The 132,395-nt window shown below is 35.6% G+C and overlaps 2 protein-coding genes across 3 annotated transcripts; both read left to right on the forward strand.

The window, feature by feature from the left end:
• Positions 1 to 3,878: 3,878 nt before the first annotated feature.
• LOC121313933 lies at positions 3,879 to 28,086 on the forward strand. The gene is made up of 5 exons (XM_041246709.1): positions 3,879 to 4,136; positions 4,968 to 5,166; positions 19,652 to 19,740; positions 20,536 to 20,666; positions 27,975 to 28,086. The coding sequence occupies exons 1-5, from the start codon at positions 3,906 to 3,908 to the stop codon at positions 28,084 to 28,086; spliced, it is 762 nt and encodes a 253-aa protein (XP_041102643.1). The 5' UTR covers positions 3,879 to 3,905.
• An 18,167-nt stretch (positions 28,087 to 46,253) lies between these two features.
• ofcc1 (orofacial cleft 1 candidate 1) lies at positions 46,254 to 93,044 on the forward strand. Of its 2 annotated transcripts, XM_041247926.1 has the most exons (8): positions 46,254 to 46,680; positions 54,269 to 54,487; positions 55,107 to 55,359; positions 56,031 to 56,194; positions 64,661 to 64,820; positions 78,959 to 79,162; positions 91,016 to 91,157; positions 91,786 to 93,044. In XM_041247926.1, the coding sequence occupies exons 2-8, from the start codon at positions 54,336 to 54,338 to the stop codon at positions 91,857 to 91,859; spliced, it is 1,149 nt and encodes a 382-aa protein (XP_041103860.1). In that variant the 5' UTR covers positions 46,254 to 46,680; positions 54,269 to 54,335; the 3' UTR covers positions 91,860 to 93,044. The 2 variants fall into 2 exon arrangements, with proteins under 2 accessions (XP_041103860.1, XP_041103861.1); XM_041247927.1 differs by lacking the exon at positions 78,959 to 79,162.
• The last annotated feature ends 39,351 nt before the right edge of the window (positions 93,045 to 132,395 follow it).

Genomic DNA, 132,395 nt, shown 5'->3' on the forward strand with positions numbered 1-132,395 from the left:
GTGAATAAACACCAAATATATGGGTCAAAACTATTATCATTACATTTGTATATGTCTTTTGTTTTGCCCAAAACAAACTTGATCATGTGACAATGTATCTAGGACCATATATTATTCTGTTTATATAATATTTAAGCAGTTATTTAAATGTTTTTTTTTTTCTTTAAGAATTGTGATTAATATTATTATATCATTTAAATTAGCGTGTATCTCTATTTTTTTTAAAGATTTACATTTTTTACCAATAGTTCACACCTTGCCTGTAGACTAATATATAGATTGAAAAGGCTGTGAAAAGGTATTTCAAACATCTACTGTGTATTTATAAGAGGTGGAAAGGCAGTATATTAAAATGTGCTGGGGTACCTCTTTGTTCTACTGCAGGGAAATTCAATCTGAATATAACAGCAACTTTTCAAACATGACATTTAATCCATGCATGTAAATCAAATGGGAGCTCTATTATTCATTATTATAAGGGCATAGTATTTTATTGGATTAAAAATGAAGTACAAATGCTGTGAAAAATTTAGTGTCTTTTCTAAGGGTTTCAGAACACTTATCATGCAGACAGTGAGACTTGGCTATCTCTCATAATAAAAAAAAAAATGTAGTCTAAGTATTTAAAAGTAGCAGTCTTTGATAAACAAAGCCTGTACTTGAAAATACATTTTTAATAAGCTGTCAGATTTCATATTTTATGCACCCTTAAATGCTAATGTGATACATAAGGAATATTGTTAATATTCGTGTCGTATTAGTCATACTCAGAATGTCTTTCTCTAAATTGCCATTATGATGCTGCATTTATCAGAAACTGATTAACATGACCTAAGGTACTCATTCTTAAAATATGATGAGTCCAACAATTTTTCCACATGTCAGCATGTATCTAGCAATATAGAGTTTTCCAGTAAGTAAAAAAAAAGGATATGGATTTGTAATTTAGTAAAAAAACAAACAAACAAAAAATATTTTGGGAAAAGTTCTATTTGGGTAATTCATATATTTAGTCACATAGTTGAAATAGTTTGTCCAGTTTGAACAGTACAATACTAGAAATTGCAAGTTATATAGTAATGAAGAAATAATTAATACAACCTTTGCTCGATCACATCACCTCCAAACTAAATGGGCAAAGGACACAGTGAGAGTCTATAGAAGAGTGACTCCTTTTGCGGAAAGATAAAACAGTGCTCCAGCCCTATTACTGGTACTGCAAACAGGCCTGGCTGTTTTGTATTGTCATTCTAAAGCTGGTTTGGAAACAGCTAGGGAACAAGTTCACCCCCAGTCTCTTGCCCTGTTGATCCCCACTGCTTTGAGTGCTTCAGCGTTATTAATATTAATCAAACATCTTTTATAAAGATGGTTTTAAAATCAAATTTACAAAAATGGAAAAACCCACAGTATGTATTGCTTTAAATTATGATTTTGTAGTTGGTCAAGACTGTGCTAAAATTAAAAGTAAAAATACAATCGTTTATGTCAATTTGATCTTTTCTCGGTTGGATACCTCAAATTATTATTATCCTGTCCAACTAGAAAAAACAGATACCGCACTCATGCATGCTTCCTTTTCTATGATACTCAACAGATTGCTGACCTTAGTGATCAATTCAGTAGCTCAGAGGTGGAATGCTGTCATATCCTACAGCCTATGTACTGAGCCACGAAGCCTTGTAGCTCAAGCATATTCAAATAACTTATTTTTAGAATTGTGTTTGCTGTAAATATGATGATCAGATTTGTATGAGAATATCAGGTTTTATTCTCATGCCTGCATTGCCCACGTTATCTTGTAATTTCTGGAGTGCTAGTTGTGGGTTCTAAGAGGAAATAAGGAATTAGCCATTGTAGGAGGAAGCCAAAAGCTTATTTTTTTCTTTGTGCATTTGTTGTTGGATTTAGTGGAATGCTGCAGTTCAATTTTATCTGTCTTAAAGATTCTCGTGAGGCTTCTCATGAAATTAGTTGGCCCACGGTTTTTATGTGGTGTTTACTTCAAGTGGGAAGCGTAAGATTCAACATCTTAATATTGAAGAAGGAAGCCGGGCATGTGATGATAAACAAAATATCTGGAATTTTTCCCAATCTCATTATTTTTCTAAAGTCCGTCTCCGGTTATGTTTATGCTCCCGATTTCTACTGGGTCTTTTGACAGCATTGCTAAAGGAGAAAAAAGATTTGATTAAGCTGTCTTTTTGCAATCTGGACCTAATGATTTTAACTTTCCAGAAGACTGTTACAAAATATGGTAAATCTGTTTTTAATGAAACTTGACACTCGTAATGGGTTAATAACAGGTGCCATAGGGTAAGGGCATTTCTGTAGCATGTGTTTCTGTTTCATTTCAGCCTGACAAATTCCTTTGTGTATATTACTGTGACCGACTTATCATGTGTTTACATAGCACAGCTTTTGTTTTGCTTTCCAAAACCTTTTTTTGGCATGTTTTATAACTTTAACTTTACTATAGCTGTAAATATACATCATATATGTATATTTACAGCTATAGTACAGCTATACAGAGATTAAAAAAAAAGATCTTAAAAAAAAATCACCAAAATAAATATAATAATTGTGAGGATAAATGTTAGAGAGCCTATTGTTATTCAGGCAACACAACATATTTGGATGAATATAAATAATTTCTGTACCAAAACAAATCACTAACCTTTCCATTAAAAACCTGAGCAAAGTGTAAGGTACTGCATGCAGGCAATAAAAATGTGCATTATAAATACCATATGGGAGATACTGAAATTGAAGAAGGAATCTATGAAAAAGACCTTTATGTTTATGTTGACTCAGAAATGTCTTCATCAAGACAATATGGGGAAGCTATAAAAAAAGGCCAACAATATATAGTGATAAGTGTTATATAGTGAAAAGTGTTGAATTTAAATCAATGGAAGTAATGTTAAAACTTTACAATGCCTTAGTAAGACCTCATCTAGAATACTATGTTCAGTTCTGGTCACCTCGCTACAAAAAGAATATTGCTGCACTAGAAAGAGGGCAAAGAAGATTGAGCAGAATTATTCTGGGTTTATGAGGCATGTCATCTGTAGACAAGCTAAAAGAATTTAATCTATTCAGGCTTGAACAAAGAAGACTACACGGCGATCTGATTCAAGCATTCAAAATGCTAAAAAGGTTTTAACAATGTCGACCCAAGGGCCTTTTTCGATGTGAAAAAGGAAACAAGGACCAGGGGTCACAAATGGAGTTTAGATAAAGGGGCATTCAGAACAAAAAATAGGAGGCACTTTTTTACACAGAGAATCGTGAGAATCTGGAACCAACTCCCCAGTAATGTTGTTGAAACTGACACACTTTTATCCTTCAAGAAGCTGCTTGATGAGATTCTGGGATTAATAGCTGCTCAAAACCAAACGAGCAAGATGGGCCGAATGGTCTGCTCTCGTTTGTAAACTTTCTTATGTTCATATCTTTCAGTAGAAATTCATAAAGTAGTGTATATTTGCTTTTATTTCACTACATATGTTCTACATTTATATGGTAACATCAGGTGTTTACGTTTCTGATATTTTTAGTTATTTAAGGTGAGTCCTGGCTACTTTTATACTTTTTCTGAAATATCTACATTACTAACCCTTAATTTAGCAATTGTAAATCTCTGCCTCCAGTAATCATCAGGAAAATAGCTTACGTCACAAGCCACCACATCGGGGTAATTGACAGTTTTATTGCTAAAGCAAAGCAGTTTGTTTTAAAAATGTTTTCTATTAGTAATAAAATAAAACCCTGTCAAAGTACATTTGATTGAACTGTTAGACACTGTAGATGTATGCTGTTTAGTATTATGAAGAGTGCATAATCTTATCCTGTTTCTATTATACATATAGATATTGCCTGCTAAAAGTGATGTTCAACCAGGCATGGTCTTCATCTTTGAGCTGTTTCTTCTTCCCGGAACAAACATCCACATGAATCAGGTGGTTGGCTGGGGTGCCTTTCCAGTTTGTGACAGCTATTTTGAGACTCTAGAGGGCAAATTTAAATGCCCTTTGCTAAGAGGCCATCAAGATCCCAGGATTGACCAGTTCCGAAAAATTGAAGAGCTTATCTCATCTGATCTGGACAACTGGTTGTGTACTATTTATTTTCAGGTATGCTGTTTGATGCAAAACATCTTATTGTTACAGTTCATTAAACTGATATCCAAATTAACAAATGCAATTACCTAATGTTGAACTAAGTACGAAATTATAGTAAATGAACATGTGTATGCTAAATAGTTTTAGTGTTTTCAAACCTACCGTAAAAAATACTGCCTGTCAGATCTGGCTTAGGAAATTACTGCTTTAGACTGGCAGACATATTTAGGTGATAATACTGTAATTGTAATTGTTTACAGAATTTTTTGTTTCATTAATATAAACTAAAATACATGCTGTTTATTGCCATGATGTTCTCTGATGTGTAGTGTACTGTACAAGTGTGTGGTTTCTATTTACACACTCTTAACTGTTAAATTAAGTAGAAATGAAGGATACTAATGTTTAAAAAAGAAAATTATTGGTCATAATTACTTATATCAGTTCAGCCTGTTTCAGTATTGGTCGAACATTAGTTACAGGAGAAAAGGTTCTAATGACCTTTCAAATCATTTACAATTCTGGGGAATATTATTTACCACTCCTCAACAGATCGGGTTCAAGTGCTCACTACCTAAAGACTGATTGTTGAACATTTAATACAAATCTATATTAATTGCATTTTACTCAAGGGAATAATGTTCAAATGAATAGAGGATGTCAGTACTTCCAGTCACTAGTGTACTGTAAGCCAGTATTCAGTGGAATGTTTAATTCTTGCAATGTTGTATACAGTATATCTGTAACTGGAATTAGATTACTTTTTTTTTTTTTTAATTATAAACAAAAAAAAAAAAAAAAAAAAAAAAAAAACATTCATTGATGGTACTGGCATGTGTCTAGGTAATCAAGCTTCCACAATCCGGGCAGAATGAGGTCACCCTTCAAATCCCTCCACATGTTCATCAAAGTTCAGAATGCTTTTATGCATGTGAAAAAACTGAAGAGGGTCAAAAAGGTTGCAACACCCAGGAGTCTACTCTTAGGAGATCACAGCTCAGCCTGTCCGCTCGCTGTAGATGCTCCTCTTCATCCCTGCAAGGTTAGTTACGTCTATCCTTTTATCACCATTCGTTCTGTGCAATTAAATTGTTTTGCATTATTTTCAAAAGAAACCAAAATAAAGTCAGCGACCTCTGTAGTTGGTAAGGAACATCTGCTTTGGAGTGGAGTGACTAACCAGAGGTTGCCTTGCAAAACTTCTTGTTTATTAGAGAGGTTTAGGAGTGTTTTTTTTTTTGTTGTGTTGTTTTTTTTGTTTTGTTTTTTGGAGTTTTTTTTTTTTATTAATCCACACAGACAAAACATGTACAGTATATTTTAAAATATTTTCTGCTAAACCTGTGTGAAATCTGGCTAACAATTAACATATGAGTAGAACCCGTTCTAGCCCCTCTATGCATTTCATTTATATAAACATATTTATAAAAGGAAGTCCCTCTGTACTGCAGCATCTTGCTTACACAGGGAACCTACTGGGAGTAATCAGCCTCATCAATCATACTACATTCATATCAAAATGATTCAAACTTCAATACAACTCAAGGTACTAGAGAGTTTTAAATAACAGGAACAATATACTGCATTATGCCACCCTAAACCACACAACAGTGAACACATTTAGTTGAACTAAACATGCAGTATTATGATTTGATGATAGTTTTCATATAGTTTTGCCAAGAGAACAGAGATGAATGCATAAAACAGCAAGACGTAAAATGGTTAATAGAAACCACTGGGGGTTTTGCAATTTTTTTGTATTTTAAAAAAATAATAATAATAATAATATACCAGTTGGGTTGAGTTAATTTACTGACTGTAAACACACATCCCCTTACCTACACCCAATGTTTTTTATTTTACTTTTTTTTTGTTTTTTTGTTTTTTTTTGTTTGTTTTTTAGATGTAGTGATGGAATAGTCAAAATCTTGATAATGGCTTCTTCTTAACTCTGTGCTACAATAGGTTTACTTCTTAAATATCTTTGATTATGGTGGTAGTGGGATCTATGAGAAAGAGACTATAAAGATAGGTATTTTTTTTATTTTAGTCTCAAAAGCCTGTAGCACATTTGCTGCTAATAAATACATTGTACCTGCAGTGTATTGCCATTCACTTTGTAGGCTTCCCATTTTCTCTTTTAACACTAGAATGATCAAGGCTGTCATTTTGACTGTTTTTGGAATTTAACTTGTGATGTGTGTGTTTAAGATACGGAGCTGCGCTTTCCTGACTTTTCCTAAATATATGTACTAATTACCCTGACAAAAAAGAATCGCAAAGCTGCAAAAATTAGGGAGATAAAATACTGTCATAACTATTCCAACCAGGAGTGGTCAAATTGATGATACATATTATAACAATTAAATGTTGCAGTATTATTTGTATTTATCAGTTGGAACTTACCACCATGTACTGAAGTTTGATTATATCAGTCTGCATTCCTCAAGTGAGTGGTCTTCTGAGATTTATATTGTTTCAATGAGCCTCCTGATAGTCCATCAATCAGCCTTGACAGGTCACAGTGCCAGGCTGTCTGTATGCTCTCTGGTTACTATGCAGGTCACTTGTTTTTCTGAGAAATTCATTGTTGCCCCAATACACAATGAAAATGGATCGCAGAAGACACAGGCCAGCAAAGCAGAGTTTGGAATTACTACAAAGTTTACTAAACAACAATTCTGATGCAGCAGAGACAGACAGTAATGAATCTGGCTCTGAAGCAGACTGGGTTTGCAAAGATTAATTTTCCAGTAGCAGTGACAGAGAGGAGGGTGCCAGCGAAGCACTCAAGAGGCTAGTAATGGTGGCACTGTTGGAATCACTATAAATCCTGGTGTTGAAGCTGTAGGTGGAAGGGGTGAAGATAATATTTTGAGGGAAGTTCCAGGGCCATAGCATATGCAAAACACAACATTGATGAGAGTGCATTGAGTGCTTTACATACTGACTTGACATGCATACGCTTCACCACATACAACGTTGCACTGAAGCAGAAGCCTGACAACTACAATATGATCCCTGGTCAATGCCCTTAGATGAATTAGAAGCTTTCATTGCCCAAGTATATGCCTGTAGAGCACTTGGTGCAGAAGACTCTTGATAGCTGTGCCAAATGCGCAAAGACAGTCTGACAGTCTGCAATGAATATTTTGAAAAGTGCAAGATCTGTGTGATTTGTGCCAGCACTTAGACTTTGTAAACAATTATAAATTAAGCCCATTCTGTTCAAATGTTTATTTATTCATGTCATTTTAATTATAACATGTCTGTGTATAAACACGTAGCTTCTATTGCGTATATACACTTTGTTATGTGGGCAATATAAACCCATTTATTTAAACATTTTTTGATACTTATTTACATCATTTCAGTTGTACAGTTTTGTTTCTACAGTGCCTATAGAAAGTCTCACCCCCTTGAACTTTTTCACATTTTATTGTGTCTCTACCAACTTTGCACACCTAGATTTGGCAATATTTGGCCATTCTTGTTTACAAAACTGTTCAAGCTCTGTCAAGTTCCTTGGGAGCGTTGATGGACAGCAATCTTCATGCCACAAATTTCCAGTTGGATTTAGGTTGGGGCTCTGACTGGGCCACTCAAGGACATTTACCTTTTTGTTCCTTAGCCACTCCATTGTAGCTTTGGCTGTGTGCTTTGGGTTGTTGTCTTGCTGAAAGGTGAACTTCCGTCCCAGTTTCACCTTTCTTGCAGAGGGCAGCAGGTTTTTCTCAAAGACTTCTCTGTACTTTACTCCCTTCATTTGCCCTTCTATCCTGACAAGTGCCCCAGTCCCTGCTGATGAGAAACATCCCCATAACATGATGTTGCCACCACTATGGTTCATAGTATGGACGGTGTTTGGGTGATGCGCTGTGTTGGGTTTGCGCCAAAAACCATAATGCTTTGCATTTAGGCCAAAAAGTTCAATTTTAGTTTTGTCAGACCACAAAACTTTTTGCCACATGGCTACAAAATCCCCTGAGTGTTTTTCTGCAAACGGGATTCAAGGTGGGCTTTCTTGAGTAATGGCGTCCTTCTTGTCACCCTACCATACAGGCCAGATTTGTGGAGTTCTTGGGATATTGTTGCCACATACACAGTTTGACCAGTCTTGGCCTATAGCTCTTGCAAAGTTACCATTGTCCTCTTGGTAGCCGCTCTGATCAGTCTCCTTCTTGCTCGGTCATCCAGTTTGGAGGGACGGCCTGATCTAGGCAGGGTCTTGGTGGTGCCATACACCTTCCACTTAATAGTCTTAACCATGCTCCAAGGGATATTCAAGGCCTTTTACATTTTTTTATACCCATCCACTGATCTGTGCCTTTCAACAACTTTGTCCCAGAGTTCTTTTGAAAGCGCCTTGGTGCTCATGGTTGAGTCTTTGTTTTGAAATGCACTACCCAGTAAAGGGAACCTACAGGAACTGCTTAATTTATCCTGAAATCACGTGAATCACTACAATTTAACACAGGTGGAGGTCACTTAACTTGGTGTGTGATTTTGAAGGCGATTGGTTACACCTGAGCTAATTTAGGATTGCTATTACAAGGGGGGTGGACACTTATCCAACCAACTATTTCAGTTTTTATTTTTAATTAATTTTCTACAAATTTCTAGAATATTGTTTTTCACTTGGAAATTGTAGGGTAGGATGTGTAGATAAATGAAAAAAAAAAAACAATTTTAATTCCAGGCTATAAGGCAACAAAAGGTGAACATTTTGAAAGGGGGTGTAGAGTTTCTATAGGCAATGTATATGATATACCTGTCTATACACAAATTTATTTTCAAATATTTGTTTATTTAATTTTTTCTCGTTTATTGAGGTTGCACTTTATGTAATATGTCTATATATAAACTCATTTCTGTTTGTCAGTTTATTTACAGTGTTTCGGTTGTGTAGATGTTTTAAATGATGTTCCTGAATAAAACTACGACTTATATTCAATTGCTTGTCCTTTCAATATAATATTTATGTTGTTTTTAGTACACCAGTCAAATTGACGTAGGTATGCATGTAAATGCGGCCGTTCTAGTGTTAAAAGAAGTACATCATGGAAAACATTTGAGTTTTTGAATTTAAGTTGCATAATCAATTTAGTGTATTATCTTTTGTCCGTATGTAACATTTATATTTTGATACTCATCCTAGGACATTCCTTTACAGAACCTAGTATTGAGTTGACTTTATCCTAGTATTAATACCTGATTGGCTGACAAATTAAACTATGCATTTTCTATTAATTACATTGCCTTACAATGATTAAAACTTTTGTTTATGTGGATAGTGGCATTTTTATCCATGTAACATTAAGAATGCACTTTATCATCAGGCTATATTTCTGGTGGCTACATTAGACTCACTGCAAAACTGCCATTATATTGACTCATATTCTTCGCTGGTCTTAACTTTCTAATAAATGCTTCACAATCCAGTGATTCTATATTTGTTATAACGTTACACATTTCTAGTTATTATTGAACCCCTGTCTAACTATATGTAGTATGTAGTGCATTGAGAAGAGTGAGAATGTTTGCTTTTGCTTTTATACTACTGTATAACCGAACACCAAGAACTGTTTTCTAATCAATACTGACGTTTCTAGTCAGATATTTGTTTTCTTTAAAAACTGCATAAGTAAGGGTTTGAAATGTCTTATGCCTGGCTTGGGCCAAGTTTCAAATAGAAGGAAAATCTAAAGTCTGTAATTTCACACTGACACAAACATAAGCCTCTTTCCTTTATCTGTAGGAGACATTAGAAACCTCAATGGGTTTGTACTGTAATGAATCAAGTAGGGTATATTTGATGGTGATAGGTTGCATAGAGATTTAATATTGGGTAAACAAACACAATATGTGGCAATTCATTTCAAATTAAGAGTTTATTAGATGTTCACTTGATGGCTTTTTGGTCATTTAGAAATTGAAGGAAATGACTCCAGGGAAGCCAAAAGGCAAATGAAGCTGTTCACTTCTGTTACATAACGCTATATTCGGAATATAACATGCACAGCATTTATAATGAGCATGACTGAGCTTTTGTAGATTGTGCACCTCTTGTAAACTACCCTATAGAATGATGTATATATTACCCATGTATACTGCAAATATGTTAAAAGCACCATATACATATTGTGGCAAACCAGGGTGAACTTGCCACTTGCAAGATCTTTCAACTCTATCTTCTAGTGTAAAATGGACACTCGCTCAGAACCACAGGTAGCTTTTAAAATAGGGCGGGTCCTTATACTTATTTCTTTACAAACAAACAAAAAGAAAAGCCCAACTCCTTCCAGGAGTGCTAAACTAAACTTTTCACACATACTCTACTATTTGGGTGTCGGTGTCCAGTCCTCGTGTCCAGTCCTCGAGGGCCGCAGGGTCTTTTGGTTTTTATTTCAACTTAAGCTCTTAATTAACATAATGAATCTAATTATTTTTCAATTTGACTGTGATGAGTCAAAGGGATTTTGGTCTGTGATTCAGCCTCTCGACAGTAGATGGCATCAAACCAACTCGGGACTTCCCTTACCAAGATCTCGTGACCATGGAAAAAGTCATCTTTTGAGGGGCGGCACCTTGGTGAGGGGCGGAAGTACGAGTATGTAAATTCCAGCCACTGGAGTCAAGTGAAGGATAAGGACACTTGTCAGTTGGGGATTGGTGTTCCACTGACTACAGAGGCGGGACATTACATGCTAAAGGGAACGTACTACTGTGTTCGGGGTTGGTCCGAAAGTAAAATAGGAGGAGTAACGGGTGGAGGGAGAGACTAGTTTGGTGCAGCGGGATTTTTTAAAAAAAGAACTCTAACATTTCTTTTGTCTTTTTTTGTTTATGTATGGTTTGCCACGAAGACGATTAAAGACAAGTTATCACGGTCTGTTTTGGATTTCATCCCTGCACTCCTTCCCTCACACCATTTTGTTTTCTTTTATTATTTAATTATTTTGTTGTGTATAGATAATAAAAATAAATTATTTTATTTCTGTACACATAAATTACTGTCTGGACATTCCATTTAATACACTCTCGCCTCACATTGACATTTAATATTTTTCAAGGTCGTTTACAGTTGATGGTTTTAAAAATGCACTTGGTTCGAGGTACACTACCTATGAAATATTTTGAGGCCTGAAGAGAAGTGTAAAATGTGTCCTGTTAATCAAATAATTAGACAAATTAAATAATTGAGAGCTCAGCTGGAACGAAAGCCAGAAAACACTGTGGCTCTCCAGGAACTGAGTTTGACACCCCTGCTCTACAAGTAGTAACCCAGTACCTTGTCTTAAGGTTGCCAAACAGGTCTCTCCCCAAGCCTTAGCTTTCACACAAACAACCTACCAATGTTCTGCCCTGCTTAAGCCCAGAACACACTGTCCAATGCGACCACCGCATCTCAATGGAGGAGGTCACGTTGGAAAAAAATGCTAGCGGGCATCACACACTCGCTGATTGAAATCGCAGGAAGGGACGCACAATTTGTGATTTTTTTCTGATGTTTGACCTGCCCTTCCCTGGATGCATAACGTACAGTGGCAATGGGGCAAATCAATGACAGCAGGCACAAACATAAGGCTATGACAGTACTATCTAAAATGTTGGCTAGAGGGTGGCGTGATCGTGATACCCACATGACTCTCTCTCTTAATACACACACACACACACACACACACACAAACACACACAAGGTATTCCATTGGTTTGTATATGATGATCCATGCAGATATCTTTTGAAAACAAGCCCAGACAGCCCCAAAAGCATTGCACTTTTTAACTATTAGACTAAATATTTACAGAATACAGCACTTAAAAACTGGTGCTATAATAGCGTTTTAATTAAATTATACCAAATTTTTATTTACAATGAAAGGAAAACATAATACATGTTTTCATTATAAGCATTTGGGTGACACAGTATGCTCCCTACATTGTAAATAAAAACATAATTAGGTATAATTTTATTGAAACACTATTACTATTAAACTGATCATTGTTGTAGCAGCATTTTTAAAGAATTGTCTAAATATTTTGTATAATTGTTAAAAAGTGCAATGCTTATGGGGCTGTCAGGGTTTGTTTTCAAAAGATATCTGCATGGATCATCATATACAAACCAATGGAATATCTTGTGTGTGTATATATTAATAGAGAGAGAGAATATATGCATATCTGTCTCCAGTCACATGACTGAACACGGTGAAGTCATTGGTTGCTGACTTTGAGACTTGCGAGTCTAACAAACTGCCCATTGCGAGGGAGTAGCATCACAAAATATTAAAATGTTTAAACTTTGCAATCGATCACACATTCCTATAAAATCGCATCGCAAAGCATAACACACTGCCTGATGCAACGCTAAAATCGCATTGCTATTGATCGGATCTGGTGGTACCTCCAGGGCTTATATACACACCTGCCTTAATTACTAGCAGGTGTGCTTAATTAACCCTTTGCGGTCTTATGTCGGGCCAGGTCCGACATTACAATTTTCCCTTTCCAGTCAAACAGACGTAAAGCACAGGTCTCAAGTTTAGCTTAGCACTCCTGGAAGGAGTTTGGCTTTTTGTTTTCCCCGAACTAAAGGGCTGGGACAGCTAAGCTGTTTTCCCAACACAAACATTCTTTTTAATTTGACCAGGCTGGGCAAAGCCTTCACTGGTCAAACACATAGCACTCCTTTCTGTTCCCAGCTCCCTAGCAGTCCACTTCCTACTAGGGGCACAGGTCTGTTTTTATGCCATGTGGCTGAGGCTAAAGTATAAACCACGACAGGCCGTGTGGTTCCCATGATACATACCACGCTTGGGATGGTGATAAGGTCCGAGGCCCAAATTTAATTAAATTAAATTTATTGTTCGCTTATTAAAAATAAATGGCACATGTCTGTTTAGTGTGAATTTCTGCATTGAAAGTGGCATCAGAAACTACAGGACTGAGCACACACTGGGCGGAGTTTCAAATGATAGCGAGGAAGTAAGGGGAGCAGCTGCCATGGATGCTGAAGCTGTATCTTAATGTGAGTTTGTGTCCTCGTTATATGCAAGTCTGTTTTCATCCTTTTGGATCTCAAAAGATGTTTTTGTTAGTTGTTGGACACCCTCGCATTCAAATCATGCCAGATTAAGTCCAAGATCAAATCAGATTTTACGCGACCGCGGTGTCAGGGGACAGTGCCTCAATTTCCCGCAGATGCTTCAGATCCAGGCTGGTAGTTCGAGGGGTGGTGTCTGTCCTTGTCTTTACCTTCTTTTTTCATGACTGACAGGAATACATTCTTGTTGGCTGTCAGCAGAGATGTTACAACTTCTACTGTTAAAATATCTATTTAGTCCATCTGAGGGTTATAAAACTGGAGACTGAATACTGTTTCCCAGTTTTTTACTTGTTTCCTTAAAATTAATGTCTGTATTTTTCTCTTTAAACCAGTCTTTAAGTACTAATAGCCCACACAGTGTTTTCTTTTTAGTGTTTTTCAACCTTTGTTTTCTTCTGTTTCTATTTGCTGTTCTTCATCTACTGTTATGTGTCTACTCTTGACAGTTACTGGTGCTTCTGTCTTCACTCAGAAAATTGGTGGTGTACCAGTTGTCTGGAGTTTCATCCCCTTATATATTAAATAAAATAGGTGGAATGCCACTCATTTTTGGCTGTGGTTTTGTAACTAATAGCAAATAAAATGGCAGTTTGTCATAGAATTTAGAATGCAGTTGTGCGTAGTGATTTATTCAGTATGAAGCGGCTCATTAGTATGCAAGCCATGGTATACACGCTATATATATATATATATACATACATACATACACACACACACACACACGGTCATGTGATGCTGTTTAACCAATCAAAGGTTGTTATTTTTCCAAGCAGTGTTACATATAATGTAAAATGCAGAACTGATCCACACATGTGTTGTATTTTATGTGTTTCTTTGCAAACTACAAAAGCTAGTATCCATTTCTAAAGGGTGTAGCTTATTATCAGTATGTTTAAAAAAAGTGATAACATCTGTTAAAAGTAGTTATTTTATTGTACTGTCAATTGTTAATGTTAGGACACTGCCTTTCATGCTCTGTTAAGTTTGATTTGCACATGATGTCCTACATTTCTTTAGTATGAAACAAAATGCAGTGTGTTGCATAGCTTAAGCGAGTTTGGACTCCTGCTATTTAAAAAAAAGGTTTTTTTTTTTTGTTTTTTTTTCTTTAGCGGTGCTCATCTTTATTTAACAGTTTCAAACAAACTTGTCGGACTACTAAAGCTTTGAGCTTTTATGTAGTGTTTTAATTGCGAATGAGTTCTGACAGGTCTGCAGTGTAGTAACCTGGCCCATCTTAATCTGATGTTGGCTGACAGCTCCATACCATTCTCAGAGAAAAAGAACATGTGGAAGAAATTGTTCTGTTACATTTCACAGCTCGCCACTTCCTCTGCTAGACAACCTTTAACCTCCCATAGAGATCCTAACACCCACAAGGGAAGTATTCCCTCTAGTGCAAAGGAAGTAGGGAATGAGATTTATATTGTTCATCCAGTGCATCCAAAAAATAGGAGGCAAGGACCAAAGGGGAATGAACTTGAAATGCGTTTGGTTTTATTTTACCAGGTTAACTCCCTACCATATATACACTTTTACTCAGGTTGAATTCAGGTTGGAATTCAAGTCACATTTATGTGCATATAATTCTCTGTTTTCCTTAATTGTTTTCAAAAGGAAGAGGTGCAAAATAAATTAATATCCAGATGTTGGTGTTAAACATATAATATTGTCTTTAGTTGAAATACAAGATAAAAAAATATTTAGCAGATAAAATAACGATGCACAAATATGAGTACACTAGAGTAATATGCACATAAAAGAGACATAGGGGGCTATTTTCAAACTGGATCTGCTGGAGGATAGTGTTATACGCCATTATTTCGACCACTTTTTCTGCACCTCTGTTAGTTTTGTTATTTGTTATTCTCATGCTTTCATTTTGATGAAAAATATAATGATCTAAGAATCTGTGCCTGTTTTCTAAATATCAAAGTGGTAGATAATTTAAACTTTCACCAGTTTGCTTTCTGCCTGGTTCAGAATGGTTAGTAGTCTATCTACCAATAAAAAGAGTGACAGCACTTTAGGCAACTATCGTGCCCCCCTTAACCTTAACATTAACCTTTTATATCCCCCTCAAAATTCAGGATGCCACTTTTTCATGGGAAAGCTGCTGACATGAACCTGTATCGATTATTTATTTATTTATTATTTTTTTTATATAAACCGTACACACAAATGCCCAGGCTGTGAAAAAAGACTTAATTCAGATCACATCTTAGTTTTTATCCAACAATATGAAGTGGTTAACCTGTCAGTTTTACAATGCAGCCGATCACTACTTGTGACCTCACTGTTCATAGCATGTACTGTTAACACTGACTTTCACAAACTTAAGTGTACACAAAGCACTTTGATATACATTGGAGGGAAAAAAACCCTGTATGTGTGGTTACACTTCATAAAGGCATTTGTACTTTACACCAGGAAGAAGTTTTTAAAAAGAGGCTACCGTTTTCTTTTAGACACAAGTTGGATTCTGACTTTTTCATTCTTATGAGGAAAAAATTAAGTGCAAAACAACGCTAAATATAGTGTTCTTATAATTCAAGTAACTGATTTAACTGTGCCACCTTAAATAAATATGCTAAGTTTGCTTTCTTTTGCTACGTTTACAACATGCTTACCATAAAATGTTTAAAGCAAACAATTTGTATCCTATTATGATCCATTAAATGCTGCAATTTAAGTTTACTTGTAAAAACAGGATGAACAGTTATTTATTTCATTTTTTGTAGCCCATAAAGTTACTGATGCACATCCTCTTGAGAGCATATAGAGCCCACAGAGTTGGAGCCTGTGTGAAATGTATATATGTGTATACAGCCTTCCTATTTTATATATTTGTATTTAGTGGATAAGTTAAAACATTACTTTTTGGTTCTTGGTGCATCTAAATAAATAATCATTACTTGAACAAGATGTCATTTTGATTGGAGCCGTCACTTTACCATCACACTTTTAATTTAAAATATTGCACAGTTAACAACCTAAATCTTTTATCCATATTGCTTCCTGATGTACTTGTACCCTTAAATTTGATGATCAAAATACTGTAACTTTATTGTAATTGTTAATGTGAATAGCGATATTGCTTCTGGCTACCAGAGTAATGAATGGTAATGATCATTTGTATATGCACACAAACATTTTTATTGGTAAATGGCAATGCCAGTACATTTGCCAGTATATTATATATGTGGCAATTTAAATTTACTAGAAACAATCTGTTAATGTTACATTGCTGCATTGTCCTGCAATTGTACAGACATTCTTAACAGTGTAACCTACCTACAAAAATAATAAGAAAAAGATTAATACAAAAAAAAAAAGTAATACAATATATATTGCATTTGCGTTTTAGGACAGGTTTTATTGTACTTATATAACATTGATAACAATGTTTTTTTTTTCTTTCTTTTTCGGTAGATTACACTGTTTAAATTCTCCTTATTTATTATAATTTAAAGTTCCTAAGAACCACACAAAATGTATGCATGAAATGCGATCTGCCGGCTGGTAAAACGGAGGTTATTTTTTAATGGATTGAAAGGTGGAAAAATTCTGCGGATTTTGCCATTTCCACCAAAAATGAAACCCCTTTCCAAAGAGGGTCCATAATGTACAATGACAACTGTATATATATATGTACACACACACACACACACACACACACACACACACACACACACACACACACACACAATATATATATATAAGAGAAGATATATATATATATATGGTTTGTGTGTGTGTGTGTGTTGTGTAACCATTATTTTGTCATTATTTCTAAACAGTTTTAGATATTTTAATGAGTCTTTTAAGAGAGTGTCACAATTGGACAACAGAATCCCACCTGCAAGGTACCATTACTAGAGGCAAAAGGGTAGAAAATGCAGAGAAAGTGGTACAACAGCATGATTATGTAGGTTATCCTGCCGTTGTTAATTTAGGAACAAAAAGGGATTTTTTTTGTGTGATACCCCTATTTTTTTATGCCTACCCTATATATATATATATATATATATATATATATATATATATATATATATATATATATATAGCTTACAAAGTGAATAACATATTCAAATTCAGTCCCAACATTATAAACCGTCTGAAAATAATAGTGAGTAATTGTGTAAAAAAGGCAGTTTAAGGAATACAGTTCATAACCTCTCAGATTGTCTTCCATTATGCTACTTTGAGAATTACTTTTAAAAACATAATGTAAGTAATGGACATTATGGGTCATTGATTCCCCTGTATAAGTGTTTTGACTCCATTCAGTTTGATGCCATGTTCGTTTACGGCATGATGTTAGCACATTTGGCATTTTGTGAAATGGAAAAATAACAGAATTTCTGATTATGAATACTCCCTATTTCCATCCGTCTACATCAAAGAAAGTGCTGAATATTCATTCTTTCAATGTTGACCTTACATTTGTTAATAAATAATACATTATTCCATACAATACCTATCAACCCAACTCTGAAACTACTAACAACAATAGTTTAGAAAACAAAACTATAAACAGGTCAAATGAGTGCAACAGAGGTAATGGATAATTTTGTAACTGTATACTTTACCTTTACCTTAAACATATTGATATGTAACTGTAGGCATTTAATATATTTACGAGCAAAAATACTAATTCAAAACTACAGCTGTGTTAAAATTAAATATGAAGTCTATTCCAAGTGTGAAAAAAATTGACTGCATTCTCCAAGCTAAACAGCACTGCCATTAAGTAGATTTTAGCCTTCAGACATATTGCTGATTGCAAGCCTCTATTTAAAACTTATTATTACAGATATATTTAATTCCTGAAGCAAAAGAAAAAAATTATATCATCTTGGAAGTTTCCATATTTATTATAGTGATGTGACTGGCTGTAAAAAAAAAAAAAAAAAAAAAAAAAAAAAAGAAAAAAGTTTCTCATACTGAAATTTTTACATGTATCAAGCTAAGGTTTACTTAATTAGAACCTTCAGGCGATGAAGGAACCCTTTTTTAAATTCTGTGAATGTTAATATGCTAAATAATGCAAAGCCTCGGCTCTTCAAGCATGAGACACACATCTGGCGGCTTAACATTTAAATTACAGAAAAAAAGAAAAAACACTTCAGAAGTAATTTTCCAAGGGAAGGAAGAATGGGAAATGTATTACAACTAAATTTAATTTATTTTTAGATTTTTCATCATGTCTAATTGCATGCATTAGACTGGTTTTACTTATAATGTTTATTCAGATTTGGTGTAGGTCTTGTATGGGGGGATTGGACTAGCAGTGTTTCCTCTCAGCATTACCAAGTATCGAGAGATCAGGAGAAGAATAAAACAAATCTGCCAAATGCTGGCAACAGCAATTCCAGTAATAGCTGTAAAGAAAGAAAAAAAAAAAGAAAAATGAGTTGTGTGGCTACAAAGTGCTTACACAGTATGACTAATTTTTTCATTTAGGCATTCTGCATTTTATGGATTTAGGGGTGGATTGTTTTAGAGGCTTGCAATATGTTGCTATGTAAATATCTTGCTAGAGATATTTAAATTTGAAATTACTATTTTTTTAGCAAAAGAAGAAAGCTGACAGATTTTCAGGAAATTGATTAGTCCTCCACTGAAAATAATAACAGTGCCATATGAGGAATTGTGCATTCATATTTGGTTTATCCAGTTACGGTATGTTAGTATTTATCAAAAAAATGCTGCTGTTTGACAACAAAATGGTATATAAAATGTTTTTATTCTAATTGTAATCTAAAAATGTGGATTTCACGAAGAATATTTTTAGAGCTGTTGTATAAAGGGAAATTTGAATTATCAAGTCACGTTTAGAGAATTGAGTTATTGTTTGAGAAAGTTTTACTCTATTTAAAAGAGCCTAAGCTTTTTATTGTGTCTTTTTCAGTGAATGAGACAGTGCACTAAAATATACTATTGTACAAAGTATTATAGTTTTTTTTTTTAGGTTGCAGAATGCAAATATTAGCTAAATGTAGGAGCATTAAGTAAATTTAAGTAAAAGCTTCTTCCCTGGTTTATATTGCGTATTAGAAAAATTTCCAGATAAATATATTATAATCATAGATATACAAAATGGATTTTGGGAGCAAACTTAATTTAACTGGTGAAAACAAGTTGGATTGAAAGATAGTGTGTTTGTAAAGATACATGTAATATTAATAATTTTTTTACATACATGTAGCAAATGAGCCGCCAATATTATTAAAACAATATTAATAAAGAATTTACAGAGAAATTACATTGGCAGTATTGGTTCAAATAAACAAGAAACCAAAGTAGGACTTCTTATACCAACATACATGCAGTGCAACTAGAATTCTGTAGGATTGTATTTGTCTTACAAAGTTACCAGAAACATAATGCAGCTATGACATGCTTAACTATGTTGCAGGAAATGATTGCGATAAATCAAAACCTGAAAATGCAAAGAAGACAAGTGATCCAATCCCTGCAAATGAAGAGAATGGAATGTACTATAAGGTGAGAATGTGTTTTTAAAATGTATCACCCTTGAAAGTACACAAGCCGCTCCATTATTATCTTAGATTTGTCAAAAATACATTTCACACTAGCAGGTATTTTCAATATTCAAAGCCAGTTTTGATGTGCTGAAATTCAGTGAAATCAGCAGTGCCAGCAAACCCTTTTTTTGTTGCATTTCCTGAGCTACTGAAGACTTAAACAAAATTAATCAAAGCCTAGAAGTTACCTGCCAACTTTTGAAGTGTTAATAGCAAAACCTTCTTTGCTGATTTTGCAATGCTGTTTCAGGTTATCGCTGTCACTGCTCCTTCAATGTGGCTTTTTGTTGATTGTTTCAAAAATAAAAGTCTCTGTATAAATAAAAGAAAGAACTCGGTATTTCTTACAAGCACACCAGTCTTCTTATGAACTGATCTCGGCATGTCTTGACAATTGTTGACCTCATCAGAGCTTTTTTGTTCAGGTTCAACATTTTTTTATATACATTCTTTAGCTCCCTTGAGTTGTTCTGTACATGAAAACAGCACATTTTTAAAAAATGTAGTTTTCCTGTCACTTATTTTCAACTGATCATCTAATGATTTAATGCAGTGATCTCAAACCAGGTAACAGTGATCATGAATTGTATCCAAAATGGACTACACTACCAGGCCAAAATAGCAAAGGAATACTACATCTTTCTAGTATTAATATTTAATTTTTTCACTGTTTAATGCTCTATTATGTGTGATTTGTGGTTTTGGCTTAGTGGCTATGTTTATCTTATTTTCATTCAATTTGTATACTAAACAGAAAGAGTTAAATGAAGATTGCAACAAGCATAATCCACACCTGAAAGCAGACTCCTCTTCAAAAGACAGTGTGAAGGATTTCCAGTATTGTTTATATGCAGACAAACTGGAAGAATACCACTTCTCTTTACGGTAACTATTACATACTCCTTTGTGGTGTGATTAAAACAGTGTTGAACACTTTATGGTAGTGCCAGCTGGCAATGAAAATCTGCAAATGTGTATAGAGTAACAAGGGTGCAGTGGTAAATATAACTCATCCTTTCCTAATTGTAAGACTTCCTGTTGGATAATGTAGAGCATATCAGAACCTTTAAACATTATTTTAAGACCTTCTGAAATACTAGACATTAAAGATTATACCCAATAGTCCATGAACCCAACAGCAGGGAGGATGAAAACACTTTCACTTTGACTTATGAGCCAAACTGACACTATTGTGCTTTGACATGTTGATTAGGTGGCTTATACCAACATTCTGACAAAATTGGCCATTTAGTGCAAAAAACTCCACAATACAAAAACAAATACAGTTTGGTGTCTTAATGGTATTGGCCTGGTTTCCATGCAGCTTAGAAAGTCGATACTCTCTCTCCACAGTCATTATTAATGCGACCCAGCACACACATACCACATACATTTCACGCTCTATAGGAAGTGCGCGTCTAAAATACTGTATGACTTTAGAGTGAGAATGGGATTTACCCACCCTTTAAACAGCTGTACAATTTTGTTTGCAGGCAAACATGTTTGTAAGTCATACATTATGATTACGAAGCTTCAGCAGTAAAAATCCTGTTTTGGGACCAAACAATCAATTATTAGCAAGCTTCTTTGACCAAATAGGAAAAAATAAGCATACAGTGAGGGGTTAGAAACCTCTAAATTGTGTATTTTTTTTTTTTTTTTTACGTGTTGCCATTTATTCAATGTTTCAGATTGTTGCCATTTAACTTTATAGTTCAGCTGTTTTATAAGCAAGGTTATAAAAAATACTGAACCTACTACAAATAATAAAAAAAAACAAAAAAAACAAAAAAAAACCCCACATAAATACATAAATAAATAACAAAGCCTTTGCGCTTATTGTTTTAGCCTAGAGTTTTCTGTCCCTTAGTAATACAATGCAGTTCATGTACCATTTTGTACCGAAATATGTATTAAATTAACATAGCTGTATTATTGCTGAAGTCAACACCAGGCTTGAGCAAATTCATTGAGCAAGAATCTGTAGACAACGACAAGAACTAGATGTGTACAATTATTTATTTCAGCTTTTTTTTTTTTTTTGCAACACTCCAAAAATGCTAATTCAAAAGTATTCATACCCTTTGATGCTATAATAGTATTGTCTAGAAGATGGTAAAAATATCAATATGATAATTCAGAATCTAATTCTAGAAAAGTCTAGAAAATGCTGGATTGTAGGTGAACATTCTTACAGAGTATAAAAGCATAGGCATAGGGTGATTGCTGTCATTATGAATAAGTCAATATGGGAAAAAGTAAGAGCTAGCTGAAGACCTTAGGCAGAAAATTATTTATTGTCATAAAGCTGAAGAAGGATGCATGAAGATTTCCAAACATTTGTTTCCCAATTTCAACTACTGTTTCTATTATCAATAAGTACAAGACTCATGGTGCTGTCACAATTCTTCCTCGGTCTAGAAGAAAGAAGGTTCTTTCACCAAGAGCAAGTAGAAGAATTGTGAGGAAGATTAACAACAATCTGAGATTGACTGCCAAAGATATTCAAAGTGAACTGGCTGCAAGTGGGACTGGGGTTTCCATTTCAACCATAGGTCGAGTATTGCATGGTGAAGGTCTCAATGGTTGCAGGCCTAGTCAAAAGCCACTCTTAGGAAAACCTCACAAGGACATTTGCTTAATGTTTGCAAAACAGGATTTGAATGATGGATATGAGTTCTGGTCAATGGTTTTGTGGAGTGATGAAACAAATTGAGCTATTTGTTCATGCTGACAGTCGTTAGGTTTGGAGAAAGTCTGGCATGGAGGTGGTAATATCCTTCTTTGGGGCTGTTTTTCCTGTTCCTGTTTTGCACAGGAAATGTAGTTCCAATACATGGTAAAATGGATTCCATCTCATACCAAAAGATATTGGCCAATCATCTGAAATCCTTTGCTAAAAAACTTGGTTTAAAGTGCAACTGGATGTTCCAACACAACTACAATCCAAAGCACACATCAAAATCTACTTCAGTATGGTTAGAGAAGAATAAAATCAAGGTTCTGGAATGGCCTAGTCAAAGTTCTGAACTAAATCAGATTGAGAATCTTTGGTATTGAGTTGAAGAAGGCTGTGCACAAGAGAAGTCTTCAGAATTTGAATGAACTAGAAAAATTATGCATTGAAGAATGGTCAAAAATCACTAAATAATCATACCAAAACTCATTGACAAATATCCTATTTACTTAAGTATTGAGGTTATTATTGCTAAATGTGCCCCCCACTAACTAATTTCATTTTCTTTGTCAGGGTATGAATACTTTCGAATTAACATTTCTGGAGTTTTGAAAAAAAAAAAAAAAATGAAATAAATAATTGTAGACATCTGTTTCTTGTACCTTTTTTTTCTTCATCCACAAAAGCAAAACATTTGCTACAAAATATTTTTCCTATAATTGTTTGTGTTCAAGAAATTTCTAGAAATTATAAATCTCCATTGGGGTATGTAAACTTATGACTACAATTGTATATACCTCGGATGAGGTGTAAAACCAAGGTCCTATGTTTAAGTGACTCTGCAGAAGTTGTGTTGTTGATATAGAGTTCACCCCCTAGTTTTTGGATAAGGCTCTAAAAGTTGCTAATCAACTCTGGATAAGTTGATAAAACTGTCTGCTAAATGACTAAATAATAATAATAATAATAATAATAATAATAATAATAATAATAATAATATTGTGGATAATAGGTCTATAACAAATATATGCAGTCAAAAATATTTAGCAAATAATACAAGGATAGTACACAGAGCTTTATTAATTTTAATTTTATTATTATTATTATTATTATTATTATTATTATTATTATTATTATTATTATTATTATTATTATGGTCTAACTCTATGTCTGTTTTTTTCCTGTACTTTTTCATTCAATTTTTTTGGTAGCCAAATGAGACAGGCAGCACTTATGGTGCTTCAACACCTATTGTGCATTTTAGAAGTACCTAAAATCTTCATGGAAGCCCAGTTACTATAAAGCTGTTTGATTGAGTCTGTGGTTGTAAATTCATACACAAACATTACATATAATTATAACTAATCCAATATACGTAAACCTCGCTCTTAAAAGGTCCGATTTTTTTCATGTACCTTTGTACATGGTTGGCACACCATGATGGTTTTATTTCACTCTTTTTCCACTCTGAAAAAAAAGAAAAGGGTTTTCTTTTAACGGGGTAACAACGGGTGTTTCTTGGAAAAAAAAAAACAAAAAAAAAAAAAACACCGTGTACCCCATCTAATTAAATTTCAGTAATATTTACATTAATATATTATGAGTTTCCACAAAGAATTACAACCTGAATTGTATCAACAAAATAAATTACTTCAAATCCAGTTCATAGCGCTGTTTACACTATTAGGCTACAAAGTAACATTTTAACAGGAAACATACTTTTGGTTACTTCCTTATTAAACTTCCCATTTGAATTATAGTTATATTTATTTTTTAAATGTCGGTAGTCTATTACAGATCCTTGCCTCAAAAGTAACCTCTCAATAAATAATCTTGAGTAACTGTTTTCAACCAGAAATTTGAAACTATAGTTTCAAAGAAAACAACTCAACAGGGAACCATGGAAATATGTTTTGTGATATAGTAATAGTTTTACATCATTCACATTTACTTACAGTATTAATCTATATTTAGAAACAGGTAAAAGTATTATAGCAATATGGCCTTTACTGAAAGGCTGATGTCTAAATCTGTTGTGTATAATAACATTAGGTATGCTGGGTGTTCCATTACTGGTGATAAAACCTGTGTTCCAGAATATAATAAAGAAATGATTATTATTATTATTTTTTAAATCAGTTAATCAGAGCATGTGAATGATTGATTTATCACATGTCTTATAAGTCCCATATGAAATGACATTCAAGTAATACCCAACGCTATTCTAATACCAGTTCTCTAAGGCAAGACAATTGACCCTGTCAACACACTGTGTAACTTAAGTGAGGATACCTTGTGACACATTATATTATATAATTAGATGTTGTTCTACACAAAAATTGTAACACACCCTGAAATGACAGTAATGTATGCTGTTCTATTGATTGTGTTGAGTATCACCAGAAATACAAATCCATATATCACTAATGAAATGCAATATTAATTTCTTATTATGTAAGGTCCACTATTATGATATTTACAATAAATATATAATATATATATATATATATATATATATATATATATATATATATATATATATATATATATATATATATATATATATATAATTGTGCCATGGTCTTTGTGTAAGTCTTGTTGGCTGAACAATACATGTGTGAAGTGGTTTTCATGTTTCAAGTGCTTGGCACTGGTGCCATTTCTAATGGTAATGGCTTATTTGTAAATAATAATAACTGCTTATTTGTAAACAAACATTTGTACAGGTTACATGAAAACCACCTGAAGGAAAATTCTTTTCAAGTTTTTTTATTTATTTTTTATTTCACCCATTCCCGTACCATTCCAGCATTTCATGTTCATTTCTGCTCGTAAGTTGCTCTTAACTTCAGCATTTTGGGTTACCAGTAATAACAAATTAGGAGCTCCAAAAACAACATGGTCTTTTCTTGGCTGAGTTTTAGTGTAAATGATGTTCATATTTTAACATGATATATGGTTGCAATAAAAACTAATTTGAATTTGAATATTTCAACAAAGAGCCATAGTCCCTAATGTCACATATCAGTAAAAAAAATTAAAATAAAACAAATTTAAAAAATGTTAATATTAAGTAAAAATACATATTTTGCATATTGACTAAATTCACTTTGAATAAGGAATGAAATACAGTTCCCCTGGTTTCTCCCTTGTTGTCAGTAGAGTGCTGTGTATGGTCTGGTTTAGTTTCAGTAACCAAAATACTGTTGCATGTTTTGTGGACAATCTGTTTTAATCAAACTGACTTGCGCTTATCAATTAGGTCTAATTAGCCCAATTAACAAGACTCTAATTACACTGAAATGTACCCCCCAAATCTCATACCAATTAAATGTGTGAATTTTCTTGTTATACAAAAATGAATAAAAAAGACAAAGTGTAAAATAAAATTGTGATCTTAACCCCAGAGAGACTAGAAGCCACAGAACAGCTATTCAAGGTTGAACATGTCCAAGGTTAAAGTTTCTATTGACAGATCACTTCTAAGTGTCTGATTAGCTTGTTACACTATAATAGTGAGAAACCCAACATTACAATCAAAGACTTTGTCATGGTGTTTTATGCTGACACTTAGCTATCATACAGAATGATATTTGTATTATCTTGTCTACACAGGAACAGGATTTTGATCAAAAATTAGTATGACATCTATGAGAATAATGAGAGTTGAGACTAATGTAATAGAGATGTCTGACATAACTTTTGATAAAAAAAAAAAAATAATACGTGGGCGGCAAAAACAAGAACAGGGCCTTGAAAAAAAAAAAAAAATCTGTTTATGGCCTGCTATGAGTTTGAAGCTTCCGTTCCTGTATGCCTTTAGGAAACACTGTTAAAGAACTTTCATGACATAATTCAATTTATAACTGCACAGTATATACCTTCAGCATGCCTGACATGTTTACAATTGTTATCATTATTTCTTTTAATATTTACAGTCCTCCCCAGCTGTACTGCTCCTGTTATAATGACACCCTCTTATTCTGGTATCTATCCTTTCAAAACTGATGTGTACCAATATAAACCAATATTATTTGTACCTAGTTCTGTCACCCTCCCAGTGCACCTAGCAAAGCAAACATTCATAACTGCATTACAGCCTCACTCTACCTCCAGCGAGATACTCATAACCAAATCAAATGCAGAAAATATCTTTTGACACATGTCCTCAATGTTAATGTACATAATACACCAGTGCCATTGTTGTACTCAAAAATAAAATAAAACTGAATTTTAAAATGTCAATTTTTCTCAAGATTACATACTTTAGTGGCCCTTGTTATAATGCTAGCCTTGCTATAGTGCTATGTTGTCACTTAACTGGTAGTTGCAGGTACTTGCTGTAACCATTGTGCTACAATAGACCCAATTTCACTTCCATTTACTGCATAATGAAATAATGAAGAATTGAAATAACTGTATAATAAACAATGACAATTGCTTTTGCTAAACTTGACTGTAATTTAGCTGACCATGTGATTTCACATTGAAACAAATGCAGATGCCTCCTTTCATCATGTATTCCCACTTGTGCTCTTTAAAACACCTTCACATATGTTTCTGTTTCAATCCTGTCATGCCACGCTTGCTGTTTATGCCATATAGATAGAACAGATTGAGTTTACCTTGAGCAGTGATGATAAATGAGACTTTAGAGGACTGAAAGACTCATATCCTTCTTTCATTTGTTTAGAATTGATAACGTTGTCTGAATGTTGTACTTGACTGGGTGTGTGAGGCATCAAATTGGTATTTCATGCAGGAAGAACTGGACAAAATGTTTAGATACATGCAAACAGTATTTTTCAGTCATGTCTCAATTTCATTGAAAACAGAGTGGCCTATTTATCGAGCTTCAAATCTTGCAAATTAATTTCACTCTCTTGTTCTCATGGTTCCTAAAGCAGACTTTGTGATGTTGTTTACATTTCTCTCTTTTTTGTAAATGAGTAATGCTGCAGGCTACAGAATGCCACATGGTCATGCCGGATACTTCTACAAAAACAATTATTTTATTTCCTAGATAAACTATGGCTAATAGCTAATGCAAAAGTGAGTTTTCAAAGCAGCTGCATATAGGATACAGTTTCCTTTCAATTGGAAGACAACCAGCATCCAATACTTTTGGCATATGCCTGCCTTAGGTAGGTATTCGCTGAGCATTTATGTCAGGGCTGCCAATAGGCCCCTCTATGGAGTGACGTCCTCGGTCCTGCATGACCAGGGAATAAGTGGTCGCTCCGTGGACATCACTTCCTCTTTTGCCTCTTACTTTGGTAAGGTAAGCAGTCTAACCTGATTGTGTTTTGAAAGCGCTCCTCCAAGTCGACTGCAAGTCCCTTGCATTCATGCTGAGGGCTGGTTTGCCGCTCTCGTGAAATCAGCGGCTCCATTTTAGTCTTTTTTTCTTTCTTGCGGCCTGCTTTTCTTGTGCCGCAGGCCGTCTTTTCTTGCCTGTCCGTCATATGAGTGGCACTGCGTGTACAGTATAGGTGTGTGGGTGTGTTGTTTTTCAGGCTACACCTTCAGGGAGAACACGGTTCCTCCGCCAAGGCTCAGCTTGCCACCCCTGCGGTTGAGCAACAACAGCCAGTCATCCTTGTATCCTACACCTGGGCTGTGTTCTAACCTGCCCCACTGTGAAGTAGACCTCCTCAACTGCCTGGGCCCACCAACCTTGGTACATCGGGCCTTCAAAAAAAAAAAGTGTATTCTCCCTCCTGCTTTTTTTTCTTACTAACTGAGCTCTCGCCGCTGCACAAGGATCTCCTCAGTCAGGCGCAAGGCACCATTTGGCAACCAGAACCAGGCACACCAGCTGTGGGTCTGGCCCCTGAATGGGACCATCTGTCCGCCTTAGGGCTCTCAGATGTGGTTGTTAATACACTGCCGAATGATGGGGCTTCCTCAACAACAGCACTATATGCTTACAAGTGGAGGTATTTTCAGAGTGTTTTATGGCCAGAGGTCAAGACCCCACCTACTGCCCCATTGCAATTATTTTACAGTTTCTGCAAGATATGCTAGAGGTGGGCAGGTTCCCCTCTACGATGAAAGTGTACCTGGCAGCTATATCTGCATGCCATGTCCCCATAATCTAGGTATCCTCGTGCACTCAAAGATCTAAAAGATGCTCAGCGGCTGCGTCCCCCTAGAAAGGATGTCCTCCGCGAGTGGAGTCTGGACTTGATATTGGAGGCTCTCACTAAGGCCCTATTTGAGCCTATACATTCCATAGAGCTGAAATATCTCTCTATGGATATATTTTTATTGGCCATCACCTCTGCTAATTGGGTTAGTGAGCTACAGGCTCTGTCTGTGCACAGTTCCTGTATGCATGTTAGTGATAATAGAAACAGGCTATCGTTGTGCACGAACCCTGCATTCCTACCTAAGGTGATTACAGCTTTCCACTGGAACCAATCAATGGAACTAGAGGCCTTCCACCCGCCTCCCTTTGATTCGGAGGAGGATAGGAAACTGAATTCCCTCTACCCAGTGAGGGCATTGAGTGGTTATCTGGATAGGACCAAAGTGTTGCGTCATTCTGACCAGCTCTTCATTTTGGTATGGTAAAAGAACCCTGGGTCAAGCCCTCTCGAAGCAGTGACTAGCCCAATTGATTGAGAACACAGTATTGACTGCGTACAATAATGCCAGTCTACCCCTACCTGGGAGGATGTATGGCTGTGTTATGGGCTCTCTTTCAAGGTGCTAGACCGCATACATTCACCAGGTTCTACCGACTTAATGCAGTATATCCCTCTAAGCCTTCATTAGGCACAAAGGTCCTTGAGTTTGGCACTAGTTGGCAGTAGTGAGGTGTTTCTCATATGCTGTCCGCTCACACTCTCTCGCAACGGCTCTGGTATACTTTCCCAAAAGTATTGGTTGGTGGTCATCTTCGAATCGAAAGGGAAAGTTAGGTAACTTACAGTAACCTGGTTCCCTGAAAGAGAAGACGACCACCAAACCTTGTGAGCTCACATCAGTCTCATTCACGGGTTCGATGCAAAGGAGGAAGTGAGCTCTGTGGAGTGACTACTTATTCCCTCGGCAGGCGGACGTCACTCCATAGAGGGGCCTATCGGCAGCTCTGACATATAATGCTCAACGAATACCTACCTAAGGCAGGCATATCCCAAAAGTATTGGTTGGTGGTCATCTTCTCTTTCAGGGAACCAGAGTTTTGGTAAGTAACCTAACGTTTCTATATCAGAAGTAGTAATATTTTAAAGGCTTTGTACATACAATGGTATTGTTATCCCAATATATGGATGTATACAGTATGTAAGAAAACAGTTTGCATTTGTACAGGTAATGTATATATATATATATATATATATATATATATATATATATATATATATATATATATATATATATATATATATATATATATATATATATATGATAACAACTCCCAGGTTTTAGTTCCATAGTTGACAAAAATAAATATTTGAATGGACATGTTAATTCTTATATGCCTACTGTCTCACATTATGAAAATCCACTTATTTTATATTGCAATTCCCCTTTCGAATGTGTCAGCTTGGGTAATCAACTGCAGTTTGCATACATAAAGTGGGGGTTAAAAAATCTGCCAGAAAACATGCAGGTAGGGAGGCAAGGTCAAAAAACCTGACAGCGCAGCTGCCAAGAAAATGAATATAGTGCAAGAAAACATGAAAAATAAACTTGCTGAAACCTGATAGTGGTAAATTAAGTCTGGTGTAATACTTTGTAGTATTTGGGACAAAAGAACCAGTGGTCAACTTCAATCCCCTGTGCACTTTTAAGTAGTTTATATGTAAATGGAAGAGAGGCAGCAAAGGCCAGTGGAAAAAGGGGGAAACAACCCCCCAGCTCAACTCAAACACAGATGTGAGCTTCACCTCATATACTCTAGGTTGATGTACATACAGATTTCAAGGAAAGAAGGGTTGTCAGATTTAGCATTCGTCTGCTTCATTACCATTTGGGGCGAATGGTGAAGGGGCTGGTAATTATATGCTAAACACGATATGACTGCCCAAACAAATTCACATTGTTAGGTGCACAGATTTCCTGTAATCCACTTGACCAAAGGTTGCTGATGAAGCCATGTGCAAAAGGTAAAAAAGGTAAAGATACACAAGGCATATCTGGTTAAAAGTGTAGCGAAGGTAATGTCCAGACTCCAAAAATAATTGGCCTTTTACACTGTTTTATGATATATGACAGATTTAGTTGTAATGAAGGAGGAGTCATTCTTTGCAGTATTAAAACAGTTATAGTGCCTATAGAAAGTCTACACCCCCTTGAACTTTTTTCACATTTTGTTGTCTCAGTGCCTGAGAGTTTCACGCTTTAAATGAGGATTTTTTTCCACTTATATACACACCATACTCCACACTGTTAAAGGGGAAAAGGGTTTTATTCAGAAGAAAATTATATATTAAAAATACAAAACTGAAAGATCATAACTGGATAAGTTTCCACCCCCCCTGAGTTAATACTTGGTGGAAGCACCTTTGGCAGCAATTACAGCTGTGAGTCTGTTGGGATAGTTCTCTAACTTTGCACACCTAGATTTGGCAATATTTGACCATTTCTCTTTACAAAACTGTTCAAGCTCTGTCAAGTTCCTTGGGGAGTGTTGATGGACAGTAATCTTCAAGTCATGAACCAAATGTTCAATTGGATTTAGGACAGGGCTCTGACTGGGCCACAGGGACATTTACCTTGTTGTACCTTAGCCAATCCAATGTAGCTTTGGCTGTGTGCTTTGGGTCGTTGTCATGCTGAAAAGTGAATGTCCGTCCCAGTTTCAGCTTCCTTGCAGAGGGCAGCAAGTTTTCCTCAAGGAATTTTCTGTACTTTGCTTCATTCATTTTCCCTTCTATCCTGACAAGTCCCTGCCGATGACAAACATCCCCATAATATGATGCTGCCACCACCATGATTCACAGTAGGTATGGTGTTCTATGGGTGATGCACTGTGTTGGGTTTGCACCAAACATAAAGCTTTGCATTTTGGCCAAAAAGTTCCATTTTAGTTTCGTCAGACAACAAAACTTTTTGCCACATGGCTACAGAATCTCCTGAGTGGATTTTTGCATACTTCAAACGAGATTCAAGGTGGGCTTTCTTGAGTAATGGCTTCCTTCTTGCCACCCTACCATACAGGCCAGATTTGTGGAGTGCTTGGGATATTGTTGTCACATGCACACTTTGACCAGTCTTAGTCATAAAAGCCTGTAGCTCTGTAGTTGCCATTGGCCTCTTGGTAGCCTCTCTGATCAGTCTCCTTCTTGCTCGGTCATCTAGTTTGGAGGGACGGCCTGATCTAGGCAGTGTCTTGGTGGTGCCTTCCACTTCTTAATAATCATCTTGATCGTGCTCCAAAGGATATTCAAGGCCTTTAATATTTTTTTATACCCATCCCCTGATCTGTGCCTTTCAACAACTTTGTCCCAGAGTTCTTTTGAAAGCGTTTTGGTGCTCATGGTTGAGTCTTTGCTTTGAAATGCACTACCCAGCAGAGGGAACCTACAGGATCTGCTGAATTCATCCTGAAATCATGTAAATCACTACAATTTAACAGAGGTGGAGGTCACTTAACTCTGTGTGTAATTTTGAAGGCGATTAGTTACATATTAATTTTCTACACATTTCTAGAATATTTTTTCACTTGGAAGTTGTGGGCTAGAATGTGTAGACAAAAAAAAAAAAAAAAAAAAAAAAACACTGTTTTAATGCATTTTAATTTCGGGCTATAAGGCAACAAAAGGTAAAAATTTTGAAAGGGGGTGTAGACTTTCTATAGGCACTGTATGTGTGTTGTATATATACCCACCCCCAACCCCCCCCCCCCCCCCCCCCCACCCCAATGACACCATTCTAATATTATTCCCTTAAAAGTATTCATGCACAAGAGTTAATATTTGTAAAAATACATTGTAAAGCTAATACTTTGTTCAACGAATGGCATTTATGAGGTGCAATCAATTGACAAGTTTTAATGTATGATTTATATACAGCAATTACCTGTATCTTAATGTAGGCAATGACTATGTCAGGGCATAATAAAGAATTCACCTGTACATAACTATTACTGCATGGACAAACAGTCTTATCTTGTGACTTGTATTTAGCTTTCACTAATGCAATTATTATAGCAGATAACTACTAAAGTTAATGTGTTAGTAAACCAACATTTCTTAAACTGGTACATTCAGTGTATTGAAAACTTGCTTTGATAATTCAAGTAGGATTAGTGCAACAAAACCTGATTTTGAATACCCCAGCTTTTGGTTCAACCATTGTTACTTGTTGTCTGCTTCAGTTTTACATTTTTCTTAGGCAGTAACAAAAAATGTCCTGTCTGACCTTTAATCATGAGGTCTGGCCAGTAGAGTTAAAAAAATGTATTTTAAAGTAGCCAAACTGGATCAATCCCATTACACAAACATATAGAGTAGGCTTTTTTCCAGAGCATTTAACTAGCTCCTGATACAATTTGTTCTGCATTGTTTGCCTGTTGATGCAAAAAGTACTGATCCCTTTGAAGTCTTCTTGCCATAAAGGAAACAACACTGAGCTTGGTAATCATGCATAACTAATAATTTTGAAAGAAAGGAGATTACCTAATTCTAGATGTGGATTTAATGGTTTGGCATTCTCCTTGTCTCTGACAAGAATGTGGTTCAAAAACTACTAGCTGTGACTTGTTTAATCAATCTTTTGGCTGCTTGGTTAAGAGTTGAAATCCAACTTGAAATAATTTCGTGGAGGTTCACAGCCAGTGCCCTATGGCATATGGATTAGAAGGCTGTCTGCCATATTTTATGATTGAGGGACTCTCCGGGTTTTGTTTCTTGAAAACGTCTTTTACTATTGGAATTATGTTTTAAAAAAATCCCATAATAATGTTTTTTTTTTTTTGACATAAGCAGTTTGAGTTTCTTCTCCACTCTGCAGAGAAAGAAGGTAGTCTGCTGTCTCTTAGTATTCCAGCTTGGCACCACGGAGCCCTGAGGTGGCATTGATCTCATCACAGGTTTGCTCTTCTGACAGATTTTGCTGTCATGTCAGCCACACAAGGCTATATTTTGTGTAATTAGACTGTCTTCAGTTTTAAGAAGCAAGGTTTGAAATATTCAACGCAGTATAACATGTATCTATTTTATTACTCATTTACTATACATCCTTCTACAAGGCAGCTTTGGAGATCACAAATTGTATCTCATCCATTTTATATTATAGTCGCCACCGCTTTGAATGGACGTGTTTGTTTTTACGTGGTTCGCCCACAGTAAGTGCTGGATGGTATAAACTCCCATGCAATAACCTGACATTCAGAATGTCCCCCAATCACCAGTACAGTAATCAAAACAAACAAGCGTGTACATGGTTCAAAATCTTGAAGCCACTCATTACACTAATACAAAAGTTTTATTAAAACCTATGAATGTAATCAAGTGCAAAAAATAATGCAAGTGCAGAAATGTACAGAACAGGTAGGCTACTGCAAATTGTTTCCAGAGAAGAACACTGTGATACGCATCTGGATGGTCTGTTTTTGCAAGTATGGATGGCAAACTGTCATCGTTTTCTAAACAGCTGAGAATTTTTTGTCTGGCATCCCCTCTGGTGTTGTCAGAGTGTCAGTTCCGGTTGTATTTTCGTCAGCACTCTCCTCCTTAACTACAGAAAACCCAGCTCCCTTTTTTTTGGCTCCAGTTAGTATCACTAAGGCATTGAAAGGTTTTATCTGCTTTTTCAGGAGAAAAAACGACTAGAGACCTGTGCTTGATGTCATTTTGATGATGTCGGACAGGGTCCAACATCGAACTGGAAAGGGAAAATTGCAACGTCAGACTAATTAAAATGACTTGCATGTAAAACATTATTTACGTAATTTGTGTGTTGTAGTAAGCAGATTTAAAATGTAATGTTTTATGAAGTCTGGCGATTTAATGGAAATATTGAATTCCATAAGATAGTACGTTCTCATGCTTTCCACAACATGTTTTACTGTATGTCATTACCACTGTAAACTGCATTTTAGAAGGTTGCAATAGATCCCTTTTAGTCCATCTTGCTTATAATGGTATAACCCAGATCTTGGGCCATGCAGTATGTAATTGTTATTACAATACATGTAATTCGTTTTTATGCTTCAGCTGCAAATAATTTCCTGATAAACTTGCACCCCCAGTAACATGATGTAATTTTGCATCATGAAACTGCTGTTTTACAACCTCCAACTACTACTTATTACATACTTTCTCAATGAAACAAAGGGCTCTGTTTATCTCAAACTGCCAAAAAACTAAAAATGGCACTGATTATAAAACTGAAAACATTTCCAGCTTATTACTGAACAAGGTAAAAAAAAAAAAAAAAAAGTACCTCCATACAGTTAACATGATAATTCAGTATAGGAGCGGGGGAGTGGTGTTATTTAATGAAGTTTACAAACTAAAGTTAAGGACGAGTGACGTTTTTGGTGACCTACCAAAAATACATAAATCTCCTCGTAACTCACCCCTCTTGAATTTGATTCATTCGCATCCCTTCACCTCCCTCATATCGACCCCAGTAGCATAATCATCAATAAAACATTTTGTTGAACTCCAATTTCTTTGTAATGGATTTTGTCCTGAACTACTGAACTGCTTCTTGGCTTGGGGGGCACGCATTACTCCTGAAAAGAATTTTATCCAAAGTATGGAAAAAGGTAAATATGAAGGATCCAGAACTTTCTTTTTTTTTTTTTTTTTTTTTTTTTAACATAACACATTAAAATGATGTCTTTGGAAACAATGTGGATTTTCCACAGAAATTAAAACTTGAGTTTTTTAAAATAAATTATAAATGATCATTTTCTGTTTTCATTAAAATTGTAATATAAAAAGGGTCAATATCATTATGCAAAACCCACTTTATATCACTTAAATCATCTGTATTTTTTTAGTACTGATTCTTTAGAAGCTGAGACAAAATTACTTCTTCTCAGCAGCAATACATTTTAATTTCTTTGCTTTAAAGAGATGAGAATTTGGGCAGTGAATTCAGCATGCCGTTATTGTTTCATTACAGAACGGTTTTGGGTGCTATTATGTGATTTAATTGGTCAAAATGCTTGCAGTATGATTCAGTTGTATTATCATTACTTCTGTATTTCAGTGCATAAACTTTAGAGATGTTAAGAAAGCAAAACTTGGTATTAAATGAGAGAACAATTTTGAAGTAAAAAGGTTATTAGCAGAATAATTAACTTTCTTTTAAGCTGTATCTCTGCAAAAACGTATACCAATCCAATGTAAAGGGTGTATTGTATTTTATATTGTGATAGAGTACGGGGAAGATAAAGATAATATAATCCTATAGTCTTGGGGGCTTGAATTAGAGCCAGAATAAAGTATAATATAAAGAGGGACACCTGCCTGTGATTAAGCAGGCAGAAACAGGTCGGAGATAGACCTGTGTATGGGAAAGAAACGCATGGTGAAATGTGTGTAACTGACTTGATGGACAAGTGTTTTTGGTTACCAGTAAACGGCTTTGTTGGTTTATAGTTAAAACTTGACAAAGTTTACTTAGTACTCCTTGGTGGACTTTTTTAAAAATTTGTATTTTATTTTGTGTTGTATAAGTAAATGTCACTGCTATGTTTGAACTATAACTGCTGTGGTCTGGAACACATCTTTTACACTATAAAACAGTGATAAAGGTCTCGAAATATCAAACCATCAGCCAAGGAGAGGTTTGTCACTATGTGTGTATATATATATATATATATATATATATATATATATATATATATATATATATAGTGGTTTGCAGAAGTATTCACCCCCCTGCAGTTTTCACATTTTGTTGGCACCTAAGCGTACTCCACAATGCTTTCAAATTAGAATACAAACAAACTACTCCACAGTGATAAAGTTAAAAAATACATATAGAATATAAATAAGTAAGATTCACAGAGAAAAACAGATTAATCTCATTGCATGTATTCAACCACTTTGCTACTGCAGCCCTAAATCAGCTCAGGTCCAAGTGATTTGTTTGAAAGGTCACAAAATTAGTGAAATGGTTTCAGCCTCTGAGTACTCAAAGTGGTTTAACTTGTAGATAATTTCCCTTAGGTATATAAAGACTTTCAAGTGGCAACTCACATAGTGATCCAACAAAGCAACCATGAAGACCAAGGAAGACTTTCAAGTGGCAACTCACATAGTGATCCAACAAAGCAAACATGAAGACCAAGGAGCTTTCATAACAAGTCAGGGATAAAGTGGTAGAGAGGCACAGAGCAGGAGAAGGGTACAAGAAAATTTCAAAGGTGCTGATTATCCCTCTCAGCAGAAGGAAGTCCATCATTAAGAAGTGGAAGATGCATTATACCAGCGAGACACTACCCAGATCAGGAACTTACCCTCCGAAACTGAGCAGCCAAGCTAGGAAGCAGGAAACTGGTTTGGGATGTCACTCTGAAGTCAACAATGACCTTGTGAGATCTGCAAAGTTCTGTGTCTGAGATGGGAGTCAGTGTTGACACATCAACAATAAGCTGCTCCCTACACAAAGCTGGCCTGTATGGACAGATGTCAAGAAAAAAGCCTCATCTTAAAGCACGTATGAAGTTTGCGAAAAACCATGTAGATGATACTGCAGACGTGGAAAAAAGGTTTTGTAGTCAGGCAAGACAAAAATTCCAAGCGCTACACCTGGCGCAAGCCCAACGCTGCACATCACCCAGTCAACTTCATCCCAACTGTCAAGCACGGTGGTGTCAGCATCATGTTATGGGGATGTTTCTCTTCAGCAGGGACTGGGAAGCTTGTCAGGATAAAGGGGAGAATGGATGGTGCAAAGTACAGACGAATCCTTGTTTGAGTCAGCCACTCTGAAACTGGGGAGGAAATTTACATTTCAGCAGGACAATGACCCGAAGCACAAAGCCAAATCCACACTGGAGTGGTTGATCAAGAAGAGAATTAATGTTCTTGAGTGGCCCACTCAAAGTCCTGACTTGAATCCAATCGAAAATTTATGGCAAGACTTGAAGATTGCAGTCCATCGACAATACCCAACAAACTTATCAGTAAATTTAATTTTGTACATTTTCTTTGCAAAAAAACTCCTCATATAACATTGTTCAATTTAACCACTACAGCTTTGAATAAAAAAAGTTTGTTTGAAAACTGTGCATAAATTATTTGTAATTCAACAAAATGTGACATTATTGGTAGGGGGTGAATACTTCTGCTCACCACTGTTGATGCTCATAATGCATCAGAGTACAAAAATATACAACATGTCCAAGACTTTTGCACAGCAGTGTGTATGTGTGTGTGTGTGTGTGTGTGTGTGTGTGTGTGTGTGTGTGTGTATAAAAAATGTGTGTGTCACATGGGTTCATTTTTTCTAAAGTTCTCATGCTGTATTTTTAACTGTATATTGTATCTACAAAATCCAGAGGTTACTAGCTCCAAAGGCACTGTATTTCCGGTGATCAAAGAACAATACTTTTTATCTCTGGTAGGAAAAACTGTATAGTGAAGTTTAAAAAACAAAAGTGAAGTGTCTGTACACAATGAACAGTACTTTGTGAGTACAAAAACAGTAACTGCCAAAAATACAAAGACACTTGTAACTCAATCTGAATAACTCATTGCTAAAGCCTACAACTGGTACGGTATGTCACAGTGCTCCCATTTTTTATTTTAAAAAATAATAATAATATCAAGTGTAATATATATATATATATATATATATATATATATATATATATATATTATATATTATTTAATTATAATATTTTTAAATTGTTTTCATTAATAATTGTGTTAAGTAATAAAAACCTCATTTAATTAATTTGACTACTTCAGTTATCAATAAAATGATAAACATTAAGAAAAAAAATATAATGATTCATTATATGCTTCAGAATTACATTTCAAAATATTTACATATATAAAGTACAGTAAAAATTGGTACTGCTAAATTTACTGCAGTTATTTTTCAGTGCTTCCTCATATATTAATGTTCTCATAAATGTGACATAAATGTACAATATTAAGCAACTGAGTTCATAATGTGTTGTCTGATGATAATAATGGTGTTATACTCATCAATAATGAAACAATAAATATTAGTTATGGGGTCTCAAAGCCTACATGTCCATTATGACATTAACATCATTCCTCCCTTCCACTACATCGTTTTCTAAATCCAAATTATTTAGCAGTTTCTAGTAGTCTGCTGACAGTATCAGATGTCATACAACGGTGCAATCGACTTCAGATGAGACATGTAACTCTGCAGCTGCAGTTGCACAGTTCACCCCTAGTCTGTCAGTTTGGATAAAAGTGTTTGGATAAAAGCGTCTGATAATATAATAAAAATAATAATAATAATAATAATAATATAATAATTAATAATAATAATAATAATAACGTGTAAAATAGGTGTATAATACATATACAGTAAAAATAATGTTTCGCAAATAAGACAAGGATAGTACGCAGCACTTTCTTATGGAATGTTGTTTTTTTTCTTATTATTTGTAGAGTGCCTATAGTAAGTATTCACCCCCCTTGGACGTTTTCACAGTTTGTTGTGTTACAACCTGAAATCTTGATGCATTTAAATGTGATTTTTTTTTTTTCTTTGATTTACACAACCTACTCAACACTTTGAAGAGGCAAGATATTTTTTATTGTGAAACAACAGTTAATGAAAAAAAAAAAAAAAAAAAACTGAAATGTTTTGTTAAGTATTCACCCTTGGTCAATACTTGGTGGAACCACCTTTGGCAGCAATTACAACTGTGAGTCTGTTGGGGTAAGTCTCTACCAGGTTTTCACATCTGGATCATGCAATATTCGTCCATTCTTTGCAAAATTGTTCAAGCTCTGTCGAGTTGGATGGCGATCGTTGGTGGGCAGCAATCTTCAAGTCTTGCCACAGATTCTCAATCGGATTCAAGTCCGGGCTTTGACTTGGCCACTCCAGGACATTCACTTTCTTGTTTTTAAGCCACTCCAGTGTCACTTTGGCTGTGTGCTTGGGGTCATTGTCCTGCTGAAAGGTGAATCTCTGTCTGAGTCTTTGGTCTTTTGCAGACTGAACCAGGTTTTCCTTAAGGATTTGCCTGTATTTAGCTCCATGCATTTTGTCCTCTACCCTGACAAGCCTCCCAGTCCCTGCCAATGAAAAGCTTCCCATAGCTTGATGATGCTGCCATCACCATGCTTCACAGTAGGTATGGTGTTACCTGGGTGATGTGCTGTGTTGGGTTTGCGCCAGACATAACGCTTGGCATTTAGGTCAAATAGTTACATTTTTGTTTCATTGGACCACAGAATCTTTTGCCACATCTTCTCAGAGTCTCCCACATGCCTTTTTGTAAATTACAAGTGGGATTTTACATGGGCTTTTTTCAGAAATGGCTTCCTTCTTGCCACTCTTCCATATAGGCCAGATTTGTGGAGTACCTGAGCTATTGTTGACACATGGACAGTTTCTCCCATCTCAGCCATGGAACGCTGTAGGCCCTTCTTACCTGGCTGCTCAGTTTGGGAGGACGGCCTACTCAGATGAGCAGATCCTGCTCGGATCAGCAGATCCTGGGTGCTGTATACCTTCCACTTCTTAATGATCAACCTGACTATGCTCCAAGGGATATTCAATGCCTTTAAAATCTTTTTATTCCCCTCCCCTAAACTGTGCCTTTCCACAACTATCCCTGAGTTGTTCTGAAAGCTCCTTGGTCTTCATGGTAGTATCTTTGAACCACTTTGAATGATGGACTACCCAACTTATTGTGTGAATTCTGAAGGCAATTGGGACCTTACAGAGAATGTGAATACTTATTTAATGAAGACTTTTCAGGTTTTTATCAGGTTTTTGATTTTTAATTGATATGCCCCCCCCCCCCCCCCCCCCATTTTCTCACACATTGAAAGTGTGAGTAGGTTGTGTGTGGGGGGGGGGGGGGGGTGTTAATACTTCCTATAGGCACTGCATAACACTATGTCATGGTGGCCAAATGACATAGGCTGCTAGCAGTGCTTTAACAAATCCTAAAAATGTTGTGGGAACCCAGTTCAAGAAAGCTGTATGTATTTGAAGTCAGACAAACATTTCAATATACCCTCTCGTATTGTAATATTAATTAGGTTGTTTGCATTTGGAACGAGAATTTCTCTGGCTAAAAGAAAACTACATGGAAACACTCCAAACCCTAAAGTACTACAAAAAAGATTGAGAAAAATGTGAAACTTATTTTTCTTTTTTCATAGAAATGACCCCAATGTCTTGAGAGAGAGAGATGGCAGGATAAATGTAATAAACAGAATGCATGTACCCCCAAATACTGGACACTGATAATGGCGCTACTTAGACTTGCGTTCTTTTTTTATTGCTTGAGGGATGGCACATTTACCTACTCAGATGACATTTTTCTTTTTTTCTCTGTTAACAGAAACCTTATGACAATGTGTGAATATTATAAATCACACATTAAAAGTCACTCACGTGCAAAAATTCTGTTGTTTGACTTGTATAATGCCTATTACTTCAACAACAATTATGTTACAATCCACTACCAAAATGTTATACGTTTTTGTAGTGAATTTTGGGGGATGGGGACGGGGGACCTATACGATTAGGTATTCAGTAAAATATGTACTGAATACCTAATATACAAGATGTTAGAATTATTATGGTAAAATACTTCTGAAACATAAAATATACTGTAGCACTAGTACTGATGTTAGTTGACTGTGACTGGAGTTATGCGTCCCAAGCCGAAGACATGAGCGATAACAAAGGTCAATGTTAACTAACACATGGTAGAGCCTTCATCAATAGGACACTATCGCTATTAGAAAAATATTTTTCTCATTATTTTCTTTAAAGAAAACACTTTAAAACCTGCATTAAAGGCTATGCACACCGGACATAAACAATTCGAGGCAAATAAAGTATGCACATCAGGAGCGAAGCGAATGACAAAAATACAGCACAAGTACTTAAAAAAAGACATGAAAAGTAAATACTGTCTCCTTTTGCTTCTTTTGTGGAAAATAAAACAAAGAAATAAGAGTATGGGTACACAACACACTAAAAAAGGAAATTTAAAGTGACTGTTTAGATGTGGTCTGGTTTAACATGTAAATTATTCAAAACAAATTCATTTACTTATTTCAGGTGAAACAGAGATCGACATACTGTCAATTTTAAAATGTTCTGCTGTATCTTGCCAAATGGCATCCTTCTTTTTATTGTCTTTATACCCACTGACACTGGCATCATACAGAACAATATGGTTTTGACTTTAATAATTAAATTCTCATTGATGTTTATTTTTTTTTATTTCTGTGGTAATCTCTACATGAGCGAAACAGTGTCAGACTACCTTTGACCTTTATCTGATTGGTCCATTGCGATGCGAATAGCTCAGTGATTTTTCAGTTACCCTTCACTGAGAAAAGGTTTAGGAAAATAGTCTCAAAAATGTTCATAAACGATTACACAGAGAGAGAGAAAAAAAGACTTTTTAAACAAATAACTTTTTCACTTGTTGGGCTACTTTACAGTTTATCTGAACAGGCTGGATATCTGAATGGAGCAATATTACTGAACTGTCGGTGTCTCGGTTTGTTATTGTTGAAAGACGCTGCATCTGCACTCCAGTCAAGCTGACAGGCAGTGATTGGTTGACTCTGTACAGGATTAGTTGCTTTCGTACTGATTGGCTGGTTTAGGTGATTAATAAAATTATTTTTGACTAATTGTGCCTTTGTTTAGTATTTACTGTCCAATAGATGTGAACTATGCTTACAAATGCAGCAAGTCAAAAAGAAAAAGCCAGTTTGATTCACAGGTGATGTGCTGACGTTCCAGCAGGCTTCTACTGTGTATTAATGCCAACTATAGCTCGAAGCTGATTGGCTGATGATGCTGAATCGTTTTCTAATGTTCTACATAACATAATTTTAAACTACGTGTCAATGTTTTATTCCATTTATATGGATTACCTGTAAGATAATATGATTTTCAATCAAATATAAACTAGTAGCTATGGTGACAGACACCACTAAATGATGCAAATTAGTACTTTGTTCAGTAATGTGTTCCATACCTTCGAAAGTCAAAATGTACCAATGTTCTCTGCACCCCTCCCCTAATTACCATAGTAACAGAGGACCCCAAACTTAGTGCATGCTTAAAATGTGATTTTAACCCTTAAATTACCCAATATTTAAACACACATACAAAAATTTATAATATTATTATTTGTTACGAATTTCTCTGGGAAATTATGTGTGATAGAGAGTACGTTTTATTGCTATTCAAATACAGGTATAAATATTTTCAGTCTTGTTCCTTAGGAATAAAGTGTTAGCATTATTTACCACCATGCTTCACAGTAGGGATGGTGTTCTTTGGGTGATGCGCTGTGTTGGGTTTGTGCCAAACATAACGCTTTGCATTTAGGCCAAAAGTTCCATTTTAGTTTCATCAGACCACACAACTTTTTGCCACATGGCTACAGAATCTTCTGAGTGTTTTTTTTGCATACTTCAAATGGAATTCAAGGTGGGCTTTCTTGAATAATGGCTTCCTTCTTGCCAACCTACCATATAGGCCAAATTTGTGGAGTGTTTGGGATATTGTTGTCACATGCACACTTTGACCAGTCTTATCCATAAAAGCCTGTAGCTCTTGTAAAGTTGCCAATGGCCTATTGGTAGCCTCTCTGATCAGTCTTCTTGCTCGGTCATCTAGTTTGGAGGGATGGCCTGATCTAGGCATGGTCTTGGTGGGGCCATACACCTTCCACTTCTAAATAATCGTCTTGACCGTGCTCCAAGGGATATTCAAGGCCTTTGATATTTTTTTATACCCATCCCCTGATCTGTGCCTTTCAAACAACTTTGTCCCAGAGTTCTTTTGAAAGCACTTTGGTGCTCATGGAACCTACAGGAACTGCTGAATTTATCCTGAAATCATGTGAATCACTACAATTTAACACAGGTGGAGGCCACTTAACTTGGTGTGTGATTTTGAAGGCAATTTTCCACCTGAGCTAATTTAGGATTGCTATTACAAGGGTGGTGGACACTTATCCAACTAATCTATTTCAGTTTTTATTTTCAATTAATTTTCTACAAATTTATAGATTTATTTTTTTTTCACTTGGAAGTTGTGGGGTAGGATGTGTAGATAATTGAAAACAAAAACTATTTTAATGCATTTTAATTCCAGGCTATAAGACAACAAAAGGTGAAAATTTTGAAAGGGGGTGTGACAGGGTCTTCCTCGGGTCACGCGTGTGGGTAGCCGCTGTTCAAGCATACAGAGAGACAGAGGTGGCGCAGGTTTCATTCTCACACAAACAGAAAAAGAAAGTAAAATAAAGGCGGTCATGTGACGTTACCAGCGATGGTAACGCACAGAGGACAAATACAGCAAACTGTACAAAAAGTGCAAAATAAAACACAATACCCCAAACTATAACTCAAAAGGTGCCATGAAAACGGCAGGCCTTGCAGCAGCCCCGAGCAATCTCCCGCGGATGTTTTTAAACTGACGGACACTCGGTCGACACCCGCCCACGTGCTGATTGAGGACCAGCACAGCCAATCACTTGCTGACCTTCCCTCAACCAAGCATAGCAGGCAGCAAGTCTCAATCGAGCGCCCGTCTGTAAACAATAATACAATCAAACTAATCAAGTCCCAAAACGACACAAAATAAACCCATTCCCACATATAAACCACGCCAACACTAATTTACCACTGTGCAGGGCAATCGCACTGCCACAGGTGGTGTAGACTTTCTATAGGCACTGTAGAGGCACAATTAGCATAAAAGAGCCAAATGTAGTACCCTAGCAAAATATATTTAAAACTATAGAATTAAGTAGAGATTTCGAAGTGTGTGTTTTTTTTGTTTTTTTTATACAATTACCAGTGACTTGAAATCAACTTCCTTTGATGCTGTCATACAATAGAAAGAAGCATTACTATTAAATTTGCAGTCTCTCTGTTGAAGATTACAGGAAAATAGCAATTTACAACTGTTGCTAAATTATGAATGTTTATTGGGCTTATATGTAAATGCTTTTGCCTGTACTAGTCCTAGACGTTAATCCTGTTAGTGTTTAAGGTATTTGGTTGATGTTTGAAAAAAATAAAAGAAGAATGGGGTATTAGATACAAGATATATAGTTTGGCTGGATATGCCATAACTTGAATAATACCAAGAAAATATCTATGTGGTGAAATTATTTTTATCAAAGAAAAGAACATGTGTTTGGTAACCTGTTTGTTTGTGTTTCAAAAGCAAGAATAAAGTAAACCATGAATCACAAAGAATTGTGATTGGAATCTACACCCAAGAGGCTAACAGAGAAGAAATACAATAAATGAGTAAATTAAACATCTCAAAAACATATAACAGGTCACACCTTATTGATCAGGGCTGTGTCAAAGTTCCATAATTCAGGTTTGGGTGATTTTGTGTTTGTGACATGAAATTCATTCAGTTCAGATTTTGGTTTACAGTACTAGAAGTGTATTAAAATGGTATTTTGTAAGAATTTACACTCTCTGACTGTAATGCTATAATGAAACAAGAAGGAATAAGAATAGAAAGGGAATCACTGAATACATTGAATCTGCTAATGATTCTGAGTCTGAGGTTCTCACTCCAGGCAGACTGTCTGCAACAGGTAACTATTCTAAAAATGCAAAGTGAAATGTATACACTCTGTAATGTTTTCTTTAATGGGATTAAAAGGTATTGTAAACATTTATCAAAACAGTTCTATATTTCCAATTATAATCCATTCTGCTTTAATCTTATCTTATAGTTATTTGAGAACTCCTAGTTTTGGAAAGTTATTGCTTTTTGACACCAAAAATAATGAACTGCAATGTGTTCTATCGAGCAATGTAAAAAAGAAGCCAAGTTGGACGCAACAATTGTGTGAATGTTGGGCCTCAGCACCTTTTCAATTGTGCCTGATTGCTTGCTGCTTGACAAGGTTGCCCCAATTGCTTCTCCTAACTTGGGCTTTTGTGTTTGATATCACCACTTTAAACTGCTGCTGCGTTTTTCAAACTTGTTTTTATACATTGTTTTTGTTATAGATATCACTTCTTTTTTACCTCATCAAATAATGAATAAAGCAAGGGAAAGCTATTTGAGAATGAGTATGTTAAATAGACAGACAGACAAGACAAGTGAGTAATAAGTAGAGTAATATAAGAGAAATGAGAAAAGATTTGAAAGTAAAATAATGGTAGAAGGGACTTTTGGACAGTATTGAAAGTGCAAACATTGTATTCTTTTTGTGGTGAAAACAATATGTCTATTTTGGTAGGTATTAATATATTGATATTTACGTAGGTATAAAACTACAATGTTATGAATGGTTAAAACGATACATATGCATGTCAGTGATAAAGGGTAGTATAGTAACACATTTTAATGCTGAAAAAAAAAAAAACATTATTCTCTGTTATAGAGGTGTTATGAACTTAGGCCAATGTAAGGCATTTGTAAAGCATTCGATATCATCATAAAAGGTCATATCTATGTCCTTTGCCTTTCTTGGCCATGGTTTGACTTCAATGAGTGCATCATTTGCATGCGCCCATTTTCCAGTAGCACCCACAGCAAGAAGACACACACACACACACACATGCATACACAAAGAACACGCTGTCCAGTGGCCACGCCCCCCCGATCGCGCCACAGTTTTGACTGCGGTCTTAGCTCTCAGTCTCATGCACAAGAACACCAAGAGTTCCAGAAGAAGGGCTGACTTGACTAATTGATTTAACTTATAATAATATGCACAGTTAGAAAATATATATAACTTTGAATTAGATTTATATGCTGGAGCGTATTTGTATTGCGAGAGCGGGACTTCCAGTGGCTGGTTTCTGCGTTGCGTTAGAAGGGGAGAGGAAGAGACAATGGAGCTGATAGAGTGGTTTTAAACAAGTTGATTGATATCATTGGTGATTTGGAGACAGAAATAATTAGGAGAGCTGAAGGATCAGGTAAAACAGCAGGCGGGAGATGTGAAGTAAAATCAGCAGGGGAGGAGCGTTCGCTGTCAAACCTGGTTCGCAGAGGAAAGACAGGTTGTGCTGAGATGGACTGGCAGTACACAGTAAATAATGAAATCCAATTGCTTTTTTGAAGGTATGTACAGTATCTATGACTGCATGTATCCATGTCCTAAAACCATGGAAACAGTTTAGCCAAAAGTATTATTTCTGCTCCTTTCCCTACAGCAACTTCACATAAATCTACTCTATACTCTATGCACGCAGTTTACTTTCAGTTCTTCTGTAAGAATACCAGCTTAACCCTTTGATGCCCAAGCAGAATGACCATATATGGGCATGAATATGACCACTTTGTGTTTTAGCGCTTGTAGTTTTGCAAACTTAAATCAGAAATTAAAACCCAATATAACCCAATATATCAACAGAAAGGCATTATATATATATATATATATATATATATATATATATATATATATATATATATATATATATATATATTATATATATATATATATATATATTTTTTTTTTTTTTATAAGCTGCAATCCCCCCCCCCCCCCCCCCCAAAAAAAAAAGTATAATAAATAATATTTTTTTAAAAAATCACCAATTTTGACCCCTTTCTAAGTTAGAGATATAAAAAAATATATTTGGATGTTACAGCTGTATAATTTTATGAGGATACCATTGACGAGCTACAAGATTTTTTCCAAGCCAATGGTCTGTATGCCAAAATGCCTTTAAACTGACTTATTTTCAATGCTGTCAGCTATTGAAGTAGTCCAGACTAAGCAAAATATCGCCATATCTTATGTAAAACCTTTTAACCCTGAGCGGTCCATTTATTCAGTGCCTGTCAGGCACATCAGGTCCAATTTATTTTCACAGGTGTTAAATGTTTTTTTTTTTTTGGTTTGTTTTTTTTTTTTTTTTTTTTTTACAGTAAAACAGCATATCAACAGAACACTCAGAATACTGCATCTCCAGCCAAGCCCCTCCCCTTGTTCGCTGTATTTATCACATACCTCTTCATAGTCGTGCATTCTGATAAATCCTCTCCTGATCACTTGTTTTATCACCAAACTCCTCAATAATACAATCCAAGTCATTATTGTATTACTATAACATCTCAAAAAGCTTCTTTTGGCTGCATTTGACTGTCATGATAAAAATTCATTGAAAATCTATATTTTACAGTAGCAGCTTGGAAACTGTGTCTTTTTTTCAGAACATTCTGGTAAACACTAAAAAATACTTCAGAAACCATACAAACCTTTTTAAAGTTAGATATTTTTATTACATATTCTGCTAAGAGATACATGTATAAAATGTGTTACTCTATGACCAGAGGGATTTTCAATACTTTCTGAAAGTTTTGTTGAAAAATATTCATGTTTGGGCAAATTACAAGACATTGTTTCACCTGAGTGATTGCAGTGACATAATGCAAGTTTATTCTCAGGGTCTTTATAAGCAATAATGGACACTACTCTCAATTATTTTCTCAAAGGAAATATTGATAAATAAAATATTAACATTCATTCCATTATTAACCTTAATAAGGAACAAAATATGTACCTGATACATTTAGTTCATTAAATAGTATCTGCTTATAACCACTCATTTCTTGATATTTATATGTTGTAAAACACACATATATATATATATATATATATATATATATATATATATATATATATATAATATATATATATATATATATATATCACTAAAACCACCGTGGTCATACCCATACCTATTTATCCATTATGACGGTTACATTTTACAACCGCAATATTAAAATGAAAGACAAACTGTCAGATACAACTCAAAAGTTTTATTCAAGCACATAATATCAAACATTTGCACAGCCAAAACACCATATTTAAATGAACAATTTATATGTACATATATACATACAAAACTTTTTTTTTTTTTTTTTTTTTTTTAAGTAACATAAAAAAAGAAAATAACTCAATTCACATTATGTAACATGAATGCGCTTTCAAGAAACAGACTTCAAAATAGCAACTAAGTAGCACAATCCACACAGATGTAACGCTTCTTAACTTTTCCTGTGCATTTACCACATACTGCTTTTTCACATGGGGCACAGATATTAGAAGTTTGAACTGAATCCAGGTTGAGCCTGCTACTCTGCTATTTGCCTGCTACTTTGCAGTTTTCTGATCAAATGTTTCTGCTAAAAGCTCTGTGGCTAGCTTCAAGATTAAATCTCTCCTACTGTTCATTCCTTGTACAAAATGAAAGAATTAATGGCTGCCAGGTCCAGTACATTGTAAAATATAGCAACTGGCCACTGATGTAGTGAGTACTGACGTGCCATCTGGTCCGTACTCCGTACTTTGTGTCATTGTAGAAATCCACAGTCTACATTTTTTTCTTGTTTTTTTTCTTGTCAGCAATCTTTTAAGGGAGCTGAGAATAATTATATTATTTCTTGGCTTCCACTTGTAAACAGTTAGCGTAGCACAGCCATTGTGTTTAAAAATTGTACTGGAGCACAGCTGTGGTTGCATAGATGGTGGAAGCTGTCTTCTTGCTTTGTTCACTGTTCCATCCAGGCTATTTGCCTCTGCTACAGTACAATGTTGACTGTGGTGTAGCATTTGCATATCGATCAATACATGAAAAGCATTGCGAACGGCATAGGACCTGAGGTTTCAGTCAAAAAACATTTATGCAGCCTGTATCCCCAAAGCGTCAACACTGGTATTTATAATTTCCCAAATAGTGCCATCCTTCCCAGTCTTCTGAATGCCTGTTCGTGCTGGCGATGCAGCTGGATTCGCTGTCCTTTGGTACTGCTTCAGGTAAAGCAGTTAGCATGGCTGGCACACCAGCAGTTGCTGCGGGAGACAATTCTGACAAAGCAGCTGGCACTACAGAGGTCAGCTTAGTGGGGGTAGAGATAGCAAGTGGTTTGTATATAAAAGGTTATATTCAAAATAAAAACATGTATTGTACAGTCAAAATGACTGCTTTGGCGGTTCTAGGTGAGCAGGATTATAACTTCCTTATTTTTGCGATCCTGTCTTTCAAATGTCGTCAAGGTATTTAGTACATGTATTTAGAAAAAGTAATAAACGGACAACCGCATAACTTTCACTCACACAGAGTAATTACAATTTGAAAACGGATGTAACCCTGGTTCGCTGAAAGAGAAGACGACCAAAAAATACTTTTGGAATATGCGTGCCACAGGTCAGGTATTCACTGAGCATATTAAAATAAAAGCTGCCGACAGGCCCCTCCATGGAGTGACGGAAGAAGTAGGCACTCCGCAGAGCTCAAATCCCCTTTTACATCGAACCTGAGAATGCGATCGATGCGACGACCAAGATTTGGTGGTTGCCTTCTCAATTCGAAGTCGACCACCAACCAATATTTTTGGGAAAAGTGTGAGCGGACAGCATACGAGGGACGCCTCGTACTGCCAACTAATGTTGGTGGTGTGAGCATACAACTTCAAGGACCCTTGTGTCTAATGAAGGCATAGTGGGATCTACCACATTAAGTCAGTAGAACCTGGTGAATGTATAAGGAGTAGCCCACCTAGCCGCAGTACATATATTGATCAATGAGGCACCTCTAAAGAGGGCCCATGACGTAGCTATACATCTGTTAGAGTGTGCGGCCACCGTCCCAGGTGGGGGTAGGTCTACATTATTAGACGCAGTCAATACTGTGTCTACGATCTAGTGGGAGAGTCGCTGCTTCGAGAGGGCTTGACCCAGGGTCCTTTCACTATGACAGACAAAGAGCTGGTCAGACTGATGTAGTGCTCTCATCCTATCCACATAACCTCTCAATGCCTGCACTGGACAGAGGGAATTCCATCTCCTATCCTCCTCTGAATCAAAAGGGGGATAGAAAGTCTCTAACTCCACCGTTTGGTTCAAGTTGAAAGCCGTATTCCCTTTAAGTAGGAAGGCAGGGTTTGTGCATAACGATAGCCTGTTCCCATTGTCCCAAACATGCATACAGGAACTGTGCACAGACAGTATGTAGCTCACTGACATGCTTAGCGGAGGTGATGGCCAATAAAATGGCTGTCTTATAGAGATATTTCAACTCTATGGAATGTATAAGCTCAAATTGGGCCATAGTGAGAGCCTCCAGTACCACATCTAGACTCCACTTGGGGAGAACGTCCTTTCTAGGAGGACATAGCTGTCACGCACGCTTTAGAAAACTGGTCGCCAAAGTATGAGCACCCGGGGACACTAAGTCAATAGGGACATGGCAGTGTAGAGGGGGATCTACCCACCTCTAACAGATCTTGCAGAAACTGTAAAATAGTTGCTATAGGGCAGTGAATGGGGTCATGACCTCTGGTCGTGCGCCAGTCTTGGAAATACTTCCACTTATATGCGTACAATGCCCTTGTGGAGGAGGCTGTAGTGTTCTGCAATGTACCAACGACTGCGTTTGAGCCCTAAGAAGGACAGACGGTCTCATTCAACTGCCAGACCCACAGTTGGAACTATGCGTAGCGGGATCTCCCAGGACTTTGCCTGCAGCAACTGGCAAATATTCGAAAACCAGATTCTCCTTGGCCATCTGGGGGTCACCAGGAGATCTGATAGTTGTATCTGATAGTTTGCCTTTCATTTTAATATTGATGATGTTTAAAATGTACCGTGATAATGACTGCTGTCTGCTGTTGTAGGTATGAGTATAACCGCAGTGCTTGTAGTGTTAAAGTCATCCATAAATGTACATTTTGTGTGTGTGTGTGTGTGTGTGGGGAGGGGGGTTTGTGTGGCCTTTCTACTGGAGATTACATCAGAAGAACAGGATTTTGTCTGCAGAAATCTCGTGAGCCACAAGCACGATTCCTGCTCTGATTTACATGGGTTTTTACAGCTACTTCTATTGTGAGAAAGCGATTAACAATCCCTTCAAAGTTACGCTGCCAAAAGGACATCCTTTTGCTGTTGCACGTATTCACGTGACAACGTCACAGTCGTGACTGTAGAGTTGATTTTCACGTGCATGTAAACCAAGCCAGTGATAGCTCTTAGGTTAGGGTTAAAGGAAAGGTCACATACGTTATAAATAAGTTTCATTTGCTAGTTTTGCAACATATTTCAATTGTCAAGTTACATTCTCAGTACAGCAGTAAAGATGTCAGTACCTAGGACAAGAAGAAAATTTGCTTCCCATTGGCTTTAAAAACATTCAATGGAGAGTTAATTTCCGTTGATTAGTGCTCAATTGTAAAGGTGATGGAAGGTCAGTTTTTCTTGTTTTTAAATCAACACATTAATGAATGGATTAATCCTTGTCGACAAATACTTCTTACTAGGGAAATATGATTGTATATGCTTATGGCAGGCTGGCAAGTGAATAGAGGCCCAGAGACAGTCTGCAGTTCAAAAAAATACTAATTTTATTATAAATAAATAAAAATAAAGGTGCACAAGGGCAAAATAACAGATAGTCAAACACAAATAAAGTAAAAACAAAACTCACAAAAATAAAGGTTTCCAGGCTGGGCAATGCCTTCACTGGTTTTAGCAAAACAAACCCCAACCCCAACCCAACCCCAACCTACTTCCTCAGCTCCCTCCTCCCACATGAGAAGCAGAGGCCTCCTTTTATGTCAGGTGGCTGGGCACTGATTGATCGTTAATTAACCTAATCAACTAATCAACCCCAGCCATCTGAACATAATAAACCCAGGCAGGTAGGGGAAATTAACCCCATCCCTGCCAATTTAAAAAGAGCAAAGCTTTGCTCTGCCACAATGCTATACAAATGTAAGAACACAAAGCGGTTTAAGAAAATATGCTTTATTTTTACTTTTAATTATGTTTTAATTATTTAAAGAGCCAGTAATTAAATACATATTAAAACTGGTTTTGTCCTGCCTCTCTACATACTGGCATTCTGTAGCTGCATAATTTTGGGGTCCCAACCAAATCACTGTTAACATTAAAGAGGTGATACCCTCTGCAATCTAGAAATTTTCTAGTGTGGAATCCGGCATGATTTGTTTGTCTTTTCTGTAAAACTAGTCTGGCATAAAGTGATTTTTGTTTTCTAAATTTATAATCAAGTATATTGCATAAATAGCACATTTCCCATGCAATTCCGGTTTTAATGTACACTATAGGATGCTATAAGTTGTGTTATAAGTTTTACAACTGCTCTGTTGTTGAGTGACTGGGAGCTACATATTTTACATTTTGTAGCCTTTGTATGAAAAATATTTCCTGTATGCATATATTTTTATTTACTTGCAATATCTGAACATTCCAATTGTTAGCTAGATTTTTATCTTCAGCCATTGTTGAAGTGCAGCAAAAAACAAATCATTCAATTTTTTGTGTTCTTTTAACACACAAAACTAAATATACCATAGAAAAACAAACATTCAGCATAACCTGTACATGTTTTATGCGGTATCCAGTATCTTTTTTTTTTTTTTTGTTTGTTTCATTAAGAGTTCTGATTCACTGAAACTGGAACTTCAGTTCCCTCTCAAAAGGTAAAACATCCCTGCATTATCTCACTTCACCTGTTGCGGCACCTTACATTTCAGATTTTTAGATTTTATGCTACGTAAGAGAACCCTTAAACTGGAAAGCGGCACAGTTTTTGCAGCTTCTCAGAACTCACACCCGTCTTAGCTTTAGATTTAATCTACCTCTAGGTTTAATAAATTTAGATTTGAATTCTTCCAGAAATGCTAAATCACATAAGCCTAATGGACAAGTCCCCTTATTGAAGTCAAATGCACTGTGCCTATAAGACACCCGCCCCCTCCACCCCCATCTTTTGTTTCTAATTAAAGGTGCAAATATGAAATAATTTCACTGGTGATAACAGATTTCACATCTTGTTAGGTCTTCTACCTTGAAGAGTCCTACAAAAAGACAACTAAAAATATTTATATTCATGCATCATCAATATCTTCATTATATGGAAGATTGAAGTCAAGTTGTATTAGCATTTGTAGATAATGGCATTTGACATTGCAGCATCTTGCCTTCATATCTTGCACAGTATGTTTAATTCAGACATCTGTGGATTTGAACTTGCACAGATTTGAATCTTTCATGTTGAATATACAGTATATACTGTATATATTACAAAGTACCAAACATTATAATATGTTTGTTATTATTGGTAATATCAGTGATTGATTATTATAATTGGATCAATGTGAATATATCTTTAAAAACAGGTTATTAGTAAAAATGGCTATGGAATTTGACTACATGCATACACATATATGCATAAAACACTGTACATACATTAATATATACATGCATATTTATAAAGATTGCTTGGACCACATTTACTAGCAGCTTTTGGTAAAATGAGAACTTTAAAATAAGAATACATTAAATCAAGCACAGCCACAAAACAGTAATGGCAATGTAGATGATAATTTATATCTTTATCTTTATACTTTACAGTAGATACTGTATGAAAGCCACAATGGCATTCATACACAAACTGAAGAATAGTAATACAACAAGGGTAAAAAGAAAATAACAGCAAGATGTTTTATATCTTACATTTTTGCCTGTGTGCTTGCTTTTGCACTTAATGCTTTGATTTAAAAAATGTGCTTTCCTGTGCTGTGCAGTATGGTGACAGAGTAAAGATGCCTGTTTTGCTTTACAGCAGAATTGTCAATTGTGGAAAGAGAGATTGCATTTACTGTATGACTGTGTTGTTTTCAGACCTCAGCATTCTTGCAGTGGGAAGGCTTGTGGCAGAGATGCTGAGCGCACACATTTTGTTCTTCGTATGTTCCTGTCAGAGCTGGGCTTGTCACAGTGGCGTTCACAGGAATTCTGGTTCATTATGTTGCTCCTTGCTTTGATCTGGTTTGTGAGGCTTTACCTGCATTACTGCAGCCAATGGCTCTTCCTCCAGGCCATCTCAGTTCCTGTCAACAAGTGAGTTTGCTTCCTTTGATATCCAGGTATGGAGCTCAGGAGAAAAGCCCTAAAAATGGTAACAGGAACATATTTACCCCCCCCTCCCCTCATTATAGATTCAATGCAGATGATTTAGTCCAATGTAACAAAAAATATATAAATAAGAAAAATGACATTATTAAAAGTGGTTCATTTTGCTATAGCAGCTCTGAAAGATTTGATCATGAGAGCCTAGTAGAGCGCTCACATATTCAAAAATGCAATCATTCCAGTTCATCTGGTTGCAGTACAGAAAATGTCTTCTGCACTGTAATAATATAATGATTATCTGGTGAAGTGGTTTTAGCTTTTTCCTTCCTGTGCTTCTTATTAAAACAATATATAGTAACTTTCAGTGACCAAAAGGCATCCAGTAACATACGTTAAGGTCATCCTCCTATCTTTAGTGTAAATGTATTTTCATATATTATTAGCACACTCATGACCACATCTGTATTCAATGCATCTCATTAGACAATTGTTAATAATATGATTGCTCACCTAAAGTGATCACTGTTACTGTTTTAGTAACAAATGTAACTGCTATTTATCACAAGGATGTAAACTCTGCTTTTTTTGTGTTTCTCATTAATTCAAGGTTTTACTTCTACCTTCACACTGTGGAACTGAGTTACCAGAATTCCCTGCTTCATACCCGGGAGGAGTTGGCCATGGTAGTGGTGGGACCCTTGACCTTGAATGTAGTTGTGCTACTTATGGTTCTGATCAGATGGGGCTGTCAGCTAATATTTGGCTCATTCCCGTCCTTCTTGTCAAAGTTTATCATGGCTATAGGACTGTGGACACTGCTGGACCCTCTGGCAGTGTTTGTAGTGGATGCATTCCTGGGGGTAAGGCACTTAAAATAACTTGGACACTTGTGCACTTTAAATAGAAGTTCACTTTATCATATAAAAGTGGCCACATGTAAATATCTTGAAGCAAAATATGAATGTTTGGTACATGCTGTTTGGAATGTTTGCTGTCTTTTTTCTGACAGAACTCTGTGGCTATAGTGAGTCAACATACCAACATACTGCATTTTAATTTAACAGCAATTCTTTGGGTTTGAAATGTTTATGTGGTGTAGCTTAAAATCTAAAAAAAGTTCTGCATGATTAGTATTCCAGTATCCTAAATAAAATACAAAATCTCAAGGGCAGATTAAAATAACATAAACATATGTTTATATACTGATGATAAACGGGTGTAGTAATAATGTTTATATATAATTTATGTAGCAGTTTGCAAGTTATTTAATTAAATATAAAATACAGTTGATCACATTGGAATTGGGCTCTGTTACACTAGCATATAGTTTTTAATAAAAGTGTTTAATTTTTCAGTTTAAAGAAAAAAAAAATAAAGCTGTGCCCTGGATTAATCAATTTAGATCTCAGTATGTTTTTGAATCCTCTGCTATTGCATGCTACAGAAGCAGTAAAATAAGGAGTTGGAGATACACTGACAGATTGTGTGCTGTGTCTTCTTTACTACGTGTCTTCTTTATATATATTTTCAGCACCTTGCTTGGAGTGCCGAGAATCCCATAGCAGATGCTGCAAAGCTCTACTGGCTCTTTTATAGAACACAGCACTCTGGAACTTCGGGTGTCATTATTACCGTCTTCCTCTACATCGTTATACTCATCTGCTCCTTGACAATACTCTACATGTACTTTCTCAGGTAAGCAAAATCATCATATTTCATAATAAATGGTTCTCAATTATATTAAAGTTAAGAGAAGGTAATGTTCATATTTACAGTTGTCTGTCTCTCATGGTTTGGAACTTCCCTAATATTAGCCATGCTTGAATTATTTTCTGTATTGACAGCTCTTCTAAACTGTATTATTCTGTATTGAAAGCTCTTCTTGGATAATATTCATTGATTACATGCACTTGCACCTGGAGATAATGATGATCAGATGTGTTAGGCACCCAATCTTACCGATCTTTCAAAATGAAGGTGGGAGTAAATCGTGACAATGTTATTTTGATAAATGCTAAAAAATGGAAGGCAATATGCAAATTCTAATATAACTGCATTGTGTCTTGCCATATCCCCCATGCTGTAATCTTGATCACGGCAAAGGCTGGACGCTGGCACGATTGGTTAGTATTAGAAAATGGGAGTCAGAAAGGGTTAACAAATTCATCAACAGATAAACATCTTGATTGATTTTGTAGAAATTAATTGGTTGAACTGTACTTTGTAACCCTTGGCACCAAACTGTAATTGCATTACATACAATAATGTTTACAAAAAGTTATAGCAACCTACTAAAGATCCGTCTTGAAGGATATAGTCATCCGAGTCCAACTATCTTAAGACAAGGAGACCCTGAGTTGCTTTTGAACAATAGTGTCAGCTATGATCAATACAAAATAACAGTAATATAAATTCCAATTAAATACCTGTTTTTTTCTAGATATTTCACTGGAATTCATTATAAATCTGAAGGTATTATATTACAAAAAAAAAGTAGTGTCATCTCATAAGGTCAGATCATAGCTTTAATGACATTACAGTGTGCTTCCTTCGGATTTATCTGGCCCTCTTTTAGGAAATATGAGACTTTTTAGCTTCTGGTCAGCATGTATTTTGATGTAGAGATCTCCCATTGCTCACTTCCCCTCCTCAGCTGTCATACAAATAAAAAAATGTATAAACCTTTCAAAAAATACTTGTACAGATTTAAAAATAGCCAGACATTGACGTGTACAATGTTTTATGTATTATTTTAGCTAATGATCATACTGTAGTATAGCATCAAAATAGATGTGCTTAATTCATTATCAAATCATACTAACGATTTAGTATTATATATAGCTATCATATATTCTTATCATATATATTATATATATATATATATATATATATATATATATATATATATAATTTATATTTCTTTTTTTTTGTTTTTTTTTACTAATCTTAAAATTTTAATCTAAGCTCAAAATATTAAGATCACATTTTTGTGTGCAGCATGTATCACATTTAACTAAATGGGCAATATTAAAATATATGCCACACATAATGGCTTCTGCCACTCATCGTGCAGTGAGTTGTCGCACATGTAGGCCAGGGAGCTGAAGAGGGTTGATGAATTTATGGATTACACATTCCTATTGGCTGTCATCAGGAACTGTGACATAGTGTGTGACCTATTTCTAAAAAAACGCCTCAGGCAATATGTATAGATAGAATGAACTGTTATCCTTCTTTTAAATTACATTTTAGGCAGCCCTGATACATCAGAATCAAAACATTTGACTGATTTATCATCAGTAACTTAACAAATAAAGAGCATATGATGTGAAATTGATACCAGCATTATTGCAATGCAAAAAACAAAAGAAAACAAACAAAAAAAAACACATAATAAAAGGTAATAAAAGGGCTGATGACCAAGTTCCATGAACCTCCTTACAGTACAATACAATACAATTCACATTTCTATGGCAAGCCAAAACATAATTTAGAGATATCTCAAATTGCATTTTAATATATCTTGAAATATTTAGAGATATATGTACATCATTTGCAGATATCTTTAAATGAATATCAGATCTGTAAATAAACCCCTTTGAAGATATGTTAATTTAATTTTGAGATATCTAAAAATGAAGTAAATATATCTCAATTTATTTATAGATCTCTTTAAATAATGTTTTGCTAGCATGGTATGTCATTTAGAGATATCTCTAGACAAAGAGAAGGAAAAGTGATTTTGAGATATCTCTAAATGAACAGGAAGTCATTTCAAGATATCACAAAATGACTTGCATGAACAGGAATTCATTTCTTGAAGATATTTGAAAATGGACTTCATGATATCTTGATTTAGATATATCGCAAAGTAAACAGGAAGTTATTTTGAGATATATCTAAATGAACAGGAAGTTACTTAAAAAATTCTCTAAATGATTTAGAGATGTCTCTAAATGAGCAGGATGATATTTTAAGATATCTTCAAATGATTTAGAAATATGTCTAAATGAATAGGATGTTATTTTGATATATATTTAAATGATTTAGATATATCTTCAAATGATTTAAAGATATATCAAACATATAAATATTTTAAAGTGATTTAAAGATGCCTGAAAATGCATTTTAGATATACAGTTTAAAATTCCACTTAAATATATCTGGAAATCATTGTGAGATCTCTCTAAATGTATTTTAGATATCTTAAAATGATTTAGAGATATCTTTAACCCTTTGCGGTCTATTTATTCAGCGCTTGTCAGGCGCATCAAGTCCAATTTATTTTCACACGCGTTTACACATGCTGTTCAAAAGTAATTGTATTTATAATAAAACAGGTTTAAAAGGCACTGTGTATCAACAGGACACTCGGTTCTGCATCTCCAGCCCTGCCACACCCCTTGTTCACTGTATTTATCACATATCTCTTTATACTAATAAATCATCTCCTAATCACTCTGTTTATCACCAAACTCCTCAATAATGCTATCCAAGTCATTATTTTATTACTGTAGATCTCAAAAAGCTTTGCAAATCTCAGTGATATTCTTTGAGACTTGGATGAGGATTTATCAGTATGCACGTCTATAAAGAGGTATGTGAAAAATACAGCGAACAAGGGGTAGGGCTTGGCTGGAGATACTGAGTGTCCTTTTGCGATTCAATGCCTTTTAAACCTGTTTTACTCAGAAAAAAAAATATTTTAAACAATGTGTGTAAAATAAACAGCGCGTGTGAAAATAAATTGGACCTGACACAATGAATAAATAGAACGCTAAGAGTTAAATATTTAGAGATATCTGGAAATTATTTAGAAATATAGCTATAAATTAATGTGAGATATCTCTAAATGCTAATTTGGCTTGCAATACCTTTCATCACAAGGATCCCAAAGTGCTTCACACAAAAAGAAGAACAATTAAACAATGTATATAAAAACAGTCTAACAGAAAATTTAATAAAACAGAAATTGAAACAGAGACAAAAAATAAAACAATTAAAATAGTCAAAAAACAACAATTTTATACAATTGAATTGTAAAACTACAGTTTAATTGTAAAATTAGAAAAATTAAAAACATTATAACACATTTATGGAAACAAGGGGCTAAAAAGAAAATGCAATTTTGATTGTAAAATTAAAAAAAGATAAAAAAAAAAAAAGCTGTTTTATAAAAACATGTTTTCAGTCTTGATTTGAAAACAGTAAGAGTGCTTCCAGAGTGGGCCTGTAGTCTCCTTGGTTACCACATTTACAGTGCACAAGCTTGGAAACCCCATGCCTGCTCTTTCCAATGATGCTGTGGATTTATAATCAAAATGCTTTAATAGTTTCACTTCTACATTCATGTGAAAATGATAGAAACTTAAAATATGTGGAATCTGAGCCCTTTATCTATGGTTTGTTAGCTTCAATTAATTTTTTTTTTGTTTACATTAATTTAATTTATTGTTTTGGTTATGGTTCATTTAATTTTTCTTTTATTTATTTTAAAATGTGATTGTTTATTTGTCGCACTTGTGCTGTAAACGTAATACGCCAAATAATTTTACTTTGTACTGAAAAGTGTTTTGAATGGATGATCACTATGACAAGGTGATATATAAAATAAACATATTTCTGCATTGCTGCAATTTCTTTTTCTGACGGACTGTATCCACTGGCTATATGCCTTAAACCATGGGTTATCAAGTCTGGTCCTCAGGGATCTCCAACTATCCAGGTTTTTGATCAACCGCAAACTATAATCGTTTATATAAAAAGCTACACTGGTTTGAGTTGCATATAGAACTCTCACGTGTCTTGGATTGTAGTATGTCTTAGAACATTTCAGTGTTTCATATGCAATATTAAGGACCAGAGATGAGAGGCCTTGCCTTAAGCAACGACATACAGTAGTGCACCAGCTGGAAAGTCTCACTCTTTGGGATTGTCAACTCTTGGCATCTCTGTTAGACACGTTACAGATTTTACAGACTCCCATCACTCCAATGCCTTTAAAAATACAGGTTAGTTTCCTCAATGTATTGTGATGATGGGAGTCTGTAAAACCTGAACTGTATCTCCCAATCCAAACATGGAGCCATTGGGTCACCCTGTTATTGAAAGTTAAATCTGTTGAAAGGCACTTTTACATGACTGTAATAAATAACTTGTTGCTAGTTAGTGTTGCTTACAAAATATATATAAACTCGGCAAAGGCAAATGAAGACACAGCAAGTTCAGTCTCTCATATATAGACCAAACAAACCACAGGGACGGAGTCGTCGAAATGACCAAAACAAAACCAACACTGACCTTCTGTAGTTCTGGCCAAAATAACCGGTCGTATCAACTGAGACTAATAGTTTAAGTAAGGTTATAAAAAATGTGGTAAACATTTCTGACTTTTATTGTAATGATAAGATAAATTAAGGGCAGGATGCAACTGGCATGTGTTAAGGTAGTTGCAGGTGAACAGGCTGCTACGGTCGGATCTAATGCGTGTGGTCATGCTCCAACAATACACACATTCTCCCCTTTAAAGACTTCCTCCCATTCCCAGGAGGGATTGTATTTTGTTTTATATTTCACCCACAATTTTGGCATCTTTCTCTTGGCGGATCTGATGGTTCTATTTTACTACAAATACTCAAAATATTGACTTGTGTTGGTCTATTTTCCCCGTAAAAACAACAATCCTATTGGTGGATACTTGACAGGGCAGGGGGAGGAGGTTGTGTCTGTTTGTGATCATACTCTAATTCTGATTTGATGTGTTCCCAATCACGGCAGAGAAATAGGATTTATTGGTATAAAAGACATCAGTTTATGTATGTTTTTAGTTTTTTACCATTTAATTGAATTTCACTTTGATCGTTTATTATAGTAAATTTTATGTAAATATATAAATTAATAAAGAAAACACCCATATTAATTGATTACAGTTTTGCAATATTTAAACTACTGGAGAAGGTTATATATATATATATATATATATATATATATATATATATATATATATATATATATATATATATATATATATATGCACACACACACACACACACACTGCTGTGCAAAAGTCTTAGACATGTTGTATTTTTCTACTCTGATGCATTATGAGCCTCAACAATTTACTCAAAGCCTCCACTAGTGTTTTCTACTATTATAACAACCCTGACTTGCATGAAGAAGGAAAAACATTGAGTAAAATAGCTTGCATCACTTGATTTTCAAGGTTTGGTATCCGAAGCATAATCAACAAGTACAGAGAAACATCATCTATAATTGATAAACCCAGGACTGGATGACCCAAAAAGCTGTCTAACAAGGATGAGCAATACTTGAAGACAATATCCTTCAGGAATAGAAAAAAGACAAGCGTTGAATTGACAATAGAACTGGCAGAAGACACATGTGTTATCCATCCATCAGCAGTCCAAAACACCTTTGACCCTTGTTCCATAGTCCAATTTCTGTGCTTTTGTGCATATTTTAGTGGCAATGTTCTGAAAAAGCTATAAAGTAGATAACACATGTTTTGGGATACCAGCGAAAAGTGCATTGCAATCATCAATTCTAGATGAAAACAAAGACTTATGAATAAGACCTTTAACATGCTGGAAATAATCTAGGGAATCCAGCAGTTAGAATCAGATTCAATGTCAAAATGCATGTTAAAATCATCCAATAAAATAATCCTATCGTAATTGACAGATAATATACATAAAAGATCACCAAATTCAATAAAAAAATGTTGAGTTTGACTTCAGCGGACGATATAACCCCTTTCGAAAACTGAGCCCTTTGTGTTCATTGTACCCAAACTTTAACATTAATAAATAAAAGATGCAGTGAAATTGGAAGGTTGTATTTATTTAAAGAAAATTAAAGTACATATTTTCAGGTGTATAATAGTTTGTATTGTTCAAACAATCCCTGCATCTTGTGTTGTTTTAACTTCAACCACTTTGCCACAATTATCCACACAAGAATGAAGAACAGGAGTCAAGGACACACAGATCCACTAGGAATGTGATCGAGATCATTGACATGGATTTTGCCTAAACATATTTTGTAATGCTGTCCCCCCCCCCCCCCCCCCCCCCCCCAGACATTATATACAATGTACACTTTCACTTTCACACGTCTGTATGCATATAAAATATTATTTTAATATTGTAAGTGTTCGCTGGCTACTTCTAATTATGTTGAGTTTAGTTATCACAGACGCAAGCAAAGAGTAACAGAGAAAAAATATGTGATTAGAGGAATTCAACAAACAATTATAAACAAATTGTGTATAGGGTAAGTGAGTTCTTTCGTAATTGTAAAAGCTTAATAAATATATAATGAAGTGTTACATGGTATACATGTATAATACAGCTAACAACTACAAACACCAATGACACTTGAAACGTATATATTTATAGCCTACAATCATACATGCTAAAATACATACAAAAGTAGATGTCATCAAGAAAATAAATTCCAAACAATATACATAGATGGCTTACGGTATTTTTAATTAATTTTTTTAACCAAAAAAAGATTGCAAAATGCACATTAAAAGAATTGTAATATATATATATATATATATATATATATATATATATATATATATATATATATATTATATATATATATATATATATATATCTAGTATAAGCTGTGACAAAATTTCCCCCTAATGAGGGTAAATGACTAATGGCGTGTAATCTTTTTTTTTTTTTTAATCCATGCCATCTGATTTTTACCCACACAACAGATAATCGTAAATCGGCATTTTAAACGTGAAGTGTTCTAAATAAGTGTACATTCTGCTTGACAAAATGCACAATTTTAAATTAAGTTCACAAATTACACGCAAAATAGATATGCCCATTATTTTTTATTTCCATTTGGTTGCTGCTCAGTGGTGGGAGAGCCTTCTATCTCCCTGTACAGTGAATTATGCTTCCATTCATTTTTCTTGATCTCGTTAACATGCACTTTGACGAGTTCCCGAGTCCTTGAGACAGGAAGTGATGTATGTAACCTTCGAAAATGTTGCTTTTCTTTTGAAAAATCACTTGGTACGAAAGGTCTTGTTACTATACCACAAGTCTAATACAATAACATTGTTTTTTGAAAGTCCTGCGCTAATATGTCATTTTATATGACAATCTGGATGCAAGCTCTTTGATTAAAATTAGGCAAAACATACTTGTGGCACTTTAAATAAGTTATGTTTTTACCTCCTGGATTACACTTATGAACATATGCAAGCATTCATATAAATACTGATAAGTCTTACAAAACCAAATTGTTTAAATGTACATATGAAAAACATACATTCACACATAGTTCTTAAGACATTTTTAAAATGTTGAACTTGATTAAGGTTTTATTGTTTTTTGTAACTTTACAACTTTAAGTTGTGAGTTGTATGCTGGTTTTAATTTGTAATATAACTTGTGCCTTGGGTCAAGATGGACATATAAACAATATTTGAATGCTTAATCCCATGTATATGTTTTAATATAGCCTGAAGAGGTGTTGTAATATATGTAGCATATGCCTATATTATTACTTATACATGAAGATTAAGGTTGTGACACTTTTTGGTAAATATGTGAAATAACAAATCCTATAAATTGGAATTACCACACTGCTACATGTTGCTTTATCAAAATCAAGATTATGGAGTAGGCGTGGTTTTACATTGTATTTTATGTTCATCAAAGTCTGTGTCTGTGTCTGGTTAAGTGATATTTTTTTTTTACAGCAGGAGTTAATATCCCACATGCAGCCTGTACTGTATGTTAATCTCATAAGGGCAAACAGTGTATACATTTCCTTTCTTAAAGAGGCCTTTCTCATGAATTTGAGACTAAAATGTGCTGTGCAATTAAACAAAAAATCAAGGGTATTTCATTTTGATCCATTTAGAGTGCTTATGTTTACCGTCCTGTCATTTTGTTCTTTCATTTGTTCCATTAGGATTTTGTGTTGCAATACCAATGTTTATTACGTGGAAGTTAAACATCTTCTATTTGTCTGAGGTGTAGTAGCATTGTGAAGCTCACTGCATGAGACTGCAGGCTTACATTGGTACTCAAAGGACACAAGTGTATGGGTGCAGGATATCTTAGAACCTTTTCAAACCTGTTAAAACTTTTTAAAATTTTATTTCAGGCTGCATAACGGTGGCCGGATGTTGGATGTTTTCCAGCGTGTACAAAGTGAGGAAGCTAGATTTTTTGTTCCACTGGATCTGGAGGTGTCAAACCAGGAGCTGAATTACATTGTGAAAAAGGCTGAGCAATGGAGAGGCATTAATGGGGAAAGGAGGAAGGTTGGTGCATGTATATCTGCAAGCATGTTGTTGTCTCAAAAAAGTACTTTTGCGGGAAAATTATTCAACTAGATGTTTTTCACCTAAAAAGCTGCTATGAACAGTTTACATGAAGATATTAGACGTCTATTGTTCTGAAACAAATATAGGTTATGGTCATACACTACTGTGTGCACTTGAAATCCAGTTCACAGCTAAAGATGATTTGATTCAAAAGCACAGTTCAGTGGCGCTGGGATTAGGTGGTTAGATCAGGAAAACACAAAATATTTCCTGGGATTGCACTGAGAGACATTGGCTGAGATAACCAAGACTGGTTGCTGGAGGACTCTTGACCATTGAAAATGTAGAGGAGAAAGAACAGTTAGGCCTTGTATTCAAGAAATCTGATCAACATAATGACAATGCAGTGGAACCTTCTTCACAAAGCATGAAGTACCTCATGCAGGGAAGTTATTGTCTGTAGATACTGCAGCATTACAGATCCTTGTTTAAACTAAAACCCCAGGAGTAAGCAGCCTCTTTGGGTGTAATCCTTCTTGACTTCTAATCCTGTAAAGCACAGAAACAGCCTAACAACATCCTTATTTTATTTTATTAGTTACATTTCAGAAAGCTGGGATATCATCTCAAAGGTCTTTAACTTCAGTCTAATTAGTACAGGATAATTATCCCAAACAGAACCTCAGCTAATGTTATTTTGATTAGTCTGTAAAATGTTGAAGATTTTTCATTTAAAAATAATGAATTCTTCATTTGTCTTCTCTGTCAGAAATGTAATAAAAGCTAATCCTAATGTCTCTTTGCATGTAGACATCAGTTTAACTTCCAGTACAGTATACATTTTACGTATTACTTATTTTATTGTATTATTATTATTTAATTAAAAAAAAAAAAAAAAATACAAAATGCAAAAGTTTCCCTTTGGCCAGGATATCTTAGGGGGTAGTGGGTCTGATTATTCTATTTGATATTACTGTAAACCCCACTTTATTTGTGAGGTATTAAATGTCGTTAATTTTGCAATGTCCACTTGATCGCTAACTTGAATAGATGCTAATGTAATGTAGTATGAATTACAACAGTTTGTCCATCATCATTAAAATGTATGTTGTCTAATTTTTAAGTTTGTTTAAATAAACCGCTCCAAAATGAGGCCACAGATAGAAAGACGTTTGCAGTAAACTAAGCTCTTAACAACAAGCATGTTATATTATAAGTCTCATCGTCGTTAGAACATACGTGTCAACCACCTCTATAATTTTGCCAAAAGTGATGTTTCACTCAGAATTTTATTTACATACCAACATTTGTTTAACCCATAAAAACATCAGTCCATTAAAAATGTACCTTTTACATATGTTTATCACAAATTTAAGAAGTATGCCTAACATTTGGAAGGAATATCAAGTGTATTCTTTCCAAGAAACTACATTCCTTTTTGATCTCTAATAATTTAACATAACCAGGGAGATGGTTTCAGTTAGTGATATGCAGAAGCATGCTTGTCACCTTCTTTCTTGTTGGCACCACAAAAAACAACTTGCCAACTGATCTGAAGGGCAGTTAATGGCCTATTGTTTGCTTTTTAATATATGACGACAATATATTGTCGTCATACCTCTAAGGAAAAGCTGAATGTACCATTCACAATATATTGAGCTTAACATACTTTTAGACTGACTCGTACTGTTGGTTGCAGCCAATTGTATCTGAATAACAAGGGTATACTGTAGGTAAAACCTTAAGCAAATACTACATTGTAAAGATATATTTGCTAAAGAATAGTGGAATATATTTATCATGTTAACATAGAATGTTATTCAATTTACATGTTTAAAAAAAACAAAAAACAAATATTAATATGGTTTGTTTATGGTTAGGAAAACATTTCATTTTTCTTATTTAGCAGCATGGCCTCACTTACATATTCTCCAGATTCCACCAATTACTACATATTTCATATTGGGCCTAATTTGCCTTTATTGAACTGATAAAATGCTAACACATTAAACACAGTTGCCAGTATGATGAAAATTGAAGGTTATTACATTTTATGATTTGTATAGTATTCAGGCAGGCTATTTTTCATTTATGTAAGAAGGGCCTTGTCATAATCATTTCAGCCATTTTTTTTTTTTTCCCTGAGAAAAAAGGTCACTTTCCTAACTCATGGAAGACGTATCCATATTAAACTAATTTGCCTACATGCAAATTTTTGTCATTTTTACCTCATTAACTATTTATCATAGACTTAAAAAAAAATTATATTCATGAGAGTAGAAGCCCAATGGAGCTGAAACTAATATTTTGCAACTCTAATGATTTTTTTGCATCACTAATTAGATAGAATAAGGTTGATATGATTAGGTCAGGATGTAGTGTTTTTCATTAAAAATGCATTTCAGAAACTGTATTCGTAATATGCCCTTGCAATTAAATAATGAATCCAACATGTTTCTTATTATGGACCCAATTAATATCCAAGGGAAAAGCATAATTTTAATAACGTTGGGCCATAGGACCTTTATTAGAAAAAAAATATATATGATATTTGCAGGTAAATTTATGATAAAGGTTCAACCAAAGTGATGTGATGGATGTACAGGAGGAAACCTACTTACAAGTTTAGGAGGTAATATAAAGCAGTCCAAACTCATTTTCTGTGTTGTCTCTTAGTAATAATCCATCATTCGTATTATTTTATACTCTGAAATCATAATGATAGAAGTAACCTATTAGTCCAATTGCATAAAAAAAAGGTTGTGGATGGTTCAGCATCTGCAAGCAGAAATACCTTCTCATTGTTTTAAACTTTAGAATAACAAAAATCACACTTGTTGAATCATACTTCTGTAATTGAAAAGGTGTACTGAATGTATAAGTGTTGCTGTAGAAGCCTCTTGGAAAAGAGGTCTTGAATGTCATAAAACTATCATGTTATGTATATTTTATATTTAAAACATCTGCACAATTAGTAACTACACTGGGCATTGGGGAGTGGCTTGTTATGATTATAACAACAACAACAAAAAATGAACTATAAATGTGACTTAGCAGTAAACCTAACTATATTGGGGCACTGCAATACATGTGGCCACATGTATTCTAAACAAACAAACAAACAAATAAATAAATGCATTTCATTTTTGGCATATAAACATAAAGTGCTGTATGTTTCCTGACTTTTAATAATTTTGCATTATGAAGAGAAAATCATATTTATATACAAAAGTTATAGAATTCAAAACACACTAACAAAAAAAAAAAAAACTAACTATATGGTGATCATAAAGCAGTAATCGTAAAGATAATGGGGTGATGCAGTAAATGTGACCAACACTGTAAGCAAGCAAATAAATAATTAAATAAATAAATAAGCTGTGTGATGTATGTACCATCAAGTACAAGCCTCCTCTCGATCTTACTTTTCTGCTTCAAAACACATGCTGGTAGATGTGCCTCCTGTGTATGACGTCTTTGAAGTGTGTCACAAAAATTGACATGTAGGGATACACATGTTTTGTTCCTAGTGCTTAGCCTTATTCAATGACAAGGCTCAGAAAGAAAGTTGATGGCCCTACAGTTTATTATTGTTGTGAGATATCCCAGAAGATAGATTGCGTCATCTGTGCTTTGGCACCGAAATTAGAGCAGTTTGGCACGTCAGGGTTAAATACATATATACAACATTACCAAAGGAAAAGCTGTGTTGTAGAGATACCAGATCCATTTATCAGGTCTCAAACATTATTTAACGATTGATAGTATTATTTATTAACTTGTACCACTATACATTGTTTTGAAACAGAGAAATACCAAACCTTAAATTATTTATCAAAACCATTTTTTAAAAAGATAAACATTTTGTGAATAGGGTTCACTAATATTTTACAAAGTCTGTACACTTAACTGTAAGGGAAAAACTAAACACCAAAATATTTAAAGATACCAACTTTGCAAGTACAGATTAATAAATTATTGGACTAGTCAGTGAAAACAATAGTCAGTGAACACAACCTGTTACATGCGTGAGATAATGTAGCATGCAAAGATCAGAGAAACATCCATGCTGTTTAATCTGTCCCTCAAGCACAGAGTCAATAAAAATCCTCATTCAATAACATAACTACTAACATACTATAAATATATTGCAATGCATTTTATTTAACTTAGATGTTCATCCAAGCCATATTATTCCATGTTATACAGTATCTAGAAAACCTGTTCTAATTTAAGGAAACATTGTAAGGAATATTTTGGCAGAAGTTCTTGAAAGTATCCAAATCTGAAGATGTAAGGATATGATCATCCTTCCATACACGTGCAGATGTTACAACCTATTCCATATTCATGTCATTGTAGCTATCAGTGCCAGTAATTATGTTTTTATCCTCCCTCATAACCGCTATTCTTTTAACTTTTTTTTTCTTTCCCTGCAACTGTCATTGCACAGAGGCCGGCACTAGGTATTGTTTTATGTTTCATCCTATTCCTAAACTGCGATCACTTTTGGTTTAGCCTGGTGGTCACTCAATATTGTGGCTGGATACTAAACTAAACTAATGCAAATTAACATGCCTGCATTTCCGATTAAAAAAAAAAACACTGGAAAAAAAAAATTCTATGTGAGAGACAATTTCTCAGAACATTCTGAGAATTAAATATTGTTAACTATTGAACACTTGACTTGGTATGTTTTAGGTTTATAAACAATAATTACATGAACGTTTGGGGTGAGGGCACAATAAGGTCCTGTGCTGGGTATTCCATCATTTTCTACTTATGCCACTGGAATCGGAGCCTTGTTTATGAGAATTTTACTGGACTAGATTATATTGAGATTATTCTAAACACCAGCACCTCTGTTCTTCATTAAAACATATCAATGGGATCTCTAATGTTGGGGCATTGTTTGAGTGACCCCATACTGAGCCATGAAAAAACATACTCTGCAATTACAGGGGCACACTTTTTCATAGGGGTGCATTTTCAGGCAACAGTAGGACTGTAATTGAGTGGGTGGTGTGAAGAAAATAAAAATTGACCAAATATTAATGAAAACTTGAGTTTTAAAGAGTTTAAAGATATAGTCCTGGGAGCAGGGGGCTATGCCTATTGCATACCTGAATGATTTTCTGGTTTCATTGAGTAAAACTAATAAAATGGAAATAAAATGTTCAAGTGACCTTATAGCGAGGGGTTGTTGTTAAACTGTAATTTCTTTTGAAAACAAATGGTGTATATGTTATTTAGGTTTTTTTAATAGATTTTTTTTTTTTTTTTTTTTAAATACAGTGTCAGGTATACAACATATTCCTATTCCCAACGTATTTGTTCTACTTTGTAAGCTGTATTTCTTTCATTAATTGTGTTTCCTGAATGCATTTCCCAAAGAGGATGTTGCCCTAATACAAAGTTTACCCAATTACTGAAGAGTCATACTATTTGGGCTGAAAATAGTTTTTATGCTTTGCTTATGGTAAAAAGTTCTCACAAATGTTTAATGGACATAACATATATTATATTTGTATGTGCAATATCCGGATTCTTTCATCCATGTTTTCTGATATGAATTGTAAAATGTGCTAATGCTAACACAACTACTCAAAACTTTAGTACAAGTACTATCTTTCATATCTGCCACCAATTAGATATTGCTCTATAGAGTGTTGTTAGAGCTGTTCAATACAATAACTTTAACCTTTTTAGAAATCTTTAAGTAACAAGGTTATTTATTTGAAGACAATCATAAAACAAACCTTGTTTCTTTAGTATAAAAGTATATTACTTTTTGGGTACTTTATATTTATACTCTTTGATATACAGTCTTATCTTGTTATTTTCTTTAAAAAAAATTAAAATACACGCTCTAATATTTCTTTAATTCTAAGATTAACCTCAAGTGAAAATCTATTCTGTAATGAACACATTAATTATGTAAAAGCAGTGATGCATATGGACCTAATTAATTGTCCGTTGTCAACCCTTGATTACTATACCTGGAAGGGGGGTGTTAATTTCTATAATACTTAAGCAGGTATGCAAACTGTTTTGTCAGAACATTTCGACAGTGATAGAGGAGCTGCACGTTTAACTGTAATCTTTGCAGTAATTCATAAGAAGTTCCATTGACATGTCTTAATAGCAGTTGATTGCCCTCAAGATGTTTTCACAACAGAATTCTGCAACTGCTGCATCAAGGTTTGCTCAGTCACATAGTTCTTCTTTCTGTGTCTAGATAATTTGTGACCACAGGCAAACTTTTGGAAGTCTGAGGTGGTTTGCAACAATTCTTACGGGTAAATCTGTCGTTGTTTAGAGGACACAGATTGGGGCACTAATGAAGAGCAAGCATTTGGGGTTCTTGTCATTCTTATGCAAGCAATCCTGCTTAGTGATCCCCAGTTGGTAAGGTACTTAAACCATCTCCTGTAATCTGACTCAGGGTTGGATCATACTTCTGTCGCAGATTAATGCGATACGCCAGATGCAGACAGCTATAAAAGCTGTGCAGCTTCACTCTGACCATGCAGCAAATGTTGACATTTTTCAACATTATCCAATGTGATTTCAGGTCACAGACACATGAGAAAAGGCTGTATGACTTTCCAAAAAAGACACAAGTCGCAAGAGTGTAGATGACATAATTGCGACCTGTCGCACAGGGTCGGAGACCCTTGACTCCGACCAGAAATTATGTCAGAGTCTGAAGTATGAACCAACCTTTACACTTGCATTTTATTCATGCACATCCCTTCAACAGCTAGTTAACAACCTTGGATAATTGCTTATTTGGAAATTATTATATTTTGTTGAGAACTCAGTTTGATCTATTAATTTATTGATCGATTGATTAATTCATTTTAAGTTTATTTTGCCTTTGTAGATTGTTAACTGGTATAGTATGTACAGTGCTGCATTTACAATAGTGAACTTTTTTTATATTTATCAAGATGGGTGGTTTAACAACAATGGCTGTACAACAACAGCCTTAAGATGATAAATACTTAATTTCCAGTAGCAAAATATTGATAACAGAAATAATAATACTTTATTCAAATGTTAGTGTGTATAACTAATTTATGTATGTATTATACTAGGTGTCTTAACCCTCCTATTATGTTCAGAATTTAGGTACATCTGTTATGTTTTGGGTCATATTGACCCGATGCAATTTCAAACTAATATAAACAGCCTTAAATTGATTTAAATGTTTTTATTTGCAAGGATTTTAGTCCAGGAGCTGTGATAGAACTTCTTTGACTTACAACCTGGGAGCTCCTCATTTTGGAATGTCTTTACCAGTGAGATGGTGTTGCAATGCTGACGGAGAAAATTAGGCTCTGCCTTGTAGATATACATTGTTTTTTTTTGTTTGTTTTATAAATATCTCCAGACATTTGCAGCCATTTCCAGAAATAATACAACTATAATAATAATAAAATAACAAATTAAAGAAGTTTGTTTTAAACCTGCACAAAATCTCCATGGATAAACGTCACGGGTCACAGTGAGCCGAAACATCTTATTTATATACATGACCTGTTCTAAAAAAAAGTAAACATCTCAAAGGTTCTGTTTTCTGTGTATAAGTTCATGACCCCAACTTAGGAAAAGTTATAAAATATTATACAGAAAATGAAAAGAAAAATAGCATTTAAGCTAATTGGAAACTAGAGTCAGGTCAAATAGACCCAAAACTTAACAGGAGGGCTAAAGGGGAATCTCTGTAAATAGATTAACTACTTTGCAACTATTATTTTTGGTCCAAAACATTTTTTTTTAAGTTGGTATAGTACATTCAAAATAGAGTTTAACTTTTTTTACTTTCAGTTTTATCACTGTGCTGTTGAAGGTAATGTTAAATCAGTAATTTCTTCCATGGTTAAAAACATATGCTGTATGCATTCATTTTTATTGAAATTGATCATAGAATTATATTTATATCTCTACATCATTTGCAAAGAGGTTATTTAGCAGGACAAATTTAAGAATTAAAAAATGTGTTTTTTTTTTAACAGTTATTCTTGAATTGCCACACAACAATCTGAAAATATTGGTAGTATTAATTAACCATTTTTAGAAAGGTGATTTTGAAATGTTCTTCTCAAATATCAGAAAAGCAGACCAGCTTGTGGTGGATTTGTCTGACAAAAAGCAGATGCACTTGCAAACAAAAACACAAGACGAAAAAGAAAAGAAGAGAAAAGGCTGATCTTCAGTGATCTAAGAGAGGTCAGCAAAAGGTATTTCTGCTACAGAAGTGCAGGTCTTGTTCAAAAAAGCTGTGCATTCACATTAGATCCAAGCAGCTTCTTCAATTACAGGGGCTATTAGTGGACACTGCAATGAGGCTCTAGGGCCTGGGGCTATAGGCTGGAGAACACTGCATTAGAGAATTCAATATGAAACACGACTGAAAAGGGAATAGGGCTGTGGTTTGTGAAAAGGTCATGGACTTTCAAGGGGTTCAAAAGTGTGAAAACAGTGTGACGGCCCACTGGTTAAAACACAGTTACAATGCAGTGCTCCGTCTCGGACCACCACATTAACCCTCAAGCCTTGTCTGTTTTTGTCTTGTGTATGGAGTATAATTTGAGGACAGCCTTCCAGATTACTATTCGTTGTTCTTGTTGACTGTGGCAAGGTTAGAGACCTTTTTATGTGTGTGTACTGGGTGTTTTGATCAAAGCCAAAAAGGTATGTTTCTTTAAAATGTCATACATCAGGTAAACATTAGGTAGATAGTCTCATACAAAGACAAAATTATATTGAAAACCAGACAAAGTTGCTCCCAGTAGAATATACAGTACATTGAAAAGCAACAAAATCATGTCCTTTTCATTTTTAGACATACTTGTCAGACTTGAATTTGTTCTACATATTTGCATAATAAGCATAATAACCACCACAAAAGCCCTCAACCTTAAATTAGTGGAAGTGGATATTCAGTGTACTTATTCAGTGCATAACAATTATAAGACAGATAGATTCTCAGATGCTATTGTTACCAAGGAATACCAGAAATGCAAGGTTTTTAAAAAATATATATAATATTGTGTTCACATGAATTTAAGAATGATTTGTTTAAAATGCATACATAGTACTAATAAGACAGTCACTTCTGTCAACTGATAGCAAATGCTAAATTGTTGGTCAAATGCCATCAATTTGTGTTACAGGAATAAGGCCAACCAACAACCACATCTGCCTATAGTATATATTATGTAAAGGGTTTTCTGTGCTGAAATAGCAGTTGAGTTATATTTAATTTATTATTTTGAGAAAGGGATTTAACAGAGCATATATTGATAATTGGAGATTGTGTTGAAACATCAATGCTAAAGATGTGCTTATGTTGCCCTTTTATTAACAAAATAATATGTAGACTGTCTTGTCAGCTGGAAAAATACACACACAGCTGTAAGTTGATTTATTGAAAGCATATGTTACCTTGCTGAACTTCTTCTGTCTGTCCACCAATCATATAGATTCTCAGAGCAGTCTGTTTGCCACTCCTAATATAAAACAGAAGGAACAAATTGCAAATAGCGGGTGAATGAATAAACAACACTGTAGCAGCAAAGACAGTCAATAACATTTAGATATACAGAAAAGCCACATTCCATGTCGTGCATTTAGGAATACATTCTTTCCAGCTGCAGTGCGTAAAGATGAAAAAGAAAGTTGTCTCTTTTTATTTGGACTTTTGGGAAAAGAAACATTTAATTTTATATGTATTTATTTAGCAGAACGAAATACTGTATATTTATTATTGACTTATATACTATTAGATTCAGCAATTCTTTTGTTAAAGTGTATTTCTCAATTCTTTGTTTTATGTACATCCTATCGACATGTAATACTAAAAGCCCAAGCATTCATTTCAACCCCATGTTGCACTACCTCTTGTACACTAGATATTTAATAGGATAGTCATGATAGTTATTATTTTTTATCAATGCATGTTTTAATGTGTTTATAATAAGATGTGCTTATTTTCATTTTCATCATTATAATATGTTTCTCTTTCACTAAATTTACCTGTTGTAGTCTACTGGACACTCTGAAAGGATCAATGAAAATTACATCAAATGAGATAATTCTGTTGGGTTTTGGCAGATTTTTCACTATTTTCTTGTTTTGGACTCATCCCCAGCACCACAGGGTTGCTATGTGTACATTAATCCCAGTAATGCCTTCAAATGGTCACATTCTGTATTGAACACTGGCAATTTCCCCCAGGCACTTTGGAGTTTGCAGGCAGGTACACATTTTCAGCTTATAAATGTCTGTGGCCTGATCGAGGGTTCTGAATCGCCAGATTAGGTGCAAAATGCCAGTGTGGGGAAGTCTGCTGCCCATCTTGATGGCCGAGCCTTTCTGTTGGAATGACACATAAATAACCTATTATGTTCCCCACCCAAGGAAATTCAAATGCACCTGTCAATTTGATAAAGCACTCGCCCGGAGGGAAGCATTGTTTACATTTTCACTCCCTTCTTCAGAAAAGTGAGATTCTAATTATTTTCCCACTGTAAATTAAAGCCAAGTGGGACAGAACTGAAACTATAAGGAACCTGGTAGAAACATGTCTGAGGACAAAGGAAGAGGGAGATTGTAAATAGGCAGGTTGGCAGCTTTTGTCTTAATGAAAGGAAAAATAAAGGTGAAGTAAATACATTTTGTGCCTTGTTTGTTGCACTTATTTCATAATGCCTTGAATTATTCAACCAACTGCATTATACCATACATAATAATGTGCCAAAATTACGTACCATTGTTTGTCACTTCAGTGATTTGAAAAAAAAGATATAAGTCCATGCAAAAAGTCCATGCAAATAGAAAATAAATTAGAATAAAATTAAACCTTAGACAATGTGGTAGTCAATAAATGTATATTGTGTTTATATTGAGCATTCTGTATGTTTTCAAATTCTGTACTACTGTAAATTTCTCATATGCAATTTTTGACTGTATGAACTGATTACAACTATGACCTTTTACTCGCCTTAAATCTGAACTCGTTTTAGGATGCTAAGGGCCTCTTATGATTTTGTTCCAAAATGGGTTACCACAGATTGAAAAAAGTTAATTGTCAAAGCCCTTCTGTGTCTCCATTTTCCCTTTACACAGTGCATGTATTTAAAACAGCAATGCCGACACATTCTTTCACAATTTTTTTTATGTAGCTCCCTGCAACATAATGGCATCTCCTATCCTCATAGGCTGCCATGTAGAGGTCTGTGCTTCCAGTCTCCTTTGTGTCTGATGTGCTCTTAGCCATGCTAATGAGACTGAAACCAGTACTCACTCAGTTCAGACAAAAGCTATGCACTGCATCCGATTTCTAAATACAGCTAAAACTATAAACCCAGAGTGGATACTTTAAAATGAGGTTAGCTCAGATGAATCCTGTCAGTGTAACCCGCAGCTGGTCTCTGTAAAATGCAGAGCCGTTGATTCTAAATGAAGACCATTACTTAGTGCTATCATACAGAAGCAGATAAAAGCCACTGAATGCACATTGACCAGCCAGACACACACACTGTTTGGGTGGATGGACAATGCTGTCTGTGACAGAAAAGGCAACATACTATTTGTGCAGATACACAGATGCAATTATACCTCAGCTAAGCATCAAGTATACAATGTAGTTTAAATAATTTGTATGAATTTGTGTAAACAATAGCATCTGTTTCAACTTAGCACTGAAAAAAAAATACCTTTTAGGTCTCGAAAGCTAGTGTTTGTATGTACTGTAACATGAACAGTATCAATTTGATTGCAATCTTAACCAGTAATCACAATGGAGTTCTCCTATTTAAAGTTATACTGTTGTAAACTGTAAAGCAGTTGGAGGATGGAGGATGGAGGATAAAGGGTACAGTTTCCTAAACTGTACCCTTTATCCTGTCTCCCCCAGGCCCCGAGCCTGTAAATGTGGTCATGTCATTCATGTGTGTTATCTTCATGCAAAAAAAAATAAACAAATAATACATTGGACTGAAGGGGCTATATACAGAACCCTGTCATGTGCTGCTGGAGAGCAGTGTGCTACATACTACATAGGTTGATTGTACAGTGAGTTGTTCACTTTGAAATGCTGCTGAGGGAAAATATGAATTACAGTTGGATTTGGCCAAAAAAAAAAAAATCTAGGGTTGTTTTCTGTTATATTGCTGTAGCAGTTTTTTGTTGTAGCTTCCCTTTTAATGATTCCAAATATAAAGCAATCTTGAATAGACATTTGTGCAGTTTATATTAACTTTTAAGCAGTTTTTTTTTTTTTTGTAATGATTCATTAAAATGCTGTTTTGTTTAACCCAGGTACTTTTTTATATATGCAAAATCAATTTGGCCACTTTGAATTTTGTAAACTTTGATCATTTTGAAAATTCCCTATTTGCTGTTTACCTTCATTGAACCTAATGAGCACTGTTGTAGAAAGCATCTTGATTTTAAGAATTGCTATCTGAGTGACTCATGTTTTAATGAAGCAATCTTAAGAACCTGTCACTGCTTGTCTTCATTATGAATGAGTCAGTTTCCATGATCTGTATTTGTACATGGAGATGATTTTCAGTCATGCATCACTGTTCACTCTTATTGAGTCTTATTCAAGCCAATTTTATTTTTATATAGCGCCTTTTGCAACAAGTCGCCACAAAGCACATTACAAAGGCAAAAGCAGTACATATTACCTAACAACAGTAAGCATTTTAAAAAAGAACAGAATAAAAACAAAATAGAATATATAAGCTGTATTATAAAAATATGATTTTAATCTAGATTTAAAACAAAAATAAATTAAATAAATAAAAAACAGTGGGAACAATATCGGGGCAAGAGGATATCAGCTCATCTGGATGAAAATCCCAGGCTATAGAAATAGGTTTTTAGTCTAGACTTGAAGACATTGACATTATGATGGTTGGTCAGGCTGTAAGACCCCTGTGTGGTGGTAGTTGAGCTGTTTTAAATGCTAAAACAAAAGTATACTGTGCGTACAGAAGGACTACACAGCCGGATGTATAGCTGTATTTTCACCCCTCAGTGACTAAAGCTAGGCGCTTCCTTGAAAACAGGTTAATCCAGGTATTGGCACTCTTGTTGACACAGCCACAGTATCCTGTGTATCAAATATCAGGTGAACCACTGGCTCAGTAATGCATGAATGATGTCGAGTTACATGACCTATGTAACATGTTTCATGCTGTTTCCTTTTACTGTTTTTTTCATAGATGAGTGAAATGCATTGTAGGTTCAATAGCTTACTATACAACACATAAGAACACAAAGACAACAGATACTAACATTACACCAATGCTTCAGGGAGCATATTAACAGTGTTTGCTAATTAAATGAAATGTTAAGTCTGCAACATAAACAAACATATAACAGGATAAAAACTCTTTAACGTTTCTTAAACTATAAACATAAAAATGGATAGATGTGTAATTTATATGTAAGACACATTAGGAAGTGCATTCATAACACAGTTGAAATTAACACTCGATCATCCCTAAGAAAATATATATATATATAGGTAAAACAATTTATATTATTCTATAAATTATATGTTTTTGTGTTGATATTTTGAATGTATAAAAAAAAGGAATTTTCATGTATTGTTAACACATCATTTAAAAAAAAAGCTTCAAAACATTCTAAAATAATAGGTTACTGCTAAAATTGAAGTCTTCATTTTACAACCATGTGTTTCTGTATAATATGAATTGTTTGTTTGCAAAGCCACACACATCAGAAGGCCCTGCGTTCTCTCATTAAATGTTTCCAGTCCTTAAATCCTGAGATAAACATTAGAGTTACTGCAAATGGCTTTGCAGTGAGTTTGTGCTTGAGAAAGGGTTAACAAGTTCTTGTGCATCTTTCTTTGTTTTCCGTTTTAAAAAAGAGGCAATTATATTTTCTTTTATGTGGAATTAATTGTTTGGAATGTGTACTGAGGATTTGTATTACTGAGTGCAGGCAGGTATGTGGAACAGCCCTGTCTCTTTCTTTGTCTCTCTTCAGGTTTACTGAAAGCCATGATTGGTATTCCAAACCCTTGACAATTCATAATTAAACTGGGTTGTGGGTGTGGGTGGGGGTTGTTTGGCTTGTCTCACTAGGTGGCAGTGTATGATTACATCTGGACAGATGATCCCAGTGTTGGAGATCCCAGCTGTGGCCCTCAGCATCGCTGTGAAACCTCAGGATTTGCAGATGGTCATAAAGAAATCACAACTCATGTGTCTATCTACACTGTCCACCTCTGTGGGCTCAGAACTCTCTACCGCCACTTCCTCCGTCTGCCTGATGGGGCTATTGTTGAGGTATTTCCCTAAAATGTGCTTTGTACGGTTAAGAAGTGTACTTTTTGCATGGCATTAATGCATCAGCGAGCAAGCAAAAAGCTTTGGTATTCACGTGTAATGCATGCAGCATGCACTCATTTATCTTGTGCACTTCCATTTTCTGTAGTTTACACAGGGGCCTCCAAACAAAACATTAGAAATCCAGATGATAAATATGTAAAACCTGCACACGACATATTTAGTATGAGAGCATGTGTAAAATGTCATGTAGTGTGAACTAAATTAAAGGTTTGAACATTCAGTCACATTGTTCCAGTAGGTGTGTGAACTTGTCAACATCTTCTACATAGGTTGGATAGAAAATCAGAAACACCTAGGATATGCAGCACACCTCTTTTGGGTAAATGGATTAACACTTAAATTCATAAAGTAATTTGTTATGTAAATGAACCCCATGATGTGCATTTTTTTAACATAAAAATATCAGACAGACAAAGGAGAAATGTATATTCAGCTCTCTGTTGTCAGTGTTTCTGGGTTCAAGACTGCACAAATAAGTAATGTTTCACAAGGAACAGTCTCAAAAGTGATGACCCACACCCAAACCTTTCAGACAGTGTATTCTGTCTGCCCATAATAGCCTTACACCCTGTTGATGGTGTAATGGTAGGTGTTTATAATCCGTCATCTGTATCGTTAAGAAGTAACTGAGAAATGTTGTGTATCAAATATCAGGTGAAACTATCTACAAACAACTTTTCAAGTGGAAACATTGTGAAACAAACGAAAAAAATGTTGTATACTGCTTACAATTAAAAATCATGTTGTTCACATACTTTTCTTACTGGTCTGAAGATTATATTTTAAAACAATAACTATATATATATATATATATATATATATATATATATATATATATATATATATATATATATATAGTGAAGTATTTGCTGTCGTCCACCAGGTTAAAGACGTTGTGTTATGTAGAATAATTTAACAAATCCAAGCAACAGCCGTTCTTGCAATGAAACACACCGGAGCGTGGTTTTATTTGAAAACAAAACAAACAGAACACAAACAAAACCTATCCCGTTCTCGGGTCCTAAACTAAATACTTATATTTTGTTTTCTCTTTAAACTAAACAGGGGCAGGCTAATTCTGCTTACTCTCAAAAACAAAGTCTCCGTTCGCTCACCGTTTCGTCTCTTCTAATTAGGAGTTTTTGCCACTGATCAACACAAAACAAGTCCATAATGTCAAAGTGAAAAATAAAATCTACAAATTGTTCTAAATTAATTACAAATACAAGACAGAAAATAATTGATTTCATAAGTATTCACCCCCTTGAGTCAATATTTGGTAGAGGCACCTTTGGCAGCAATTACAGCCATGAGTCTATTTGGATAAGTCTCTACCAGCTTTGCACATCTGGACACTGCAATTTTTGCCCATTCTTCTTTGCAAAATTCCATAAGCTCCGTCAAGTTGGATGGGGACCTTTGTGAACAGCAATTTTCAACTTTTTCCACATATTCTCAATTGGATTCAAGTCCAGGCTTTGACTTGGCCAGTCCAGGACATTGACTTTTTGTTTTTAAGCCACTCCAGTGTGGCTTTGGCTGTATGTTTGGGGTCATTGTCCTGCTGGAAGATGAATCTTCTCCCAAGTCCCAGGTCTCTTGCAGACTTTAACAGGTTTTCCTCCAGGATTTCTCTGTACTTTGCTGCATCTCTATCTTCACGAGCTTTCCAGGCCCTGGTGCAGAGAAGCATCTTCATAGCATGATGCTGCCACCACCATGCTTCACGGTAGGGATAATGCTCTCAGGAAGATGTGCGGTGTTAGGCTTGCGCCATACATAGCGTTTAGTGTTGAGACCAAAAAGCTCTAGACCATAGAATCTTCTTCCACTTGGTCTCAGTCTCCCACATGCCTGGCAAACTCTTAATATGAGTTTTTTTCCAACTCTCCCATAAAGACCTGTTTTGTGACGCACCCAGGCTATTGTTGCCATATGCACAGTGTCTTCCAGCTCAGCCGTGGAAGACTAACTCCTTTAGAGTTGCCATGGGCCTCTTGGTGGCCTCCCTGACTAGTGCCCTTCTCGCCCGGATTTTGAGGACGGCCTGTTCTAGACAGATTCACAGTTGTGCCATATTTTCTTCATTTCTTAATAGACTTTACTGTGCTCTGTGGTATATTCAATGCCTTGGTAATGTTCTTATATCCTACCCCCAATTGGTGCTTTTGTAGAACCTTATTCTGGATTTGCTTTGAATGTTCCTTCGTCTTAATGATGTAGTTTTTGTTAGGAAATGTACTAACCAACTGTGGGACCTCCCAGAAACAGGTGTATTTAACCTGAAATCATGTGAAACACCTTAATTGCCCACAGGTCGACTCCATTCAACTAATTATGTGACTTCTAAAGACAATTGGTTGCACCAGAGCTTATTTAGGTGTGTCATAGCAAAGAGGCGGAATACTTGTGCAGTCAATTATTTTCTGTTTTGTATTTGTAATTAATTTAGAACAATTTTATTTTTCCCTTTGCCATTATGGACTTCCTGTTGATCAGTGGCAAAAACACCTAATTAAATCAATTTTGATTCCATGTTGTAACACAATAAAATGTGGAAAAGTCCAAAGGGGGTGGATACTTTTGAGAGCCACTATATAGCACTTTGTGATGGTGGTCCAATGTTAAAGGATATATATAGATATAGATAGAGATATAGAGATATATATATATAGATATAGATATAGATATAGATCTAGATATATATCTATCTATATATCTATCTATCTATATATCTATCTATCTATATATCTATCTATCTATCTATCTATCTATCTATCTATATATCTATATATATATATATATATATATATATATATATATAATCTCCTTTAACATTGGACCACCATCACAAAGTGCTATACAGAGGTAGGCTGTGAACTGCGCATTATAGTATGTAACACAATTTTTGTTCCTGGGTAGTAAGTGTTATTTCCTAATTGCTTATGCCTCAAAAGTATAGAAAATGGCTATTATTCCCAACAAACTTTGCTTTTGTGACCAGGACAGTGATATTTCAAAATATCACTATTTCGAATGGGAAAACGGGCAAATGTGTGTCTTCTCGTTCACATAAAGTCAGAAAAAAAACAACATATGAATCCAAATTAACATGTATTTATATTAAAGTAAGACAAAAATAACTACAAAAGACTTAGAAGTGAGTAGTTTTTCTAGATTTACAATTATACTGTATTTACTGATTATATTGTATCACTTACAATTGGACTTTGGTTAAGTGACTTGCTGAGAGTCACACAGTACGTTAGTGAAAGCTGTGTTTGAACCGGGGACATTCTGGTTACAAGCCTTGGACTTTAACCACTGGACCACATTGCCTGCAATCAGTTAAAACCTCATCATAAAAGCAAAAATAGTTTGAACTATTGTCCTAATATCGTTACACGTCAGGGCAATATTCTTCCTCTGACATGTGATTGGTTCATATCACTGTCAGTCCCACCCCTTTTCAAAGGAACGCTTTTCATCTCCACTCCTCACAATAGAAAATGGCTGAATGTGAAAAACCTGCTGAAAAGCGATTCTGCGACTTAACAGAAAATTAATTACAAAACACTAAATGGTGATTGACACTAGATCCGCTGCGGTTATACCGATACCTAAAACTGCCACCAGCAGTCATTAAAATGAAAGACAAGCTATCGAATACAACTCAAAAGTTTTATTCAAGCACATCATGCTAAACATCTGTACAGCCAGATAGCCATATTTAAATTAACAATTAAATATAAAATAGTTTATTTTCTAACTTACCACATATAAAGCACTACTTAAAAAAAAGAAAAATGAATAAAATAAACATTTCATAAGAAACAAGTGTGTAAACATGTGTAAATAGAAAACTGTAAAAACAAAAGTAGTTTTTAATTTGAAAGTAACACATGTTTTCTCTCGCATCTGTCACTCAGTGCAGCATAGAATCCAGGCTTTGCAGTTTTCTGACTGAAATGTTTCTGCCAAAGAGCTGTGGCCAGCTTCAAGATGAAATCTCTCCTACTGATATTTTCCCTGGTGCATTCCTTGTACAAAACAAAAGAATTGATGGCTGCCACATCCAGTAGAGATGACAACAGGCATGTATATAAAAATAAAATATAATATTGTAGGTTATATTCAAAATAAAAACATGTATTGTAAAAGGCAGTCAAAACGACTGCTCTGGCAGTCCCAGGTAGAGGGAATTATAACTTTTTTTTTTTGCGATCCTGCCTTTCAAATGCCATCAGGGTATTTAATACATGCATTTAAAAAAAAGTAAACACAGTGTATCTTTTCACACATGCAGAGTAATTTAAATTTTAAACGTGAAAACCGTCAAAATGACTGCCGTGACAGTTCTAGTATTAAAATGTCACTGTTTTCTGACTTTCTGAAATTCAAACAAATTTTAAACTGAATAGCGTCTTTCCAAAACAACCTATCAGAACAAAATAACATTGGCATTCTTCCATGTCGTTAGTTTTATGTTCTCGCAAACACTGAATGTACAATCCGCAAAAAAAATTATCAAATTCTAATCACCATGTTTAATGAAAGGAAGCAAGTTTATAGCAACCATTAAGTATTTGAATTAAAATAACTATTACATTTTAGCAAAAAGTTTACAAGAAACAAGTGAAGAAACTATTTAAATGTTCTTAATTTTAAGTATGCAGCCCATCTGTGTCAAAGATGTCAGAGTAGCGAGCGACAGTGAGACTGCCTCTGTAACAATGGCGGGATGGTGGATGAGAGAGACAGACCGCCCAAGTTGCTTCACTGTATAACGATCACTCTGCACAACTGAAAAGAAGTTGTACTGTCCTCCCTAAGGAGATACTACTGGCCCAATATCTATAAATAACTAAGTCAGCAAGAGTGACAGACAGCAAAAGCAGGGACATCAGAGGTGTCAATTTCATGAACAAATGGTTTATTGTTGTGAATTATAATGTAATAAATTAAATAAGGACAACAACTTATTGCAGAGAACATTTAGTGGAAGGTACAGGTGAGTAAGAAGGTAAAGTGAACTAAACAAACATCCAAACAAATTAACACTAAAGTGAAATGAATGCGGTGTTCGGTGGGCCTCCAATAAACTCACACACACAAACACCACACCAATACAAAACCAACACACCGACAGGCAAAAAAGACAAAGGTGAATGAATAAGTATATGGGGAAAACAATTACAAAGACAGTCTTGATGGCAATGGATGATAAATTAAATTTAGGCCCAACAAGTCCAGTGAAGCAATGCACATGTAATCCAAAGTAACAAAAGAACAAAACCAAAATTACAGGAACCAAAGTATCAAAGTAGAAAAAAACCAGCAAACAAAAAGAAATAATCTCACCAACAAATAGTGAAGTCCCAAACAGAGTCCTATACTAATGATGATGGATGAAGGTTGATGAACAAATAGTGATCGTAGAAAATGGTGAGTCTGTCAAGTAGTACCGGGTTGAATGGTGAACAGCAGTTTGGAAAATATCAGGAGGATCAGGAACAAAATGGAGACTGAACACACTAACAAAAACAACCCTAAACAGACCTTGAGCAGCAACTAAACTTAAACAAGTAACAGTGTAAACAAAAAAAGAAAGGTTTAGACAAAGTACAAGATTTTAACAAAAGAGTAAATTGATGCACCTGTATTTATCTAAAATAAAGTTAATGTTACACTGTAATTAAGTAATATGCTGTTATTTGTCAAATGGAGTCCTCACGAGAAAAGGGAGTTTTTTTCTGGCCTAGCCAGCCAGCTTTAATACCGATAAGGGTTTCCAGGGAGCTCTGAGATTGAAGGAGTGGATATCTGAATGAGCCAATGGGGGGAGAGGATGAACAGAGGGTAATAGCAAGGAACTATGGGAAACTGAGTTTTAACCTGGCCAGGCTACTTACCTTAATAAAAGGGACAGGAGGGTGAAACTTAAACCCACTTTATGGAGCAAGTGAATTGCTACAACTGAATAGGGTCAGAAATCCACACTTGGAGGCTCGGAGACCTGCGGCCCGAAAACAGTTTCAAGAGGCAGGTCTTGCATTACAGCATTACACAGCGCTTGCATTACAGAAGTATGAACTGAATGCAGAAAGACTACATGCTTACACATTGGTATGTTTCCGTAGTACAATATTCATGGTTTGCACCTTTAGTTTTCCCCCAGACACATACGTCTATACTTTCACAAACCCTAATTAAGATGAATCTTGTTTTACCTTACATAAATTAACACTGAGTTGTCAAAGATTAGTGCTAATTGGGGTCTGTGAAACTAGCCTTTTGTCACAAGTAGTCCACCAGACTTAAGCTCAGCACATCAGCTCAACTGTAGGCTGGCAGGCAGGCTTGCTTGGTCAGGTGTCACTCACAGTCAACACAAACAAAACGGATTACTGCAATAACTGTACTGTCTTCTAAGACAAGTTTATTGTGTGTTAAATATTGATAATTTAAGAGAACTGTATTAGAAAAAAAAAATTAAGTTTATAATTTTTGTGTTGATAATTTATCTATGTGACCTTCAGGTACCTAAAAGATCAATGTTATCATTAAAAGGGAAATTGTCACAGTAACTTTGAAACTGAATCATTTCAATTTCATACCATATATATTTGAAGAGAATTGGGAACTAAATGATTAAAAACAAAGCAAAGCTATTCTTCAAAACAGGTAAGTTATCGTAAAAAAAAAAAAAAAAAAAAAACATGATTCCATTCTTGTTGTTGAATGTTTAGTACAAGACCTGCCAGCTTGAGTGACACTTAAAAGAATGAAGCAGCAGCTTTTCTGAAACAATATTGATAGCAGTACTGCATTACAGCTGAGAAACATCTTGCGTGTTTACCTTTATAACAGAAGGCTCTTTACATATTTAATATAATTCTCCAGAAAATGTATAGTGGTTTTATGTATATAGATATGTACAGTCAGACCAAAGGGCATTTACAACACTCTGAAGAACACTTGAGGTGATTTTATTACTGTTTTATGTCATTTACCAAAGAATATAAAATAGAACCTCTAAACAAACTGGTTTTGAGATTTAAGTTGACAGCTGTTCCTTGAGAAATAACATTGAAGTATTTCTTGTTTTGAACAATGAATGCTATGCAGTGTGTTGTTTTTCTTTTTAAAACAACTCTGCCATCTATTCAATTAATAAACAGCAGTGGATATAGACCAACACAATTTAGAACATTAAATTGAGCTCTTAAAAAAGAAAGTCTCAAAGCTGCATTAATGCAGCATTTAATATATTCATACATACATGTATACAAATATACAGAACTACAAAGGCCACTGTCTACTGTATTTATACATTGTTCAAGGTTGCTTCAGACAGTTGTGTAATATACTCCAGGCCAGTATGAAACTTAAATCGCAATTTAATTAGACACAATTGTTGTACCGTGGCTCAGTTGAAACACAGCACATATCGATTTTGTTATCAAAGTTCCATACTCACCACCTCTGTACTGGGCTGGACGAACTTCCACTGATCTTACAACCTTTTGAAAACCACAAAAATAGACAGAACAGTAAACTTTAATATCCCATGTGTAGCGCTGAATAAAATGATCAAGCGCATCAACGCGTATCCTTAGGTATGAACGAAGTCTCAAATACTACCTGAGCTCTCCGTGTAGCTCAGTGTATAATGTCTGAGGTGAGTTTATGATCTCTGTCTGTACTCCTTGCATTGAATCCCTCTTTCATAGGTTAGTCTCTCTTTAAAAATTGCATTGGCTTGGTTAGGAATTAAAAGGCTTTTGTCAAAACATCCCCCCACAGGATGTTAAAAATGTTTTTATTTAACAAGAAAAGATGCCTTTACCTCATTTGTGTCAAATATATGTCAACTGTCTTTAGCCCTACAATTATGAACTCATCGCTCTGACTGAATTGTCTACAGCTGTGTATACTGGGAGATGCTCGTCAAGTCTAGTCAGTTGTTAAATCTGTCCAGGACTACAATCTTATAAATCACTGAAGAGGTGTTGCCCACATTAGGAGATTTATGCATTTCTATGGAAACACGCAAAGTGGAAATCAGGAAGTGAAATCGTGATGATTTTATATCAAACGGATAAAAGAAAGGCAAGACAAATAATCTTAAATAAAATAAATGTGGTTATAGTGTGTTTGATCATGACAGTTTCTAAATGAAATCACACTTCCAGATTGTTAGTTTCACAGTCAACGCATCCCAAAACCAGGTCAGCCCAAGCATTATTGGCCAAATCGGACGTAAGTCATCTTGGAACTAAGTGAAATCGGACATAACGCAACTCGGATTACCATGAAATCAGTGGGAAGTCCAGTCAGACCACTGATGAACAATAATAACAATCGGAATGATAATTTCACTAACATTTACTTTACAAAGACTGCAAGCAACAAAAGAGAAACACATGTATATTATTTGTATTTTATTTTTTTATGTATTTGTAAATTGCGTCTGAGTTTAAAAAGAGAACATAACTGGGGAATATTTGCAATATTGTGCTTAGGCCAACCTGGCTTTGGGACGAGTTTACTGGTACCCGATTGTTGCTCAATAATTGTGCAGGCAAGGACAAACGATAGAAGCTTTATTTTGTGTTGTCTAATCTAAACATTTAAGATGTTTATTCCATTCTAATTAATACCTAATAACTTAAAATATATTAAAGGGATGGAGTTAGATTTTCCAAGTATCTGCACACCTCTAAACTGCATACAAGCCTACTGTACTGCATAACCAATGTCACATATGAGGGTTATGCAGCAAATAGGAAGCCATGCTGAAGGTTAAACAGCAGGAAAATTAGCTTGCTACTCATTTATAACTTCCTTTCAAATCTTATGTCATAAGCATGTACAATATACCACCACACTATAATCCAGGGGTGTCCAATCATGGTCCTGGAATTCCATTCCACTCCAGATTTAACAAGTAAAATTATATAATGAACAATTTCATGGTCTGGATGAAAGGTTAATTGGTCCAATTAAACAATTTAGAACAGGGTTGGAACAAGCACCAGGGGTGGATGTGCTAACTTTGGACACCCCTGCTATAAGACCCTGTATAGTAAAATATTAACCCTTTCCTATTGCTTTTCATTGTGTAGTTTTGTTTTTCATGATATTCATCATACCACATGGACGTTTTGGATTACTGGTTCAATTATTTAAGAGTGAGAATCATGGTTTTTATGAACCATTGTAAAAAGATTCAGGTTTTACAAAACAAAATTGCACATCTCACCAGCCCACCCCGCCACACTTGTTGGTTTTGCCTATAATTTTGCATGCTGTTTTAATCACTCTTCAGACTTTGAAGTTACCTAGACCAATATTATTAACAGCACAGGCGTCTTTAAGCCCTATCTACCAAGTCAGTGCCTTATCAACGAACCAATATCCTTTTTATGCTGGCCAGCTAGATTTTGTTTAATACTTCTTATATTTTTAAATAACAAAAATAAAGGTTTGTACAAAAATAAATACAGTTGCTCACCGAGCGAAATAAAACAGGCAAACAAAACAAATCCCAAACACAAAACAAAATAGCCAATACAGGTCAGGCTGGGAAAAAGCTGTCATTGATCCTGTATGGTTTTTTCTCCTCTCGCTCTCCTGTATTCTCCTCTGTACTTCCACCTTGAACTGAGAGCACTACAGGCTTATATATCATGGCGGAGGGGCTTAACTAGCTGGTAATTATTCTATTACCCCTCGGCCACAATCTGCATGAGGTTATTAATTATATGCAACGGCCGGCTAGTTTAACAACGCACTAACCGACAGCCACACATTACCACAAGGTTTTACATATACACTAGCAAGGGTTGAGCTGCCTAATCTCGCCTCTGCCAGAAACAAAACAATAACAAAACACACGGCTTTTGCCATTTTTATATATATATATATCATGCTACAAAATAATCCAAACACAAAATAATAAACTACACAGGGGTGGAGGGGATCCCATTGTAAAATAAATAAATCCATTTTAATTCAGCAGGGCTTTGCCTGCCCCTTTTCATGGGCAGGGCTTTCTACCTCCCTGATGCAACTTCATTTTTGTGTCCATCATCATTCAAACTAATAACTTGGATCCTTTGGACCAGTTTTTAACATGCCTTAACTTTCCAAACCACTTCTTGTGCTGAAATATAAGAGTAGCATATTCATATTACTCAGTTATTGATTAGGGCCCTATTTAGCAACATTCGCCAACCCATAAGGCAATTAGAAAACATTTTTGCAGCAAAGAGAAAAAAGAAATAAAAGAAATATGCAGTGCACGCTGGATTAAGGTGATATTTTATGATGCAATACTTTGTACTCTGATTTTGTAACACTTGTAAGTCACCCTGGATAAGGGTATTTGCCAATAAATAATGCAGTAGCTATTGAGACTGCTGCTCAACCCCATGACCACGGCTGAAGGTATAATCATACCTTTAAATGTGCTTGTACTGTAATTGAGCGAACATTTGGAATCCTCATAATGTGATTCCGATATCTGTGGTGGAACACTACAGTACACTCCTCAGAAGGTTAGCAATATCATCCTGGCTTCTTGTGTTTTACACAACATTGCTCTCCATAATGGACGTTGAACTTACAGAGGAACGATTACAGGGTCTGAAGGAAGCAGATGTTCGAGGTTGCAGGTGTCTTTTAGACAGGAGTTCACAGGTACACATAAAAAAAGGTAAAAAAAAATGCAGACTTAGTTATTGTTGTATAAGACGCAAATGCGTTTTGTCAGTATATTTTTTTAACAAGAAAGCATTCATAATAAAGGCACCAACGATGCTCACGGTTCAAAGGTGAGCTATACTGGCCTAACTTAAGGAAAACTCCTGATTACTTTATAACTTTACTTTGCTTATAGATGATTTCATAAGTATTGACCCCCCCCCCCCCCCCCCCCCCCCCCCCCCCCCCCACTGCTAAAAAAAAATTAGCCTTGCTTGAGGCGCTTGTGTCGTCTTCCTTTTTTTTTTGTTGGTTTCACACAGAATGTACGAGTCCTCTTAAAGGAAACGTTGAATCTTTATTTGTTGTAACCGTGCTCCCCCAACTGTGCTGATTGGCTGTGTGCATGATTCACTATTTGATGTACGTTAGCCCATGCATGAGACCAGACTTCTAAATATGTTTTTGTGCGCTATCGCAGCGATCTTCGCAAACAATGTCATTTTTGCCCTAGCGATAGTGGCTGTGCACATATTTGCTAAATAGGGCCCTAGGTGTGATAAAATAATGAAGATTACTAACATACTGTACACTAACAGTGTGTTTTTTCTACACCATAGTTATTGTCTTAATGTTTATATTACTGAGCTGTCTAAATACAGTATCCAAAGTAAACCATGCTTACTGGATATTGAGCTAATTTATATTTTAAATAAAAATTAAACTTTAAAAATACCTTACAGCAACAGTAATTGACAAAATGCATCAGTTCTGCTATTGTGTGCATTTTATAATTACTCAGTGCATGATACACTTGATTGCAATGAGAGTGCATGGTTCATTAGTATTGAGGTCTCTGCAGCCCTTTAGAAATCAGAAGAAATTCTTGAAAAAACAAATAGTTTTTTTTTTTTCTTACATAATTATCCTGTTTTTGACCTTCCCTCTTAACATATAACGTCTAGTAAATAACTTCATTCCCCAGTATGTTTAATGGTTGGTGGTTATGGGGGTTAGATAATTAAATTAGATATATTTACCATGGAGACAATATTATAGTTTAATTTTGTGTTTCCATTACAGGTAACTGGTGACATCAGTGGACTAAATGTTTTACAGAGCGAAGTCAATGCAGTTATGCATAAAAACGTCAATGAAGCAGACAGTGAGCCAGGACCATCCTCTAAATGTGAACTAAGGGAAAGGAAAAAGAAAGCAGTGTGGCGTAAGTATGGTGCCAAGACTGCTCCGCAGAGCCGTTCTGTCTGATTTACTTCAAGCCCTTCATTTCATGTAAATATTAATCACAATAAATAGTGAGGTATTAATAGCAATACAAACTTAAGCCACCAATCAATCACACAATGTTGATGCTCAGTTCCACATCATCTCCGACCATGGTCTAGGGCATGTCCTACCAGTACAGGGATTAAAAATAAACAGTTTCTGTGGCTAGTTCCATATTATGTGGCTCTCTCTCTCTCTCTCTCTCTCTCTCTCTCTCTCTCTCTCTCTCTCTCTCTCTCTCTCTCTCTCTCAAGAAAATAAAAGATTACATTAATATATGTAATACAAAGGTTTGGTTGATATTCATGTCCCCTTTATTGAAATCATACTTTTAAAGATAGTGTAGACACAATTCTACGATACACCTCACTTGGGAGACCCAGTATTACTATAAGGAGTAATATTGGGCTCATGTTAGCTGGATAATATTCAGGCTGCTTGATTTGTATAATACATCAAAAATCAATGCGATTCTGGGTACAGGCTTTGGTTTTGTGCAGACCTGAAGTTTTGCAATGCAGATATTAAAAGTAAATTTGACTTGCTTGCTTGGACTCCTTTTTTAGGCTCTCCTAGAGTTGAGCCAGCAGGAAGAAGTTATTTGGATTCCATGGCAGTTCCAGCAGGTTCCAAACGCTGACATCTACAGAGAAGGTTCTGATATCCTGGGTAAAAAAAAAAAATACATTCTGTACTTGGACATCGATTATGAGTGACTATACTATTCAAAACATACTTAATTGACTATCAGTAATATCTGGTCCTGACAGTACTGTGTCCGAGTTTGGTGGATTCTGAATTTGGTTCCACAACATTACTGGAAACAAGCCTACTTTGTGATCCTGCCTTATATACATGTTGTGAAGAATGATCATTTTAAAAGATGACTTTTAACTTTTCATAACTGATCACCACTAGTGTAAGTACAATGTAAAAGGGCACTAGCTGTTTTGGGGCTGTAGTGGCAGGTGGCAAAAGTGTTGTTTTTTTGTCTGCTGTTTTGTTTTGTTTGTTTTTGTTTTGTATCATTTCAATTCTCATTCAAACAATAACAACGTATTTGCAATTGTTCTCTGTGAGTCATAGCACATCACTGGTCTTTGTTGTTTTCAACTGTGTCCATCACACACCTGTGTCTACTGCCTCCGATTAAGGATTGCTATGGATTCATCTTCCCTGCTAGGGTGTTTCTGTGTTTTTTTATTACTTAGTTGTGTATTTAAATGTGTATAATTCTTCATTTTCTTTTATTTGTCTGTTGTGTTTTTTCATCTGCCATTAATCTGATGTTCGATCATATTCCCTTTTGTAAATGTCACTTTATTTGTATTATTTTCTTTTTGTGTTTTTGTGTTTGCCCAGGGACTGCCAATGAAAATTAGCTCATAGGATGTTAGATGTCAACGCTGTTACAGTTAGAACACTGCTTTCAGTTCGTTGCAATTGACCCAAAATGATTAAATGAAAAACGTAATTTAAAACGCCCTGGGGAAGAAAATATGGCAGGAAAGTAAAGCTAGGAAACTTGAAACAAAGTTTATGTTTTTACTTGCTTGCTTGCTTGCTGTGTGCTCTGTGTGTTGGCGGTGCGCTGTTAAGAGTGTGGGTGTGCGCGTAATGCATGCCTTTTCAGATTAGCGAGGGTGCACCGAATGTTAGTCTATTGAGAAATGGTAAACCTGATACTGTGATTCCCTAAAAAAATGCATCTATCACAACGAAATAAGAATGTGCTGTATATGTGTCAACAGTATTATTTGTATTTGATGGTTTAAAATCTGTTTTGTAAATAGTTTTAGTTCATATGTAATGATATATATCCGAGGGAGGGCTATCATATATATATATATATATATATATATATATCTATATAATATATATATATATATATATATATAATGAGAGCGAGAGAGAGTATTATTGTTACTATTACTGTTTTTTGTTTGTTCTTGTCTTAGTTTTTTGTTTTGTTTTATTCCTGTATGCTTGCTAATAAAAAACAGCCACTGTCGTTTTGAAAAATTCTCGTGTCATCGCTTCCTCCCTACACTACAACATCCTGTGCACCGGCTGGTCACAAGGGGACGCCAAATTTTAAGGGGACGCCAAAATATTTACATAGCAGTTTTTTTTTTTTTCTTTTAGTACAATACTTACTGTACCTTTCCAATAGGTATTGTCTAGTTTTTTAGTAGATGGATACAGTTAATATAATTATAAAGTGTATACATATAAAAAAGAAAAGTTGCATAAATATATATACAGTGGCTTGCGAAAGTATTGACCCCCCTTGGCATTTCTCCTATTTTGTTGCCTTACAACCTGGAATTAAAATTGATTTTTATTTGGATTTCATGTAATGGACATACATAAATTAGTCCAAATTGGTGAAGTGAAATGAAAAAAAATAACTTCTTTAAAAAAATTCTAAAAAATAAATAACGGAAAAGTGGTGCGTGCATATGTATTCGCCCCCTTTGCTATTAAGCCTCTAAATAAGATCTGGTGCAACCAATTACCTTCAGAAGTCACATAATTAGTTAAAAAAAGTCCACCTGTGTGCAATCTAAGTGTCACATGATCTGTCACATGATCTCAGTATATATACACCTGTTCTGAAAGGCCCCAGAGTCTGCAACACCACTAAGCAAGCGGCACCACCAAGCAAGCGGCACAATGAAGACCAAGGAGCTCTCCAAACAGAACAGGGACAAAGTTGTGGAGAAGTACAGATCAGGGTTGGGTTATAAAAAAATATCAGAAACTTTGAACTTCCCACAGAGCACCACTAAGGCCATTATTAAAAAATGGAAAGAATATGGCACCACAACAAACCTGGCAAGAGAGGGCCGCCCACCAAAACTCACGGACCAGGCAAGGAGGGCATTAATCAGAGAGGCAACAAAGAGACCAAAGAAAACCCTGAAGGAGTTGCAAAGCTCCACAGCGGAGATTGAAGTATCTGTCCATAGGACCACTTTAAGCCGTACACTCCACAGAGCTGGGCTTCACAGAAGAGTGGCCAGAAAAAAGACATTGCTTAAAGAAAAAAATAAGCAAACACGTTTGGTGTTCGCCAAAAGGCATGTGGGAGACTCCCCAAACATATGGAAGGTACTCTGGTCAGATGAGACTAAAATTGAGCTTTTTGGCCATCAAGGAAAATGCTATGTCTGGCACAAACCCAACACCTCTCATCACCCCGAGAACACCATCCCCACAGTGAAGCATGGTGGTGGCAGCATCATGCTGTGGGGATGTTTTTCATCGGCAGGGACTGGGAAACTGGTCAGAATTGAAGGAATGATGGATGGCGCTAAATACAGGGAAATTCTTGAGGGAAACCTGTTGCAGTCTTCCAGAGATTTGAGACTGGGAAGGAGGTTCACCTTCCAGCAGGACAATGACCCTAAGCATACTTCTAAAGCAACACTTGAGTGGTTTAAGGGGAAACATTTAAACGTCTTGGAATGGCCTAGTCAAAGCCCAGACCTCAATCCAATTGAGAATCTGTGGTATGACTTAAAGATTGCTGTACACCAGCGGAACCCATCCAACTTGAAGGAGCTGGAGCAGTTTTGCCTTGAAGAATGGGCAAAAATCCCAGTGGCTAGATGTGCCAAGCTTATAGATACATACCCCAAGAGACTTGCAGCTGTAATTGCTGCAAAAGGTGGCTCTACAAAGTATTGACTTTGGGGGGGTGAATACTTATGCACGCTCAAGTTTTCTATTTTTTTGTCTTATTTCTTGTTTGTTTCACAATAAAAAATATTTTGCATCTTCAAAGTGGTAGGCATGTTGTGTAAATCAAATGATACAAACCCCCAAAAAATCTATTTTAATTCCAGGTTGTAAGGCAACAAAATAGGAAAAATGCCAAGGGGGGTCAATACTTTCACAAGCCACTGTGTGTATATATATATATATATATATATATATATATATATATATATATATATATATATATATATATATATATATATATATATATATATATATATAAACACGGGCTTGGAAAAATAACAACCTCTGATTGATTAAACAGCATCACATGAATGTGCATATATATAGCATATACCATGGCTTGCATACTAATGATCCTCTTCACACTGAGTAAATCACTATGCACCACTACATTCGAAATTCCATGACAAACCGCCATTTTATTTGTTATTAGTTACAAAACCATTGTTAAAAGTTAGTGGCATTTCACCTATTTCCTTGAATATATTTGGGGATGAAAATCCACATAACTGGTACAACACCAACTTTGAGGGAAGACAGCAGTCCATCTGAAAACAAATTAATAAATAAAATAAGTGCACCAGCAAGAACAGACACAACAGTAGATGAGGAACAGCTAAATGAAATAGAAGAAAACAAAGATTGAAAAATAAATAAATAAAAAAACTACAGCATGGGCTACAACTTAATCTGGCATGACTTGGATGCGAGGGTGTCCAACAAATAACAAAAACATATTTTGAGATCCAAAAGGATGAAAACGTACTAGAATATGTATAAACTTTATAGTAAATGCTTGCATATAATGAGTTCACAGACTCACTTCAAGATCCGGCTTCAGTCTCCATCACAGCTGCTCTCCTTACTTCCTTAGTGTCATTTGAAACTCCGCCCATCATCACAGTTTGTGCTCAGCCCTCTAATTTCTAGTGAGATGGCACTTTCGATGCAGAAATTCACAATAAACGAACATGTGCAATTTATTTTTAATAAGCGAAAAATGAATTAATTTAAGTAAAAATTGAGACTATATTACACTGCGGATGTATATACAATAAAAGTTTCTGGTTTTGTCTTAATTTAAATGTGTTTTAATTATTTTTTATTACCACAAATGACAGGTAGCCGTGTTATATGTGATATAAACCACTTCAGGCTGTGCGGTTCCGATAATATATACCACCCCAGGAGTGGTATATATCATGGCCTGTATATATTAAAAACTTAACTGTATTTGTATAAGCACAATAACACACGCCAGGGTGTGCAGTTGTTGTAATACACCACTTCTCTGGTGTGCAAAAGGTACTTGTTACACCAGAGGTATGGTGTATTACACAATGTCTGCACACACTGGAGTGTGCTAATGTTCTCCTATCTAACTGACATATCCAGGAAATTGTAAACAGTCACAAACTAGTTATTTGTGTTGTGTTTATGATCAAAGCAAGCATTTAACACTCACCTATCTGTGTCAAAAAAGCATAATGCAATTTTGAGTTTGAGGCCGTTTACATTTAGTACAGGTTAACCTTTTTTTTTTTTTTTTTTTTTACAAGATTGCTGAGTAAGCTGTTATAAAACATCCTGAATGGCGGGGAACATTAAATATGTTTTATATTACAGCAATTAATTACCCTATAAACAATGTAAATTAATTATTCCATTTTGAAATTAACTAGGGTCATTAGGTCTTCTTTGCTGCCCCAACAAGATGAAAAATGAAGATTCTAAAAGTCACTAATCAGAAGCAGTGATAAAATATCAATATTGGGCTCACATTAAGCAGGGTAATATTCAGGCAGCTTGATTTGTATTGAATATGTGTCTGGTGGCTGGAGCTAGCTATAATGAACTAGCCCACAAATCACAGCTTAATGGGAATCTACTTATACATATTGCTTAATTAAAGGTTGTGAGCTTATTAACATGTGTCTATGACACTGAGCATTGGGGATGTAATCTGTGCAAATAGGACTAGGTTGTAAAGGTTTTCTAGATTGCCTATTATATTAAACTCATACTGTAGCTTAATCCCAAATCTTAATAACCTGTCATTTTCATTGAGGATGCTTCATTTTATTGATGTTCAATTACCACCAAACTTTTTTTAGTAGGAACCCTTTGGGATTTCCAAGTATCATGCTTATTATCCTATGCTTTTAGTTTTAAAGTTTCCATTTCAGTGTATAACAACTTATTGATCCAGGCTATATTCAACGCATTCAATAACATTTACAACTAGTTATATTTGAAACCAGATCCACTAAGAGTTTATGAATTGTTTCACATATTTCAAGACGTTTCTGATGCTGTTGGTGAGTTTGAATCATTTCAGAGTTTTTAACAGAAGCATTATTGTTGCTTTTACATCCTTGTATGGTCTCATTTGTTATTTTGTTTTCTGCTTGGATATGGCAATACCATCTTAATTTATTTAAGTTCTACCACCCTTTAGCCTGTATTAATCCTACTGGAGTTTTCCCCCGGTGTGATTTTTTGACCCACTTAGTAATACTATAGATTATTCCAACAGTGCCTCATATTTGGAGATTCTAGATTGTTAAATAAAGTAGATTTGTTATCTATTAATGAGCTCTTTCTAGTTATGTTGTGTACAGAATCCACCACATTACTACATACAATAAAAATGAGCACATTATAAAAAAAAAAGGGGGGGGGGGTTATAAAACTCTGTCGCTGAAAAACAACATTAGCAAGGTCTTCTGGATGTGCGAGATCAGCCATTTTCAAATTATATTTGGACAAACTACCCACTGTATGTGAATTTATAATAAAAAATTAAGAGTCTTAATAGCCTACACACCAGCTACAACTTATCGTATTGATGTCCTGTGTAATTACCAGTGCACAACTGAAACGTCATGGTAACCAGCATTTATATCATACTACTGCCTACATAGTCATATCAATACTAATAGCATATTTGGTATATAACGGCAATAATTTATGAAAAAATGGCATGTGACAAACATCGCAGTTTCGGCAGTACTTGCATCAATAACATAACCCTAATGAGAATGCTATTATTTTACAAATTGCACTGATTGGGGATCTTTAGCCAATGTAGTAGTTTGACCTTATCTTGAAGTACCATCGCTCCAACACAAGGAAACGTCGTACATATGGTCCAAAGTGTGTATGAGTCTATGAACATTCTAATGCAAACTTCTGTGTTGATAAATCACAGTTTCTGTTTGAATGTGCGTACGCACGGTTTAGATGTGAATACATACACAATCACTAATGATAAATATAGGCCCAGGAATGTTAATATTACTTTAAAAAGTAATATACTGCTTATTTCCATTTAATAACATAGGTATAATATGTTTAATACGTGTATGCATGCTACATTAGTTTTGCCAACAATAACAATAATAATAACTAAATTATAATCTAAACAAACAACATGTAAAGTATATATGGACTTTTTACTGTTGATTCAAAATAGCAAACTTTTTAAATTGAGCTTTAAATTTACACATAATTCTTAATCTTTTAGGAGTGGGTTCAGACTCAGATTAATACTAATCTTGGACTACCTTACCTCAGCTACCATTAGGTAGTCAAAGATGAGTGCTAATCAGAATATGTGAACTCTAAATCTGATTACCTTTCAGTATTACATTTTTAGAATTAATAGTCTACTGTAATAAGTTACTCAAACATAATGCTCTCTGTAACTAGTTTATTTAACAACACTGGGTATATGTCAATATTGACATATACTATGCAATATTTGTGCCGACAGATCTTTCTAGCTAACCAAAAAAACTGCTGGTTGCTGCATTTTTTACTTTACAAGAAGTTTCAAATTCAAGTTTACAGTTTCAAGTTTCAAATACTTTTTTTTCCAAATGACAAACAGTATTTGTACCCATTTAAATTTCAAATGAATACCTGCCAGCCAATATATTCTAAAAGGCTGTTAGTTTTATTCTTTATATTTGCTGATTTAGGTAAAAGTAAAGCTTTTTATTGTGCTTTAATTTGGAAGCCACTGCTTTTGAAATAAGCTCAGACATTGCAAGCCATATAAGGCTGATGCTACTTCCAGAAAAAAATGAACACATTTTAGCTCATAGTGTAAAGGTATTTGAATTGGCAACCATCCTCAAACCAGTATACTGCAGGATTCATTTATATACCTAACTCGATTCCTGTGTATGAAAATAGGTTATCAAACCAAAGGGGACTCCTATAAATTGAGTTTAGACACCTTGGATAAAGTCAATCTAGCTTGATCAGCCAGTGCAATAATTATAAAGCATTTTCCTAGTTTAAAGAATTAACATATGTCTAACCCTACTAACCTTTCTGTTATGTATATTTTGGTTTCATTCAGTCTTTTAAACAAATCTCTTCATTTAATACAGTTGACACTGACTCATAAAACAACGGGTGGAAAACTGGTTTTAACAGGTTTTTAACCTTAGACAAAAATAATACAGAATTGTGTTTATGTTTGAGAAATAAGGTGGTCAGTCGGATCTAATTAATATTAGCCTATTAAATGGAATAATAGGTAATTGGTTTACTTAAATAAAAATGTTAACATTTTCATCCCAAAGACCTTAACAGTTAACATGTTTAATGTATTAACTTAATCTTAACACAAATACTCCTCTATGATGGACATGTCCATGGATGAACCTACTGGACTGTCCAATGTTGAATTTAAAAGGACTGCAGCTAACAAAATAATTTAAAAAATCTTACCCATTTTGCACTTCCATTAGCTGCATAGGTCTCGAACATGTAGCTATAGCAAACATGTATTTTCATTTTAAAACAGACTCCTGGTACTACAGTAAGTTCTCAGTTTGAGTGTCTTGCCTTCCAAGAAGTCTGTTGCTGCTTTACTTCCTTGGTAGTTTCACCTCAGAGGTGTCACCTTTTGGATCAACACATGCTACTGTCAGAAAGCATGTCTATAAATAAGTCTAAAAGCATGGCTTGCAAATAGGTACTTAGCCTAGTGTAGTACCAATATCATGTTTTAAAATGAAAATACATGCATGCTAAAACATGTTTCTTCAAAACTGTACGTTTGAGACCTGGATAATGAATGTATGTGCATGATGCATAGCTACAATTACTTTAAGGTAAATTATTTGCTAGTATAAAAAAAAAAAAAAAATATGGTGATGTAATATAAAGATGATCATATTCATTTAGATTGTTAAGGACCTCTGTATCTGTAAGATTAAACCTGTTTTATGTTGTATCAAAATCTCCAGTCTCTCCTTCATTACAGGAGATCCTGTTTCCTTCTAATGTGTGTTTAGTGGTTTGCTAGCCAGGTATAACCAATAAGGTTGGCATTTGAATTACAAACAACTGCCATTCTGCAGAAAATGTTTTTGTTGTCCTCAAGGTACTCTGCAGTGGTAATACATTACCTACACATTTTTTTTTTTTTTTTTTTTTTTTGCAGTGTGAACTGCAGTGTCTCTGCCATCTGTCCTGTTGAAGTACAGGGGATTACCTGTCAACAACTGTCAACAACTGCAGTTAGAAAAATATCCATTGAAGACATTTTCAGTGTATAAAAACTGTTTTTAGGGTGGCTGCCACGCCAATGTCTTAACACATTTTCAAATCCATTTTACCTCCAACAGTTACGCAGGTATACTGAGACAATGACAAGGACACAATGTACAAGGGCTGGCAACCACCCGATATTATTTCACTAATCATTAGATAAACTTTATTTATTTTTCAAATAATTCCTTGGTTTGAATGTTGAAAATGTAATGAACTTCATGGTTCATTGACTGACATTGCTTAATTAATGGGTGCATTTTAAGTACATAGGCCTTGATAATTGATTTATATGCATGATTTGCACATACAGCTGTTAGTTCCTATAGGAAAATCATCACTCAAATGTGCATAGTTATTAGATTCACCGTTTATTTTGTTAAGTGTTTTTTTGTTTTGTCAAACCTTTTTTTATTTTTGTTGCAATAAACCTATGCAACAGCGCCATTCACGTTTCATTCACTGTTCTGGGTCTGATGTCACCACCAGCCAGCCTATCCACGGGACCAGAGCTACACACAGTATTCTAGGTGTGGTCGTACCAGTGCATTATATAATTTTAATATAACTTATCTAGATTGAAATTCAACTGTCTTGGCTATATAACCAAACACTCTATTTGCCTTTTTTTATAGCTTCTCAGCACTCTATAGTTGGCTTAAGAGATTCATCCACTACTACCTCCAAGTCCTTTTCATACATAGCTTCCTCTATTTTGTTACTATTCATGTTGTATTTTGTTACTGTTCATGTTGTGCCTCTGTTTTTGCACCCTATGTGCAAGACTTTGCAGTTTATTCAGATAAAAAATGAATCTGGCATGTGTCAGCCCAAGCTTGAATCTTGTCTAAATCTCTTTGTATTATTTATTAGATATGTTGATTGGAAGTTGGCTACCCCTCCGAGTTCTGCAAAATTCCATATCTTACTGATTATGTCTTGGTCTAGGTCATTTCTATAGATTAGGAATAACAATGGTCCCAGTACTAATCCCTGTGGTACATCATTTGTTACATTATTTCAGTTTGATGCCTGGCCTCTAATTATAACTCTTTTTTTCTGTCTTGTTATTGTTTCTATTTTTTTGAGCGGTACTTTGTCAAATGTTTTTGAAAATCTAAGTAGATTATGTCATACGCATTATCCTTGTCCACTCTAGTAGTCACCTCCTGAAAGAAATCATGTAAATTAGTGAAACCCTTCCTAAAGCAATGTTGGCTGTCTCCTAAAATGTTATTATATAATATTGCTCCATTTTGGTCCTTATTATATGATTGATGTTAAATTTACAGGTCTGTAGTTCCCAGAATGAAATTTACCTCCCTTTTTAAATATTGGAACAACATTGACAGTTTTTCAGTCGAATGGATTGGGTCCTTATTTATAGATTTGTTGAATATATAACGTATTGGTTGGTAAAAATCAGTTCTCTAGTTTCCCTGAGGACTCCTGACCAGGTTCCATCGGGCCCTGGGGATTTGTTTATTGTAAGTGCTGCTAGCTCCATTAGTACTTCATTCTCTTTTATGACAAACTCCAGTAATGATGTTTGTATACATTCTGTTAATCACAGCAATCTCTCAGTTGCACCCTCGTCACTCCCCCAGCTTCATTAGGTAGTGTCTCTTCAGGAATACGGGTAGAAAAAAGCATGCCTCCCGGCAGTGACCAAAGAGGGGACACACCTCTGATCTCAAACCACAGTGCACTAGAGCAGACATCTTGAAAAGACCTTTGAGACAGACTTTAAATTTTTAAGTTTAAAAGTTGTAAGATGTTAGCAACGAAAAAAATGACAGGTATTTAAATAGTTGTAGTGCAATGCAACAGTTTTCGAAAACCTGATACTTAATCTTTAAACAATAGCATCCAACAGCTAGTGTAGTGCAGGTGCATAGATCACCAACAGTACATAAATCATTGATATATACTAGATCTGAACACTATTAAATGTGGAAGCAAAAATCATTTGTTAGATTGCCACAAATGTATTTAGCCATACAGTCTCCCAATTACCTAGACTTCCCAACTCCCGCTCCCAGATTTTTGTGACAGCTTGGGGCTTATAAGAAGGAAGAACTAGCAGAATGGATCGAACCTGTCAAAGGATGATGCGGCAGAGCTGTATTCCTTGGCACACCATAGGCCAGCCTAGTAATCTGAGCCTTAAAGTACATAAAATGAGAATGCTTCCTTGTAATAGGGGTATTAGAACCTGCTACTTTTGTTGTGAATGTCCATTGAGTGATGATAGAGAATCAGGAATGCAGCTGACAACGCCACTCAGGCATCCAGGTTTTATTCAAATAAACAAAATGTTGCAGTGACAGGTGGCCACCACTAGGGTACCAGCAATGATAGCCCTAGTGCAGGAGGACATACACAGTTAGAGTGTAATCAAAATAATAACTCAAAAAATGCAACACAAAATAGAGTGAGAAAACAGCTAAAAACAAAAGTTTGCCAAACACTGGCTTAGCGCTGCTCCCACTAAAAGGGAGGTCCCGCTCCGGAACCTACTCTGACACACTAAAATAAACTGTTGTGGGATCAAAATCCCCTAAATTAATCCCTACACAACTCAGTCACCCTGGCTTTCCACACAATAGTGAGGCTGCACACTTGGTAGAACTAGAACAAAACAACTGGTTTTCCTGCTCCTTTTTTATACCATGTGGCTGGGCTTAAGTGATCATCAATTACTCAATTATGCCCCAGCCACATTCCGCACATGGATTTGGCACAGATGGATTTAACCCCATCCCTGCCAAACTTAAATTCAAAACTTTCCAACATTATGTACAACTGTAAAAACCCTGCCATATCTAGTGCACACTTACATTCAATTTTTTTTTTTTTTAAAGTATACATATATACAACAATAGAGTATTTACACAAGCAGGGCTTTTGCCCTGCCACACTCCTGTTAAAATAATGTCAGTTGTTCCAAATTGAAATTTTTTTATAAAATATATAAGGGCCACTTGCATATTTGTTCATGCTATTCCACATCCTGAATGAGTTAGTTATAATATGGCCACATTTTAAGTAATTATTTTTAGGATTAATGTCAGTGAAAAGGAGTATCTTGTAGCCTATGCAGCAACACCAAAACCCCCTCCGCATGTTGCCAAGAAACCTGAGAATCATGATCCAGCCAAGTTCTCAAGGCTCTAATTTGGGACGGCCAGTAGTAGAATTTCAAATTAGGAAGAGACAGTCAACCTAATCATTTAGCTTGTTGAAGAGTTGTCAACCATATTCGTGGTGGTCTGCCTCCCCATATGTATTTGAAAATCGTAGAATGGGCTTCTTCAAAATATTTGGGAGAATCTACTAGGGGCAATTACAGAAGTGTAAGATTAACGATATGCAATTTATAAATTGTACAGAAGGAAATATAAGCATGTACTACTGTTTATAGATTTTTAGAGAATAATGTTTTATGTTAATACATTTAACTGTAAATGTGTCAGCAGGACCTAGTAAGTATTCCTGCCCTGGTACATCACAACACTTGTATTTTTCAACTGTTTACATCCTCGGACAAGCAACGGTAAATGTCACATATTTCTTTCATCTTACCACTTGAAAGAGTGCACAGTTTAAACTGCATGGACCAAACGTCAGTTGGTAATCAATAGTGACAAGTATGACTACCCTACAGGATTTATCAATAAAAAGAACTTACACAGACACAAAAAGTGTTCTTTGTTAACATTATTAACAGACGGCACAACATAAAAAGCCACAGTTCAATCTGATGGTTCGACTGCCCTCAAACAGCAACCTATTATTTGCTTTACTATGTCAGCTTCATAACTTCATGATTTTAGCTTTGTGTTTTGAGGCCCAGTCAGCCACTATACTATATTCACTTTTATATATTGAGTCACAAGCAAAGTGTTAACACATTATTCTGTATTGTGTATTTTTATTTAACATAGTACAGCTGTTAGGATTCTGAAGGAATAGGGATACAAGTACACCAACATTGTTTATAGCATTACAAGTTTTTTTTTTAATTCCATTTGAAAGCTGCATTTTTAAAGGAATGATCCTTGTATTTTAAAACATTATTAAGCAGGCACAAAGCCTGACCTTTTGTGCACTATAACATAATCCAGCTGCTCTATGTATGAATTCTGATATAATCAATATCCTATTATGATAACGTGTTCAAGTTTACAACTTCAACATAATAGTCTAGGTATTTCATTTGGACCAGTGAGAAATTGCAGATTGTAGTCCTATTATTGTATGGTAGCAAGCCTGTTCTCCCCAAGCCTTCCCTTTAACGAAATAATACATTTTAACATTGATAGACAACAACGTCTAAAAGTTAAGACTTCTGGAATAGCTACGGACATCAGCTAAGATTTATATTTTACTGAGTCACCAGAGCTAAACCAAGATGTTGAATTGTTACAATAAATGACAAGGATGGACACATTGGTCCATAAAAGAGGCACCTTTGTTTTCTAACTGTTGTTAAACTAAGACAATGCTGTCTCCTGATAATTAAGTAAAACGGCTGTTTTACGCGACTAAATGTTGTTTCCCTTTTTAAAAAAAAAAAAAAATGTAATTTCTCCCATGAGGCAAATGAAGCATTTTCTAGACTAAAAGAACAGTAACAACAAAGTGGTTTTGTAAGGGGTGTTTAATTACACTATGTAACAAAATTTTTGTTCCTGGGTAGTAAGTGTTATTTCCTAATTGCTTATGCCTCAAAAGTATAGAAAATGGCTATTATTCCCCACAAACTTTGCTTTTGTGACCAGGACAGCGATATTTTGAAATGTACCTATTTCCAATGAGAAAACAAGCAAATGTGTCTTTTCGTTCACATAAAGTCAGAAAAAAACAACATATGAATCCAAATTAACAAGTATTTATACTAAAGTAATACAAAAATGACTACAAAAGATTTAGAAGTGAGTAGTTTTTCAAGATTTACGATTATACTGTAAATCACTTTCACAAATCGGCCCCTAAATGTAGGCTCCCATCATGTTCTCGTTATACTGTCCTTGGTAGCGGCGTTCAAAGTCCAGTATATCCTGGTGGAAGCGCTCGCCTTGCTCCTCCGAGTAAGCTCCCATGTTCTCCTTGAATTTATCAAGATGAGCATCAAGGATATAGACTTTGAGGGACATCCTACAGCTCACTGTGCCCTAGTTCTTCACCAGAGTCTCAACCAGCTCCACATAGTTTTCGGCCTTGTGATTGCCCAGGAAGCCCCGAACCACTGCGACAAAGCTGTTCCAAGCCACTTTCTCCTTACTAGTGAGCTTCTTGGGGAATTCATTGCACTCCAGGATCTTCTTTATCTGTGGTCCGACGAAGACACCGGCTTTGACCTTTGCCTCAGACAGCTTAGGGAAGAAGTCTTGAAGGTACTTGAAGGCTGCCGACTCCTTATCTAGAGCTCTGACAAATTGTTTCATAAGGCCCAATTTGATGTGCAGTGGTGGCATCAGCACCTTCCGGGGGTCCACCAGTGGCTCCCACTTGACGTTGTTCTTCCCCACAGAGAACTTGGTCCGCTGTGGCCAGTCCCGCCTGTGGTAGTGCGCCTTGGTGTCCCTGCTGTACCAAAGGCAAAGATAGCAGGGAAACTTGGTAAAACCGCCTTGGAGACCCATCAGGAATGCCACCATTGCAGCCTCTTGATGCCATCTCAGAAAAAATGCAGATATGTATCCACGTAGGCAGCTGGAACTAAACTGAACTGGTGGGCTTAAGGACCCTGTATTTATACTACTATTTATATTACTGGAAAGTTCTAGAAGTTACTCCAAGTTTATTCAGCACTGAATCTATCTGGAATGTTCTGGAAAATAGGTAAATTTCAAAATATCACTGTCCTGTTCACAAAAGCAACGTTTATGGGGAATAATAGCCATTTTCTATACTATTGAGGCATAAGCAATTAGGAAATAACACTTACTACCCAGGAACCAAAAAAAAAAAAAAAAAAAACACGGTGTTATTTGTATATAGAATGACCATTTGTGTCTAGTACTGCATATGAGATTAATTTTATGTTTTGTATTTCTTGTTAGAAAAAAGTAATACCAATTTTCTTATATTCATGAATGTACCGTTTTTGCATTATTATTATTATTATTATTATTATTATTATTATTATTATTATTATTATTATTATTAATAACACATACTGTAGCTTTTGTTTTTGCATGGTTGTAAAAGGGAAGTTTAAAAAAAAAGTCCTGAAATTTTCCATAAGTACGAGGCACTTTGAACTGCAGTAACTTAGTATTTTCTATTTAGAAGATACGGTAAGGTAAGTTCTGATGTGAATATAAATGTCGTAGTTTTCAGTTTAGAAAATAATAGATATCCTGAAAATAGCTGAAAAGGCATTTTAATTATATCAGTTTAATTCTACAATGTATGCTACAAATCTAAGATATGCACATATGCTGTGCGTGTGTGTGTGTGTGTGTGTGTGTGTGTGTGTGCGTGTGTGTGTGTGTGTGTTTACTGGCCCTTAATGAAAAGGTCTTCATAAACAAACAATGTACTGTTTCATTATCTCAAACAGAATATACCAGTACATTTTGTTGGTTCACAGAAGTTAAGTCACAAAGTATTTAAAAACATAAGTCACACTGACTTATGAACCATTATTGCTGGAAATACCCTACCACCCTGCAAAACCCAATAACCCAATCTTGATAACTGGTTCCATTTCACATGGGATATTGTACTTATCACAATAGTGTGTAGTTTATGTACTCAAGGCTACAAAGATATTATGCGAACAAGGTGTACGATTCAGGTTAAATGGGCAATTACGTAGAAGAAAATTTACCCATTTGTGTTTACGTCTACATAGGATTGATGATCCATTATATAATTTGCATTTAATTGAATGGCCAAGCAACAAATTCACCATCACAAACAGGTTTTTAGTTTTTGTTGTTAGGCCAAATATATTGTTTTCTGATAAAAAGCCCTAATTGACAATGCCAACATCGTCTGATGGTTGCACATCTCATCTCTAAGTTTGTGACAGCAATGTTGCAACTGGTCCTGCTCGGTCACAGAACGTTCCCAAATGTGGTTACAGCAGACCCAGGGTTGTTGCAATACTACATACTTTTCAACATTGAAAAGCGCGACAGTCTGGGGGTGTGCATATCTCAATTTTATACTGCATTTTACATTACATTATATTTATAAATAAGACATGTAAAAAAAAAAAAAAAAAGATTTCAAACTCAGAGTTTTTGGAACAAGATTGCATAAAACCAAGAAGTGTTTTTTGTTTCAGTAAGACGATAATTTGTTCCTGAAATTTGATGCATTAGCAATGTACAATATCAATCAAACCAGACTGGCACTGGCCTACCCTCTCTATGTTTTCCATACTAAGAATGAGCATTAGAAAACTGTTGGATGATGACATCATCTTTCTAGTGTTTCTTATCAATGTAGGTGTTTTTCCCTTTCACAAACATGGTGCAAATGGAAACCTGAAGAAAATGGCTTTGATAAATATTGGTATATAAAGGTATGAGGATTATACAATATGTCTGTGAAAAAATGTTTGCAGACAAAAAGGCATTCATGTAATCTGTACTGATGCACTGAAGATATCCATCATGATGTAACTGTGAGCAACTGGGATCTAAATTACCTTTGCCTGGCACCATTCCAATACACTATAAATGAGGTAATTGTCCTTGACTATAAAATTAGCATTTTCAGGACTTAATTGCTACCATTACATTTTTTTTTTGTAATTCTATTAATTTAACAGAATGGTGCATTTGGTTTTATGGATATAATTTGCATTAAAACAGTGAACTTCTAAATAAAAATTTCTAAGAAACAAAATGGTGATTTCAGCTCTGATGATGGATTCTTACATTCAACCCAGTGGCGCTTTGTCAATGCAAAACCAAGCCACTGTAGCACAACTAGACTGTCAACAAAGGGAAACAATTCTTACACTTTACATTATTAGAATTGAGTGAAGCTTGATTCTTAATGGACAGTTTTTTTCCTAGTTTCTCCACACTGCTTTTAATGTTAGTTTATTATCAGTCAAACAATCTTCACTTTTACATACCAGCACATTCGTTCATCCATGACCTAAAGCACTCAACCAAAATATCTTAATAAAACTGAAACCTAAGAAGTCTTTGGCAATGTCTTTACAAATATCGCAAACATGCAATCTGAGCTAAAAAAAAAAAAAAGGAAACATTTTGCTCACATGTTCCACTTTTAATTTACTTGGGAAACAGAATCATCTACTGTGACATATATCAAATATGTATCAAATGTCTTATTCCACCCTCCCCATATTTGACAGCCCAACAATGTATTGCGATAGTGAATATTTAAATTCTTGAAATACTATTAATATTACTAATAATATTACCGTATCCTTACTAAGTCGCTTTGGATAACAATCAAATTAGTTCTAAAAACAGAAAATGTCTCTCTGGCAATGGACACTGACAAATAAGGAGGACCTGAGGAGGTTGTTTTAACTTCTCAAGCTACTGTACGCTGAGGCCAGCTGTTAATTTAGTGGCAAAGAAATGGGGAGCATTAAACAATTCTCTTGTACTGATAACATGTCTTATTGCTGTATTGCAGTGTTTCTGATTGTGAGTTACAGTACATATTTAGATCTACTCCAACACCACTCGAGTGACTATCATAGGTGAAAGAGACCTGGGGTTCGTGTGTGAATATCCTATATTTAATATATATATATATATATATATATATATATATATATATATATATATATATATATATATATATATATATATACACACACACACACACACACACACACATACACACACACACACACAGTACTGTGCAAAAGTTTTAGGCAGGTGTGAAAAAATGCTGTAAAGTAAGAATGCTTTCAAAAATAGACATGTTAATAGTTTATATTTATCAAGTAACAAAATGCAAAGTGAGTGAACAGAAGAAAAATCTACATCAAATCCATATTTAATGTGACCATCCTTTGCCTTCAAAACAGCATCAATTCTTCTAGGTACACTTGCACAAAGTCAGGGATTTTGTAGGCATATAGTCAGGTGTATGATTAAACAATTATACCAAACAGGTGCTAATGATCATCAATTCAATATGTAGGTTGAAACACACTCATTAACTGAAACAGAAACAGCTGTGTAGGAGGAATAAAACTGGATGAGGACCAGCCAAACTCAGCTAACAAGGTGAGGTTGCTGAAGACAGTTTATTGTCAAAAGTCATACACCATGGCAAGACTGAGCACAGCAACAGGACACAAGATAGTTATACTGCATCACCAAGGTCGCTCCCAGGCAGACAGGGGTTTCCAGATGTCCAAGCTCTTTTGAAGAAGCACAAAGAAACGGGCAACACTGAGGACCCAGTGGTCAGCCAAGGAAACTTACTGCAGCAGAAGAAAGACACATCATGCTTACTTCCCTTCGCAATCGGAAGATGTCTAGCAATGCCATCAGCTCAGAATAGGCAGAAAACAGTGGCACCCTGGTACACCCATCTACTGTCCGAAGAAGTCTGGTCAGAAGTGGCCTTCATGGAAGACTTGCGGCCAAAAAGCCATACCTCCGACGTGGAAACAAGGCCAAGCGACTCAGTTATGCATGAAAACACAGGAACTGGGGTACAGAAAAAAATGGCAGCAGGTGCTCTGGACTGATGAGTCAAAATTTGAAATATTTGGCTGTAGCAGAAGGCAGTTTGTTCACCGAAGGGCTTGAGAGCGGTACACAAATGAGTGTCTGCAGGCAACAGTGAAACATGGTGGAGTTTCCTTGCAAGTTTGGGGCTGTATTTCTGCAAATGGAGTTGGGGATTTGGTCAGAATTAATGGTCTCCTCAATGTTGAAAAGTACAGGGAGATACTTATCCATCATGCACTACCATCAGGGAGGCATCTGACTGGCCCCAAATTTATTCTGCAGCATGACAACGACCAGAAACATACAGCGAAAGTCAATAAGAACTATCTTCAGCATAAAGAAGAACAAGGAGTCCTAGAAGTGATGGTATGGCCCCCACAGAGCCCTGATCTCAACATCATCGAGTCTGTCTGGGATTACATGAAGAGAAAGAAGCAACAGAGGCTGCTTAAATCCACAGAAGAACTGTGGTTAGTTCTCCAAGATGACTGGAGCCAACCTACCTGCAGAGTTCCTTCAAAAACTGTGTGCAAGTGTAACTAGAAGAATTGATGCTGTTTTGAAGGAAAAGGGTGGTCACACCAAATATTGATTTGATGTAGATTTTTCTTCTGTTCACTCACTTTGCATTTTGTTAATTGATAAACATAAACTATTAACATGTCTATTTTTGAAAGCATTCTTACTTTACGGCATTTTTTCACACCTGCCTAAAACTTTTGCACAGTACTTTTGTGTGTGTATATAAATATATATATATATATATATATATATATATATATATATATATATATATATATATATATATATATATAATAATAAAATAAGAAAGTTTACAAACGAGAGGAGGCCATTCGGCCCATCTTGCTCGTTTGGTTGTTAGTAGCTTATTGATCCCAGAATCTCATCAACCATGATGTCAGCTTCAACAACATTACTGGGGAGTTGATTCCAGACCCTCACAATTCTCTGTGTAAAAAAGTGCCTCCTATTTTCTGTTCTGAATGCCCCTTTGTCTAATCTCCATTTGTGACCCCTGGTCCTTGTTTCTTTTTTCAGGTCGAAAAAGTCCCTTGGGTCGACATTGTCAATACCTTTTAGAATTTTGAATGCTTGAATTAGGTCGTCGCGTAGTCTTCTTTGTTCAAGACTGAACAGATTCAATTCTTTTAGCCTGTCTGCATATGACATGCCTTTTAAGCCCGGAATAATTCTGGTCGCTCTTCTTTGCACTCTTTCTAGAGCAGCAATATCTTTTTTATAGCAAGATGAACTGAACACAATATTCAATTTGAGGTCTTACTAATACATTGTACAGTTTTAACATTACTTACCTTGATTTAAATTCAACACTTTTCACAATGTATCCGAGCATCTTGTTAGCCTTTTTTATAGCTTCTCCACGTTGTCTAGATGAAGACATTTCTGAGTCAACAAAAACTCCTAGGTCTTTTTCATAGATTCCTTCTCCAATTTCAGTATCTCCCATATGATATTTATATGTACATTTTTATTTCCTGTGTGCAGTACCTTACACTTTTCTCTATTAAATGTAATTTGCCATGTGTCTGCCCAGTTCTGAATCTTGTCTAGATCATTTAGAATGACCTTTGCTGCTGCAACAGTGTTTGCCACTCCACCTATTTTTGTGTCGTCTGCAAACTTAACAAGTCTGCTTACTATACCAGAATCTAAATCATTAATGTAGATTAGGAATAGCAGAGGACCTAATACTGATCCCTGTGGTACACCACTGGTTACCACACTCCATTCTGAGGTTTTTCCTCTAATCAGTACTTTCTGTTTTCTACATGTTAACCACTCCCTAATCCATGTACATGTGTTTCTTTGAATCCCTACTGCGTTCAGTTTGAGAATTAATCTTTTGTGCGGGACTTTGTCAAAAGCTTTCTAGAAATCTAAATAAACCATGTCATGTGCTTTGCAATTATCCACTATCGATGTTGCATCCTCAAAAAAATCAAGCAAATTAGTTAGACACGATCTCCCTTTCCTAAAACCATGTTGACTGTCTCCCAGGACACTGTTACCATACCGATAATTTTCCATTTTGGATCTTATTATAGTTTCCATAAGTTTGCATATAATAGAAGTCAGGCTTACTGGTCTGTAGTTACCTAGTTCAGTTTTGTTTCCCTTTTTGTGGATCGGTATTATGTTTGCAATTTTCCAGTCTGTCGGTAACACCCCTGTGTCAAGAGACTGCTGCATGATCTTGGTTAGCGGTTTGTAAATTACTTCTTTCATTTCTTTGAGTACTATTGGGAGGATCTCATCCGGCCCAGGGGATTTGTTTATTTTAAGAGCTCCTAGTCCCTTTAACACTTCTGCCTCGGTTATGCTAAAGTTATTTAAAACTGGATAGGAACTGGATGATATGTGGGGCACGTTGTCCGTATCTTCCTTTGTAAAAACTTGTGAAAAGTAATCATTTAATATATTTGCCATTTTTTTCTTCATCTACGATTTTGCCATTTGTATCTCTTAAACATTTAATCTCCTCTTTGAATGTTCTCTTGCTGTTGTAATACTGGAAAAACATTTTGGAATTGGTTTTAGCCCCCTTAGCAATGTTCATTTCTATTTCTCTCTTGGCCTTTCTAACTTCCTTTTTGACTTGTGTTTGCAGTTCTGTGTACTCTTTCTGTGTACTTTCTTTTTGGTCCCTTTTTAATGCTCTGTAAAGTGCCTTTTTTCGCTGAATATTTTTTTTAATTGATCTATTAAACCATTTTGGCAATTTAGTTTTACATTTAGATTTGTCTACTTTAGGAATGTAATTGTTTTGCACCTCTAGTACTACATTTTTGAAGAACAACCATCCTTTTTCTGTGGATGTTTTCTCTATTTTACTCCAATCTACTTCTGTTAGTCTCTGTTTCATACCTTCATAGTTTGCTTTTCTAAAATTGTAAACCTTAGCTTTAGTCATTACTTTTGGGGTTTTAAAAAACACTTCAAATGAGACCATGTTGTGGTCTGAGTTTGCTAGTGGTTCTCTGACCTCTGTTTTAGTTATTCTGTCTTCGTTATTTGAAAAGACTAAATCAAGGCATGCCTCCCCTCTAGTCGGTGCCTTGACAAATTGTGTTAGGAAGCAGTCATTTGTCATTTCCACCATTTCAATTTCATCTGTCGTGCTACCCACTGGGTTTTCCCATTTTATATGGGGGAAGTTGAAATCCCCCATTAGTATGGCTTCTCCTTTGCTACATGCATTTCTAATGTCATTGTATAACAGATTATTTTGCTCACTGTCTGAATCTGGCGGTCTATAGCATGCTCCTATTATTATGCCCTTTTAATTTTTGTCTGTTATTTTGACCCATATTGATTCAGCTTTGTTTTCTTTGTCCAGGTTTAACACCTGGGCTTCAAGACTGTTTCTTATGTACTGCGCTACCCCTCCTCCTCTTCTGTCCTGCCTGTCTTTCCTATACAGTGTATACCCACAAATATTATATTCGTCCCCATCACTCTCAGACAACCAAGTTTCTGTAACACCTATCACATCATAGTTACTTGTTAGTCCAGTAGCTTCAAGTTCTAAAATTTTGTTTCTGATACTTTTCTTTCTGATACTAGCATTTAGATAAATACATTTAATGGTTGTCTTACCTGAGTTGTTGTTCTTGTTTTGATGCGGTCTCCCTTCTGTTTTTTTGTTGATTTCTCCCCCCTTCCTTTCTAGTTTAAATGCTTCTGAACCTGTTCGAGGATCTTTTCTCCAAGTAGACTGGTTCCCTTGTTATTGAAGTGCAGTCCGTTCCGTCTATACAGATAGTCCTCATTGTAGAATGTGGTCCAATGATCAAGACAGGTGAAGCCTTCTCGTGTGCACCACGTCTTCAGCCATGAGTTTAGATTAATTATTTCCAGCTGTCCATATGGTCCTTTGCAAGGTGCCGGTAGTATACCAGAAAATACCAGTTTTGGTTTTCTCTTTTAATTTCCTTCCTAGCTCTCTGAATTTGTTTTGCAGGGATTTTGGTCTGTCTCTTCCAATGTTGTTTGTAATGATGTGGACAACTACTACCAGGTCGTCTCCTGTTCGTTCTAGGAGCCTGTCCACGTTCTCAGTGATGTGCTTGACCGAGGCTCCCGGAAGGCAGCACACTATTGTAGTAAGGGGGTCCAAACTGCGAATTGAACTTGCTGTGTTTCTTAATATGGAGTCCCCTAACAATCATGACCTCCCTTCTATTTGCTGTCTGGTCACCACGAAGTTTTCTAAAAAAGAAGTTTTTTTATATATATATATATATATATATATATATATATATATTATAATCTATAATATATAGATATATATATATATATTATAATATTATACTATATAAAAATGGACCACTAAAGCTGTTTCAGCATTTTATTCATTTGAGTTAAAGAAAAACACAGGTTTGGAAATAAACAATGTCAAGGCACACAATAGCTAAAACTGCTACAGGAAGAATTATAGCTAAGGCCCTGTGAAAATCGCAGTTTCACAGGCTGCGTGGAAATTATCCCAAAACCGTTGTTTTTACAATAGTCTTAAGAAATAAAAATAATTTCATAATTATTTGTATTCCGTACAAAAAATTTAAAAAATCACACTAACGAAGATGTACGGCTCTGATGTGTGCCTGCATGTACACAGTGCCATGCAGTGATGATGTCATGTCACTATATGCAATCTAAGCAGGAAATTAAAATACTACACACTGTAAACAAGAAAATGGATGTCTCTAAAAAGGCAAAAACTGTGTCTGCAGCAGATCACGTTCTGTTTGTCCTGCAACTTTACTGAAGATCACTACAGAAACTCATCTGTTGACAGGCATTAGATTCACAGACGAGAGAAAGGCGGATATCCAGAGCAGTACTGCAACTGTGTTACTTGCAAAGAAACAATGACTTCCATATTCCAAAAGTCCAGTTATTAAATTTTGACCTGACAGAGGCATTTGTTTGTGTAAATATCCCTTCTGAAAAATTGGACAACCAAAAGTTACAGAAATTCTTCAGACAGAGTGTAGCAAATGTGATTCCTTCATCAGCCCAGTTGAGATGTGAATACTTACCTAAAATTACAGAGTATCACAAGCAGGAGATTATGGAATTGGTGAAACAGTCTGGTTGCTTGTCAATGGTCACTGACGAGTAAACTGATGCCCAAGATCAGCATGGGTTACACATTGTATTTGTTTTACAAGACCTAAATATGGTGAACATGCACCTGACGTACTAGAACTGAAAGCAGTCCTTGCAGATACATTTTACCTACAGGTTGTTAATTACAACACTGTTTCACAAGCTATAGTAAAGTGCTTGAGTAATTTTGACGTTAATTTTGATGTCAGTGCATTTATCTGTATATTTGCTGTTTAAAAAAAAAAAACACCTGCACACGTAATTTACTTGTAAATTTCTGTGCATATTCCGCGAAATACGATACTTTACCCATGACAATGCCGTGAATTTTAAAGAAAATTTCCACGATTTTCACAGGGCCTTAATTATAGCAGCATATATCTCAGCATAGTTTAAGAACCCATGCACTAAGAAATATGAATCTGTTCTTTTTTTCATTCTGAGTAAGTGTATTTCAGATCAGTGCAATGCTTATAATGTGTAGTAATAACCTGCTCAATAGTATGAATTTTTGAAATACCATGTCTTTAAAAAGGCATGTGCAATTCATATATAATAGCATGATTTATATACTCCCTGTCCAATAACACAAAAGAGGTTTCAATACCATCTTGAAATAACTTCCTTAAACTCAATACTATCTAATATTATTAATACTTAACCCTTTATGTCGCTGACGGTAATAACATTTTTCAGTAGTTTTAAAGTTTCTGGCTGAAAATGTGAAGTCTTATATTTGCATTTTATGGTCATTCCCGAGCATGTCTTGTTTTTATTTAGCTTTGCATACAGAAAAAAACTCTAATAGTTGGATATGGTAATGAAGCACACCTTATTGGTGATGATAAGACATATCTTGCTTCAAGCAATGTTGGCTCTATTGAGAAATGTATTGCTACTGTTTACTACTAAACATTGCATCTTTTTATAACCCAACCTCCTCACCTAACTACATATTAACACTCTAATCCCCCAGTGGGATTCCTTTAACAAGTATTAATTTGTCCATCTCTGTCCAGGCCTGAATTATCCAGGAGGCTGTGGTAGAAAATGTCCTTTTATTGCCACAGAGCAGAAGTTTATGCCAAAGACAAAAGTGACTGGGCCTCGTCTACAGCTCAATCCGCCAATGCTATAACTGCAACTGAAGGAGAATCATAAGCAGGTTTACTTATTTTACAAACAGGTGCCACAGGAAATGAAATACATTGCTGAAAACTAATACAAGGTGCCACAAAAATGTATTCCTGTTCAAAATGGATGCATTTCACACATGAACCACCTGGCAAAAGAAGAACAGGACCTGTTCCACAGCCCAGGTTTTTTGAGGATTGCATAAAGGATGTTCTGAAGGAATTGCCTCCAAGCAAGGTTTTGTTCAAGATGGTGATTTAAAACCTCAAGGAATAAAGTACATATGAAAAGGAGGAGTGTAGGGGAAGATGTGGTGCAGTGCTTTGAAACCCCGTCTTTCATTCTTTGAAATAAGTCAACTGGAGGAAAGACCAACTTACAAGCTTGCACCGAAGGCTCTCCCTTGAACACTCTCAAAAACCTCAACAAGGCAGGCTCAGCAGGCCTGGCAAAGGAGGTGTTACAGTTAGATATTGAAGACGATAAAGGAGCTGCTAAAGGCCAAATACACAGCCTTGCCTTTGCATTCAAGTACTGACTTGCAGACCAAAGCTGCTTGATGTGGTGCAAACTTGAGTTTGGCTATGCGTAATAATGTGATTCTAATGACTAAACACATGATTTCAGAGAAGGAATTATGATGCCATTTAAAGATGTGTGCCACAGGGAAATGTTTTCAAACCAAACCTGCCTAAAAAAAAAAACACTATCTCAAAGCACATTGCCATGCCCAAAGTTTCCTAAAATAAAAACACCTGGATATTACGCCTCATTTAATAAATTAATAGACAGCACCTCTTTTAATAAAATAATAATGATGTCATTATGTATCCATACTGTCAATTTAAGCTACAGAACAACTTTTCATATAAATCCAATAGTTTAAACAATTCAGTAAACAAAATTTAACAAAAATGCACTGGTATAATTAAGGGACAGTGGCACCTGTGTTTGTAGTGCACAGGTGCAGTGGTGATGCGGTGCTCAGTAATGACATAGACAGTTTACGGTGAAAAAACAGCTCTTCATTTGCTGATAAATAGTAATACCTACAACATACAATACAATGATGTGTATCGCTCAGGTTTGTCACAGGGTTAAGTCCTGAAATAATAATAGAAGTAGACAAGCACTTTAAACACACATGATCACAGCCCAACAGGGAGTGCTCCAAGTGCAAGAGGTGACTCAATACAGTTTATTCATGACAGCAATGGTGTAGAGTTGGTGGTGGCTTTTAGTGACAGTTCCCGGATTAGTTTAGGTAGCCATCTACAAATGACAAATAACACAGGTTACAAGACTAACAAATAACACACACCAAAATTCACGGTTTTGTACGCAGTACTCCTTGCAGGTCGATGCGTAACCATAACACAAGGAACAGATCGCTCGGCCACACACCCTGATGTACCTTCAGCCACGCCCTCTTTTGGTAGTGAGTGCAATCATGTCTCCATCAATCCATGACTGACACATCTCCAACTGCAGTAAGGCACTGACTTCTACTATTGTGGATTCACCTCCTTTTTGTATGGCCTACTTTTGACTCACCCTGGAATGAACTGTCAAACCATTTACCGGGGCACACTGTTCCTGTTATACTGTGCCTTCACAGGTCGGGAGGGAGATTGTTGACTCTGATACATTATATAGGTTGGTGCATTTTTCCTCTATTTCATTATCACCTAAAACATCATGTCTGTTATGACTATAAACGTATAGTGTGTATGTATATGTATATCAATCAATCAAATGTATTTTGTATAGCGCCTTTCATGCCAAGGCATCCTAAAGAGCTTCACATGACAAATAAATATACTATACAATAATATAATACAATATAATATACCATACAATAATATAACACACAATATCAAAAAAAAAAAAAATAATCCAAAAACAATTAGGTAAAAATAAATAAAATAAATAAATAAAATACATATTAACAAAATTTTAAAATAGGCCATCCCAGTTACAAAATGGCCTCTGCATAAACATGTGTTTTAAGCTTTCATTTAAGTGCATTTTTTGAGTCAGCTTTATGGATTTCAGCTGGAAGATTGTTCCAATACAGGTGCATAATGACTAAAGGCTCTTCCACTATGTTTTATCATTGTAGTCACCAGAAGCCAATCTGGCATCCAGGGACATAAGGTAAAAGCATATCATTAATGTAAGCAGGGCTGTTTCCAGAGACAGCCATAAATGTCATTAATAAAATTTTAAAAATAATTCTGTACTTCACCGGAAGCCAATGCAAGTGGGCAAGAACAGGTGTAATATGTTCAAATCTTTTTTTTACCTATCACAATTCGTGCAGATGTATTCTGAACCTTTTGTAAGCGATTGATAAGTTTACAAGGTAGACCAGCCAATAGGGCGTTACAATTGTCCAGATGGAATGAAACAAACGCATGAATTAAAATTTCTATGTCAGATTCTGCAAGATATAAACAGACTTGAGATATATTCCGCAAATGATAATAAGCAGATTTCACTACAGTTTAAACATGATGCTGAAACTAAGAGTAGAATCAAATAAGACCCCAAGACTTTTCATAGCTTGCAAAGAGCTAATGGGGGGGCTGCCAAAGGTCACTGGTAGTGGGAGATTATTTAATGCTGTTTTAGAGCCAATTAAAATAAATTCAATTTTATTTGCATTTAACTGCAAAAATGTTTTTGACACCCAAACCCCTATTTTGTCAACGCAAGTTGACAGTCTGGAGTTTACATATACATCATCAGACCTCATTTTAAAATAAATCTGGGTGTCATCGGCATAAGAGTGGAAATTAAAACCATGTTGTCTGACCACATTACCCAGCAGTAGCATATACAAATTAAAAAATAAAGGACTAAGAACAGAGCCCTGTGGAACCCCAGAAACAACAAGAGAATTAGCCGATTTTGATCCTCCAAAGGACACAAATTGATGTCGGGAGGTTAAGTAGGACCGCAGCCAAGAGAGTGCTGTGCCAGTAATGCCAATAGTTTTCTCAAGAGATCAAGAAGAATTGTGTGATCAATGCTGTCAAATGCAGCAGATATATCCAAAAAGACAAGCCCTGATAATAGCCCCTCATCTGCATTCTGCACGATGTCATTAACAACTTTTATGAGAGCAGACACTGTACTATGTTGTTTACTAAAGCCAGAAAGTCTATGTGGACCTACTATATATGTGTGTGTAACAGTGGACTTATCCCACATGGCTGAATGAGTGACCAATGAATGGATGATGTAGATGCGTGATCGCTGTGTGATTGCCAGGAAACTGAGGCTGTAGAAACAGGTTTATTTACATAAATGTACATACAGAAACCCCACAGGATGCTACCAGCAATGGACGAACCGATGCTTCGGCAGCAGCAATGCTCCTACCCCTATGACCCTTTTATTCCAGACGCTCTGCTGCACCATGCCTACCTGCTGATTAGGAGCTTACAGCTGGTAAACACACGTGCTGCTCATTCCCACAACTAAACACAACAGGCAGGCTGCTACACAGAGCGTCAGGTTCCCCCCTATATATATATATATATATATATATATATATATGTTTCTGATGAAACTAATTCACATGTTCTCGTTTGTCCACACCAGAAACTGGTATAGTAGCACGCTCTTGTAGATCCTTTTAGATTGCGAACAGATAAGAGAGGTGAAGCAAGAGGTACCCATTAAAATCAGCTTTTATTCATGTTAAAAAGAGCTTCAACCAACAACATGTTTCGACACCAGCGGTGTCTTCATCCGGTCACAACTTTTAGATGATTTCATGATCACCTGGCTCATATTGCCTACTATATCAATTGATCATATAATTAGTAATTAATTAATTAACATTGAATTGAATAATACAGAATTAAAAACATTTAACAACAAGACAAGAAAAACAAAACAAACCAATAATATGTTTTAGGGGCACATGTGTTCAGTATGCAGTAAACAGGAATTTAGCTCTAATGTATCATTAAGACCACCTCTGCTTCACCTCTCTTATCTGTTCACAATCTAAAAGGATAAGAGTGTGCTACTATACCTGTTTCTGGTGTGGACAAACGAGAACATTTGAATTAGCTACACCAGAGACGTTCATGTTTATATATATATATATATATATATATATATATATATATATATATATATATATATATATATATATAAAATGTATACACATACACTTTTGAATCATGCTGCTTGATGCAAATTTGTATGTATTATAGGGGAAAGTGATTTAAACCATATTTTTTGCATATTCCCCTATAAAATTGATCTTTACAGATATGCCACATGTTCTATCCTGTTAAGCACACACTGGCTGCTGCAAATCTAACAGTTTCCTCTTATATAAAATGTACATCTCCAGTGTAACTTCTTTCCCAAGCAATAACATTTACCTTTCCATGCGAAACAATGCAGCTGTGAAAGCCATCTGCTCTCGAAAGGCTCTTTTTTCAGTCCCACAGGTAGCCTGTAGAGACGGGTTTCACTGCACAGTATATAACATGTTTGGGGTTGAGTATTAGCACATTATTTGCATTAGGAAATCATGTTGTCACCAGCTGGGTTAATAACACACTACTTCTAGCTTTGGCTTGATCCCAAATTTAAACAAGGCAGGTATTAAACTGGTTGTATATGAGATATACCTTTGAGTATATCATAAGTCATAGTCTCTAACCTTATTTTGACTCAGGCAGACAGACCTGGCGTTAACAGTTCCACACTGGGAATTGCACAAAATGTAATTGTTGTTGCTTAGCTGCATCTTGCTACTGCAAATACACAGTGGAAATATTAACAGATGCAGGTACACATATAAATATAAGTTGAGTGTACATTCAACATAATAGGGTTGTGCAGACCAGAACACATAGATGTAATTACTGACTTTAATGTTTAATTTATTTATTTTTTTGTCTTTATAATTGGCAATGTAATATTAAGACCTAATTTTGTACTTTAAGGCTGGTTCACACTGGGCATACGATTCATATGAACGCTATGAATGCACCACCTTGCGGTCAAATCACAGACGATAAATAAACAGCTAAATAATCACAATGAAAACTAACAACTCAGGAATTTAAACCGTGTTTGATGTGTGTCTCTCAGCAGCCTAAGTACAGTGTTTACTGAAAGTGAGTCAGCTCAACAAAGTCTGAGCGAATGTCATCGATTTTACCATGACACTGAATGGTGGTATTTGCTGTCAATCACAGAATTTTTTTTCTTCTTTTGGATCAGCTGTTTATAAAAAAGAGGCGCTGTGATTATACAGTGTATAGGTTGAACCCAGCTGTGTGCACGACTCACCAATTCTTCAGAAGAGTGTTGTATTTTTTAAACTAATAAGAATGAACTAACGCAGGGAGAAGATCGCTCAGTGTGAACTAAGCCATTATCCGTTCATAGCATCCGTCTGAATCGTATGCCCGGTGTGAACCAGCCTTAACGCTCAAAAGTTCAAGTCGGTCTGACTGACAGCGTAAATGCGTTCTAACTTTTCCGTGTTATAGCCTCAAATATAGCACAAGAACTGAAGAATGACACTGGTAAAGAGTTTATGGGAAAATAAAAGCTCATCATGTATTATACATATTGATTTATATTATATATTTAATGTATTCTGTATATCAAGATATATACTGTTGTTGGCTAAACTATACTGTGCTGAGCATAATTATATTCCTGCCTATTATTCTATCTTTCCATAGCTTGAAAACACACTGAATTTTAAAATACTGTTCTTTTCCAAGTCTCATAATGGGTTATGTGTTCATACATATGAGCAAATACATGCATGTCCTGCCAATCACCATATGATGCTCATTGTTTGAGTGTACAGTATGAGGATTGGGAATTACATTGTAGGCTACTAGATTTCTTTGGAGAATGGCTGGGTTCTCCCCAGGCCTTTTCAGCCGCCCAGACTACATCATTGCGCACGCTGGGTGAAAAATAAATCTTGCAACCACATGACAGCTGTGTTGCTGTGTTCTGTCTTGACACTACATTTAACCAATCGGAGAGTTGAAGGGGTGTTTTTTTTCTGTTTAAGCACTTTGAGAGGCTGAAATGTTACAATGACTGCTAATAAAATAGCCGCTTATTTTCGAAGCAAAAATAGTGACAATGAATGTGGAAATTACCAAACCGAAATGGATGATGAAAAAGAAAAAGAAAATGTAGAAAGAAACAGCAACCCGATATAGTCAACGAAGAGCAACTTGTAGAAACCGAATTGGAAGAACCGGAAGAGGGGCCAGTGCGTAAAAGAAAAAAAGAAACACAGTGACAGGGGGTATGATGTTATGTGTGGAAAAAATGGAAATGGCTTTTTTACAGCAAGGAATTGGGTGGTATGATGTGCAAGCTCTGCCAGAAACACAAATAAGAGCGCAAAGGATCAGGGGGTAAATAGTGGTACCTTGATGAGGTAATCCCTGGCATACAGTTTTTGGACCATGTTATTGCAGTACTGCAACTTATTTTAAACCATCACAACTGATTGTTAATACATATACTTGCAAGAATAATGCAAAAAACACAATCTAACTAGATAAGATACATTGTATAAACTCTGCAATAAGTGTCTGTATACCACCTTTGCTTAATTTTCTTCAAAATATCCAGGGCAATATTCTTTAATTTCCTATTAAGGTTAGCCCTGTCTGTTTAACAAGTTTCATATCAGGGATTTATGGAGACCTGGGTAGTTAATTCTGGCCTATTGCATTAGATATTCTGGTGCTGTGAAAGGTTTTATTATGTTTGTTAATTTACTTTTCTTATTAATAATTGTTGTACTTTTACTATGATATAACTTGCATGTTAATGTTTTTTTTTTTTTTTTTAATGGATAAACATAACCGCTTCGCTGTGATACACTTGACCCCCCCAAATTGTTACATTTATGTAGATACAGTTTTCAACAGTTTATCCAATCATGCAACAGTTTGGGAGGCCCCGGGTGCTAATTACCACATTCCTTAGCCCATTCCCGCAGTGGACATGAGTGAAGGCTGACAGCGTCAGTCCGCACTGAGGCAGACAGCTGCAGATCCGCACTGTATTTTCCCTTAGCTACAAAATCCTAATTGATGCTTTTTCAAGTCAGTCCATGAAAACCTCCTCCATTCACACTTACACTCAAGTATTTATTAAGATCCTATCGCTTTATCAAAGCCAATGTGAAATCATTGTATGCAGTTTCAGTCACTGGATAACAGCAGAAATATGATAAGCATCTCTAAATAGAAGTGAATTTATAAATGTATGCGATATATGAATTGGTGATAAAACTGTATTTGGGTAATTCAGTAAGCTGATATAAGGTTAAGCTAAGGAACACACTACAAATGTTGGTCTATATTCATCACACAACCGCAAATACACACACAAACACACACACACACAATTTGCATATCTGAATATTCAGCCAACACATAACACAACCTAAGGTTAAATGTTTGCTGGAAGATCAGAGAGAGGTACTTGACCTAATAAATGCATGGGCACAGCAGACATCTTAAATTAACAGCAGAGAGCAGTGGTAACATATTGTGATGTGTGAACTAGTTCCTTTGAAACCGGGTACCCGGTTCCTGCTTTGGAACCTGTGGAACCAGATACAAATATCAGGGATCTGATTCCAGTGAGTACTGTTATGTTTTTAATAAAACTGATTATTAAAAAAACACAAAACCATTAAAATGATCAAAGACTTCTAATTTCTGTCAAAAAAAGCATTTGATAACTATAATTGACTAGTCACATGAAAAAAATTAAAAACACGCACTTAGCGCGCCTATATATTTTCTCAAGGGTGAGGGGGTTAAGTCCCTTATATGGGGTTAAGAGAAAATAATTAAAATAATCTTTTAAAAGCATTGTTTTTAAAAAGCAACATGTTAATTTTTTAGTAAACCCTATATCTATTAGATAAAACGTCTACCTTGTTATGTACATTATCGTCACTGTACTTACACTATCTAATTTCTGTGTATATATATTGCTTGTATATGGTGCATTGTTTGTACTATTATACGCTATAAAATGGTGTAGAGGATAAATGACAAAGCCCAGTAGAATACAGAAAATATACAACAAAGTGGAGGGATCAATAAACCAACAAACCTTAGGTTACTTACCGTAACCCTGGGCCCCTGAAAGAGAAGACAACCACCAACCAATACTTACGGGATATGCCAGCCTTAGGTAGGTATTCACTGAGTATTTTATGTCAGAGCTGCCGATAGTACCCTCTGTGGAGTGATGTCCTCAGTCCCGCCTGTCGAGGAAATAAATAGTCACTCCGCGGAGCTCACTTATGTCCTCAGTCCCGCCTGCCAAGGAAATAAATAGTCGCTCCGCAGAGCTCACTTCCTCCTTTGCATCGAACCCGCGAATGCGAGTGATGTGACGCGGCAAGGTTTGGTGGTTGTCTTCTCTTTCACGTTCCCTTTCAATTCGAAGACGACCACCAACCAATACTTTCGGGAAAGTATACCAGAGCTGTCACGAGGGAGCGTGAGCAGACAGCATATGAGGGATGCCTCGCTGCTGCCAACTAGTGTTGATGGTGCGCACGTGCAACCTCAAGGACCCTTGTGTCTAATGAAGGCATAGAGGGATCTACCTCATTGATTCGGTAGAACCTGGTGAATGTATGCAGAGTAGCCCAGCTAGCTGCAGTACAAATGTCAGTCAATGATGCACCTCGAAAGAGAGCCCATGATGTGGCCACATCTCTAGTAGAATACGCGGCCACCCTCCCAGGTGGGGGTAAGCTGGCATCATTATACACAGTCCATTCTGTGTCCACAATCCAACGGGCCAGTCGCTGCTTTGAGAGGGCTCGACACATGGTCCTTTCACCATAGCAAACGAAGAACTGGTCAGACTAATGCAGCGCTTTAATCCTATCCATATAACCTCTGAATGCCCTCACTGGGCAGAGAGAATTCAGTTGCCTATTCTCCTCCGAATCAAAGGGAGGGGGATGGAAAACTTCTAGTTCCACTCATTTGTTCAAGTGGAAAACCATAATCACCTTACGTAGGAATGCAGGGTTTCTGCGTAACAATAGCTTGTTTCCAATATCCCAGACGCGCATACAGAACTGTGCACAGACAGAGCCTGCAGCTCACAGACCCGCATAGCGGAGCTGATGGCCAGTAAAAAGTCATAGTGAGATATTTCAGCTCTATGGAATGTAAAGGCTCAAACGGGGCATTAGTGAGAGACTCCAATACTACGTCTAGACTCAACTCAGGGAGGACATCCTTTTTAGGTGGACGCAATTGCCGAGCACCTTTTAGAAAACAGGTTACCTGAATATGAGCTCCCTGGGCTACTGAGTCTATAGGGATGTGGCATGCAGATATAGCTGCCAGGTACACTTTCAGCATAGAGGGGGACTTGCCCACCTGTAGTAGATCTTGCAGAAACTTTAAAATAATTGCTATGGGGCAGTAAGTGGGGTCATGAGCTTGGGCCATACACCACTTCTGAAAATACCTCCATGTGTAAGCATATAATGCTGTTGTGGAGGAATCCATAGCGTTCTGAAGTGTACTAACAACCGCATCTAAGAGCCCTAAGGCGGACAGATGGTCAAGTTCAGGGGCCAGGGAGTCTGCCCATGCGCAACGGGATCTCCCAGGGCTGGCCCTGCAGCAACTGGCAAAGGTTCGAAAACCAAATTCTCCTGAGCCATCTGGGGGCCACCAAGAGAACTGTCGTTTTCTCCCTAGCCGAAAGGCATTGAGCCACGCTTGAATGGGGCACATATGCAGTAACCCCAGTTAGACAGCTGATCAGGCTGCAACCATCAGACCCAATATTTTTTAACACACCAGTTGCACTGTGGACCCCTGTTGAAACAGGGCCAGACAGTTTTGAATAGCTGCTATTCTGTCTTCCGACAGGTAGGCTCACATGGTGATGGAATCCAGCGGGAGACTAACGAGAGTTAGTTAACAACTATAAGTATCTGGGTATTTGGCTGGATGGTAATCTCAATTTAAAGGCCCATATTAACCGTCTGCAGAGAATTTGAAATTCTTGTTTTCTGTATAGACTCAGATCTAGTTTTTCTGTAGTTACAAAATAAAAGGCTACTTGCTTGTATATTTCTACCATAAACTGAATATGGTGACATAGTCTATAGGTTTGCATCGCCCTTAACATTAAGCAAATTGGATCTCACATATCACACAGCCCTGAGATATATTACAAACTCAAGTTATAGTATTCATCATTGTGTGTTATGTGGTTTGGCTGGCTGACCTCTTTGGCATTGCGAAGGTTAAAGCACTGGGTGTGTATATACAAGGCTATAATATTTAACTACCTCCATATATAAATGAATACTTTACAGTAACTTGTAGTAACTATAGTCTTAGATCACACTTATTTTTGTATTTTACGTTTCCTAAAGTGCGTACTGAGGCTGCTAAAAGATTATTTGCTTATTTTGCGCCATGGTCTTGGAATGACTTACAGTCTATACTTAAGTTGCAGTCCCAAATAACTTTAATACAATTTAAGGGTAAGCTCAATTTAATTGAGAGTTGTGCCTGTTTTAAGTAGTCGATTACACCTGTATTGATTGTCACTAACTGATTGTTTACTGTATTGAGTATGACTTGTTTGTGTTTTAAATTCATTTTATTTATGAATTTGTATTTTTGTATTGTAATATGTTTATTGTATTTCTGCTACCTTTCTTGGCTAGGTCTCACTTGCAAAAGGGATTTTAATCTCAATGTGATTACCTAGTAAAATAAAGAAACAAAGTTAAGCCAGCAAACCAGTAGAAACACAATTGGTGCATAATAAAGCATTTATATTAGTCAACTTAATTATGCATTTGTGTTTATACGAAGATAGAAGCAATTATTGATTAATGCATAGACTGCTTAGTAAAGAGCACTTTTGAACGTGCAGAACTGCCTAGTTATTCATTCGTTCTTGGCTCATAACATAGTGGTTCACAAGTAATTTTGTAGTCTCAGTAGGCAGACTAACAAAACACTACCACAATATTGAATACAAAAATAAAAATACACAAGCATAGAACTGAATATGGAAAAAACAAAAGAAAGTGGACTCTGACACAATCTGACCCTTTCGAGGTGATCTGTGAAAGGCTTGCGCCTGTGATTAAGACGCAGACGTTCCACTTCTCCGAAGGAGAAATAACGCTGTGTTTCCTGTTAAACTATCTGATTTGAAATGTTATTCAATAGGTACGGTGTTTCTGCCATATTTTACCATTATGAGGTGGAATCTTTAAAACATATCATGTATAAAGATATAGATCCAATCAATATGCATTTCTTATATATATATATATATATATATATATATATATATATATATATATGGTGGTGCGGGACCCACATTCTAAAATATTGGTGGGGTCTGGGCACCACGGCACATATAACCTGGCGCCTATATTTATATGTATAAGATGTCGCCCCACCCCTCTTTTGCTCACACATTGGCATACTGACATGTTTTTGTACATAGCACTATTAACATAGCCTGCAACTGTAAAGTAAGAGCTTCAGATAAAGGGTGGTGTTAGTCAAAGCCTAAGAAAAAAAAAAAAAAAGAAACATCCAGTCAGTATAAACGACAACATTTTCAATCTTTTTCAAAAACAGACAAATAAATTAAGCCCCTGTCAAAAGAAATGGTCTCGTCTCTGATAATGTATGTTTAAACATTTCTAAAGAATTGTTGTTAAAAGTAAAATGCTGAAAATATATTCTGGATTTTTGGAACCTCTCTTTGTGTTTAGTTACATTATAATCTTTTATTTTGTTTAAGTACCTTATTCTAGATGTTTTATTCTGTTGTCCCAATCATCTATATCTGTTGTGGGAAACAGGGTAATGGTCACACTATTGAAACTGTGATACACAGTTAATTTAAACAATGACAATAATAATAACATGTTAAGTTTGTTTGGATATTTTATACCCATACCAAGTTCCTCATGAAAAGTAAAAAATAAAAACCACAGTAATTTGTGAACAATATATGAGGCTGTACAGCAGTTTTGATAATCAAATAATTTTAAAATGTGAAGAAATAGAGGTGATCGATATGTTGTGGAGAGCTTATGATTATAATTATTTTCAGAGGCTTCTACTTTGAGTTCCTTAAAATTGTAACTTGGTACATTTGAGGTAAAGCCTGTGTACTGCTTTAATGCTTGTGAAGGTTATAATGATTTACTGCTATCTGTAAATACAAAAAGCTTTGCATAGTGTGCACATTTCTGCAAGAGCAAGCTTCAAATACTGAAGCCCAGTGGGCTCTAAACAGTATATGATACAGAAAAAAATCAACTTCTACACTGTCAGACAAGAGGACACACTATTGACCTGTAACCTTCAAGAAAAAGTAAATAATAACAACCTTAATAATAATAATAATCTCACATGAATGTTGTTTGATATTTGACCAAATCTTACAAAATGATCATGTGTATGTATATAATAAAATGAATGCTGTATCTGTGCCTGGTAGCCCGCGGCAAAGCAGCATAGAATCAGTTTTGTATGTATAATAGATCACAGCGTTTTTCATGAATAATACAAATGCACTGAGTATATACCAGTGAGTGAGAATGTTTGTCTTTGGAAAGAATCAAAGTGAACATGTAATATTGTGATAATCTATATTTGATGAATTCAGGGCTGACTTGCCTTAGCCAAGCCCTGCTAATTTCCAGACAAGGGTTGCCTCCATAATTGAGTTTCCAATAACATTATGATTATTTCTCACATGATAATTGAATTGTAGGTATTTTTGTAATACTGTAATATAGTAAATGTGTGATTATTATGCATTTGAATGCAGATTTTAGTGGCTACTTGAGGCACATCACTGCCTCCCTAACTTAATTTTCTATATTATGGCATCTATTTTGTTGAACTTGTTAATGTAACAAAAAAAAAAGGGGGGGGGGGGGGGGGGGGGGGGGGGGGGGGTGGGGGGGGGGGGGGGGGGGGCTCAAAGAAAGTTTCTGGAGTTTAGGGTCAATTTTTCAATTTGTCTATAAAGTTTTTTTTTTTTTTTTTTTAACTGTTTATACTCATTGTACTGTATATATTGTATTATACTGTGTCAAAGTGGTAATGAGTAGAGCAGGTGAAGTGCAGATGCAGTAATCCAATAACAAACAGGTGAAATGGTTTGTTTTATTTTGTAATCCAATGGTCTGTCGACCAAGCAGAAAATAACAAGGCATTTGCAATACACAGCTATGTGTATTGCAATGGTAATGAAATAGGGTTTGCAGTCCTGTAAAGCACAGTACTAAACACACAAATACACACACACACACACATTCACAAGTTCAAAGTGAATGCTCTTAGTGCATGTGGTGAAGTACAAGACAATACGTGCTATTTAATGGTGAACAAGAGATGAAATGTTGTCCAGGTTTTAGTGCTGGCGATGGATGACAGCTCCGGATCGTGTTAGCTGTCTAGTTTATGTGAACAAATAACAATGAACATTGAATTAGGCAACAGACAAAACAAACAAAACACTCACGGTTCTCTTTACAAATACACAGGTCCTTTTGGTTTCAGCTTAACCATAATAAGGAACAAATTGCATAGCTACGTCCCCTCTTTATACTATTGACCTTGACCCCTTGGTTAACTAGCATATCTGCTCGTTACAATTGTTACGCTGTAACAATTCCGGGTCAGTGGTTTAGTATACCCTAGCTTTGCCCCCTATCTAGATGGCCGACTTCCACCGAACCCTAGGAATAAATTGACGAGCAAACTGATCCAAGGAACTGTGTTCGCTTTACACAGCGCCCTCGCAGGTCGGGAGGGAGATCTAACACCATGAATCATTCGATCTCTGTCACATATACTAGAATTGTTGTATTTATCTGAAAACTACTAAATGGGCCTGATTTTGAGGAAACAAGATAAAACATAAACTTAAGGTCAAATTGTGCCGTCCCCATCATGTTGTGATTTTGAAAGGAGTGCAGTGTTTTGAAAGGAGTGCAGGGTGGGGCCATTTAATAGAGAACCCGATGAGGGTGTTTGGTCCTTGAAACACTTTACTAGTTAAATCAGATCTCTATGCATAACTGAACAATGAGAACATTCACCTTTTTCTTCTTTATCTCCCTTCTTAGCTAAACAATCTCTGAGTCAATCACACTGACATGGAAAGTTAAACTTCACTGAATCAACTCCCCAAAGATTTCCCACAACAATTCTTACAGGAGTTTGAATTGAGCGCTAGGAAGTCAGAAGCTGCTCTCAAATCAGGAGCGACTGACATTCCCATGAAGAAAATGATAGCCCTAGCCATAGCAGCATTTGTTAAGGAAGTATTTAGAAATATTTACATTCATAGAACAATGTTGGCATATGTGACTGATGTTTCATTATATTCATAAACGTGATTTTTTTTTTATATATTTCTAGCCTTTAAAATAAAGAGTTTATTTAAGATTTAATACAGTTGTGAAAAGTACATATTTGTAAGAAACAGTTGTTAAAATGCATTCGATCACGATAACTGGAAAATATTGGATCAATTATATAATATATATATATATATATATATAGAGAGAGAGAGAGAGAGAGAGAGAGAGAGAGAGAGAGAGAGAGAGAGAGAGAGAGCTATAGTGTTTCTTCTGTGTTGATATGTCAGTGCTTTAATCGATAATCCAAGAATATGCTTCATACCCAAATCCTGTAGAAGTTCTTGGTTCATGACAGGGCCGATGATATTTCTAATTAGCATTGAGTATTTTGTTCTATGGAGTTGTAACCACTTTGTCACTGGATGAAGCCCATCTCCTGTGGGGGTCCAAGGGTAAGTAATCTGCAATCTTGCGTCTTTGTGAGGTTCTACAAGTGCTGAGGTGCCTACAGCTAAAAGCTGGGCTACGCTAAAAAACTGCCCTTTGGAACTCATGTTATTTCCCTCCTAATCACATGAACGTTGTTCCCATTAATTACACACCGCACTTATCTCAATTAAATAGGAGGACTTCCTATCAAGAGTTTATTGCAAATAGCAGACTGACTAGATAAGCAATTTACACTGATAAAACAAATCAAAAACAAAGGGAGGAGGGTAGTACTACACATAGTGAAGAAACAATGAAAACAAAGGATTAACCCTTTAAGGACCAAGCATTTTTCAGTGGGATGCTCCCACAGGACTAGTTTTTTTTTTTTTACTGTAGTTGACTCTTTTCCTAAAAAAAATCTATTTTTACAGTAGCATCTTGGAATTGGTGTCTTTTTTTTAGAACCCTCTGGGGAACAGTGACGGAGTGCCCATTGTTGCTTTTGTTGTTATTATATTTAAATGCGGGTGGACGGGAACTGTATGTTAATGTTATTTATTATTTGCGAACGTTGAAAAAGCTGGTCTCATAAAGCATTGCTGGCGTGGATGGGGTTGAATCCCCATCCCCATAAAGCTTGTGGGAATGTAATCCTTGAAACATGGATCAACGCACAAAGCTGTGTTGCACTCCATGCACATAAACCACGTGTGCTTCCTCTACCTAGGCCTACGGGTGGTGTGGCTACAGATGTGACACCTGCGCTGTGTACGACTGTTTTTTGCTGTTTGGGGTACGGGGTGTGGAAAATGTCGATCCATGTCAGGTACTGGATGACTTTCGTGGTGCATGATATTTTTCAACCAGCTGCGAGATGAGGTTTTGTCTGAACTTGCTGAAAGTGACCGATTTTTTTGGATGCGGTTTGTGGAGGATGAAGGCATTCAACACAGCCATGTAAAGCAAGTGGAAAAAAAGCTTTTTGTACCACTTGAGCAACTTCCTTGCCCAATCA

Source organism: Polyodon spathula, chromosome 4 (genome assembly GCF_017654505.1).
Source record: "Polyodon spathula isolate WHYD16114869_AA chromosome 4, ASM1765450v1, whole genome shotgun sequence".
Taxonomy (NCBI): domain Eukaryota; kingdom Metazoa; phylum Chordata; class Actinopteri; order Acipenseriformes; family Polyodontidae; genus Polyodon; species Polyodon spathula.

Coding starts and splice junctions, on each gene's coding strand:
- ofcc1 (XM_041247926.1), top strand. CDS start 54,336: ATGTTCCTGTCAGAGCTGGGCTTGTCACAGTGGCGTTCACAGGAATTC. Junction 54,488..55,106: donor ATCTCAGTTCCTGTCAACAA/GTGAGTTTGCTT, acceptor CATTAATTCAAG/GTTTTACTTCTACCTTCACA. Junction 91,158..91,785: donor GAAAAAGAAAGCAGTGTGGC/GTAAGTATGGTG, acceptor CTCCTTTTTTAG/GCTCTCCTAGAGTTGAGCCA.
- LOC121313933 (XM_041246709.1), top strand. CDS start 3,906: ATGGTCTTCATCTTTGAGCTGTTTCTTCTTCCCGGAACAAACATCCAC. Junction 19,741..20,535: donor AGAATGGAATGTACTATAAG/GTGAGAATGTGT, acceptor TATACTAAACAG/AAAGAGTTAAATGAAGATTG. Junction 20,667..27,974: donor GAATACCACTTCTCTTTACG/GTAACTATTACA, acceptor GTTGTTTTTCAG/GCTACACCTTCAGGGAGAAC.